The sequence below is a fragment of the Daucus carota genome, chromosome 6 (genome assembly GCF_001625215.2).
Source record: "Daucus carota subsp. sativus chromosome 6, DH1 v3.0, whole genome shotgun sequence".
Classification (NCBI taxonomy): Eukaryota; Viridiplantae; Streptophyta; class Magnoliopsida; order Apiales; family Apiaceae; genus Daucus; species Daucus carota.
In genome coordinates, this window is record NC_030386.2 from 27,523,181 (window position 1) to 27,654,577 (window position 131,397).

At 33.9% G+C, this 131,397-nt stretch overlaps 20 protein-coding genes and 2 long non-coding RNA genes across 29 annotated transcripts; 8 read left to right on the forward strand and 14 right to left on the reverse strand.

Annotated features, from left to right (window-relative positions):
* Positions 1–4,132: 4,132 nt before the first annotated feature.
* Positions 4,133–9,067, forward strand: LOC108224923 (probable beta-1,4-xylosyltransferase IRX10L). The gene is made up of 4 exons (XM_017399686.2): positions 4,133–4,480; positions 6,748–7,136; positions 7,260–7,501; positions 8,226–9,067. Exons 1-4 carry the CDS (start codon positions 4,375–4,377, stop codon positions 8,737–8,739), a joined length of 1,251 nt encoding a protein of 416 aa, XP_017255175.1. The 5' UTR covers positions 4,133–4,374; the 3' UTR covers positions 8,740–9,067.
* Positions 9,068–9,502: 435 nt separating this feature from the next.
* Positions 9,503–11,211, reverse strand: LOC108226181 (UDP-glycosyltransferase 91A1). The gene has a single exon (XM_017401123.2). The coding sequence runs from the start codon at positions 11,037–11,039 to the stop codon at positions 9,627–9,629; it is 1,413 nt and encodes a 470-aa protein (XP_017256612.1). The 5' UTR covers positions 11,040–11,211; the 3' UTR covers positions 9,503–9,626.
* A 1,517-nt stretch (positions 11,212–12,728) lies between these two features.
* Positions 12,729–15,094, forward strand: LOC108226182 (uncharacterized). 2 transcript variants are annotated; one of them, XR_010284893.1, is made up of 3 exons: positions 12,729–13,936; positions 14,550–14,804; positions 14,886–15,094. XR_010284893.1 is itself a non-coding variant. In XM_064080509.1 (3 exons), exons 1-3 carry the CDS (start codon positions 13,775–13,777, stop codon positions 15,024–15,026), a joined length of 558 nt encoding a protein of 185 aa, XP_063936579.1. In that variant the 5' UTR covers positions 13,766–13,774; the 3' UTR covers positions 15,027–15,094. The 2 variants fall into 2 exon arrangements, 1 of the variants encoding a protein (XP_063936579.1); XM_064080509.1 differs by having other exon boundaries at positions 13,766–13,936.
* Positions 15,095–15,639: 545 nt separating this feature from the next.
* On the forward strand, positions 15,640–19,486 carry LOC108224233 (calcium-dependent mitochondrial ATP-magnesium/phosphate carrier protein 2). Of its 2 annotated transcripts, none has more exons than XM_017398746.2 (4): positions 15,640–16,232; positions 17,886–18,671; positions 18,781–18,871; positions 18,970–19,486. In XM_017398746.2, exons 1-4 carry the CDS (start codon positions 15,833–15,835, stop codon positions 19,157–19,159), a joined length of 1,467 nt encoding a protein of 488 aa, XP_017254235.1. In that variant the 5' UTR covers positions 15,640–15,832; the 3' UTR covers positions 19,160–19,486. The 2 variants fall into 2 exon arrangements, with proteins under 2 accessions (XP_017254235.1, XP_017254236.2); XM_017398747.2 differs by having other exon boundaries at positions 16,098–16,232; positions 17,873–18,671.
* Positions 19,487–22,769: 3,283 nt separating this feature from the next.
* Positions 22,770–25,463, reverse strand: LOC108226183 (subtilisin-like protease SBT3). Its single transcript, XM_017401126.2, has one exon. It carries the CDS (start codon positions 25,307–25,309, stop codon positions 23,009–23,011), a length of 2,301 nt encoding a protein of 766 aa, XP_017256615.1. The 5' UTR covers positions 25,310–25,463; the 3' UTR covers positions 22,770–23,008.
* A 1,079-nt stretch (positions 25,464–26,542) lies between these two features.
* On the reverse strand, positions 26,543–29,110 carry LOC108226184 (subtilisin-like protease SBT3). Its single transcript, XM_017401127.2, has one exon. It carries the CDS (start codon positions 28,953–28,955, stop codon positions 26,655–26,657), a length of 2,301 nt encoding a protein of 766 aa, XP_017256616.2. The 5' UTR covers positions 28,956–29,110; the 3' UTR covers positions 26,543–26,654.
* Positions 29,111–29,299: 189 nt separating this feature from the next.
* LOC108226909 (ribonuclease TUDOR 2) lies at positions 29,300–32,686 on the reverse strand. The gene is made up of 12 exons (XM_064079051.1): positions 32,310–32,686; positions 32,133–32,207; positions 31,930–32,037; positions 31,727–31,840; positions 31,443–31,649; positions 31,178–31,360; positions 30,982–31,089; positions 30,705–30,875; positions 30,564–30,626; positions 30,285–30,482; positions 29,824–30,188; positions 29,300–29,705 (listed from the first exon to the last, which is right to left on the reverse strand). Exons 1-11 carry the CDS (start codon positions 32,463–32,465, stop codon positions 29,940–29,942), a joined length of 1,632 nt encoding a protein of 543 aa, XP_063935121.1. The 5' UTR covers positions 32,466–32,686; the 3' UTR covers positions 29,300–29,705; positions 29,824–29,939.
* Positions 32,687–33,271: 585 nt separating this feature from the next.
* On the forward strand, positions 33,272–36,251 carry LOC108227987 (inositol polyphosphate multikinase beta). 3 transcript variants are annotated; one of them, XM_064079637.1, is made up of 3 exons: positions 33,298–33,686; positions 34,494–34,528; positions 34,912–36,251. In XM_064079637.1, exon 3 carries the CDS (start codon positions 34,997–34,999, stop codon positions 35,843–35,845), a length of 849 nt encoding a protein of 282 aa, XP_063935707.1. In that variant the 5' UTR covers positions 33,298–33,686; positions 34,494–34,528; positions 34,912–34,996; the 3' UTR covers positions 35,846–36,251. The 3 variants fall into 3 exon arrangements, with proteins under 3 accessions (XP_017258908.1, XP_063935707.1, XP_017258910.1); XM_017403419.2 differs by lacking the exon at positions 34,494–34,528 and having other exon boundaries at positions 33,272–33,686; XM_017403421.2 differs by lacking the exon at positions 34,494–34,528 and having other exon boundaries at positions 34,917–36,251.
* Positions 36,252–37,305: 1,054 nt separating this feature from the next.
* On the reverse strand, positions 37,306–44,954 carry LOC108227986 (U2 small nuclear ribonucleoprotein A'). The gene is made up of 8 exons (XM_017403418.2): positions 44,756–44,954; positions 41,901–41,941; positions 41,672–41,801; positions 41,378–41,583; positions 40,120–40,290; positions 38,802–38,852; positions 38,486–38,659; positions 37,306–37,647 (listed from the first exon to the last, which is right to left on the reverse strand). Exons 1-8 carry the CDS (start codon positions 44,835–44,837, stop codon positions 37,642–37,644), a joined length of 861 nt encoding a protein of 286 aa, XP_017258907.1. The 5' UTR covers positions 44,838–44,954; the 3' UTR covers positions 37,306–37,641.
* Positions 44,955–47,339: 2,385 nt separating this feature from the next.
* LOC108225392 (uncharacterized) lies at positions 47,340–53,495 on the reverse strand. The gene is made up of 3 exons (XM_017400241.2): positions 53,336–53,495; positions 53,096–53,200; positions 47,340–47,654 (listed from the first exon to the last, which is right to left on the reverse strand). Exons 1-3 carry the CDS (start codon positions 53,402–53,404, stop codon positions 47,613–47,615), a joined length of 216 nt encoding a protein of 71 aa, XP_017255730.1. The 5' UTR covers positions 53,405–53,495; the 3' UTR covers positions 47,340–47,612.
* Positions 53,496–54,397: 902 nt separating this feature from the next.
* Positions 54,398–58,490, forward strand: LOC108224452 (ACT domain-containing protein ACR11). The gene is made up of 10 exons (XM_017399087.2): positions 54,398–54,810; positions 55,911–55,974; positions 56,082–56,207; positions 56,330–56,424; positions 56,894–56,978; positions 57,089–57,148; positions 57,295–57,350; positions 57,838–57,943; positions 58,041–58,109; positions 58,279–58,490. Exons 1-10 carry the CDS (start codon positions 54,560–54,562, stop codon positions 58,339–58,341), a joined length of 975 nt encoding a protein of 324 aa, XP_017254576.1. The 5' UTR covers positions 54,398–54,559; the 3' UTR covers positions 58,342–58,490.
* Positions 58,491–66,726: 8,236 nt separating this feature from the next.
* LOC108227923 (4-coumarate--CoA ligase 1) lies at positions 66,727–70,810 on the forward strand. Its single transcript, XM_017403320.2, has 5 exons — positions 66,727–67,855; positions 68,134–68,332; positions 69,903–70,116; positions 70,195–70,297; positions 70,507–70,810. Exons 1-5 carry the CDS (start codon positions 66,860–66,862, stop codon positions 70,627–70,629), a joined length of 1,635 nt encoding a protein of 544 aa, XP_017258809.1. The 5' UTR covers positions 66,727–66,859; the 3' UTR covers positions 70,630–70,810.
* A 1,979-nt stretch (positions 70,811–72,789) lies between these two features.
* LOC108225398 (uncharacterized) lies at positions 72,790–74,996 on the forward strand. 2 transcript variants are annotated; one of them, XR_001807597.2, is made up of 3 exons: positions 72,829–72,946; positions 73,040–73,202; positions 74,360–74,996. It is a non-coding gene; the product is annotated as an uncharacterized LOC108225398 (long non-coding RNA). The 2 variants fall into 2 exon arrangements; XR_001807596.2 differs by having other exon boundaries at positions 72,790–73,202.
* Positions 74,997–77,545: 2,549 nt separating this feature from the next.
* LOC108226185 (uncharacterized) lies at positions 77,546–78,811 on the reverse strand. Its single transcript, XM_017401129.1, has one exon. It carries the CDS (start codon positions 78,809–78,811, stop codon positions 77,546–77,548), a length of 1,266 nt encoding a protein of 421 aa, XP_017256618.1.
* A 4,595-nt stretch (positions 78,812–83,406) lies between these two features.
* Positions 83,407–84,956, forward strand: LOC108225499 (ABC transporter I family member 17). The gene is made up of 4 exons (XM_017400385.2): positions 83,407–83,606; positions 83,757–84,086; positions 84,246–84,433; positions 84,526–84,956. The coding sequence occupies exons 1-4, from the start codon at positions 83,591–83,593 to the stop codon at positions 84,778–84,780; spliced, it is 789 nt and encodes a 262-aa protein (XP_017255874.1). The 5' UTR covers positions 83,407–83,590; the 3' UTR covers positions 84,781–84,956.
* Positions 84,957–85,073: 117 nt separating this feature from the next.
* Positions 85,074–86,189, reverse strand: LOC108226186 (fasciclin-like arabinogalactan protein 14). Its single transcript, XM_017401130.1, has one exon. The coding sequence runs from the start codon at positions 86,187–86,189 to the stop codon at positions 85,074–85,076; it is 1,116 nt and encodes a 371-aa protein (XP_017256619.1).
* Positions 86,190–86,575: 386 nt separating this feature from the next.
* Positions 86,576–91,567, reverse strand: LOC135146798 (very-long-chain aldehyde decarbonylase CER3-like). 2 transcript variants are annotated; one of them, XM_064079865.1, is made up of 9 exons: positions 91,079–91,554; positions 89,838–90,028; positions 88,836–88,962; positions 88,458–88,560; positions 87,971–88,078; positions 87,674–87,880; positions 87,297–87,407; positions 87,019–87,192; positions 86,576–86,919 (listed from the first exon to the last, which is right to left on the reverse strand). In XM_064079865.1, the coding sequence occupies exons 4-9, from the start codon at positions 88,485–88,487 to the stop codon at positions 86,764–86,766; spliced, it is 786 nt and encodes a 261-aa protein (XP_063935935.1). In that variant the 5' UTR covers positions 88,488–88,560; positions 88,836–88,962; positions 89,838–90,028; positions 91,079–91,554; the 3' UTR covers positions 86,576–86,763. The 2 variants fall into 2 exon arrangements, with proteins under 2 accessions (XP_063935935.1, XP_063935936.1); XM_064079866.1 differs by lacking the exon at positions 89,838–90,028 and having other exon boundaries at positions 91,079–91,567.
* Positions 91,568–94,488: 2,921 nt separating this feature from the next.
* LOC135147129 (uncharacterized) lies at positions 94,489–96,041 on the reverse strand. Its single transcript, XR_010284641.1, has 2 exons — positions 95,778–96,041; positions 94,489–95,008 (listed from the first exon to the last, which is right to left on the reverse strand). It is a non-coding gene; the product is annotated as an uncharacterized LOC135147129 (long non-coding RNA).
* A 199-nt stretch (positions 96,042–96,240) lies between these two features.
* Positions 96,241–97,962, reverse strand: LOC108226187 (very-long-chain aldehyde decarbonylase CER3-like). Its single transcript, XM_064080165.1, has 8 exons — positions 97,876–97,962; positions 97,564–97,790; positions 97,377–97,480; positions 97,248–97,324; positions 97,124–97,161; positions 96,942–97,028; positions 96,646–96,773; positions 96,241–96,440 (listed from the first exon to the last, which is right to left on the reverse strand). The coding sequence occupies exons 1-8, from the start codon at positions 97,960–97,962 to the stop codon at positions 96,241–96,243; spliced, it is 948 nt and encodes a 315-aa protein (XP_063936235.1).
* A 452-nt stretch (positions 97,963–98,414) lies between these two features.
* On the reverse strand, positions 98,415–101,657 carry LOC108226825 (very-long-chain aldehyde decarbonylase CER3). The gene is made up of 7 exons (XM_017401817.2): positions 101,555–101,657; positions 100,774–101,030; positions 100,169–100,276; positions 99,688–99,894; positions 99,319–99,429; positions 99,024–99,197; positions 98,415–98,924 (listed from the first exon to the last, which is right to left on the reverse strand). Exons 1-7 carry the CDS (start codon positions 101,655–101,657, stop codon positions 98,769–98,771), a joined length of 1,116 nt encoding a protein of 371 aa, XP_017257306.2. The 3' UTR covers positions 98,415–98,768.
* Positions 101,658–111,897: 10,240 nt separating this feature from the next.
* Positions 111,898–114,511, reverse strand: LOC108225325 (glycerol-3-phosphate acyltransferase 1-like). Its single transcript, XM_017400165.2, has 2 exons — positions 113,853–114,511; positions 111,898–112,982 (listed from the first exon to the last, which is right to left on the reverse strand). The coding sequence occupies exons 1-2, from the start codon at positions 114,507–114,509 to the stop codon at positions 112,113–112,115; spliced, it is 1,527 nt and encodes a 508-aa protein (XP_017255654.1). The 5' UTR covers positions 114,510–114,511; the 3' UTR covers positions 111,898–112,112.
* LOC108225541 (serine/threonine-protein kinase BLUS1-like) lies at positions 114,484–123,788 on the reverse strand. Of its 2 annotated transcripts, none has more exons than XM_064080314.1 (22): positions 123,734–123,788; positions 123,362–123,610; positions 122,513–122,767; positions 121,968–122,092; positions 121,774–121,818; positions 121,605–121,686; positions 121,454–121,522; positions 121,168–121,338; positions 120,974–121,039; positions 120,261–120,329; positions 120,016–120,156; positions 119,867–119,934; positions 119,503–119,736; positions 118,365–118,447; positions 118,161–118,252; positions 118,026–118,073; positions 117,463–117,573; positions 117,336–117,384; positions 117,180–117,238; positions 116,447–116,508; positions 116,316–116,367; positions 114,484–116,224 (listed from the first exon to the last, which is right to left on the reverse strand). In XM_064080314.1, exons 2-22 carry the CDS (start codon positions 123,518–123,520, stop codon positions 116,219–116,221), a joined length of 2,046 nt encoding a protein of 681 aa, XP_063936384.1. In that variant the 5' UTR covers positions 123,521–123,610; positions 123,734–123,788; the 3' UTR covers positions 114,484–116,218. The 2 variants fall into 2 exon arrangements, with proteins under 2 accessions (XP_063936384.1, XP_017255920.1); XM_017400431.2 differs by having other exon boundaries at positions 117,463–117,585.
* Between the last annotated feature and the right edge of the window lie 7,609 nt (positions 123,789–131,397).

Here is a 131,397-nt window from a genome sequence, read left to right on the forward strand (position 1 = left end):
TTATATATACAATTTATATGAATTTTAAAATAAATATTAAGAACCACAAGTAAATGAGAGGGCTGGGACATAATTCTATGATGAGTTGCAATTTGTTTGAATTTATAAATCAACTCAAGTCTTCGCTTCGTACGAATTATGAAGATACCATGTGATGATATATTCATCCAATATCCCCATCATCTTTTAAATTTACTTTGGCTCCTGGTGTTTCTGATCTCAGTAAGAGTTTCAGTTTTACACAAAGTGAAGTGATCATGTACAGCTTTCTTCTTCATGTCCACTAACCGATCAAGACTCAGACGTGTTTTGAAATCTTTTTTAATAAATAAGTTGATTATTACGTATATATTACACGTATTAATTAGTCTTCTTCGTATATTATTTTTAATTTATAACTTTGTTGGTTTTATAACCGAAACCGAACTGATTAAAACCGAATCAGAGTTTTTAAAACTGAATCCGAACCGGCGGTTACGGTTTTGGATTTTAAAAACCGAGGATATATGGTTGCGGTTTCGGTTTTATCTTGGAACCGAGCCGAACCGGGCCCTCCTCTAGCTTTCCCCCAATATTAAGAGAGAGAGGAGGTTGTGTTTAGATGATTCAAAATCCTACAATTTATAGGGGTATTTATAGGTGCAGAGAAACTTGTGTGCTACTCTTTCCCATAATTAAATAATCTGAAACAAAATCAGATTAAAAGTTTCAAACTACTATATTCCATAAATAATATGAAACAAAATCAGATTCTGAAACTTGCTTCTAATATACCCGAAACTAAAAAAGGTAATTCTAATTTCTGATATTTTTTCATCCAAAAATTCCAAAAAATTAGAAAAATAGAACGGAGCGATGTGAGAGACGCCACCTACACGCCCCTCGCTTCTCCTTTATATAAGTACTAGTTGAGAAACCGCGCGTTGCGGCGGCCTATAAAAATTATATTAATGATTCAATATTAATATTTGTAAAATGCAATAATTTTATAGCTGTCTATAAAAAGTATATTAATGATTCAAAATTAATATTTGTAAGATAAAATAAATTTTATATTATAAAAATCTTGATGTAATACCATACTAATATATAAAATTGCAAAATTGGAGTATAATTCATGGTGAAAAAATGAAAATAAATTTTTACACGTAATTAACAATTTAAAGAACGACGGATCTTAATTTTATTTGTGTTTATTTTTTTGAAAAGTAATCATGTTCTTACATTGTCACCCTCTTCCAATTTTTTTGAATTGATTGTGCACAAAAAAATCTAATTTAAATCCGTGAGATAGCGGTCTATAACTACCCTTACTTGTAACAACCTATACTATATAATGGAGCAATTTTGATATTTTCCATCCAAAAATTCCGAAAAATTAGAAAAATAGAACGGAGCGATGTGAGAGGCGCCACCTCCACGCCCCTCGCTTCTCCTTTATATAAGTATATTGATATTGATTTTCCTTGTATAGCGGTCTATAATGCATGAATAATATTTTCTTGTATACAAATTAAATCATATAAAAATTAACAACAACAAACATGTCCAATAAACAAAACATATATTATAAAAGAATAACCAACAAACATACATCGCTAATAATTAATTATTGATATCATCCATCAATATCATGTTAAGACTATATTCTTCTCCCGTGTTTGGATTTGTCGACTCTCACATAGCGGTCTATAATTACCTTTACTTGCAACAATCTTTATTTTTTTTTAATACTGTATAAACAGCCTTCACTTATCGTTGCAGAAGAACGGCACCACCGAATTAGAAATTGAGCAAGAGAACTGTCACCAGAGAGAGGTAGAGTTGTGGTATTGAGAGAGAAGAGGTTGTGTTTAGATAATCTAAAACCCTACAACTTATAGGACTATTTATAGATGCAGAGAGACTTGTGTGCTACTCTTTCCCATAATTAAATAATCTGAAACAAAATCAGATTAAAACTTTAAAGCTACTAATTTCCATAAATAATTTGAAACAAAATCAGATTCTGAAACTTGCTTCTAATATATCAGAAAATAAAAAAGGGTAGTATTCCATAAATAATCTGAAACAAAATCAGATTCTGAACATTGCTTCTAATATATCCGAAACTAAAAAAGGTAATTCTAATTTTTGATATTTTTCATCCAAAAATACCAGAAAATTAGAAAAATAGAACGGAGCGATGTGAGAGGCGCCACCTACACGCCCCTCGCTTCTCCTTTATATAATCTGTAACAAAATCAGATTCTGAACATTGCTTCTAATATATCCGAAACTAAAAAAGGTAGTTCTAATTTTTGATATTTTTCATCAAAAACACCAGAAAATTAGAAAAATCAAACGGAGCGATGTGAGAGGCGCCACCTACACGCCCCCCGCTTCTCCTTTATATAAGTATATTGATTGTCCCATAATTAAATAATCTGAAACAAAATCAGATTAAAACTTTAAAACTACTAATTTCCATAAATAATATGAAACAAAATCAGATTCTGAAACTTGCTTCTAATATATCTGAAAATAAAAAAGGTAGTATTCCATAAATAATCTGAAACAAAATCAGATTCTGAACATTGCTTCTAATATATCCGAAACTAAAAAAGGTAGTTCTAATTTTTGATATTGTTCATCCAAAAATTCCGGAAAATTAGAAAAATAGAACGGAGCGATGTGAGAGGCGCCACCTACACGCCCCTCGCTTCTCCTTTATATAAGTATATTGATTTGATTTATCGTACCCGTCGTATCAAGTATCAAAAACTTGTATATTACGATTTGAAGTACGAGGTCTAAATTATTTATTTCTACCGATAATTGAAATGAACTCGCACAAAATTCTCATTTACATGAGTATATACGAGGTATTAAATTTTGCTATCAATTATATCAGTAACAGTGATCGAATATATTAACCAGGGTTGTTCCGACTCGGAATATCCCGTGACTTATATTTGGCTTGAAAATATGATACTGAAAACATAAATCTGAATAAAATATGATCTTAGATATGAATACTCGTATATCCGCTCAAATTACGTCTCATATTATATTTCATAATATGATCTTGAATACCTAATTATGATTCATGGTTTATATTCGATCACATTTATATAAAAATTATATTTTTAACCTGTTACATTTGTAAGTAAATAGTCATTATCTTATAAAATTTTAAGATCTTAATCAAGTTTAAATCTTTATAAATATGGTTTATTCACTGTGATAATGCATGTCATCTTCACAAATATATATTTAATAATTTATATATACATATAACAATAAGTTTTAATTTATAATTGTTATATTTTTATATATTATGTTTATTTAAAGGAATGATATTTTTTTATTTGAATAATTAAAATAATAATGATATTAGGTGGATCATAAATTAACCGGTTAAAAATTAGAAAATACGACATTTGCTCATATTCAATTCAAATCCGGACCCTTAATATCCGGAACCGATTTATATCTTAATAAAATATTCTCAGTCCCAAATCTGGACAAACTAAAAATAATATGATCTGATACTGCGATATTGGGCAGTAGTTTGAATTGGACTTTCGTTTAGAGTTTGAAAGTTTCGGTGTTTTAGTACCAGATCATTTCACATATCTAATATTAACTACATAATATGAACTTATACAAATGTCTAAGAGAACATTCGAGAAGAAGGCATAGTGGGATTAATTATATATGATTATACAAATGTCGAAGAGAATATTCGAGAAGAAGACACAGTTGTAAAATATATGTTAAAAAATTACTCCAGTTTTCTCTTTTGTTAATTACTTCGCAAATTTTAGGTAATCTAATTTTTAATCTCACAGGTAATGCACGTTCAAAAGATAATTTTGCTGCGAAAGGTTTAGAAGTTACTCACGAAATCTAAAATTAAAATTTTGTGCATTAATACACATCCCGAAAATATAGTAAGATTTTCTTCTACAAACGAATGTCTCGAGTCTCGAGACACATGTATACAAACAGCATAGAAAGGCAGCACGGCCCAATCAAAAATTTTAACAACTCAACAGCCCTTGACCGTGTAATCTCTCTCTCTCTCTCTCTCTCTCTCTCTCTCGCGTTCTTTGTCTATATAATATTAGTTGACAGCTCTTTGAAAACCAACTCACACCAAAACCAAACCAGCTATTCCTCAGCTATTTCTTGAAGCAATTTCAAAATTACCCATTTTCATTATTAATATACATCCATCTCTCTCTAATGTCTATGACTACTAACTACTTTCTGTGATGACTTCCCAACTATATTCTGCTCTTCATTGTATAAAAATTGTTTCCCACTTCTCTGTTTGTTGCTGAGAATACATTTTCAAGATTTTTTTTCTGTGCTTAATAATCAAAGAAAATGAGGAATTGGAGATGGGGTTTAGCTGCCCTTCTTTTTTCTGCAATTTTCTTGAGGATTCATGCTGTGGAGCACCATAGAACTCAACATACAGAGCGGATTTCAGGTAGTTCTTGTATATAAATTTTGTATTTTTCTCCTGATTTAGGGTTTTTGTATAGTACTTTTTAGCTTTCTTCTAGTATACTGGCTATATGCATCATTCCATTTGAATTTTGTTATTATATGTATGTAAAGATTTGTATCTGGTGATGGTCAATTCCGTGGGTTTAAATGATTTCACACCCCTCCACTAATGCTTGAACCCTCCAACTAATGTATGCATCTATACATCTATACAATGCTATGGTGGGATTCATATCTTGACTTGTGTGATCAAAAGATGAAATTTTGGCATTTGTGTGATTGATATCTTTGTAATTTGGTTTATGTCGAGTCAGCCTACTGATTTTTATGGTTCTAGTAGTAGGATGTATGGGAGCTTTTAGGACTGCAATGCCTTGGGATAATGAAGCCCATTCTGTTGCGTCAAACTCTCCTCTTGTTATGTTACTGTTTTGAGTTTGACTTCAAACTCGAATTTGTAGTGTGTATATGTAGAGTCCAGAGATATCATTCTTACCTTTCAAGAGTGCTTTGTTGACATTTGTGCATATGGATTCAACTTTCAAGTACTTATGGTGGAAATTTTGAAACAATCCTATACAGTGTGATTTCTTATAATTGTTGAAATTCAGTCCCTATCTATTTACCATGTCAAAGTTGGGTTATCTTCCGTTCTTGCATATTAAAAGTTAAATTTGATAGGGGTAGTGGTTCGAATACCTTTATTTTCTTTTTACTACCCTACCTAGTGCTGATCGTGCCACAACTCTTCAGCTTAAAGGTTGCCTCAAATTTTAACTGTGATTTATACTGACTTTGGTTATGTGTTAATGTTTTTCTGTTGGAGTATTTGTGGTATAATGTATGCATACTAATTATACCAAGGTTTCTAATACACTGTGTGATTTGGACTCTTTTTTTTTTTAATATTCCTTTTATGTTGCATTCGTTAATCTTCAAAATATCTAATATTAAAAGTACCATCGTTTGGAGTATTTTGACTATTTTGACTGCTACACCTTGGATAGCAAAGTCCATTTATTTGCATCAAGCTTTCTGTGATGTGTCGGTGCTCCTAGTCTATATGGAAACTTGTTATTAATGGATCCATGAGCATTCACCTTTTTTATTATTACCAGATATTCTATGTATGGTAAGGATATTAAGGTTGTGATTTAACTCCTATTTACGTACCTCAAGTAAATGCAATCACCTTGAAATTATTGGCCGGGTATTAATGTTAAAATTAATCCCCCTTTATTTCCCTATATTAACCCCAGTTACATAAAAATTATGTCATGTCACTATCTAGCACTTCTGGAAACTGGATTTGAAGGGGAGAGTGGTTTGTCTTGTTTTTTTGCTAGCCTGTATACATTTGATGGAGCCACAAGTCTTAAGCTCAAAGGTTGCTTTTAAAACAGCTCTTCATGACCAACCTTAGTATTATTATAATCTCTGGCAAAGCATCATGGGTCTGATGAAATGGTTGAAAGTCAATTTCGGTGTAGGCTGTTACGTTAGCATACTGACCAACTGCTTTGTAGTTCTTGATGGAGCAGTTTAACATTATGTACTCTGTAGTTTGGTTGGAGGATTTGACTAGTAAGGGGTGAATCTGCTTCTAGTAGACAAATACCATTCACCGAGTAGTCAGGCAGCTGCATTCACTTTCTCCAGGTTTTAGTAGAATATTATGCACCAAGAAAAAAGTTAATAAATACGACTCTAATATATGCTTATCCAGATGCTGGATCAGAAAACACTGATACAAAATAGAATTTTGATCTACCATGAGCAGAAGTCATAGACTGATGTATCGGAATACATAGGCTATAAATCCATCAGTTTAGCTAATCTATCGGTCCCCTTTGGAGGGACTTGGAATTTGTTCTAACTTAACCTCTCTGATACTAAGACGACGTCTAATAATACTTCACCTCTCTAAAAATTATACAACTAATTTATCATGTAATTTGTAGTTTGCTATAACATATCTTCTGTAGGCAGTATCTTATTAGGATCATAGTGCCAAATGGTTTGATATATATCACAAAAATGTACCCGTTTGTTTCTTCTAAGATATGTTGCAAGTTGTGTGCAAATTTAGATAAATAAACTTAGCTGATAATGTTTCCTCCCTTGCGTATATTTGTGTTGAAGAATTAGTTAAACATTGTTCTGCTTTCACAATATGCAAATCTTGTACTTGTAGTGCTCTGCGAAATATACCCGAGTCTCTGACTGTGCTTGGTTCACAAAATTTAGGTAGCGCTGGCGATGTCTTGGATGATGATCCTGTGGGAAGACTGAAAGTATTTGTTTACGAGCTTCCAAGCAAATATAACAAAAAGATTTTACAGAAGGATCCAAGATGCCTTTCACACATGTTTGCTGCAGAAATTTATATGCATCGCTTTCTCTTATCAAGCCCTGTTCGAACTCTCAATCCCGAGGAAGCTGATTGGTTCTATACTCCTGTATATACAACCTGTGACTTGACCCCAAATGGTCTCCCTCTGCCTTTCAAATCACCACGCATGATGAGAAGTGCAATACAACTCATTTCTTCGAATTGGCCATATTGGAATAGGACAGAAGGGGCTGACCACTTCTTCATAACTCCTCATGACTTTGGAGCGTGCTTTCATTATCAAGTACTCTCTCTCTCTCTTGCTCCCCTCCCCCCTTACACACAAATCAAACACACAAAGAAAGCATGGTTGCCCTCTCAAGCTTTAACATTCACACTTGGTCTGATGTGATTTGTATTATTTCAGGAAGAGAAGGCAATTGAAAGAGGTATTCTTACATTGCTGCAGCGTGCTACTTTGGTTCAAACTTTTGGACAAAAAAACCATGTTTGCTTAAAGGAAGGTTCTATCACAGTTCCACCTTATGCTCCTCCCCAGAAAATGCAGTCTCACTTAATCCCTCCAAAAACACCTAGATCCATCTTTGTTTACTTCAGAGGTTTGTTTTATGATGTGGGAAATGACCCAGAGGGTGGTTATTATGCGAGGTACATATCTTAACTGCTGGCTTGTTCTCCAACGCAAGTGCTTATATATCTATATAATTGAAAAAGCACTAACAAGGCAATTCATATTTGGAACTTGATAAATGCACACCATAACTCCATAAGATCTACATACTAATTCAACTGTGATCAGTCTAATTTTTATCACTAAGTAATTAATATGAGGTAATACTGTGTGGCTGTTCCAACACTTATAGGTGGAAATAAGTACCTAAATTAGTTAAGCACTCCCTATCTATATAACAAAATTTATTCGGTGTTAAATTTCTATTTTGTGGTGTATTGTTTGTAATTTTTTTATAAGAAAATGGTAGGGGTATAAAAATGGCAAACATCAAGGGCATGGAGGTATGTTTTTAAACTTTGAGGGTTGATGTTTATAAATGTGGATATTGTTGGGGCTAAAATATAAAAGCACAAAAAAGTAAGGTTCTCGAATGTAACTGATGGTCGTTTGGAAATGCACCAAGATGCATTGATTTAAGTAGCTAGATTTGGAATGATACGGGTATGTTGTATCTGGCAACAGCTTACAAAATAAAGCATGGAAGTATAGAAAGATAAGACAAAAGCTATGGTGATTGTTAATCAATTGTAACACAAAAGTGAAGGTTTTCTATTTACATTTTTTTTCCCGAGTAAAATCTTAATAATAACTCGTATGATAGCAATACATTATTTTTCTAATTTTGTTCTTATCCTAAAGAGGTGCAAGGGCAGCAGTGTGGGAGAACTTTAAGGACAATCCACTTTTCGACATCTCCACAGAGCACCCAACTACTTACTATGAAGACATGCAACGAGCAATTTTTTGCTTGTGTCCACTAGGATGGGCTCCCTGGAGTCCTAGATTAGTTGAAGCCGTGATCTTTGGCTGTATTCCTGTTATCATTGCAGATGACATTGTTCTGCCTTTTGCTGATGCAATTCCATGGGAAGAAATTGGGGTTTATGTGCCAGAGAAGGATGTTCCAAATCTGGACACATTGCTTACTTCTATTCCCTCAGAGGTCATATTGAAAAAACAGAGGTTGCTTGCAAATCCTTCAATGAAGCAGGCAATGTTATTTCCCCAACCAGCTCAACCTGGGGATGCTTTCCATCAAATTTTAAACGGGCTTGCTAGAAAGCTACCGCATGACAGAAGCATCTTCTTGAAACCTGGAGAGAAAATCTTAAACTGGACCGCAGGCCCAGTCGGGGACCTGAAACCTTGGTAGTGGTATTGGTGATTGCGTTTCTCCTTGTGAAGGTAGTAATGTACCTTGGATATACAAATTCTTACTTTGGTAATGGTTCTTGGAGTCTTTTGACTTTTCTTCTGCACTCTCTCGGGTCCTGAAGCCCAGAATTCGTTATTCATGTACAGCTGAAATCCCCACTTTGCTCAATCATACAATCAAGAATAGCGGATAATCCCCTCGTCTTGGTAGTAAGATGTATAGAACATATAAATCTACTGGGGACTAGCTTCGAGTGTCTGTATTTGTATGAGAAACAAAAGGAACAACAACTTTGTAGTGGATATTCATTCTTTTCCTCTTTTCATTTCTTTGTTCAAGCCACAGGTCTCAGCTTGTTAAGGTATTGTTTGGGGTTGTCACTGGTGATAGCAACAACAGCTTTTTGCTGAAAAGCAGGTGAAAAACTGTTTGGTAAATCTAAAAATAGCTTTTCTGAACAACAACTTTTAACTAAAAAGCTGCTTTTAGAAAAAGCAGGTCCTCCCATTCTTTTAGAAAATCTGTTTTCAGCTTTTGTAGGAAGCTGTTACAGATTTCACATTCAATCCTCACCAAAAACATTATTTTATTTATATTATAATTCAAAACAAGCAAATTCTTACAAAATTACTAAACAGTCATCTGATTTCTACAACACTTTTTTTATCAGCACTTTTTCTAACATCACAGCAATTTCTAACAACAGACCCTAAATCAAATATGTATGCACACAAAGTTTATTAACGCAGGGCACACTCTCTATATATGTAAACTGGCAGAACCCAGATTTATTAACTTGTAACAAGACAGAACATACAGGAGATAACCAAAAACCCAGACAATCATACAAGGAAAGGTAACTGATTTATCTATGTCTTAATACATCAGTAATCTCTTGCAATTCTATGGGTTTCTAGATGAACAATCAAGTTATTGACATAAGAGTCTTGCTTATCCATGTCACCGAAAACACTTTGCATTTCCTTCACCTTATCTCTGTAAATCTTCCCAGCTTCTTCATCCACCATCACCAACTTAAGTGACTCCGCCACTGCCTCCCTAGTAAACCGACCATCTAGCTCGTTTCTTGGGATCAGAAGACCCAACTTCTTCTCCTCCAGCTGCGTAGCAATGATCCCCTGATCACCCAACATTGGCAGCAATACCAGCACTTTCCCAAACTGCACCCCCTCCACCACTGAGCTCCAACCAGAGTGAAACAACAGACCCCCAACCGAGCCATGCCTCAGTATCCTGTTCTGAGGCACCCAAGTCATGTAAACCATCCCACGACCTCTAGTCCGCTCTTCAAAACCTTCAGGCAACTCAACTATCTCGGGATCAGCTGACCCTCTTTGCTTCCTGAAAGCCCAAAAGAAAGGCAATCCAGACAACTCCAGACCAAGAGCTAACTCAGTAACCGCAACTTGATTCAGTTTTGTCTCAGCCCCAAATGCTACATATACCACTGACCCCTCTGCTTGTTTATCAAGCCAATCTCTAATATCACCCCAACATCCATCATCCCCATGGTTGCTGATCTCCTCAATAGGCAATAATCCAACAGGAACCACAGGCTTCCCATAAATCTCCTCTACCAAATTCAACCACACGGGCTCAAACTCAACGCTACTTCTTACTGCCACCATATCAATGTTTCTAATTGTGGTTCCAAGACGAAAGTTATCAGTAACATTTTCGGTTTCATCAGCTTCAAGATTCGGAGCCGTTGCTAGTATCTGAAACATACTCATCGCAACACTTGTCTCAAAGTGCACCCATTCAGGTTTAACAGTGTAATCTTCAGGCCTGACAGGATCACCTTTACGATCAATCAATTTCCCTGGCGGGCCTATAAAACCTAAAATCGAAGCAGGAAAAACACTGAACCACCCTACTCGAACCCCCAACTCAGAAGCAACAGGGCCAAGCCAATAAGAAGCAAAATCACACAGTATCCAATCCGGCAACACAGATTCCAGGAAACGAGCAACAGGGTCTCGAAGACGATCATAAGCAATTTTCAAGAACTTGACCTTGTTAAAGGGAACATCAATAGTTGCCTCTGCATGCATGGGAAGATCAGCAACAGAAGGCAACTTAATCTCGATAAAATCAATAAGAGGTGCGAGATCTGAAGGGATTTTGGGGAGGCGTTGGAGGTTTCGAGGAGTGGAGATAAAAGAAATCTTGTGACCTCTTTTAGCAATGAGCAAGGCCAGGTTCAAGAAGGGCAGCAAGTGACCGAAAGCTAGCCAGGGGAACATTACAATGTGCAGAGTTTTAGATGAAGCCATTTCTGCAGACTCTGCACCACTCAGTAAGATGAATAAGTATAGGCAACTTCTGAAACAAATTATATAGATGATGGAGCAAGGCTAGCATACACTAGAACTCACAGGTTTTCTTTAGATTGCGTCATTTCCTTAACGATTTTTGTCATTAGCAGGCCACATGTTCTTATCCTTTTTTTTTCTCTGTTCTCATGCATGAGGTAATACTTGTGCTTATCCACCTTTACTTTGAAATCTATTTACTTTGGGTTCCGACCTCTGACAACCGATTATCAGGGAAAAGATCTGTATTTCAAGACTCTGGATTGAAACTTGGTTTTTTAGGTATTCGCTATAATTTTCCGCGAATAGGAACTTTTACTATCCGCGGAAAATTTCCGCGGCGCATACTTAAAAAACGAAGTTTTAATCTGGACCCTTGAAATATAGATCCGATACCTTTGAAAGTGTGTGTTAAATAACTTGTCCCTGACAACCAGTTGTCATGGACCAGGACCCATTTACTTTTTATATAACGGTAATTTTGTAAATTAAAAGTGAGCATGTTAGTTAATTTTTAAATTCAAATATATAAATTTTAAAATTCTAATTATAAGGTACTCTAACACATACCCTAATGTAGTTTTTTTTTTAACGTAGGAATTCGCAACAGCTATCCTTCAAGTGCGCACCGGATAAACTCACGAGTTCACGTAATAACCTGCAAACTACGTGAACCAGGTAAACCGCAATTAAGCGACAGGTTGTTAATTATAACTAAAATATATATAAACATCCTTGTTGAAATATATTTCTTCAAATCAATTTTATTAATTTTCTGACGGACTTAACTGTTAGGATATATTGAACATGTTAAATAAATTACTTTCTAATATACTCAATAGAAGTATGTTAAATCAAACATGTTTATTAATTATCTAAAAGTTTATTTTGATTATATTAAAATATACATATGATCTTAATTTTATGTTATAATTATTATTAATATAAAGTTGATATTTTAAAATATATAATGTATACACAGAACAAATATGAAAAAATATATTTAATAAAACAGTACAATATCAGATCTAGAATGCAAATAATAGTTTGTCAATATATATACTCTCGAGTTGCAACTCGCAACTACAAATTAGCATCTACTCTGAAGGCTCGTAAGCAGTGTGTTTCATCAAAATGTGTAAAGTTGAATGTATTTCATGAAGTCGCCTCGTAAGCAGTGTGATTCGACAGAGTTGCCACGTGGCTTTCTCTCCTTACGCTAGTCACTAATCCAAGTGAAAATATCTATCTATCCGGGAGGACCCCACTTAATATTAGTTGCTCTATAGACTATAGAGTAGCTCCCAAGAAACTTCTGGTAATTTCTTCTCTAGCTTTGTTCTTGCATGTCATGCTTTTCTCGCCGTACCATAGTTGAGCAAAGGGGTGTAACGATTCAAACTATCTCCTGGCTACCAAGGTAGAGTCTTGCTACTATGCTCTGATGAATTTTTCAAATTGTTGCAAAATTTTAACATTCATGCCTGGTATACATGTTCTGTCTTCTCCCCCGAATAAGGTGAAAAAACTGTATTGTTTAATTTTTATGATCACTTATATTTAGTAAGCTGCGGATTTTATAGATAAACAATAACAATCACCTTTTAGTTAGGAGATATATTTTTCGGTGTATGTACAGGGACACTGCATGATATTACTTGGCCAGGAATATATTTCGAAATAAATGTCAACTAAAGGAGGGATTTTGAGTGATACAAGTTTTCATCCAAATTTGATTGCTGAAAAAAATACAAATATTTGCTTGCAGCACAGTAAGAGGAGACTGAATATGTTAGGTGGTTGTTTCTTAGCGATGATGATGTTTACCTTCTTCATTATAAACCCGGGTTATACTCGAGCTCGTTTAGCGAACGATTATAAAGTGAAAACCAGGGTGTTTCTATCTCCTGAGCTTGTTCTTGAACGAGGATCAGTGGCCAACAAAATCTTTTACGACATTGATTTTCCGAGAGGCCATGTTGGTCTCAAGGATTTCCGTGCTGAAGTAGTTGATGAAGCAGGGAACTCTGTTCCGCTTCAGGAAATTTATCTCCACCACTGGATTGTGGTAAGATATTATCACCGTGAGGGTGTGGATGTGTCGCAACATGACTCGGATACTGGTTTTCGCCAGCCAAGTGTCATCTTAATGACAAATGCCGGAGTTTGCCATGATGGTCTTATGCAATATTTTGGTCTTGGATCCGAAACACGAAAGACAGCTACTCAGATCCCGCATCCTTATGGAATAGAGATTGGAGACCCGGAGGAAGTTCCTGATGGGTACAGGGAGAAATGGTTCCTTAATGTGCATGCAATTGATACGCGGGGTGTGGTGGAGAGATTAGGATGCACCGAATGCCAGTGTGATCTGTACAATGTTAGTGTAGATGAATATGGCAGGCCTTTGAATTCAGATTACAAAGGGGGCTTGTATTGCTGCTATGATGGAACACGGTGCAGGGTGAAAGAGGGGCTTGACGGTGCTAGGAGAAGAATCTATATGAAGTACACGGTGAAGTGGATCGATTGGGATGACTCACTTACGCCTCTTAACATATATATTCTTGATGTCACTGATACTTGGAGGAATTCGGATGAGTCGACAGGACTTGCCACAAAACACAATTGTCATGTGAGTTCATATCATCAGATACCTTGTTCAACTTAGATTTCTGACTATTTAATGTACTGTTATGCAGATCGAGTATAACATTGACCGCTGTGCCACTGACCTGGCTGAGAAAGATTGCATTGATTCCAGACAGATCAGCTTAAGTTTGCCGACTGGTGGTGATGTCATATACGGTGTTGCACACCAGCATACAGGGGGCATCGGTTCGACTCTTTATGGAGAGGTATTGCAGTTTCTTGTCTTCTTTTTCACTACTTCCCTTCACTCCTTAAAAACTCATTTACTAAATTGTATTTGACGGCCTGTTTGTATAAGCAATTTTCATATCAGCTTACTTTCATATTCTGGCAACAATGAATATATCATGGCCGAATCTTCTGGGAGGAAGTAATGTTGAGCTGCTCAATCATGTAAATAGATGTAGTCTTTATAAACTGCGTGATTTTTTCCCCCTATATACGAGGGAAAATGCGAGAACACCCAAATTTAGTCAAAATGAATCTCAATTGTCACGTGTCATGATTTAACTGGCTAACTCTATTAAATATAATGGACTCTGCTGCATATACAAAAATGTCACTGGTTAAAACATCTCAAACTGACATATCATCAATGTCACGTCATTTGCCAAGAATTTTGGATATCCAATTTGGGTGCTCTCGCATTACTCATAACTCTTATCAGGGTCAGGCTCCGTAGAATCCCCTGGATTATTGTTCCGGACAAGTGTGCAGTTGTGAGGAGTTGAATAATTTAAATGTGATGATGTCCAAAAATAATACTCATGCCTGCATTCTTTTTCTCTCGTTTTCTTCTAAGAATATCTGGTGAAATAGGATGGACGAATTATATGCTCGTCAACACCAACTTATGGAGAAGGAACAGAGGCTGGAAATGAGGCTGGTTACATTGTAGGAATGTCCACTTGTTATCCTCAACCAGGCTCTGTAAGAATCTCAGACAGAGAGACACTGACTCTAGTATCTAACTACAGCAGCACTCGACGACATATTGGAGTTATGGGACTCTTCTACATTTTAGTTGCAGATCCTTCACACGATTCCAGCCCTTCACTGCACCATGCAGTTAAGGTAAGATTCTATACACTTCCCCAGTCATGTCAATTACCATGTAGCAGAAGCGACATATTAAACATCTTTGATTCTTATCAGATGCACAGAGAAACACTGGGAAGCCACTCCAGTTGGGCCAAGGGGTTGATTGGCGTCGTTATAGCTTTGTCCGTCGTCGTGGCTGGTTACCGAGGATGCCTGTCCCCGAGACAAAGTGGCTTTGAAAGAGTAGCGATCTGAGTTTTGTTCGTAACTTCACTATCTACTGATTAGCAATGTACTATCTACTGAGTTCCTGCAGTGTTCAATAATCAAATAAGTCTTGAAGAACATTGCACAATCCATTTTCTCATATTGATCAATTGTAAATCTGAACTCTGCAGAGTTATGTGTTGGTATGACTTCTTTAGATTATTACTAGCAAAATATGGAAATCAGTAGTTGAAAAACATGATAGATAGTTGAATAGAAATGTCTGACAAGGATTAAAAAAATAAAAGATCATACAAATTGGCGTCCACATTCGTATATATTGATCATTGTTCTAAATATTCCCGATTTGTGAAAAATATCCGATATATTTTTTAAGTGTATTTATCAATCATTTGATTAAAAAATTTTAATTTATTGAAAAAATATCCGAAAATATAAGATGAAACTGGAAAAATTTATATCAAGTCCACTAAACTTTTTTCAAAAAATCTTCATACTGATGTCAACGAATTAACACAATTATGTGCTACCATGATATTTCTAACCTACCACATATTATTTTTAGTAAAACTTATTATTTTTCTTGTAAATAATATATTGTCCTGGCCCCTGGGTCACATAATTTATATCCACGTATATATATATACACAGTGCCATCCTCTCTGTCTTGCCCAATCATTGTTCACCTTGTCCGAAAGTAGACATTCTCCAACCGGGTCGCATTTTCGGATCCTACCCATCCACCAGCTACTGTGCCATTTTCACACATTAGATCTAACCACTCATAACATCAATGCTTTCACAATAACCCACTGCTTGAATCACCCAACCCCATGTCAGCCCCCACCTCCGACGACCGGAAACCACTGCCGGAGAACCCGAATTCGGTGAAACTGGAGCACGTACTAATAGCCCTCAGAGAGACAAAAGAGGAGAGAGAGAGTAGAATCAAGAGCTTGTTCAATTACTTCGATGGTGCTAATAAGGGGTTTTTAGATTACTCACAAATTGAGGTGGGTTTAGACGCGCTTCAAATTCCTGCTGAGTATAAGTATGCTAAGGATTTGTTGAGAGTTTGCGATGCGAATAAGGATGGGAGAGTTGATTATGTTGAGTTCAGGAGGTATATGGATGATAAGGAGCTGGAGTTGTATCGCATTTTTCAGGATATTGATGTTGCGCATAGTGGCTGCATTTTGCCCGAGGAGCTTTGGGATGCGCTTGTTAAGGCTGGTATGGCGTTTTCTGATTGCTTTGTGTTTTGTTTGATGGGTTGAGTTATTTGTCATAGTTAGAGTGAATTTTGTTGCCTGAATTGTTGTTTTGTTTTGTTTGATAGATTGAGTCGTGATTTGAGTGAATGTGGTTGTTCAAGGAATTTTGTTGTGTTGCATTGTAGCTTCTGCTAGTCTAGATGTGGAGTTGAAATATTTGTAGTTGTGGTATTAAATGTGTTGTTATTTTGGGCAGAAAAAAATGATGGGGCGGGATTTATGTACAAGGGTTAATTTATCGGGTTAGGCCTTGTTCATCTCTTTTTTTACAACTAATGCCGTAAAAGTTGTGATTGTGATAGTTGGCTGTTCTAATAATTATGAGTCAGTAGGATTTGCTGCTTCTCCTGTACTACTTATTATGATTTTTATTCGATGCAAAATCATGCCTGTAAATGTAGTAATCAATTTTATTGGTAAAGGTAGATCGTATTGTTATTACAAGCTGTTATTCTGATATAAAGAAGTTTGACTTGGGAAGTAGGGGAGATGGCCACGGGGATTGATCTTTTTAGCTGATTTTAATTAAAAACCTAGGCCCAGAATGACATTAAAAGATTCAGAAGAAATTCTTTTTATCTGTTCTAGACGTGTGACAACTGAGAACATATTGGTAGGCTTGACATTCTAGAGTATGTTTGACTTCTTTTGTAGTGCTGGTGTGTGGTCTCAGCACCAAGCAACTTTAAAAAAGGGGGTACTGGCATTAACAAACCGTAGCAAAAAGTAAATCATATAACAGGAACAACAGACAAATGTGAGAAGGGCTTATGGTTATTGTAGTTAGTAATCCCAAGATTATACTTAAAGTTTATATGGTTTTAGATCAAATTGCTTTTCAGTAATGTAGAGCATTTTTGTTTTAATGGGTCATAATAATTGATATAAAGTAAGCCTAAGAACTGAACTTAGGGTACATGATATTATTTCCCTTCTTTACATATATTATTGTCTTATCCTAATTTCTCTGTGAATTGGACTCTTGAGGAAGTTATCGCTTTTAAGATCAACAGTTTTTTGCTTTTCATATGTTGTTTGTCCTCGAAGAATTTAAGGAGTATTGTAATTTTTAAATGATTGTTGGTTTTAAAGCCTTTTAAATAATATTTTTGATTTAAAAATAGAACATTCACAACTGGATTTTCAATTCAGGCATTCCTGTGTGTGGAGAAACTTTGTTTGCTGTGTCACACACATTTGCATCATGTTTAAAGATCTACCCTGTAGTGCCAATGTTTGGCAAGATGTACAATACTCAAATGCGTTTTTGAGCCTGTTTTCCATGTTATCCTTTTATTGGAACCTCTTTTACTAATCATGATCCTTCTAAGCATTAAACTTAATGACTGCCTCCCATATCCATTGATTTTACCCTGTTTAGCAACTGTAAAGTTTGTGCAATCTCTTAATAATTGCCTTTAATTCTTAATGATTTTACCCTGTTAAGGAAATCTAAAGTAGCAGGTCATACTTTGTGGCAGTTTATAATTTGTACAACGCTTTTGAACTTCTGGCATACATATATATCTCTGGACTTTGCTCGCAAGTTTCTAATATGATAATTTTATTGTGTTGCCTTCTTCTTATAAGCCCTGGCAGTTACTTTTTGTAGGGATAGAGATGGATGACGAAGAATTAGCTCGCTTTGTGGAGCATGTTGACAAGGATAATAATGGAATTATCACTTTTGAGGAGTGGAGAGATTTTCTTCTGCTATACCCCCATGAAGCCACTATTGAGAACATTTATCATTATTGGGAAAGGGTCTATCTTGTAGATATTGGAGAACAGGCTGTCATTCCGCAAGGCATCAGTAAACATGTCCATGCTAGTATGTATTTCATTGCTGGTGGGGTTGCTGGAGCTGCTTCTCGTACCGCAACCGCTCCTCTTGATCGTCTCAAGGTTATGTTGCAAGTTCAGACAACTCGTGCGTCTGTTCTTCCTGCTGTTAAAGCCATCTGGAAGCAAGGTGGGGTCTTTTCGTTTTTTCGAGGTAATGGATTAAATGTAGTGAAGGTTTCACCCGAGAGTGCTATTAAGTTCTACGCCTATGAAATGATTAAGAAATTCATTGGAAATGTTAACGGAGAAAGTAAAGAGGACATCGGGACTTCTTGTCGGCTTGTTGCTGGTGGTCTGGCAGGGGCAGTGGCACAAACTGCCATCTATCCTATGGACCTGGTGAAGACAAGGTTACAAACTCATGTTTGTGAAAGTGGTAAGGTTCCATCATTAGGAAAACTATCAAAGGATATTTTTGTTCAGGAGGGACCCCGTGCTTTCTACAGAGGGCTTGTACCATCTCTGCTTGGGATTATCCCTTATGCTGGCATTGATTTAGCTATATATGAAACTTTAAAAGATATGTCGAAGACATACATTGTCACGGATGGCGGTATGATTTTCTATGCTATTTTTTTGGTGGTGTGCAGTCAAATTTCTGCACTGCACATATATAACTTCTATAAATTGATTTTTTTTTTTTTTCAATTTGTTTTGTGTAGAACCTGGAGCATTTGTTCAACTGGGTTGTGGAACAATTTCAGGAGCCCTTGGAGCAACATGTGTTTATCCGTTGCAGGTTATCAGGACAAGGTGGGGATTATCTAGTTTTCTTGTTTACGCTTGGTGGATTAGTAAATTTGTGCATGAGCTCTAATCCTTAGTGTTAATCTTATTGTTTGACTTGTCAGAATGCAAGCTCAACATTCTAATGCAGATGCTGCATATTCTGGAATGTCTGATGTATTTAAGAGAACTCTTCAGCATGAGGGTTTAAGAGGTTTCTATAAAGGACTTTTCCCCAATCTACTGAAAGTAGTTCCATCAGCAAGTATTACATATATGGTATATGAAGCAATGAAAAAAAATCTAGGCCTTTAATGACTTTTCTGGAATGGCTATGCAAAGGCTGCCACCTATTATAAAGCACATTTACAGTGGTGGATGATAGGAAAAGTGGCAATGAAGATGTGGACAAAACTAATGAGCAAGTGATACAATTGTTTGAGTTAGATGTTAGTTTCATTGAAGAGATAGCCCAAGGGGTGTTGTAATATTTTCTTTTGGTAGAATTAGGGGTAGACTTATATATTTAGGTCTATTTCATTAGCAAATGTATGATACTCTTGTAAAATTGTTGTTGCATTACTGCAAATTGAATATAGAGATCTGAATTTTGAGAAACTTGCCATTTTTTCTTGTGGGCCATCTGTCCTCCTAGTCTCTTCTCTTGCATATATTATTCTCCTTCACATACTACTAATGTACCATAAGAGCTGCATTTTTCATATGATACACATGTAAGAACCAACATTTATATCTGATGTGGTTTAATAAGAGGTATTTCAAGTGTTGGTCTCTGTTAGATGTCGAAAGCGAATCAAGTAATTTGTTTATTTTTCAATTGTTCATGTTTTCAGGTTGCTGTTGTGTTTAAGCTGCGATAGGGAGAGGTGCTTAAGTGAATATAAAAGAAGCACAAGGGAGCTCACCTATAGATATCGAGATTGCAGAATAACAGGTAGAGAATCAACTGAATTTTAGACACTGTTCGTACCTGAATATCATTTAGAATTGTATCCAATCTGTTTTCAAATATCATTGTATGGTTAGTGTTTTTTTAAGCTTTGTTTCAGCATATGTTTGCTAGATCCAGTTTTGTTCTTTTTTCCTGTTCAACACTTCTATGCAATGTAGTGTAAGGATTGGCTAGCTTCTTTCTTAAACATTCCTACACACTGGACAAGCAATCTATCTTCCAAAGGGCGTGTATTTGAATATTTATATTTTCCACTTTCTGTATTTTGGTTGTTCTAGTGTAATGAATTAAACTGGACGAATTATATAGATTTATTATGCTTTCATAATATCGTGTAACATATTTTGCACATATCATGTTTGTATGATTTTGTACAATATATTTAACTGGACGAATCATATAGATTTTTTGTTGGTGTCTTTGAACTGAGAGCAGGCTTCGAGGTATAAAGATGCAAGTTTGGTGAGTGATTAAAACAAGGACAAAGGTTTGGTAGGAAACTTGAATGTAATTAAGTAGAACTGAGGCAGAATATGAGCCTTTTTCAGATTGTATGCAAAACAGATTTGGTGCTGAAGTAAAACAACCTAATAGTTTCCAGGATTCATATATTCATAACCAGTACAGTGTTAGTAGATCTAGACATGTTACAGTAATACACACACAGACAGCTGAGGTAAACATTCTCATATTGTCCACGGATTATCTACTCAGTATAGGACATTGTCTTGGGTGGTTGTAGACGTGAATACATAATAGAAAAACATAAGAATTATGATCGAAAGACTTTATCTACTCATGCAGGACTGAGGACAGTGTCTTGGGCAGTTGTAAATGTGTTCCAGGATACATAATTAAAAAAAAACATAAAAATTATGGTTGAAGGAAATGATAAGATTTAAACCATAGACACAATTTCACAAACCAAGTAATGCAAATTAGTTCACAAAGATGATAATCTGATAGTTGTAGGATCACAAGGAGCGTTCCCCTAGCTTGAATATATAAAACATAGAAAAATAACTTCCACAATCAACCATGATCTCACAAGACCGTTATGAAGAGTATCCTAAAACTGTTGCCATAAATCATACATATATAATGACTATATGTATGTTAATGACAAACAAAACAGTACTAAACTTATTTCTGAAAAAGAAAACTGGAAGAAAGGCATGACCTTCCCTTTGCCTCTATATGACTTGCCTTAGTGAGCTTCCCACTTGGGGAAGCCCCTGCATCTCTGCGTTTTTGTGCAATATATTCCTCTGGTCGAAGACTACTAGTACCCTCTTCATCTTAGGCTACTAATGATGTCCTCGTGCCAGAGTATTTGCCCTTAACGCTGTCATGATCTTCTTCTTTCTCTTTTTCCTCCACATCTTTTCGCCTGCAAGCACTTAATGTTGTTTCTTCAGAGCCTGAGCTTATATAATGAGCTTATGTCTCCTTAACTATCTAGTCATATCTCCGTTGGTATTATGATAATTACATATAGAAAGAAACAGATCATAATCAACTTATGAAAGATTCCAATTTCAGTGGCCCCCTTGGCATTATTCTCATAATAGGTCATACTTAGGTACCACTATCAATATATATATTCTTCATCTGACATGATTAACATTGATTATATAGAGAGAGTAGTATTATTATAAGATTAATTGTTCCATTTAGAGAACTAAAGATAAACTAAGCATTAAACTATATTGTGGAGGAAGGGGTAGTGTCAAAAGTAATCTGGAAGTGGACACTATGTGCCAAGTCAAAAGATGTAAACTTAGGGAAAAGAGTTGTTAAAGCAGTTGATAAGAGTACAAAATAGATAAGAGAAGATCTGTCTAGAGAGGATATTGTCTATCTATATTCATATTATTATATGCCCTGTGTAGGTTCATATTTAGGTGAAAATTAGCAGAGATTTAACTGCTTGGATGTGATGAATCCTCCGGTGTAAAAATTAGGAGTTATAAAAATTCATAAAAGATATTATGACATGAATAGAGTGAAAGTTTGAATAGTTCATAGTATGATATGTAAACATCGAACTATTGATAAAATAATTACGTCAAAGATATAATTTCTGAGCTGTGCATCGGTGAACCACCAGAAATCCAGAATATACAATCATATATGTATTTGTGAGTGTGTGTTGATCATATGCAATGATGCTGTTTTTTAATCTTAATAAATAACCTATTCGTAGAGGCCACCATTGAGATTATTGAGAGAATCTTGATGTTGAAGATGAGCTGATTTGTTCCAATCATCCTTTTGATGGACAAAGCTTGTCATTCTTTAACATCAGTTGTTGATAAATGCAATGTTCTGGATTTTTCGTCTTGAGATTCCTTTCTAACACGCGTTAGAAGCTTTTGCAACTAAAGCAGCATCTCAAGATTATGTTCCCTTCTTTTTGTATCAAGTAATCTATGTTTTATAAGTCTTGGCAGAGACTTGGTGTAGTCTCATTCAGTGGAACTCACTCTTTCTAAAATATATATTGTGTTCTCAACAATATATATAAAGGAAAATATAGTATTATATATTATTATTATTCAATCTCTCCCATCCTGTTCTCTATCTCGATACTCTGAGGCTGACAGTATAGTATGATTCAGGGGCATGAAAATATTATACTGGTTTCGATACAGGTAGAAGGATGATTTGTCATAATGGGATATAACATCTGTAAGTAAACAAAATAGATCACAAAAAAAAAAAGCTTTCAATGACGGGATTTAACATCTCTCAAGTGAAGAAAATAGATCACCATACACGATAGTTTCAAATTTTGTCAATATCTTATAATTATGATAAATTAAAATTTGAACTTTTCATAATTTAGTGCTTGAATGTAAATATACAAAATAGAATAAAATCATCAACATAAATTGTTTAAAATATATTTTTAATACTATTTGTTAGTAGCGCTTAAGTTGATATTGGTCGCCTGGTCGGTACTCGGTAGCACAGATCATACAACATTGGGATACATTTGATATGATATAAACTCACAGTTCTTGACTTCTTTCCAGCTCTTAACACTTAACCGTTACATTTCCGTGAATGATTATTATGAAATTTCGGGTTTTTTTATTTCGTATACTAAAACATGCAAAGGGTTGAAAACAATCCTCATGTACACTGACAATTGCTGTGTTCTTTATGCATATGATAGCTTGATTGTGTTATGCTGCCATTGCAGAAACAATAGGGCTTCTCACAACATGCTTTCCATTAATCTCATTCCAGCTTAAAAATCCGAAGTTACCCAACTGATCATTCTCTGGATTAGGACTAAGATCAATGCTCACTGTCATGCTAAACTCTGCTATGCTGTACTTTCCGGAAAATGAGATTGTTGATGGCTGCACAACGACACTCATCCCTGTAGACGGGGTCCTCACTATAGCTCGATAAGAAACCGTTGTATTAAGCGTGTTAGTCAGAACTCTCTTGAAGGTGTAGCTAGTAGTATTAGTGTTGTTGAGAATGACTATGAAAGAAGGATAGTTTAGATCAAGATTTGAATTTTCACACGAGGTATCTGATCTTCGTGTGATGAGCCTGATCTCATCTCTTGTGTAATTCATGGCACAGAGGTAATTGATGTAGTCTTCTGGTTTTGTGTCATAGACAAGACCTGGATCCATGGCCTTGTTGGGGTTCACATGTCCTGCACCATAGTCAAGTGGACAAGCAGCTAATCCGAATCTCATGTCTATGATGGGACCGTTGCTGTTGTCAGAGATGTCAGCAGTTGTCATCATTGCAGATCTAATAGCAGCTGAGCTCCAGTCCGGGTGTGAAGCTTTCAGTAGTGCAGCGATGCCTACTAGATGGGGAGTGGACATGGATGTACCGGACAAGAGTGTATAATCTGTGAGCAGATAATCATCTTCAACTAGCGCAGATCCTCTGTTTGGTGGCCATGCAGCCAATATATCGACTCCTGGTGCCAATATATCGGGTTTTAGGATCCAGGGAGAGCTTATGTCAGGACCTCGTGAAGAAAAGAATGCCACCTGAGGTGCTGGTTTGGTGCCCAATAGAGTTACTTGGTACTTGATGCTCACTGTTGGATCATCTGTCCTGATTAAGTAGTCCTTCATCAAGTCACCATCTTTTTGGATCATGACCACGTACTGCGAATTAAAATCCTGGGGCATTAAAAATTTCCCAAAATCTGAACTTTCAATGGCGCCAGCAGCACCAGTTCTGTTCATCTCAAACAGTGGATCCCCAACCAAATCATCACCACTAGTAAAATCACAGAAGATGTACTTTCCTTCGACCTCTTTAGGGTCTAAAGAGTACTCTTCGCAAATTTCCTTGCTTCTATTTCCATGTCCATAATAAATAGGTACTCTGGATACCAACAAGTTTTCAGGATATATTGATTTTCCATTTACATGGACAGTGCCCTCACCAAGCGTTACATCAGCAGCGAATTCTCTGTCTACTGTCCCAGCACCAACTGTCGTGATCCACGGAGCTCCATTGATGACAGTGTAACCATGAGGACCTCCATTGCCAGCAGCACATGCTACAAAAATTCCTTTCTCCATTGCTGCAAAAGCTCCCAGTGCAATTGGATTTTCGTAAAAAGGTGTTTCATTAAAGGCCAAAGACAAGGACATGAGATCTACACCATCTTCAATAGCTTGATCCATTGCAGCCAATGTGTCAGTTGCAGCTGCATTATATGTGCCATTAAAGAACAACACTTTATACATGGCCAGCCTAGCCTTCGGAGCAATACCAGTAGCTGTCCCTTTTGCATAACCAAAGTAATCAGCAAATGGTACACGGTTTCCAGCTGCAGTGGAAGACGTATGCGTGCCATGTCCCCAAAAATCCCTAGGAGAATCATAGTCATCAGTTTTTGATATGTTCCTTTCCTTCTTCATCCCTTTGCTGAAAGAACGTGCTCCAATAAGTTTTTTGTTACAGTTTGAGGAGTTAAACTCATCACCAATTTCGCAGGCACCACGCCAGCGAGAGGGTACTGGAGGCATACCATGATCATCAAAACTTCTACTTTCTGGCCATATCCCCGAGTCAAGTATGCCTATAATCATATCATCTCCGAATCCAGAAGTTGGCCACAGTCCAGCATGTTTCTGCAGGCCTAAAAATTTCGGGGTATGAGTTGTCTGGCGATGCCCAAATGTTTCATTAAATGTGGCAAGATGACCAGGCATTCCCTGCAATTGCTTGACATGTTTTTGGGAAAGAACTGCACTAAACCCATCCATGACGTGATTGTAGGTATATAGATGTGTTGGAGAAAGGCCATCATCTTCAAGAGATGAGAGCGCGGACATATACCAGCTATGATGCGTTGTAAATGGCACTGGCATCATCGACTTGTCCATGTGGATGATGTAGGTTTTATAATCTTCTGATGCTGGGGATAAGGCAACCATCGAAACAAAGAGGACTAATGGAAGTATAAACTGTGTCTTGGTCACTGTTAATTCTTCCATTATTAGAGAGCGTATGATTGAATCAATTCACAATCTTGTATGTACTGGTTCAGGACCTGAAGTCTCATATATATAGTCCACTGATACAGAAATGGCCTCTTCCCAAAGCTTGATCAGCATATTGAAGAAATATGACGACGGGAGGGCTTCACAATAAGATGGTGATTAAACCAACTAGCTGCTGAGAATCTTAGGTGAACTCGTTGTATTTTACAACAATGACGGAATATTATGCTGCTCATTAGTACTAAATAATAATTCTAGATTCCCGACAGTGACTTGCCTGCATATCAAACAACAGTATCTTACAGGACATGAGAATCAGCATTAAACGATCAAATTTATAGATAATATTATTTTTGATTAATAGGAGGTATTTAAAGTTTTGGTCTCTCCTTAGATAGAGAAAGCGAATCAAGTAATTTGTTTATTTTTTGATTGTTCACTTTTGCAGGTTGCTGTTGTTTTGATTGTTCACTTTTGCAGGTTGCTGTTGTGCTTAAGCTGCAGTAGGGAGATGGTGCTCAAGTATCTATAAAAGAAGCATATGAAAGCATACCTATATATATCAATGACAGGTAGATAATTAACTGAATTTTAAACACTGTTCATACTTAACTTTCATTTAGAATTTGTATTTAATCTGTTTTAAAGTATCACTGTATGTTTAGTGTTCCAGGATTCATATATATATTCATAACCAGGACAGTGTCTTACGTAGATCTAGACATGTTACAGTGTAGTTGTAGACGTCTATACAAGTATACGTAGTAGAAAAACATAAGAGGGACTGAGGGAAGTCTCTCCCGGATTCTTGGGTAGTTCTATGCGTTTCCCTGGATTGACGGTATACATTTCACATGAAAACTCTCCTGTAAGAGAAGAGAATTGATCACCACAATTCTTATAAACTATTTAAAATATGTTTTTTTTAATACTATAGATAAAAGAATTTGAGTTGATATCTATCAGTAGCACAAATAGTACAACAACTATATCATAAAACATTAGTATTCTCCGATGGCACAAATCTATAAAATTACACGTACAACACAACTTAACATTGTCCTGCCTCACATCTATAAAAGTATATATAAAACACACTTCAACATTGTTTAGGACTATGTTGTTTCCATTTGGTATGTTATAAGCTTGAAGCTCATTCCAGCTGCATGCAGGCGTTAGCCTCATGCTTTAAACACTTACAATTACATTTACCATTTCCGTGAATGATTATTATGAAATTTTTTGTTTTATTTGATATACTTTAAACATGCAAAGGGTTCAAAAGACCCCTCATGTACACTGACAATTTCCGTGTTCTTTATGCATATGATAGCGTTCGTTATGCTGCTATTGCAGCAACAATAGGGCTTCTCACAACATGCTTTCCATTAATCTCATTCCAGCTTAAATGTCCGTAGTTACCCAAGTAATCACTCTCTGGATTAGGACTAAGATCAATGCTGACTGTCAGGCTAAACTCTGCTATGCTGTCCTTTCCTGAAAATGAGATTGTTGATGGCTGAACAACGACACTCATCCCTGTAGAAGGGGTCCTCACTATAGCTCGATAAGAAGCTGTTGTATTAACCGTGTTAGTCAGCACTCTCTTGAAGGTGTAACTAGTAGTATTAGTGTTGTTGAGAATGACTATGAAAGAAGGATAGTTAAGATCAAGATTTGAATTTTCACAGGAGATATCTGATCTTCGTGAAATAAGCTGGATCTCATCTTTTGTGTAATTCAAGGCACAAAGGTAATTGATGTAGTCTTCTGGTTTTATGTCATAGACAAGACCTGGATCGATCGCCTTGTTGGGGTTGACATGTCCTGCGCCATAGTCAAGCGGAGTACCAGCCACTCCAGTTGTCATGTCTATGATCGGACCATTGCTGTTGTCAAATATATCAGCAGTTGTCATCATTGCAGATCTAATAGCAGCTGAGCTCCAGTCCCGGTGTGAAGCTTTCAGTAGTGCAGCGATGCCTACTAGATGGGGAGAGGACATGGATGTACCGGACAAGAGTGTATAATCTGTAAGCAGATAATCATCTTCAATTAGCGCAGATCCTCTGTTTGGTGCCCATGCAGCCAATATATCAACTCCTGGTGCCATTATATCGGGTTTTAGGATCCACGGAGACCTTATGTCAGGACCTCGTGAAGAAAAATATGCCACCTGAGGTGCTGGTTTGGTGCCCAATAGAGTTACTTGGTACTTGATACTCACTGTTGGATCATCAGTCCTGATTAAGTAGTCCTTCATCAAGTCACCATCTTTTTGGATCATGACCACGTATGGCATATTAAAATCCTGGGGCATTAAAAATGGCCCTGAATCTGAACTTTCAATGGCACCAGCAGCACCAGTTCTATTCATCTCAAACAGTGGATCCCCAACCAAATCATAATCACTGTTAAAATCACAGAATATGTACTTTCCTTCGACCTCTTTAGGGTCTAGAGAATACTCTTCACAAATTTCCTTGCTTCTGTTTCCATGTCCATAATAAATAGGGACCCTGGATACCAACAAGTTTTCAGGATATATTGATTTTCCAGTTACATGGACAGTGCCCTCACTAAGCGTTACATCAGCTGTGAATTCTCTGTCTACTGTCCCAGCACCAACTGCTGTGATCCACGGAGCTCCATTGAGGATAGTGTATGCATGAGGACCTCCATTGCCAGCAGAACATGCTACAAAAATACCTTTCTCCATTGCTGCAAAAGCTCCCAATGCAATTGGATTTTCATAAAAAGGTGTATCAATAAAGCCTAAAGACAAGGACATGAGATCTACACCATCTTCAATGGCTTGATCCATTCCAGCCAATGTGTCACTTGCAGCTGCATCATATGTGCCATTAGAGAACAACACTTTATACATGGCCAGCCTAGCCTTCGGAGCAATACCACTAGCTGTTCCTTTTGCATGACCAAAGTAATCAGCAAATGGCACGCTGTTTCCAGCTGCAGTTGACGATGTATGTGTCCCATGTCCCTCAAAATCCCTCGGAGAATCATAGTCATCAGTATTTGATATGTTCATTTCCCTCTTCATCCCTTTACTGAAAGAACGCGCTCCAATAAGTTTATTGTTACAGTTTGAAGAGTTGAACTGAACACCAGTTTCACAGGCACCACGCCAGCGAGAGGGGATTGGGGGCATACCATGGTCATCAAAACTTCTACTCTCTGGCCATATCCCTGTGTCAATTATGCCTATAATCATATCATCACCGAATCCAGAAGTTGGCCACAGTCCAACATGTTTCTTCAGGCCTAAAAATTTTGGGGTATGAGTTGTGTGGCGATGTCCAAATGTTTCATTAAATGCGGCAAGATGACCAGGCATTCCCTGCAGTTGCTTGACATGTTTTTGTGAAAGAACTGCACTAAACCCATCCATGACATGATTGTAGGTATATAGATGTGTTGGAGAAATGCCATCTTCTTCAAGAGATGAGAGCACGGACATATACCAGCTATGATGTGTTGTGAATGGCGCTGGCATCATCGACTTGTCCATGTGGATGATGTAGGTTTTATAATCTTCTGATGCTGAGGATAAGACAACCATTGAAACAAAGAGTACTAATGGAAGTAGGAACAGTGACCTGGTCCCTGTTAAGCCTTCCATTATTAGAAAGCGTACGACTGAATCAGTTTACAATCTTGTATGTACTGGTTCTAAGGACCTGAAGTCTCATATATATAGTCCACAGTCTGATACTGAAATGGCCTCTTTCCAAAGCCTTGATCACTGTATCTAAGAAATAAGACAACTGGAGGGCTTTGCAATGAGATGGTGATCAAACCAACTAGCTGCTGAGAATCTTAGGTGAACTCATTGTATTTTACAACATTACAGGATCTTATGCTGCTCTGATAGTTCTAAACAATAGTTTCTGGATACCCGACAGTGACTTGCCTGCTTATAAAACAACAGCATATTACAGAACTTGAGAATGCAGCATCAAACGATCCAATTTATAGATAATAATTATCCATGAATACAGTAAGTTCAATATATATTTTATTAAAGCATATCATTCCATTTTACTTCATCTTTTTTCAATCTACTTACAAAATGAAAGTCTACTTGGCATCTTTTGGGCTCGATATAAGAACTCTCTATAATGCCCAAAACTCACATATCATCTTGATTCTTTTTTCACCTCTTTTACTTTGGCTGCAAATATGTGTACTAAAGCTTGCCACCGGCTTTCCCAGCAGGAGGCTTTTTGTCGTCGTTATCTGAAATGTTATCTCCCTACTCCCACATACCTAATCTCTTTAATTTTGCTTCTCTCTGGTATTTTTCTAACTTGTCAATTGTCTGTTTTCTTTCTGCAGGACCCCATCTCTTAACGAGTCTAGCAAACCCTTCCTGCAAAAATAGCACATAATACTTTTTAGTTCATTTGAAGTTTGAATAAATTTTGGAGGTACACAACAATAAGGACCATGAATAGAAGAATGAATAGCATAAGAGATGAAATTCATACCTTCAACATGACAGCATTGATACTTAATTCAGCTTCTGTATCACCCAAAGTTACGATATGAATAGTCCCAGTGCCTGGTCCTTTACCTTTTCCACCTAAAGTGTGTTTATCCTCTATTATGGCTTTGAACTCCTTCCCCAGTACTTAAGGCTTAAGGCTGCTTCCTTCCCGTAATCCTCTTCCACTCTGGGAACCGTGACATAAGCAAGACTGCATAGTTGAGCCAGGCCTGGAGATGATGAAATAGAAGAATCCAGAGGTCGCAGCTGACTGTATTCAACCATTTCTTGATTTCCATAATCGATGTAAAACACTTCAAATTTATCTTCTGAAGATCCGATGGCACCACCAGGAGAATTCACAATCTTTACATGAAATAGAAATAGGATCAGGTTTGGTAAGGTTTTAGATATCACAAATAGCGTAGAAAGAGAGTTCCTATATTAAAATGCTTCCCTCACCATTGCTCTGTACCAGGAATTATCTCGGCTGAACCTTGCAAGCACGAGGTCGCCCTTCTTAGGATTGAAGGAACCATCTATCACATGAGCTTCTTGCAGCTTCAAAGAAGCAAGTTCCTGCTGAATAGAGGCCACTTCCTGAGTTCCGGTTGCTTGGACGTAAAACTTTCCACCACTAAGGACTTCTGTAACCACTACCTGAAAGATCAAACGAGTAAGACACAAGAAAATCATACTCGTGAAGAACCTAAATGAGTATTGATCAAAGAACTTAATCACCTGAATCTCTTCTTTCTCTCTTTTCTTAATAGCTCGACCATTAGAAACTTCTTTCTCCCATATCTGCAGTACAACGTATAAGATAAAATGTTGAAGTCTACAACACAAGTATGAGTAGTTTAGAAGGTAGGGTTTTCTAACCTTTCCAGTGAAATTCTGGTCCTGAATTGCGATGAAATTACTAGGCGGGTGAATGTAGCTGGTCCACATTCTCAATCGGCTTCTCTTTGCTTCAAGTTCCAAGGATTTTAACATTTTCTTGTCATCATCAGGCAACATACTAGCACTCCACTTAACAAATTTAGCTAAACCCTGAACGAGAGAGGAAAGAAATATCTTTCAGAAGCATTTCACAATAAGGAAGAGACCATGAATTACATTTACCACCACTAATATCAGTTTACTAAATAAAACTTACATTTTTAAGAAGCTGCTCAGCCAAGTCCTTGGGCTGTTCACCTTCTTCATAGTAGACTGATCCAATCAGGTTGCTATATTCATCAAAACCTTCAAGGACAATGCTTACCTATGAAATAAAGCAAATATAAGAGTGTTTAAGATGTTTCAGTTATACAACGAATGTAGCAACTATTAGTACTCTAAACATCACTTACATATCTATGTAAAATATGAATCTCTGTAAAATGCTTGCTTTCCTTGCCAAATGGATCTGGAGCAGATCTAGTTACGGATGCTGATGAAACAGGTATTTTCTGTGCTGATCCATTAGAAGTTTTTTTGTTTTCTTCAGAGGATGCCTTTTCAGGTTCAACAATCCTTTTCCCCATTGACGGTGCCTGGTCAGAGAAAAATAAGTAGCCGACACATAAATATGGAGAAGATATGTCTAAGCAAATGAAAATCAAGCTTAAATTTTACCTGAATTCCAGCAACAAACACCTGGACAAACTGATAGCCTGGAAGCAAATAAACACGAATAGTGCTTCCATCACGAACATACTCAACAAACGCTTCCAAGGACTTGCCTTTGTATTTAACTAGAAGGGCCTTGGTGTCCAGGTTTTTAGGATCGCCAATTGCAGAAGGAGGGAGGTTTCTGACAGCATGTCGAGAGGCACCTGGTGCCTGCAAGCATCCATCGGAAAATTAGAGGTCAGGAAAGTAAATTACATCATAAAGTGCTACCCCTTGTTCAAACTAACCTTGTTCCAACGACCAACACATTTCCTCTTTGCTTGCTCTTGATATTGCAAGAGTACATTTAAATGAGGACTAAATTCGCCTTTATATCTCTCTTGCTCCCTTACCTCCCAGACCTGCACAACAGATTCAGCTAATGCAATTAAACTGACGTTAAATTTTGTGATGTCATTCGGATTCATTATTACATGTAAAATGTGCAGACCTTGGCCCAGCCTTCTGCAACAACCAGGTATGCAACAAACTGACCGTCAAGACAAACAGTGCCAAATTCTCGGCCTTTGGATACGTAATCTACCTGGAAAACAACCTCCTGTAGTATAGGGGAAAATTGAGTTTGAATATTTAGTACCTCTTCTCAACAAGATTAAAGCAAGCTTATATTCAATAATAAATTAATTAACTGACCTTTCCTATGCAGAGATCTCTTAGAAACTCTCTGCTTTGCCATGCAAATGGCTCATCAGGACGATCTTGGCGAGCCTACAGATTAAACAAGGATAGCCCGAGTAAGGCATATGTTTTATCCTACAAATTAGCAGTCTAAAAACAAAAAGAGTAGTACAAGAAACACTCAGTGGTTACCAATCTGGGAGCCATAAGCGAAGACAGAGTTATGGTTTTCTCAGGGGCTATCTCAAATGGGGTGCTAGTAATTCTCATGATCACCAAAGTGTCTCCGGATACAACACCTTTCACTCTTCCTCTCATCCATGTTTTGGCTTTCACCCTCGATGCCATAGGCTAGCTAAACAAACCTCTGCAAAAATCAATTCATGCATGTACATATAGTGATAAATAACTTATCTCAGTTAGTTAATACAATTTCATTGCATATAAATCTCAGAGTAATACCTATTCGAGTAGTTAAGCTAGCTATATATGAATTTATGTGTACACATGCAACAGAAAATCTCACAAGCAAGACAGAATAGAAACAGGTAGTTTTAGTCCCTGCAGCAGACTAGCTCAGTAGGGTTAAGTTTTAATTGGTGGTGATTTATTTCATATATATAGAAGATGTTACTTGAAGACCAAGTAAAACTACTTGTGCCTTAAGAATCGCTTAGGTTTAATTAAATCTAATATTCATAAATACATAAAAATGAACCGATCAGCTTGCAGAACTTGTAAATCAATATCTGACCTATTCTACCAGCTCATTAATCAATAATCGGACGGATATAGACATTTACAAATGTCGGGTTAAAAATCGAATGATATAAAAAAATTAAATAATATAAATATTGGTTAAATTAGTATTATTATTTTCGCATTCTGTATTATTATTTAATTCTTAAAAGTAATTTGCCAATCAAGAATGTGATGCTAAATCGATGTTGTCCTCCTCAGAACCTGGATAGAAGAAGATGGCACCAGCCAGTCAGCCGAGTTTCAATTACCATCATTTTGAGTTCCTTGTTTTCATGGATCAGGAGCATGCATTATTTAGTAATTTTCACGAAATTCATGTTCTCCGTTACTACGGGAATCGAAAAAACAAATAAACTTTTATCGGAGATCAGGATTATTTATTTATTTTATAGTAATTTTTTACGAGAGGAATGATTCGATTTGGATATTAGAGTTGGGACAGTCCGATCCACCAAAAAAGGTGGCCGAATCGCAGGATATATTCCCATTCACACTTTCTGAAAATTTGGTGATGCTCCCGATAATTATAAAAAGTTGCTATTCGGATAAAATAATCAGATTGTTACCAACTACGAGGTTGGGTTGGGCCCATCCAGTGGACCTTGAATTTGAAAGCTACCTGAAGTGAAGTGGTTTTAAACGTTTAAAACCAAAACCCACAACACAATCCTTCTTTTATTTATTTTCAGGAGTTGATGCATTATTGAAGTTCATTCTAAGTTCTCTTGTAATTTTAATATACAGAAAGGCTTGAGATTCATCCTCGCCAACCAAGTGTTTGTTCAATTGCCTCACAACTCCTTGCAGGTAATCTTCGATTTTTTCGTTTAATTTTGGGTGTGTAGCTGTATATCTACTTAATTGTTTCAGATACTTGCTGTACATTTTTACATAATTAAGGTCTAATCAGTACTGTTATGTTGAAATTTGTGTACCCTTTTGCTTTTCCAATGTATTGTATACCTCTTGAAGGCGATTTGTTGGATGAGTAATTGAGCTCAGTAGTTGCTCACTAGGAGCCCTCACTTGATATGAGAACAGATTATAGTATCGTAAATAAAATTTGAGAATTTAAGGGCACACCCGAGATATGATACCATGTTAGACGACTTATTTTTAGTATCTTAATGTATTGGGAGCAGGTTTTTATCGGTTTGTGTATCTTTGTTGTGATTTATGATCCGTGCTGCTCTTTTCGTATGCTTGATTTTGATTCACTAAAGCAATGTGTATGGAGAATGTTTTGTGAAATTAGGTGACGGGTTACTAGTTACTAGATTGATGGGCAACTATATAATCTATGCATATTTTCACATCTGCATTTATATAAGCTGAATATTTAGTTCTTAGAAATTATGTTTAGAGTTTGATGGAGTAGGAATGATGAAAAGAGAAATCTTATAACAAACTAGAGAGGATTGGGGATCTTGTCTAGGTGAACTGTGAATTGCACTCTGGATTTGTGTATTGATGCTAACCCCTGATATTTTGGAAAATGGAATATATGCACTGCGTAGTGGAAATTAGATTAGGATTACAGAATCTATTTGTTTTTTCACTAGCATGCTAATATTTCTTCACTTGTCAACGGATTTGTTTCAAATCTTCCTGGAGAGTGGAGACTTACTACAAAATCTGCATTCAGTTTGGTAGGTTTCTAACATCTTTCATCTGTATCATGCCACTGCCTGTCAGATGGAGTTATACCACGTTTTTATGACAATTTGTTCACCTTTCTCTTTTTTCAATATCTGGTGGCTGGGGATTGAGGCCTTCCTTTTGATTTTTAGACAAAGATTTTCAATTTTTGTAAAATTTCTGCAGAAGCAGTGCTGAGTGTTTAGCATGTCTTTCTGTCAGATGTATGTTCTTCTCTTTGTTTGGTCAATAACTACAGAAGAGATTGTGCATCGTGCTTGCTCTCTCTTTCTCTTTAAAATCTTCTCGTCTCTCCCAAGCCTTAATTAACTAGCTTTATTCTTCATTGTTGTGACATTCTTTAGTAACAAAGTAATATGCTCTTGAATTGCAGTATAGGCTCAAGTTCTCTAAAATTGAAGGCTGTAGTGGGGGTAAAAGAGATTTGGTATCGTTGTTTTAGTTGTGAGGTTCTGAAGATGTTCAAGGCACCAAGTCATCAAGTTGCAGGACACCAAGCCCGTGATGGGAAGCTTGGCCCCCTTGTTGATGAGCTAGGACGCTTCTACAAGCCTCTCCAAAGTGGTGAACGTGGATCCCAAGAGGTGGCCTTCTATGAAAAGTTTTGTTCAAACACAACGATCCCAGATCACATTCGCAATTTTTTCCCTATCTTCTATGGCACTCAGCTTTTAGAAGCCTCAGATGGATCTGGCAAGCATCCTCACCTCATATTGCAAGATCTTGTTTCGGGTCGTGTCAATCCTTCTATTATGGACATCAAGATTGGGTCTAGAACCTGGCCTCCAGAATCTCCTGAAGATTATATCCAAAAATGTCTGCAGAAAGATAGGGGATCCACCAGCCTACCTTTAGGATTCAGGATATCCGGATTACAAGTAAATGGTGGCGAAGAATCTGCTTCGTGGAAACCTGAGAAGAAGTACATTAAGAGTTTGACTGCGGATGATGTAAGGTTAGTATTAAGGAAATTTGTTTCTTCAAATGTGTCTGCTGAATCAAGTGTGCAACCTGATTGCTCTCTAGCTTCTATTGTATATGGTGGTTCAACCGGGATTCTGGCACAACTACTACAACTCAAAGCATGGTTTGAAGAGCAAACTGTTTTCCACTTTTATTCTTGCTCAATTCTTTTTATGTATGAGAAGGGCTCAATGTTGGAAGGGAAAAAGTCTAATGCAGAAATTAAGCTTATAGATTTTGCACATGTTTTGGATGGCTGTGGAGTCATTGATCACAACTTCTTGGGCGGGTTGTGCTCCTTGATAAAGTTTATCAGGGAAATAATTGACACACCAAGTGCTTGAACAGTAATGCTCCAAATCTTCATGCAGAAGCTTTTCAGCACCTACATCTGCCGGTACAGTCATCTGTACTCGTTTTCAGGGATTATCTGTATCAATCAGCTTCTCTAGGAAAAAAAAGCACTTTTGGATTTTCAATATAGCCTTGTTACTTGCTGCTGCATTATTGATGCTGCAACACAAAGCAATCATTCTGCACTGCAATGTCCTGTAGTTCTGGTATGATTAGGGGCAATCCCCAAGTAATATTTGTAACTTATACCTTATCCCCTCAGGACCCCTCCCCCACCCCTCTCCCTTCTCATTGCAAAAGAGGGGAAATCAGCTACATTAAAATTACTTTCTGGGGAGGTCCGTTTGTTGTTTTAAGTCTTATATTTTGTTTAACTGCTGATATTGTTAGATGGCACGCCCTCTCAGTACACATATAATATGACGTACACATGATATAAGAAAGCATATGTGATTGCGAGAAGTAACACTTGATTCTGGTCCATGAAGATAATGGGGCCGTTTGAGTCAGCTTAAAATAAGTGCTTCTTACTTAAAGTAAAAAAAAATAAGTAGAAGTTAGTTAAGATTTATAAGTGATTAAAGTGTTTGAAAAAAAAGTAGAAGTCATGAAACAAAAATTAGGAATCCTAATTTTTTATAAGTGCTTCTCGACTTTTTATACAAACGGTACGAATAAGTGCTTTTAACTTAAAACTCCAGAAGCAGGGCTTAAATGCCCCACCCAAATACCCACAATCTATTAAAAAGATCAAAGGGCAATGCAGCTTGTAAAACTCTTTCGGGTTGGGCTATAATCGGACAATTCCATCGTGAAAATGAAAGAAGAAATTACAAGCAAAAGAGAATATGGAAGGCCGAACGAAACTCATACCTATTGCAGAATTCAGGGCTCCTAACAGATATTCTTTTCACCAAAAATAAGTTAAAAACAATGGTCCTTGTTCAGCAACTTTTACTGGGCTTGATCGTGGAGGTTGTCTGGCACTCCGATTAGGTAAGCCCATAACTTTGTCACATATTTGGAATGCGTGATTAGAAGAATAATGTAGTTCACGAGTCGGAACCTTTTTTACAAAAAATCTTTCGGTTTTTCTAGTGTGTGCCCATGGGCACACAATAAGCACAAAATTTGATAATTTTTCTATATTTTGATTGGCTTACACTTTTTTAATAATAATGACCTCTCTGCATTCACACCAACCACACCAATAAAAACACACCAAATTTATGAGTTTTCGTGCTTAGCATGTACGTGGACACACAGCACACACTAGACAAACCCAAAATCTTTTATGGCCTTCGTATATGCATTTTCCGTGAGTGTTAAGAGTGTTTTTAAGATGCGGTGAAGTATTTGAAGAAAACGGAGTTCCAGTTTGTTGCCGCAGAGCATATTGCTACTGCATCGTTGATATAAATAAATAACTAATTTTCTAAAACAAGTCAAGTAATCAACTCATGGCCTGCCCTTTCTAGATTTGATCTCGACAAACAAGTCATAATTTTGCCACAATAAAGGAAATAAAAATTTCTGGGGAATACAAATGATATTACAGATATTCCTCTTCTACATCTGTCTCATTGAATTCATGTTCCTCTCTAATCAGTTAGTTTGAACATAAAATCATTCATCTGCTGATACACCACTAAGTGGCTCCAGAGATTCATCTAACGATACACGAGCCAGTCGCTTTTCACAAAACGCGGAAGTATGATGAAAAAGATATTGGATCAAGAATTGCATCTCACCATCCCGACAACGCTTAAAAAACTTGCACAGTGATCTATTCCTGAAATGTCAAGAAAAAATAATTGTAGAAAGTAAGATTACATGGTAAAATATAAACAAAGGACCACTGTTTATCCCAATCTTATCATTAGTGGAGAAAATGAAAGTTCTATACATGCATTCTTATTTATTCTGCAATGATTTTACAACAAATGATTTCTGCCGAGGCCTAGTTGTCCATATAGAGTTAAGGAGCCCCTTATTAATACTCGAATACCGATCCAACTGGCTTAGTTCAACTTAAGACTGACTATATTTTGACCAAAAACTATGAATAACCGTTCAATTCAAAATTCAATATGATAACATAATAAATGTATTTTTATGTTTTTTTGTGTAATTCATATATATTAAACCATATTTAATCAATAAATAAAGTTTGGTCTGATTTCAAAAACTCAAAACTTAGCGGGTTTGAGTGCAGTGGATGGAGTATTAACAATTTTATATTTTTATGATGGTAATCAACATAGATCACATACCAAAACTAAGCAATTTGTAGGTAAATACTAAATAATAAATAAAATCATTATGTAAAGGTCTCCGTTATATAAATATGTAGCTGTGACTATTGTTCCTTCTATCTCTACAAGTTTCTTCTTTTTTTCCTAATTATCTACCTCTGTAAGTTGACATTAAAAGGTCTAATGACTAAACCAAACAAAAGGTGGTTGACGCCAAATAGCTAAAGTAACGCCAAAAAAATATGAATTCCAGAAGCATGCGGGTCAAAAAATGGAAGTTTACTTTTCTAATAGTGGTTAAAGAAAAAACAGAATGATTAGTCACAACACTGAAGCAGGAAACAAATTAATCTGACAATATTACACCAATTGTACCTGCTCCATGTCTGCAGGCCCATCATTTTTCTGTTCATTGACATCACTTGTTCCATCCTTAGCTTCCTTTTCACTTTCCGTTATCATTTTGTCCACATTGGTGTTCGTGTTGACTGTCACAGGATCAGTATCAATGATTTCAAGATCTGCAGGAAGCTGGCCCGATTTCAAAGCCTGCTCCATGATGAAAACCCATGGTATCATTAGATAATTCATATATTTTGAACTGAGAACTAAACAGAATTTCATAGTCTGTAGAATTTAATAGATTGGGGGACCCAAAAGGACGAGCTAATAGACAGGAATCGGGGATCACCTGTTCAAGCCTTGCAACCTCCTCAAGTGTTTGGGAATTAACAATGGCAGCCTGCGCAGGAAAAAAATCAATAAGAAGCATTTAATAGATTCAAAGAGAATCATCGGAGGGCCAGATATCATAATCACTCAGGCCAAAGAGGGATGTTTTGAACATTCAAGCACCTTTATATTGTCATGGTAACCTATATGTATTATTAAAACACATGCACAAATGCCTCGACTGAGTCTTGAACCCTAAACAACTTATCACCAAGAGGAAAGGGTTATCCGCTAGGCTAGGTCCAAAGACATTGACAGTTAAAGGATGTTTTAATATACATTACATATAAATTTTCATTAGCCTGCTATACTGCGGTCCATTAGAGCTAAGAAAAAGAAAACCTTTTAGACTTGTGTGGAACTCATGAGTAACCCACTGCGGCTAGGAAGCATGAGTGCGGGTGCGGGAGTGCGGGTGCGCAGTACGTGGATACGGGAATTCGTCAAATTCCAAAATATGGGGATACGGGTACGGGGGGATACGGCAAATATTAAAATATTAAAAATATTATATATATATATATATATATATATATATATATATATATATATATATATATAAAATAAATAATTCATAAGATGCATTTAAGTAGAACAAAATAGCGGAATAACTAAATCAACCCTACTAGAGATAGAAATATATACACACACAAGCAATTATATATACTTACAATCTATAGACACACATGAGCAGATATTACAGAAAACACACTTACCAATCGACATACTTGAGCCGGAGATGCTCTGCTCTCTCTCGTACAGGTACTCAGTTAGTCTAATTAGGTTTTGATCCCTCTTTTCTTTCTTTTGACCAACTAATTTTAAGTTTAAAAAAAAAAAAAAAAGTTGTTAAAAATTACGATTTGTGCCACTGCCGCACCCCCGCGTATCCCCATCGCTGCCTCCACCGATACGCCACGTGGCGTATCCCGTGCGTATCCCGCGGCACCCCGCCGCACCCCCGCACCCCCAAGTATCCCCTACGCAGTTCTTCACCCAGATGAAGTATCCCTGCTTTCTAGCACTGCGGTTAATATTTCAATTCACTTTATACTCACTCTTCTATTTCAATTTCCTGGAATTAAGAAGTGTGAAATGTTTGCTCAAAAAAATTTTATCCAGTCTGCTTGGTTTATAATTTTAAGGATTGAAAAGAATTGGCAAGTGTTCTTCTATACAGTCAGTATAAAGGAACCATATTTTACAAATTCAAGTATCTCTAAACTGTGAATGAAGAGAAAACAATATGATCTGCATACTATGACATAAGGAAATACCTTGATAGCTATTATTTGCTCTGGTGTTGGGGCAACCTTTTTAGGTGGCTGCTCTTCCTTTGAAACCTCAGGGGCAGGTATCTCACCAGGCACAAATGTCTTTACAGATTCCTTTCTTGCCTCAGCTTCAGCTTCTTCTGATGCAAACATACGAGATGCTTCATTTCGTTCCTATCAAAATAAATATATACCAGATAAAACATGTTTACTGAAATCCAATCAACTACTAGCAAGTATATTTTCCATACAGATATAATGCAAATTCAATCAACTGACCAATACAGAACTAAAACGCTGATAATGATACAGAAAAAGGAGATAATTGACTGAGTTGTCAATATTTTCATTTTATTATATGACTACATTTTATTATACTACTAACAATCAATAAGGTCACTGCCAATATATATTGTAATGCCAATATTTGGCATTTGATGTTATAGGTCGTGAAAGAATGTGCAGGTAAATAATATCCATATTACTTCTCTGTTTTTCTTCTAGGAATAGAAGCCATGGTGACACAAGCAGATATGTAAATGCCGACCGTAATTACATTGTATATGTAAACCAAATTGTACGATGCCCGCCTTATACGGTTCATTCACTTGGGGGAGATCAAAAGCCCAAACAATTAATAAGTACAGTTATATTCTGGTTAAATGTGCATACCAAACTTATGCCAATAATATACTCCCTCCGTCCCCCTCATTTGTTTACATTGTGGGACGGGGGTTCGGCACGCATCCTATGCTCTCATAAAACGTAGTTTGATAAATTATTTTGAACTTTCTTTTCTTCTGAATAAAAGTTTGATGTATAATTTATTATACAAAAAAGAAATTCTTTAAAAGTAAGTTATACAACTATGTTTTATATGTGCCTTAAAATACGTGTCGAGCAGTGTAAAAAAAGGGTAAAGAAATGAGAGGGACAGAGGGAGTAGTGTCTAAGAAAAGATGTTTAAACTTGCATACTAACTCAATTTAACAAATTATCACCAATTTGATTTGGAAACTGCAATATTAATACAACAGTAAAATTTTCCGACATTTGGACCTTTCACTACTTGTCAGATTGGTAACTTTTGAGACTACTGGTTAACAAACAGGGGATGTGTATTTTACTATTTTTCTCTTCTCTAGCATTTTCTGACATTCAAATTCAGAGCATTTTCATCAATTAGTCATTCTCCTTTTATGCTAATAAAAGAAAACACATTTACAACAGAACACTGTTTGACTTGTAATAGAGGACTAACCTTTAGTTTCACTTTCTTGAAATCTAGCAGTCTTAGTGACTTCAGTTTATGGATGACATAAAGGCGATAGTTCGGTTTCTTTGTGATGTTATTGTCAAGTAGACTAAGAAACGTCAGCTTGGGAAATGATGCAAGCGGGTCAATCTCAACCAAATTAACAAGACGGTTGTTAGTAAGTACCAATGAATGAAGGTTTGGCAAGAACTCTGCACATTCAAACATAAAAACTTGTAAAAGTAAACCACTACCACATAAATCTAAACAAAATCATATTTAGCGAATCAGGAGTCTTACCTCCAATGTTGGAACTGATACGAGTGATTCTATTGTTGTTAAGCAACAAAGTACCAAGACGATTCAGATAAGGGAAGTTTTCAAGCTTAACTATTTCATTGTCTGACAAATCTATGCAATCAAATTGATCCTGCAAACAGAGAGAAAGAGTACGAACTCCATAAGCATTTAACTTGTAACTAAATAAATGAACAAATTGCGAATCAGAAATGAGTAACAGAAATCTAACCTCAGTAGCACCAACATTTTCTATAACAGCGATCTTATTGCCTGCAAACACAAGTAACCATCCAAAATAAGCACCAAGTTTCCACACATCAGTATCAGTAATTCAGTAATCACTCCCTCAACTATAGTTAACTAGAACAAACTTTAATTGATTTAGTACTACTAACTTCCACTGCCTCATATATGAGTCACTTCCATGCGATTCAGAATTCTCATGTTATTGTTTCCTTTGCAGGAATATAAAAGGCAGTATAAAATTCATATAATGGATTTTATATATTTGTCCTATCTGTTTGTTATTCATGAAAATTCTTAAGCTCATGCACATAATATTCAGTTTCAGGTATACATTATAATTACAAATGATATTATTAAAGGGGAATGTATCCAAAGAAAAATCATAAACTACATGTTTAGTACCTAATAACCTCTCTTTCCAACTATAAGTCTACAATTAATTTATAATATGCTCCCGTACAACCAATAATACACAACATCAATATCTATACACACATGTGTGTATAAAAATTCATCTTTACAAAAATTGGTCAAACCCATGTTCAGAGACATCAGTAACAACCTTGTAGCAGAGCATGCAATCACGTTTACAATAAATCATGCAGACGTGAACAACTTTGCTATATAATTTTTTACTTCTCCTGAGCTAATTAAACAAGAATGTATGTCATGTAATCCACAATCTACATTCTTCTCCCTTCCGTGGCCATTGAGACGACACCCTGAATTTTTCTCTCTTTCATAATCATTATTTATAAACACCAAGTTTAAAACAATTATAGTGTACAAGAATTTTCTGTTTCTACAGTATGTATAATTCTTATAGTTATTCCATCACTAATTACTATTTCTACTTGATGTCTTATTCTTAAACTTACTGCATCACTGAAAAATAATATTCTTAACATGTTTCATTTTTTTAAATACATTATTTTATGCCTTTTTCTTCTGATATTAAATTGCCTATGACTTGTATCTTTCTCAATTTTACAATATCAAGTACTACCTTTATTGTCAATTTAATTTTGTCTATTTATTACAAGGGTAAATGGAAAGTAAATTGAAACTTAATTTGAATTCTGGTTCGGCTGTGCTAGCTTATAAATATCAAAGTTCGCATTTGCCACATGTCACTCAATAATTTGGTGCATATAATATTACCAAAATACTCTACAACAAATCTAGGCTGTTAATTGAAAACAGAATTACGTTAATAATACTTGGTAACCGCGGAGACAACTCTCCAGTTTTAGTAGTGTAGATAGAGTAAATGACAAAGTGGTGGCTGGAGTTTGACAAATTTTACAAAATGGTGGCTGTACTTTAAAAATTACAGAATGGTGGCTGGAGTTGACTTCCGCCTTTCATTTAGGTGGCGGCCGTCAAACTCCGTTAGTTTTCCTCCGTTAACTCTAAAAAAAATTAAAAAACAAGGGTAGAATAGTAAAATCATCCCAAAAAGGCATACTCAGGCTGATCATACTCAGCAGACAAAACGAACCCATCATTATTCTTATCATGAATCTCCATATCCCTTTTAGTCCTATGCAAAGTTTCCCTCTCACTTTGCTTCAAATTCCACTCAGTAAGCTTACCTTTGATCACAAACCCATCTCTCGGATTCACATCAATTTTAGGAAACAACACAATCCTGTTAGTCTCATTAAACTTCTCCTCATCATTCAAATAATCCTTAGCATTCATAAAATTCTCCCGTTCGGGCTGCAATTCTTTGCCTTTAGCCGCCCCCTCATCCAACTTAAACTGCGATTTTTCTTATAACTTATCTTCTCGCTTTCGCCCAATATCCGTCACAATGGGATCACACGGGATATGAGTCGGCTTAGAATGGTCGGAAAATGAGAAATTTGACCAGAATTTAAGCCGGCGGTGACGGTGGTGAGAGGGTTTAGTGGTGGAGGGGGAGTGAGAAATCAAGAAAAGTATCAAAAAAGCTATAGTGATGTATATAATTACTGATGCTTTACCCATTTAACACAAGGGTTTAACCCCGTTCACGTCCTCCCCTAACGGGGCTTTGTGTCGGACTGTCGGTGAACACTGAACCCTTGCCATATCCCTACCGCCTCTGTAATCCAGCCCTGCTGCCTTTGTTGTTGACAAGATTAACAGCTGTCTTATGAGTGAGGGATTTTGGGGTGATTTTACTTTTTTGCCCTTCTTTTTTAATTTTTTTTTGGAGTTAACGGACAAAACTAACGGAACTTCACGGCGGCGACCTAATTAAAAGACGAAAGTGAACTTCAGCCACCATTATGTAGTTTTAAAAGTAAATCCACCATTTTGTAAAATTTGACAAACTCCGGCCACCACTTTGTCGTTTACAGTGTACATATTACATCTTGAATTATGTCTCAACTCTTAAGCTTGCAATCCAGCATATCTATTATTCGTTTTCATAATTTAACTGATAATATGCAATTTATAAATCAATAACATGGAAAAATATTATTAATCTTAGCTATTATCAAATTTGTGATTTATTATGACCTAAACCCAATTTTAACCTAGAAACTTCATTCACTCAAACTAATTCCTCTTCCTTAGATTATTAAAGCCGAACATGTGGGTAACAAAGGAGCGGAAGAATTAAAATATAAAGAACAACAATTGTATTTCATCACAAATTTCTTAAAGAAATTACAATTGAGATGCAATACAGTCTAGTAGAAGTAAATCGTTACAGTAACATTATAACAAAGAGAAAGGTAGCATGTACTCCATGTAAATCTTGTCTAGACATATATACTTAGACACAGAGGGAGAGGTAGAGAGAGGGGACGAGAGAGAGAGAGAGAGAGAGAGAGAGAGATGTACCTCGAAGATCTAGTTCACGCTCGCGGAGGGCGTTGAAGAAGTGAGGGCTTTTCCATATCAAGTCCGCCGTTAATCTCACCATCTCTCTCACTAAAACCCCAAAAACGAGGGTTTCTCAGATTTATATAAGCTCTTCGACTGACGGGAGTATTTGAGAAAAGAAATACGCCCCTCCCACACATATATTTCACGCCTCGTTTCCATAAATGCCCTTATTGCTTTTGTACTTGCTATTTTATTCTTTATGCTAATTACGAGTATCTTTTTGTATTTCATAATCTCTTTATTTTTACAAAAAAATATATCAAACAAAACTATATGTAACAAAATATCTTGAACTTTACGGGGGTGTATTCGATTTGGATTTTAATGCATTATTTTTAGTCTATGGATTTTAATGGATTGTATGGGATTTTGATTTTGTGCGGATTTTTGATGAAATATCGCAGAGTTGATAGGATTTAGGTACAATGCTTCAAAATCCCATTAAATTTGGTGGGATTTCAAAAAACTTAAAATACACTGAAGAATGCCACAAAATCCATCATTTTATGAAATGAAAAAAAATCCATCAGCATTTGAATACCATCAGATTTTAATGGATTTTAAACAATCCCAATTGAATACCACCAGATTTTGTAGAATAATTTAAAATCCCAATTGAATACCTCAATATTTTAATGGATTTCAAACAATCCCAATCGAATACCCTCGGATTTCATGAATGCAAAAAAATGCTTTAAAATCTCAATCCAATACACCCCTATTAGTTTTAAATGTAAATTGGCCCATTTTCAGAGGGAAAAAAACGTAAATTGGCAATTTTTTTATAGCAGCCAGTAGTTTTTTTTTTTTTTTTTTAAACAGAGGTGTTAATTTAATAATAAAAAACTATGCGTCAATTACAATGATCGAGTCGAACAAACAATAAATTGCAATCATATGTTTTCATACAGAACAATTAAACAATATTTTAAAGATAATGTATGTACAAATACAAGCACCCACTTCATGCATTCTCGTTAAATTACGGGTACCCTTCTCATCATAACTAACAGAGCTATCATCATAACTAACAGAAGTATCGTTTGAATTTTCGACTCAACTCAATTTCATGTTCCTATTCCACGCACAATGGTACAAGTGCCATAACTCATATGGGTAGGGCTGCACATGGGCTGGGTTGGGCCGGTTTCGGCCATTCAAGCGACCCAACCCATTTAGTACGGGTTAGAAAAATTTAACCCATTAATCATTAAAAGAATTAGAAACCCAACCCTACTAATTGTATGACGGGTTGGGTTGGTTAGGGTAGGGTTGATCGGGTTGAAAAATTTGCAAAGATAAGCATAATCCAAAATATGTTTTGAACCATTTTGTTGTATACAATTAGCAATAACATAGGACATTGCACCGATACAAAATATCAGGTGCTTTTAGAGTGCAGATATTCTCTTCATACTAAGGTGGACAGCTGAATCTTAATACACTAATAACTATTAAAAATCATGTTTCCGCCATGATATATAATCATAAGAACTAGCAATGTGAGTCGTTTGATTTGAACTATAAAGCTTTATTTCTAATTGTTTCTGCACACTGCACTACACTCACTGCACATTCTATCATCAAATAAGTAAATATAGTTCCGTAAGCAACCAAAAATATTCTACTCCCTCCGTCTCTTATTACTTTTCCTGTTTCTCTCTAGCACGTTTGTCAATACACACTTTTGATCCTTAATATCATTAATTTTGTATTAGTATTAAATATAAAAACTTCATTGTATTAAAGTACTCGTGAATACGAATCCAACAAGATCACTTACGACTATATTTAGTCTTATAAATTAGACGTAAATTAGTAATTAGTCTCATGTTATGAACAGTCCCGACATATCAAACGAGAAAAGAATAAAGAAACGGAGGGAGTATCAGAGTGTTAAATATATTTTGACCGGGTTGGGTTGGTTTAGGGTTTTTAAAAGTCATATATCGACCCAACCCATTATAAACGGCTCAACCAAAAATCAACCCAATTAACCCACGGTTTGGAATGGGTCGGGTTAGTCGGCCTAGTTCAAGGTTGGGTTGGGTTGGTTTGAACGGGTTGGACAACCCATGAGCAGCCCTACATATGGGTATGGCCTAGAGTTGAAGTCTGAACTCAAATTCTGAGAATTAAAGGAGTGAGTTTGTACTTTGTGACACAATTAAAAAAGAAAAAAAAAACTGACTGTATAATCCCAATTTTGATAGCATTCTAAATTTAACTCATTTATACGTTTGAGTGATTTCACCACCAATTCTGAATCAGGGTAATAATGAATGTTATAACAAAACTTCTCCGGAGATCTGGACATGTTCCAGGTACAATAATACAAAGTTAATACAAAGGTAAATCCCTCTAGAGGCTCAAAAGTCATTTATGACACTACTCAAGTAAATAGATGCAAACCAGCCAATCTTCTTGTGACATTGATACCCATCCCATAATATGCAGCAAAGGACCAAATTCGTTACAGTATCAAATAGTATCGGCTAGTAAGAGTTTAAACTGCATTCCTACAGATTAAGCCGTGAACTCATCCAAGATGCCCATCCCATAATATGCAGCAAAGGACCAAATTCGTTACAGTATCAAATAGTATCGGCTAGAAAAAGTTTAAACTGTATTCCTACAGATTAAGCCGTGAACTCATCCAAATTACGGAAATTAAAGGTTTTAGAATACATATTGGCTTTTAAGAGATAAGGCATTCATTTATACAAAGACCTTGGTTAAGAAACTTATATCAAGCCACCAATAGCCATTAAGAGTTCCGCACTTTAGTACCCCGTGGAAAGAGTTCCGCCCTTTAGTACCCCTTGTTTCCACGAATTCGAGCTCTCATGTCAATCTGGGAAAAAGATACATAAGCAAACAGTTAGCTATTTGAACTTAAACACGTCTAGAGATACATAGCAAAATGTAACCGACCACATGCTTAAAGGATATGTAACAAAATGTAATATGCCAAGTGTGACCTAAAATATACACCAATTACTAACTGAAAGGACAATACAAAAATTAAATTTTAGTTTTACAATCATTTTCAGAAAACTGCAATGCATGTGAACGGTTCGGGCTTGTATGGTGTATCTAAATTCTAAACCAATGTTATAAATTTTAGAGATATTATCTATATTCTATAGTACTATCGTGGAATTGCTTTCCAATGGTAGCACTACACACACGGTACAAGACACGGGATACCGGGCGGATTCGTATTTGGTATTTTCACGAAACGCGTTTCAACCGAATTGATTGCCATCTCCAAGTCCTCATTTGAAAAACTATCTCATTTTCTTTCTCGAAAGTCTCGGAGATGTTGCTTTACAATCTTAAGAAAATGCAAAGCTTGTAAAATATTTGGGCTTTTCTCATAAATACCTAAGTCTAAAAGAATTTTTGCAAAAATACTATCATTTTTTTAAAACAAATTGCAAAAATACCATCTTTCAAAAAAAATTGCAAAAATACGGTGGTTGCATATGCAACCTTATCTGCAACTGTAGCAACCATATATGCAACCACAAATGCAAATTTGAAAAAATTATATTAAGTTGCATAACAAGTTGCAATCAGTTGCAACAAAAAGAAAAATGAGTGCCCCTGCGGGGCCAAAATCAAATCAACCAGTATTATAACTAGAATCAACCAACCCCAACCAAACCTCAAAAACACAAAAGAAAAGTGCGGTGAACAGAGTCGATGTGGGTTAGGGTTTAGAAAAGGTATCGCTAGTGGGAGCAATCATCAGTCCAATCAACACCACCAATATAATTACCAATCCAACCATCATCAAGAACACCATAATGATTGAACTCACTCTAAGTGTGCCTCGGATTTCGCGATGAACAATCATCAGATCGATTTTTGGATGAGTAAGAGAAAGGAGGAGAAAAGAGCAGAGGAAGGAAAAATAGAAAGAGAGAGCGAGAAGAGATGTTGGCAGAAGAGAGAGCGGGTGGAGAGAGAGAGAGACAGAGAGTAAGAGAGAAGGGAGAAACAGAGAGACAGGGAGCAGAAAGGGTGTGGCTGAGTCTGTATTTGTGCAAATGTTTCAATCAGAGTCTCAAAGAAAACGTACATTTGCAATATTTTTAGGTAGGTAGTAATTTTGCAATTAAAATGTTAAAAAGAGGTATACTTGGTAAATACCCAAAATATTTTGATCCCTTTGTTTTAAAAAATTAGTCAAACATGATGATTTCACAAATTGGATATGTGTATATAAAGAAAGAAGGGAATTTATAAGAAAAATGGGGAAATCAGATATGAAGCTTCGAGAGGAGTATTTTATACTTCAAAGTTCAAACATATAGTAATCTACGCCATCACACAGATTCGAAGCACAACAGCAAGTTATGCAGGCTGCAGCACTCAGCAGTGACACATGCACACAACAAGCCAGAAGCGTATGTTTTGTTTTGATATATGCATTGTTATTGAGTCGACGACTAGTCGGCGACTCACAGATTCGAAGCACAACAGCAAGTTATGCAGGCTGCAGCACTCAGCAGTGACACATGCACACAACAAGCCAGAAGCGTATGTTTTGTTTTGATATATGCATTGTTATTGAGTCGACGACTAGTCGGCGACTCACAGATTCGAAGCACAACAGCAAGTTATGCAGGCTGCAGCACTCAGCAGTGACACATGCACACAACAAGCCAGAAGCGTATGTTTTGTTTTGATATATGCATTGTTATTGAGTCGACGACTAGTCGGCGACGTCGGCCCAAGAAAAGAAGTCGACCAGCGACTGGGCTTAAAAGTCGTCCACGGGTAAAACCCGACCCGACCCGGTACCGACCGGGTCCAATTGAGTTTTACCCAACCCGATTAGGGTTAAAAAACGATGCTTACACAGATTTTTGACTTTATCTTGAAACAAAACGGGCTTGCGGCGGAGGCGGACTTCAAAACGGGCTTCCGGTAAGTTCCTCTCCTCTCCTATCTCTTCTCTTTCGTCTCTCTCTCTTATCCTCTCTTTTCTCTCCTCTCTTCATCTCTTTTCTTCTTTTATGTTTTTGTTTGGCTGACGCCGATGGGTCAGTATATACACACGACGGTGTGTGTATATACTGGGGGCTGCTTTGTTTTGTTACTTTGTACGTGTCACGTACGTGGCCAAAAATCAGTCTTTTACTTTTAAAACCAAACTTAAATTTTACTTTTACTTTAAATGTTTTAATATTAATTATTGATTATTTATATTTTATAATTTAAATTTATTTTCTCTTCTCATTTTAAAATTCACATTTTAGTTTTATTTTACATAAAATATTTCGATATTTATTTTATCCAGGTTTATTTTATAAAAAACATTTCAATAATTAATTTTTATTTAATATTAAAAAAAATTAATATTTATAATTTATTTTTTCTATATTTTATTTTTTAAAAATATATTCTAGTTTTGTTTTGCTTAAAATATTTTTATATTTATTTTTTCTATCCTTTTTTTTAATTAAAAATATTTAATAATTAATTTTACTCATATTTAATAAGAAAATATCACTTTTTTTTATTATGATCTTTTGCAATTGATAGGGGGCTGGGGCTGGTCTGTTTCTTCAGTACTCTGTTTCCAAGTCTTCTGTTTTCCAACTAACATGCTGCCCTGTCCTAAATTTGTGCAGGGACTATGATGAAAATGTTGAAGAAATACCATCTGTGACAGCCGCCTCTAATAAACTTATTGTCCCTTGAACTTATTGTCTCTTACTTTTTATTTGAAATATGAAATAATTTATTTTTATCTATATTATATAATCTTTACTAAATAAATATATAAATATATATATTTATTTATGTATATCACGACTTGTCGACTTATTTCGACTAGTCGGGCGACTTGTCGACTAGTCGATTCCAAGGTGTCGGGGCGCCGAGGCTCGACTTGTCGACTTAATAAGCATGGATATATGTGTTAAGTGTATAAAAAGTATATTGTGTTCTAATTGACCTGTAATGGATGGGATTGTAATATTTTAAGGGTTTTGGGCTTTTGTTATGAAAATTTAAATGGGATTTTACACAAAATAATGATACAAATATGTGTTAAGATAAAATTCTTACAAAATGTTTAAATTATAGGAGGTATGCTTCATTTTTGTAGGGGGTGCTTATATATATAATTTCAATTTTAATACTAAATTTATTTTTATAATGGGCCAGGCGATGCTTAAGTCCCTGAACCCCCTGTTGCAAATTCTGGCAAATTTTTATGATTTAGTTAAATATGTGCTCATATAGTTAGGAACGAATACTGGTTGGTAGAACCTAATAATTCTCATATTAGGCATCAAGCTTTCAAAGATGCGAGGAAAGAAAAGTGAGAAGTTGCAGGAACTTTTCAACCCAGAGTGATGCTAATAACTTTTAAATCATTGTTTTTAAGTAAGTTGAACTATGTTTTAACATCTCTTGAACCTATCTTTTATATGTTGAAGAACTAGGTTTTGTTGAACCAGTAGGCGGATAGCTTGGCTGCTCAGGGGGCTTAAGCACCACCTTGCCCAAAATTTTTTGAAATAAAATTAAAATTATATATATATACAATCCCCTTAAACAAATTAAGCACACCTCAACAAATTTAAGCACTTTTTAAAAAATACTGCTTTAAGTTTTCACACATATTTATATCATTTATATCATTATGTGTAATAACTCATATTGTAATAACAAAATCCCAAATCCTTTAAAACAATAAAATCCCATACCATTTACAAGTCAATTAAAACAAAATATATTTTATATACACTAATACAGATATCAAAACAAAACAGACGCTCTTGGCTTGCACTGCTGTGGTGTGCCAATGTCACTGTCGAGTGCTACAGCCTGCATAACCTGTTGTTGTGCTTCAAATATGTACGATGGCGTACATTACTATATGTTTGAAGTATAAAATACTCCTCTTCTTCTTTGTTAAGAAGCTTCATATTTAATTTCCCCAATTTTCTTATAAGTTCCCCTCTTTTACACACACACACACACACACATAATTTGTGAAATTATCATGTTTGGCTAATTTGTTAAAACAAAGGGATCAAAATATTGTCCACGCTCTGCATTTGCTTGAGATTGTAAAGTAACAACTCCAAGACTTGACAAAGAAAATGGGATAGCTTTTTGGATGAGGTTGATTTTTTTGTAGGGCAAATAATATGACCATTATTAACATGGATGATATCATACAATCCCGTACCTAAATGAGACGATATGGGCATGTTACTATCATCATTATCAGGTGAAATTTATTGTGAGGTAATTAACTATTCAATTCAGTTCATTTTAATTAAGCTGTTTTTGTTAAGTTCTTTCTTTATAGACAAAATATTGATTGTTTGCTATTAGGTTTCTAATTTAATTGCACATGAGCTTGATAATCGATTCCCAAAAACAAGTACAGACTTGCTTCTTTTTGTAGCTTGTTTTGATCCTAGAGATTCCTATCTAGTTTTGATGTTGGGAAATTGGTACATCTTGCTGAACTTTTTGCAGAAAATTTTTCATGGACAGAACTCTTAATGCTACCCAGTCAGTTGGAGATATATATCTATGATGTCAAACAAGATTGAGAATTTTCCAGCATCGAAGATTTCGGAGCTATTGGAAAGAAAATAGTTGCAACTAAGAAGTCTTTGACGTATTCATTGGTGTATCATTTGATTGAGTTAACTTTACTTCTTCCCATTGCTAACTCTTGCAAAGAAAATGATTGCCACTAAAAAATCTTTAAGTATCTGGGAGCAATAGCTACTACGATGGTCGGCTGCATCAATTAAGGTCCTATTATATATATTACACATACTTTACAAATCCACAATTGAAGAAGGCCAAATATGGTAAACTTGTGGATGAACTAGGTTGAAGCATAAAATCAGGCCAACCCCAACACAATTAATCATTGATAAAAGTTGAATTATAGCAATTCCCATCACTGTCCTTATAAAGCTAAACATAAACAAATTAAACAACTAGCCAACAGAGATCACACTCAACAGGCCACCTAAAAACAGATAAATGCGATGTCCGCTTGTAAAGCATTCAACAGACTAGCCACAACTAACAAGAACCCAAACTAGTTCTATAGATACAAAATGCAGGAAGAAACAAAAATTCCTATTTATTAAACTAATGAAATGACAGTTTTAAGAAATCCTCGTCTCAAATTAAGCTTGTACATTGAACAATAACGACCAATAGGCACAATGTCAAAATAATATCGTAGTTAACATTTAGTAGACGAGTTAAATCAAGGAGAGTGGGAGAGAAGAAGCATACCTGGCCTCTTTTGCAATTAAAATAAGTTTCTCTTAATCCGACACATTCTGAAGATATACAAGGACTTTGCTCCTTGGCACAATCTCTAAACGGCCGATTCTCGACCTGTTATATATAAGTAATTATACATACAACTGCAATCAATCAGATAACGGAGGGATACGTTTTCGATTAGAATTTAATCGAAAACAATTAACCCTCGATACAAGGGAGGAAGGGAGAGGGAGAGAGAGAGAGTACAGTAACGCAGTCCGATTCACTGAGGCACTTGACGAGTTCCGCGGCGAGTCCTTTACATGATTTCGCCATCGTCTCTTCTTCTGTTTTGCAAAATCCTGATTCCTGCCTATTTGCTATTTCACGCTGCTCTGCCGTATTGCTGAAGCCTGAATGCACGAGCAAAAATTCCTTCTCGAATTTTTTTTCCTGTAAAATTAATCAAAAGACATTTTACTGATTTTATAATTTATTTTTAAATAACTTGAATATACGATTTTGGTCCAAGAAAGCTATATATGCATTTTTTTTTTGGAAGAAATATATGTGTGTTTTTAAAATACTAGCTAAATTTTGTACAAAACATAGATTAATTTCAATTTTTTTTTGACGGAAAATATCACATTTATTCTTATACACTAAGTTTCTATTTTTTAAACTAAAAAATAATATCTCTACATTGGGCTACATATGTTGCTGCTTATATGAAGTTCGATCGCGATACTAGTGCTATGTTCACAACTGATATAGATTAGATTGTTCGAGATCTGATTGTAATATCTTTTACTTTAAAAAATTTAAATATTCTCTTTGTTAAGCGATCTCGAAATAAAGCGGTTATATGTTTAGTTCGTTTTTTTCTTTATCAGGTTGTAATTGACAGGTCGAGAGTTTGTCTCGACTGAGTTTAGTTATTTATTAAATTTTTCGCTTCTCGTCAAAAAAAAAATACAATTTAACTTTTATAACACCACTCCTTTGATTAGATGAAAGTTTTTCATGTATGAAAAAAGCTTTTTGATCTTTTCAGTGTTATATTTCGATACAATTTACTGATGTGAAAGTCTTGTGACAAAAAAGAAAAAGTTATATTTCACTTTTATTAATTAAATTATATCCTTCATCTTTTTTTTTTTGATCGATATATCCTTCATCTTATATTTTTACCCATTCTCCATCTATTCCAAGATCCCGTTAATTTACAAAAATTCACTCCGTAGAAGATTCGCATTTTTCTAATTTTGGCGAGAATAGCAGGATAAGAATGAAGCTAGAAATAACCATTCTTCTCCTCATCCTGTGGCCATGATTTTCTTCCAGCAAAACAAAGTGGTCTATCCATCCACAGATAAAAAGTTTACAGCCCAGCCCACAATATCAGAAAACAAACTATAAAGACAGCGCCTCTATTTCCTCTCTCTTTTGTCATAAAAATGGCGGATACTCCTAAGAAAGCGCCAGCATTTCATGTATCCAAACACTTCAGTTTCTTTACAAACACCCCTTCTCAGGATTTACTCTAGTATTCACTCCCCATATTTTTATTTCACAGAGGATTGTTCTATAGTGTTTCCAAGATTTTACCAAGTGGCTATGGCTATGGCTTCTTCTTGGCTTACTCTCAAGACTTGCAGCAACTTGAATGCTAAAGCACCTCTTTTTAAGGGTTCTTTTGCTCATGATCCATCATACCCATCATACATTTCATCTAAAATAAGGTATGCAATTAGATACAGCACCACTTTCTCAAGCTTTCTTGATTATAAAATTTTGATTCTTGATTTTATTTATTTGATGTTATTTGGCTTGTTTGTCAAATCTCTGGGTAGATCTGGAATTTAAGACCTTTTGTTTTTGTTTTAATGTTGGTATGCTTAGTTTTTCTTTTGGATGATCTTATGGGCAAATCTTTGCATATTCTCAGAGAATTTTTTGAATATTGTGTTTTACTTCTGATGAATTGTACAGTGATTGCCCTATTTGTTACATAGGAATGATCGGATACTATAGATGTACTTTAATGACTGGTAAGATATACCACCTATTTGCCATTTGGGATCATTATTGCTTTAGATGTGCCAATGTGACTGATCAGTGCTTGCAAGTGACCAGTGGCGAATCCAGGATTGATAAACAGGGCCTAACTACCATTAAAAAAAATCTCAAACGTTGATAGTTCTCGATGTCAAATATAAGGTCATACATATCAAACGTATTACTAAACGCTACTAAATTTTGATTGTACTACTAAATTTATTTATTTATTGTCAGGGGAGTGCTTATGCCCCCCCGGTGGATCCGCCCCTGTAAGTGACTATAAGAATTTGAAGTCGAAGGTCGAAGAAGTTTAATTACAAGTGTTTATGAAATTTGGTTAAGATTACGCATATTTTTTCATGACCGGTGCTTTCTGCAAAAGCTAAAAATTTTAGTTACTTATCATAGCTCTTATGGATAGCAAATTTGAATCAGCGGACACTGCTTTTAACTTGGGAAACCAGATATTTTTTAAGGTTCAGGAGAGAATGCCGCTTGAGCTTCTGCCTAGTTTTCACTTTCCAGCAAATATGGGAATCACATTGGTGGGAACTGGGAATATAGGCATATTTTTTCGAATTATATTGTATTACTTTTAGTTACCATTTATGCAGCTGTTTTATTTAAATACCACTTTCCATCTTGCTGTTGTACTAGCTTATGTAACAACAGTACCATTTTGTAGTAGTATTCTGTAAAATCTGTAAGAATCATACAAGTGATTGAGTAATTACTTCAATACATTGTGTATTAGATTGTAAAAACAACAATTTTCTGCCAGATTGTCATCGTCACTCAGTAGCATATCTGTGAAAGCATCATCATCATTATCCACAGCTGTGGAGGTATTATCTTGCAACACCAAACGATGGCAGTTATCATGTATTGACCTGCTACATTTATCTTCGAAATTACTACTCTTTGATTGCTTGCGAACATCTGTTTGAAACAGGATAAAAGTAATTCTGATATTAAAAAAATCCCAACGCCCAAAGTGATATTAGACCAAGATTCAAATCCAGACGCAACTGTGGTTGAGATTACTTTTGGGGATCGCCTTGGCACTCTTCTTGATACGGTAAGTATCTATTTGTTACTGTTTGCTCATGGATTAATATGTGAATTTTAACTCTTTGTGTGTGCTTCGTACATAGATGATGCACTAGTATTTTCATTTACATCATATGATTATTACTTCAGATGGAGGCACTTAAAAATCTTGGATTGAACGTTGTGAAGGCAAATGTGTATCTTGATGATTCTGGGAAGCACACCAAGTTTTTCATCACAAATGCGTAAGTCTCTTGCAGTCTTGCTTGCATTTTTCATATTCAAACTCTAACTTTCTTTAATGCCTCTGTAGTCTGTATTATATCTTGTCTGCAACTTGGCAGTTTTGTTTTATGTAGCCACTTAGAGTTGAGGCATATCTGTAAGTTGTTCAATGAATCAAACTTTTTGACTCTAAATTCTGATGGTTGTGTAAAAATCCTATACATATATAGTGTATGATTTTATAAACTGCAAAAAGTGCTTGATATTTCAAAATATACGGAATAAATGCTTAACTTTATTAAGCTTATATATCAGATTGTAAATAACAATTAGGTTATGCTCTGTAGTTTGTTTATAGTGCGTCAATGAAGATTCAATTCAGGAATCTGCAAAAACATTATCAGTAATTTTATCTGCTGATTCCATTTTTATTGGTATATTCTGCTGGGTAATGGTCTGTAATTTTTTTTTATACGGACACGAATGCAGTTCCAGTGGTAGAAAAATTGAGGATCCGGAATTACTAGAGGCAATCCGTTTGACTATCATCAACAATTTGCTGGAGTATCATCCGGTATTTTTATTATTTTTTTCGCATATGTTTCCTTGCAATTTGCAAAATATTCTAGAGCCTTCGTTACAGTTTTGCTCTCCAATCTTTATCGCATATATTTTGTGGTCCAGGAGTCCAGTGCCCAACTAGCAATGGGAGAAGCATTTGGAGGTTTGCCACCAAACGAGAAGGTTCAAAATTAAAATGCTTTTAACAGTAGAATTGACATTAGAATTTGACTGTTAGTCTACTAAATTCTGTAATCTGTCGCTCCATAGTCTAGACATGTCTCTCTGTTATTTTCTGTACTAATTATGTGGGTGCTGGAATTTATCAGCTTGATGTGGATGTTGCAACTCACATCAATGTACGTGATGATGGACCTGAACAAAGGTACTCCCTCCGTCCCCCTGAGTAGTATACATTGGGGGACGGGGACACGGCACGGACTTTAATGCCCCTGCAAAATGTAGTTGTGCAATCTATTTTTAAAATTTTTCTTTTTTGAATTAAAGTTTGGATGTTATATTTTTATACAGAAAAAGAAAATCGCAAAAATAAGTTACGGAACTATATTTTATAAGAGCATTGAAATGCGTGTCGAGCAGTTAAAAAGAAACGTATACAATTAAATGGGACAGAGGGAGTATTGGTTTTTGATATATTATTCTTTTATTACCTGGCATTACTCTATTGGATAACCCTCGACAGTTTCTTAATACTGGGAGGGGATCATATGTGGTGATATTGGCGTTTAATGTTATTCAAGGAGAAAGCAACCTATTTGATAATGGGTTTCCATTTTTCATTTTTATAATATAATACAAGTATATAGTCATTCTCAAGGACAACAAAATAATTTATCTTCAAAATCTTGCAGCTTGTTGTATGTTGAGACAGCAGATCGCCCTGGGTTACTTGTGGATCTAGTGAAGACAATAAGTGACATAAATGTTGCCGTTCAATCAGGAGAGTTTGACACTGAGGTAACTAGTCTTGATAGTAAATACTTGATACATGTGTAGTTGATGCATGCCTTCATCTGTTGTGTTTTCCTAACTACGAGTTGGTATCTCTACCAAGGGCTTGTTGGCTAAGGCAAAATTTCACGTCAACTACCGAAATAAACCACTCATCGAGCCTCTTCAACAGGTAAATAAGCCCTCGCAAACTGAGAAGTTTAGTATGAACATTTAAGTAACTAATCACAACTTCACATAAACTTGTTCCGGTCCACTTATTTTCCAATATTAACCTATAGACAAGCCTTGAGCTCTCACGTTTTATTGTTGTTTAAGATGTAGCAAATGAATTTTGGCAGGTTCTTGCTAATAGTTTACGATATTTTCTGAGGCGCCCATCAACCGAAGAAGCGAGTTTCTGAGAATATTATACAAGAGAACCAACTGGACACCATGCAGATTGCCTGGATTTACTTTGGTATTGTTCATGATATGCTAAGTTTTTGTTAACCATGCGAATTGTGACGACGACACTAGACATGTTATTGCTAGATATTGTACTGTTGATTAACGTTGTGCTTGTGCCTTTGTTAGTTTTTTGCGTGATCAATATACTAGAAATTAAAAGAATACTGCAGGACAAAGTAGGGAGGGAAGTAAAGTTGTGAGCATATTAACATGCAATAAAAGTCCTTTTAGCAAAATTTATAATCTTAGAAGGGGGGAGTTATGCCTGACAAAAAAAGGGGAGTTTTGTTTTGTGACTCGGGCGGAGAGATTAACTGAAAAAAAAAAAAGTAGATATCTAAAGACTATTCAATTAAATTTTATTATTTACATAAACATGTTTTTTTTTTGAAACCAGTTATTTACATAAACATGTTATTTATTTTTGAAAATTACGCATTTAAATATTATTTTATTAATATTGGAGTTATTTCAAAAAGAATATAATAAATCAAATGAGATCAATATTTACTCTCTTTGTCCAGCCACATCCTATATGTTAGTTTTTAACAAGCATGTTGATAATTTCATAATATTTTTTTAATTTACATTCTCAGCATAAAAAGTTGTGTTTAAACTTTTATATAAATAAATTAAAAAATATTGTGAAATTATATTTAAAAGAGACCCAAAATACATACAAACGTAAATAATCACATGAGACGAAGTAGTAGTATTTTATTCTTGCACATCTCGTCGGAACAAATCTCTATTTATATTATCCGAATAATTCGTTTCATTCTTCAAAATCAATACCCTTTATTAATAAGCGAAACCACGTTTCGGTGGAACATCGGTACCAAAGTACCAAAATTCGGTCACTTTCATATTGATTAGGATTTTACAGTCATTAATATATTATTATCAAAAGACTTCTATATTGAATAAAATTTTATTATTAAAGACCTCAATATTCATTAGGACAGTGAAAGACTTCTGTATTTATTAGAATTTTATTATTAAAAATTTCAATATTGATTAGAATAATGTTATATAAATTTTTTATTTAGTAACAAAAACCATTATAGAATTATGAAAAGATTTTCATATTGTTAGGATTTTATACTTATTATTATACATTTTTAGGATTTTATAATTATTATTATACAATTATGAAAAGAATTCTATATTGATTCAAATTTTATTATTAAAAATTTCATAATGTTATATAAATTTTTTATTTAGTAACAAAAACCATTATAGAATTATGAAAAGATTTTCATATTGTTAGGATTTTATACTTATTATTATACATTTTTAGGATTTTATAATTATTATTATACAATTATGAAAAGAATTCTATATTGATTCAAATTTTATTATTAAAAATTTCAATATTGGTTAAGATTATTATCCTACTATAAAAAGACTTCCATGGTGTTTAGGATTTTGTAATATAACATTTATTCTATCCGTACAGTTAAATCGCTAACAATTTAACTTATGAAACAGTTCTATAAAATTCATATCAAAATTTGGCTATCATCATATTATTTTTTATTTAATAATTATTACTATAATCAAAAAACTTCTATATTTGACAGGATTTTGTATTATAACAATAATCTTACTAATAAAAATATATTACCAACAAAATTATTTGTTTTAATTTTTTAAAACTCAAATAATTTAATATACGAAACAACTCTATAAATCTTTTATCATGCTTCAGAGTTCAAATAAATAAGGTGTTCATATTGATATTAATATAATATCCTATCAATAGAATAATAATGTCAACGAAATTATTCGTTTTAATTTTTAAAACTCATACAATTTAATTTACGAAATAAATTTATAAAACTTCTATCATATTTCAGAATTAAAATTAACAAGATTCAATATTGATACCAAAGTACCAAAAAACTTGATCATATATTTTTTAATAATAATAATTATTATCATTTAGTGTTTTTCAGAAAATTACGATAAAGTCGAATAAGGCGGTGGTAACACTGACTTGACAAGTGGAAACTCAAAAAAATTAAGTCATTGTCCATATTGCAACACATAATAGAAGAACCGAAACTCTAGACATACGTCAAATATTCGTTTTAATTTTTAAAACTCATACAATTTAATTTACGAAACAAATCTATAAAATTTCTATCATATTTACCCTTTATTAATAAGCGAAACCACGTTTCGGTGGAACATCGGTACCAAAGTACCAAAATTCGGTCACTTTCATATTGATTAGGATTTTACAGTCATTAATATATTATTATCAAAAGACTTCTATATTGAATAAAATTTTATTATTAAAGACCTCAATATTCATTAGGACAGTGAAAGACTTCTGTATTTATTAGAATTTTATTATTAAAAATTTCAATATTGATTAGAATAATGTTATATAAATTTTTTATTTAGTAACAAAAACCATTATAGAATTATGAAAAGATTTTCATATTGTTAGGATTTTATACTTATTATTATACATTTTTAGGATTTTATAATTATTATTATACAATTATGAAAAGAATTCTATATTGATTCAAATTTTATTATTAAAAATTTCATAATGTTATATAAATTTTTTATTTAGTAACAAAAACCATTATAGAATTATGAAAAGATTTTCATATTGTTAGGATTTTATACTTATTATTATACATTTTTAGGATTTTATAATTATTATTATACAATTATGAAAAGAATTCTATATTGATTCAAATTTTATTATTAAAAATTTCAATATTGGTTAAGATTATTATCCTACTATAAAAAGACTTCCATGGTGTTTAGGATTTTGTAATATAACATTTATTCTATCCGTACAGTTAAATCGCTAACAATTTAACTTATGAAACAGTTCTATAAAATTCATATCAAAATTTGGCTATCATCATATTATTTTTTATTTAATAATTATTACTATAATCAAAAAACTTCTATATTTGACAGGATTTTGTATTATAACAATAATCTTACTAATAAAAATATATTACCAACAAAATTATTTGTTTTAATTTTTTAAAACTCAAATAATTTAATATACGAAACAACTCTATAAATCTTTTATCATGCTTCAGAGTTCAAATAAATAAGGTGTTCATATTGATATTAATATAATATCCTATCAATAGAATAATAATGTCAACGAAATTATTCGTTTTAATTTTTAAAACTCATACAATTTAATTTACGAAATAAATTTATAAAACTTCTATCATATTTCAGAATTAAAATTAACAAGATTCAATATTGATACCAAAGTACCAAAAAACTTGATCATATATTTTTTAATAATAATAATTATTATCATTTAGTGTTTTTCAGAAAATTACGATAAAGTCGAATAAGGCGGTGGTAACACTGACTTGACAAGTGGAAACTCAAAAAAATTAAGTCATTGTCCATATTGCAACACATAATAGAAGAACCGAAACTCTAGACATACGTCAAATATTCGTTTTAATTTTTAAAACTCATACAATTTAATTTACGAAACAAATCTATAAAATTTCTATCATATTTCAAATTAAAATAAACAAGATTCAATATTGATACCAAAGTACCAAAAAACTTGGTCATGTTTTTTTTAATAATAATAATTATTATCATTCCATGTTTTTCAGAAGATTGCGATAAAGACGAATAAGGTGGTGGTAACACTGACTTTACAAATAGAAACTCAAATAAAATTAAGTCATTATCCATATTGCAACATATAATAAAAGAACCAAAACTCTAGACATGCGTCAAAATATTTGATATCCAATTACTTTTGGAAAGTTAATTAATTTTGTCAAACTATAATATCAGTTTATCAAACAACTACAATAACTGTTAGATCTACAAAAACTCCAACTAGAATTATATATAATGTTTGCCTATTAAATGAATAAAATAATTATGATTTAAAATTTTGAATTTTTGTTCAAGATTAAAGACGCTATAAACGAACTTATACGTGTTGATCTTGAATATTATTTTCACAATTTAAAAATCATCAAACAACATCGTAATTTTACTAAAATAAAACATACTGTTAGAGTTAAGCTCCATAAAGTACGCATTTAAGACGCAGTAAGTACCAGTCATAATCTCTTAGTATAATCATAAATAATATCTTTAATTATTCAAATTTTAATATATAATTTACCATCTTTAAATAGTTTTAAATATATAATTATCAATTAATTATTAACATTTTTCAACATTTACAATCATTAAGATCATTATTCTACTTATGAGTTATATTTTAGAACATATATAATCCAATGTTTTATGGCATGTAGTTAAAATTTGTATCAAATTCGTGGCAAAAAAATAATTTTGTATGAATTTTTGTTAATTGGAATTTTGGGGTCGGCATAACTATTCTCAGAACTAAATTCGAACATGTTTATCAGGAACATGCATGGAATATGAAGTTAGATTAGATGTGAAACAAACCTAGTCAACAGTACCTTACAATTACATAATTTGTGTTGAAATAATACTATTTACTTCATTACTTGAATACTAGTTGATAACCCGTGCCAAGCACGGGTTTAAATAAAATTTTAAAATTTGTTATTTATTGAAAGAATAATGTCTTTTTTAGTTACTTTATCATATTTTTATTATACCTATCTAAATTATTATTTTTAAATGATATTTAAATTATTGTTATTTAATATAAAATTTTCTATATATTAAAATTTGATCCTACTTTAAATTTATTTCATAACAATATGTGTCCTCTTCTATGGAGTCCACAAAATAAGAGTATTGGCGTCCAAAATTATTTAAAAATAATCTACTCGTTTCAATTTTAATTTTTTTTAGTCTACAATATTTGTAAACATCTGACAATTTGCAGGTTATGTTCTGCAATATAATCGTTGCAATCAAAAGATAAAACAATTATATTATAAATCACTAAACACTATATATGTTCTAAAATATAACTCATAAGTAGAATAATGATCTTAATGATTGTAAATGTTGAAAAATGTTAATAATTAATTGATAATTATATATTTAAAACTATTTAAAGATGGTAAATTATATATTAAAATTTGAATAATTAAAGATATTATTTATGATTATACTAAGAGATTATGACTGGTACTTACTGCGTCTTAAATGCGTACTTTATGGAGCTTAACTCTAACAGTATGTTTTATTTTAGTAAAATTACGATGTTGTTTGATGATTTTTAAATTGTGAAAATAATATTCAAGATCAACACGTATAAGTTCGTTTATAGCGTCTTTAATCTTGAACAAAAATTCAAAATTTTAAATCATAATTATTTTATTCATTTAATAGGCAAACATTATATATAATTCTAGTTGGAGTTTTTGTAGATCTAACAGTTATTGTAGTTGTTTGATAAACTGATATTATAGTTTGACAAAATTAATTAACTTTCCAAAAGTAATTGGATATCAAATATTTTGACGCATGTCTAGAGTTTTGGTTCTTTTATTATATGTTGCAATATGGATAATGACTTAATTTTATTTGAGTTTCTATTTGTAAAGTCAGTGTTACCACCACCTTATTCGTCTTTATCGCAATCTTCTGAAAAACATGGAATGATAATAATTATTATTATTAAAAAAAACATGACCAAGTTTTTTGGTACTTTGGTATCAATATTGAATCTTGTTTATTTTAATTTGAAATATGATAGAAATTTTATAGATTTGTTTCGTAAATTAAATTGTATGAGTTTTAAAAATTAAAACGAATATTTGACGTATGTCTAGAGTTTCGGTTCTTCTATTATGTGTTGCAATATGGACAATGACTTAATTTTTTTGAGTTTCCACTTGTCAAGTCAGTGTTACCACCGCCTTATTCGACTTTATCGTAATTTTCTGAAAAACACTAAATGATAATAATTATTATTATTAAAAAATATATGATCAAGTTTTTTGGTACTTTGGTATCAATATTGAATCTTGTTAATTTTAATTCTGAAATATGATAGAAGTTTTATAAATTTATTTCGTAAATTAAATTGTATGAGTTTTAAAAATTAAAACGAATAATTTCGTTGACATTATTATTCTATTGATAGGATATTATATTAATATCAATATGAACACCTTATTTATTTGAACTCTGAAGCATGATAAAAGATTTATAGAGTTGTTTCGTATATTAAATTATTTGAGTTTTAAAAAATTAAAACAAATAATTTTGTTGGTAATATATTTTTATTAGTAAGATTATTGTTATAATACAAAATCCTGTCAAATATAGAAGTTTTTTGATTATAGTAATAATTATTAAATAAAAAATAATATGATGATAGCCAAATTTTGATATGAATTTTATAGAACTGTTTCATAAGTTAAATTGTTAGCGATTTAACTGTACGGATAGAATAAATGTTATATTACAAAATCCTAAACACCATGGAAGTCTTTTTATAGTAGGATAATAATCTTAACCAATATTGAAATTTTTAATAATAAAATTTGAATCAATATAGAATTCTTTTCATAATTGTATAATAATAATTATAAAATCCTAAAAATGTATAATAATAAGTATAAAATCCTAACAATATGAAAATCTTTTCATAATTCTATAATGGTTTTTGTTACTAAATAAAAAATTTATATAACATTATGAAATTTTTAATAATAAAATTTGAATCAATATAGAATTCTTTTCATAATTGTATAATAATAATTATAAAATCCTAAAAATGTATAATAATAAGTATAAAATCCTAACAATATGAAAATCTTTTCATAATTCTATAATGGTTTTTGTTACTAAATAAAAAATTTATATAACATTATTCTAATCAATATTGAAATTTTTAATAATAAAATTCTAATAAATACAGAAGTCTTTCACTGTCCTAATGAATATTGAGGTCTTTAATAATAAAATTTTATTCAATATAGAAGTCTTTTGATAATAATATATTAATGACTGTAAAATCCTAATCAATATGAAAGTGACCGAATTTTGGTACTTTGGTACCGATGTTCCACCGAAACGTGGTTTCGCTTATTAATAAAGGGTATTGATACGCAGGAATCAGGTTTGTGGAGCTGGATCGGGAGAAAAAGTTGTATTTCTTTAATGAAAATCATGACAAATTTGAAAATATAAAAATATACTCCCTCCGTCCCATTGGATTGTTAACATCACTTTTTGGCACGCTTTTTAAGGCCTCAATAAAATATAGTTCTATGATGTTTTTTTTTATAAAAAAAATTCTGAATAAAAGTTTGATGTCTAAACTTTTATTCAGAAAAAAAATAAATTTAAAAAATATTATATTGCTATATTTTATAAGAGCCTCAAAATGCGTGCAAACAGTGTACGTTAACAATCCCACGGACTGAGGGAGTAGTATTATTTGCCGAGACGCATCAGACCACCGTGGTCTGATAGACATGAACGAGCACCACCATATTACAGACATGATATAAATGAGCATGGGCTTGGGTCTTTGGATTTTACATATATCCCGTAATTTTGTTTTTGTATATATGTTTATTTTTAGCGTGAGTGTATATAAATATGACTTGTCACTTTTTAGGTGAAAATGAAGTCTGATACAAATTTGGATTTATACACGAATTAGCCCACATGTATATAAAACCTAAAATGATTCATGAGGTATAAATAAATGTAAATCTAAAGATAAATTTATTTTATATTTGAAGGTTTACAGAATCTAGTCCTATCGCGAAACAACTTTTGCAAACTTCATTTATGTCTTCAAGAAAAACTGGTATATTTAATTAAAAATTTTGATAAATTTAATTATGAAAATTTAAAATATATAATATTTTAAAAGCGATGAATTTTATGTAATATGATGCATATGGATGACTTGGTTAGTATCTATATATTGACATCCATATTTCTAAATGCAAGTATTTGAATTTTACTTAATATCATGAATATGGATGACTTGATTAGTATTTATTATATATTGAGATTCATATTTCTAAATGCAAGTACATGAATTTTTTGATTAATATATTTAAGTAACTTATCAAGTGATTATTTTACTCTTATAAACCTATAAAATCTTCTTATAAACCTATAAAATCGAAAAAGTGATATTAAAATCCATACAGAACTCCAGAGAATATAATTCTTTACGCAAGAAAACACAAAGCAAAATAAAATAAAACCGAATGGTGTGTACAAATCTGGACTATATATTTCTAGTTGGTAAATCTCCCCATCACATGCTTCCTCCAGGTCAACTTTTCTCTTCATCACCTAACACAAATTTCTCACCAACCCCACTCGTAAATTAATTCCCCGTTTTGCCCCTAACCAAACCACGTATTCCCCAAACCCCCCACTTTACCAACCCCCGTCTCTTACCAAACCCTCCACATTTATATGTTCATGTAAGAAACTCTCCTACTCAATACTCATCGTTCACACATCTAAAATAAACAAAAAAGCTCCTTTTTTTTTTTAATTATTTTTTTTCATTCATCATCAACTATGGGAGACTGCGCAGCACCGAAACAAGAGATAATCTTCCGATCAAAACTCCCCGATATTTACATCCCGAAACACCTGCCGTTACACTCTTACTGCTTCGAGAACATCTCGAAAGTTTCGGACAAGGCGTGTTTAATAAACGGCGCCACGGGCGAGACGTTTAGTTACGCTCAAGTCGAGCTCATTTCGAGAAGAGTCGCGTCGGGGCTCAACAAAGCCGGGGTCCACCAAGGCGATACGATCATGATCTTGCTTCCGAACACTCCAGAATATTTCTTCGCGTTCTTAGGCGCGTCGTATCGCGGTGCGGTCTCCACCATGGCGAACCCGTTCTTCACTTCACCCGAGGTGATCAAACAGCTCAAAGCGTCGCAGGCGAAGCTGATCATAACTCAAGCTTGTTACGTGGAGAAAGTGAAAGAATACGCGGCCGAGAATAACATAACTGTGGTTTGCATCGACGAGGCTCCGCGAGATTGCTTGCATTTCACGACACTGATGGAGGCTGACGAGGCGGAAATGCCGGAGGTGGTGATCGACTCGGACGACGTCGTGGCGCTGCCGTACTCGTCGGGGACCACGGGGCTGCCGAAGGGCGTGATGTTGACGCATAAAGGGCTGGTTACGAGCGTGGCGCAGCAAGTTGACGGGGAGAATCCAAATTTGTATATTCATAGCGAAGATGTGATGATTTGCATTTTGCCTTTGTTTCATATTTATTCGCTCAATGCGGTGTTGTGTTGTGGGCTTAGAGCGGGAGCGACGATTCTGATTATGCAGAAGTTCGATATTGTGCCGTTTTTGGAACTGATACAGAAGTATAAAGTTACGATTGGACCGTTTGTGCCGCCGATTGTGTTGGCGATTGCGAAGAGTCCGGTGGTGGATAATTATGATTTGTCGTCGGTGAGGACGGTTATGTCCGGGGCGGCTCCGTTGGGGAAGGAGCTTGAGGATGCTGTTAGAGCCAAGTTTCCTAATGCTAAACTTGGTCAGGTATGAAGAAGTGATTATATTAACTTCCGTAATTAGATTTACGGTTTCTCCAGACAGATGTTGAGTACTAAATTTTATAACGGCTTCTTTTTGATAACGTATACAAAAAATACCGCTAATCAAAATGAGTTAGATGAGTAGGATTCAGTGCTTAGTCTGTGTCCATTTAATACTTGAATTTAATAAGCATCGATTAATAACTTGGACAACCTGGATAATTTAGTACTTGCAATAAGTATGATTTAAGTGAAGGTTGATGATTGTAATTATAAAAACAGGGGTATGGGATGACAGAGGCAGGGCCGGTGTTGGCAATGTGCCTAGCGTTTGCGAAGGAACCGTACGAGATCAAATCGGGTGCCTGTGGAACAGTTGTCAGGAATGCTGAAATGAAAATCGTGGATCCTGAGACCCACGCCTCTCTTCCTCGGAACCAAAGTGGGGAGATTTGCATTCGAGGTGACCAAATCATGAAAGGTATGCGTTTATCTCTGCTTCTGAGTTTTGCGGAATTTAGAAACTTAAATACTCACGTATTAAACTCTTAGTAACGACAAATGTGATAACAAAGGCAATTGAATTTTATTCCATAGCCTGCTAAGTCAATTGAAAGGGAGTAGGTTCGAAAGTGATAGGCTGGTAAATATAAATTTTGGAGTCTTTTCTTGAGTGATTGCAAGTTGGAACCGTGAGCACCGTTAGCTGCACCAAACCATTGCGTGGTCTCACTCTTGCCACATTTAGTCCTGCTTAACATAAACTCCTATAGTGTGGTTAGGTTGTCAAGTTGGCGTTACATTGAAATTTGATAGATGAGAGGTAGAGACAGATTGCTATATTAAGATTTTCTACTGGAATATTGTTAAACAATATTTCTAAAATCAGATATTTGTAGTAAACTATAGTATATTGTTGTTGGCTGAATTGCCATGACTTGTAGTGTGTTTTTCATGCTGAAGTATTCTGATACTGATAGGAGTATTCATGGGGTGTTTTAGTTTAATTAAAGGAAATGCTTACTGCTTATAAGTGAAAAGTTATATATAAATGAAAAGTTATTTTTAAATTATGTGTGTGGATAAATTTTTTGGTAGTTACAACTTTCTGAGTATAATAATTATTAGTAATATAATAATAACATATTAAAAATTATCTTCTAAAGTGATCATTTATATTTTTGTAAAATTAAATCTCAAAAATAAAAATAAGTCGTTTTTAAACCCAGCCAATCATACCCATAAATTATATCGAGAAATGTACAAATCACATATATATTTAATGTGGGGTTATGTGGAACTGGTGGGCTGTGTTATATTGATGGTATATACAGAGAAGTACCAGCTGACAATCGAGCAAAAAAATAGTAATAGCGATGTTGAATTGGACTGATGGCCTGCGCAATTGCAAAGCATGTCAGATTGTCAGCCATAGAGCTTACCTACCAGTCTTCTTACAATTTCTATCAAGTCTGTGTGGATTTTAAAACATACGAGTTACTGTAAGTTATGACAGTTGTCAATTATAGAGACACAAAAAGTTGTTCGGCTCTGTCCCCGGGTTTAGAGATCAGTGATTTTTATGAGATGTTTTTGTAATATAATGAAAACTGTAGAGAACCATTCCATCTAAAACCTTAAGGTGTTAGAGGAGGCCCCTTTATGGATCTTATGCTTATATTTCAACAAAAACTTTCATATCCAAATTTTGTAATTTGTACAACCGAAGTCCACACTTAAAATTTTGTGTAGAATTAAGAATAAAATGCATGTTAGGTATCTGGAAGCGACACAATTATGGTCATATAGATTAGTTGTTAGACTAATTTCACAGTGGAAATAGTCTATTATCCTGTTGGCCCGAATTAAATATATTCACTTGATTAACACGTCAAACACGATCTTGGCTATTGATATTTATTTAGATTAACTCAGAGATGTGCACTTAACTTAATACAGTACTGTACTTTAATGGCCAAATTGAATACTGCTCTTAATTCTGCAAGCTGCTGGTAATAATAATTGTGCTGCATCAATGGTTGAAATTTCAGGTTATCTGAATGATCCTGAATCAACAAAGACAACAATAGACGAAGAAGGTTGGTTGCACACAGGAGACATAGGCTTCATCGATGAGGATGATGAGCTATTTATTGTTGATAGATTGAAGGAAATTATTAAATATAAAGGCTTTCAAGTAGCCCCGGCTGAAATTGAGGCTCTGCTACTAACTCATCCTACAATATCTGATGCTGCAGTTGTTCCGTAAGTCTACTGATCCTAATTCATTCTTTGTAGTCAAACTGAATCAGGAAATGCTAATATTTTTCCATTTACTTTCAGCATGATAGATGAGAAAGCTGGAGAGGTGCCTGTGGCGTTTGTTGTGAGATTAAACGGTTCCACCACCACTGAGGAAGAAATCAAGCAATTCGTCTCAAAACAGGTGAGAATCATCAACACTTCTATTTTTCAGAGGATATAACACGAGAATCGGACTTGAATTATCTTAACTACAGGAATAGTGGATACACATTTAACATTTCCACCTAGTCACTTACACTTGCCTTTTAATCAAATGATCCGTATGCCCACATTAGATGACATCAAGAAACATTTTATTAATCACATTCCGGGTAATTGATTTCTACGCAGGTGGTGTTTTACAAGAGAGTATTTCGTGTATTTTTCGTTGATGCAATTCCGAAATCACCATCTGGAAAGATTCTTCGAAAGGAGTTGAGAGCAAGAATAGCATCCGGTGATCTTCCAAAATAAGTTCTCCAAAGAGACAGAAATGGCATAAAGCTGAAGCTGTATGTGTATCTTCACCAAAGTAACTTCCAAGTATAAGAGATGGAGTTGTAACTTGTTTGTAAATTTATTTTTTGAATGAAGGAAGATTTATAAGATCATGTAATGCATTTCTCAATGTTCATTTATCATTATTTGGTCACTATTTTCAGCGGTTTCCTGATCATGGTTATCGATTTTGTATAAAGTACAAAACTTGCGTAGTTTTATTTAGTACTAATTTGTTTCCCCAAATTGGGTAACAACTGACAAGTACAGGATTAGCTTTGATTAGGTACTTGCAAGTGAATCCTTGGACCAGGAACTCATCGACTACTTCAAGGACTGCTTCTAAGTTCTAAACTCCAACTCATATTCAATGTAAACGGCAAGGCGTTTGGGATGGTTTCTTGAACCAAGTTATAGTTCAAACCTTTACTTCAGAATTTAAAAAAAAAAATAAGGTGGGTTCCTTGGAGATTATTTCTTCGTGAGTACTAGAAGACTTTATTCAACACTGTTTAGATTAAAATACGAAAGTCATGTTCGTCTTAAAACTCTTAGCCTAAGAATCTTATAACCTTCCCGTATCAATAAATAAAAGTGTCGTGTTTATGTATTATATTTTAGAAATATTGAACATACACAACGATGTAAAAATATATATTTAGATTTTGATCTTGAAAATCTATTTAAAAATTTAGGATTATACAACAAAATTTTTATGATTTTATTTTAAAAATTGGTTATGTTTTGAGCGCGATCCTAAAATATGAATGATCCGTGTTGGTTGACGGGGCTCGACACGCATTCTAATTTTCTCATAAAATATAATTTGATATATTATTTTAAATTTATTTTTTTCTGAATAAATATTTGCTATCTAAATTTTTATATAAAAAATTTCAAAAAATAAATTATAAACAATATTTTATATGCGCCTTAAAATACGTGTCGAAAAATGAAAAAAATGTATGTAAATGAGAGGGAGAGGGGGTAATTATCTTTCTAAACAAAACTAAAAATTTATGGAGATAAACACGCCATTGGAGAACAAGGGCAGAAATAAGATAAAAGATTGCAAAAGGGCGTACGACTTGCACATTGATGGGAAACAACGACAACGAGTTCAGATTTATTGTTTGTTTGTTTACAAGATATAAACATATAATCAACTAATCGTGTAAAGTTTTAATTATTATATTGTTTTCTTACTTATATGTCAACTGAATGCTTAATGCTTATTGCAGTTGTGTTATAGTGACGATCATATGCAGAACAACCGAAAATATAGAAACTTAAAAAATAATTATCGTGGCATAGAACGAAGTTGAAAACAAAGATAACATTTTACTAGAACTCTGACAAACGACAAGTTCGAAAATTCTAGCTAGATTAATATTTAAACACTAAATAAATCGAACTCTTAAATTTTACTAGAACTTATTATTAATAGCTCAAGACCGTGCACCAGTGACCAGGCTTTTTTATATCTTGTCAATATTTATATTAGTCATGTATTTCGTTTTTAAATTGTGCTGAAGTTTACTTCCCTTTTCAATTAATAATATAAAATAATTTATATATTATAAGTAATCGGATCTTCGTCACTACTATCATATTAAAGGATTTTACTTCGACAACTAGAGACCAATTATATGAAGCACATGACGCTAAGATATGATTAGTTGCATTCTGTGGTGGACGTCTTTTTAACTCATTGATCGGCAGCGCTTTAGATAATGATTTTCAAAATGAATTTGTTTAAGCTGCAATGTTAGATAGCCGATCCTTTTCAATCCGTAATATTTGACCACCTTTCTTCTATAATGCCACCGACACTTTCCACATTTCACATTTTAATTTGTTTTATACATTATACATCCGCATGCATGAAACCCTTTTTTAAAGTTATCAAATTAAATGATAAACAGATTTTTTTTATCATATATTATTTTTACTAAAAAAGTTCAATTCATTATTCATTATTATTATTTGACGAAGAAATTAATTTAAAATGACGAATTAAACATATAGTTGACCTAACATTATTCGCATCTTAAATTTAATCCCGTATTTATTTTTATTAATAAAACAAAAATCCTAACCATTCATGCACCAACACAACAACATTCAACAAGACAAACATAAATATAGCACTACCGGACATTCGAGTAGATTTGTACAGGCTCCATAAAATAAAAATATTTGCATTAACGACCACGTGTAATCTTTCCATTTATCAAATACTCCATGATATACAAGTTCAAGAACAGGAAACAGAGACGTGAAGAGAATACTGGTATTTTCTTTTCCATCTGTCAGTTTCATTCTCAACATCTATATATCTCTTTCCAGTTTCTAGATATACCAGATATCATATCACATATTACAGAGGGAGGAACAGGTATAGCTACCATTAGGCGGAATTCGAATCGCGGTTTCAAGGGCAGGGAGGGATAAAGATAGGAAGGTGATGAGTTTGTGGAAGAAGATGGTGTGCCCTGTTCGGAAACTTCTGTTTGCAGTAGCTGCCTGTGTCAAGCCTCGCAAAGACGGTTAGTTAGTTGATCTTCAGATACTTTAGTTTGGTATGAAACTGACAGACTGAATAGTTAACAGCTCAGATCACTAACTTGATAAGTGATTATACTATAGATATAGTTCTCTGCAGTTTCAAGTACATCTTTACTTCATTCTTTATAACTTGCTTCTGGGGATAGATAGAGGAATGTCAAGAAAGAAGTATCGAGTATAAACTACAGACTATACATAGAGCATATAGGAAATAGAGACTGATCACCAATTATTTCTGAACTTTTGCTTTTTCTGATCTTAGCGTTTGTCGGTTTTAAAAGCTCTGAAAAGATGGTTCTGATATCTCACCTACTTTAAGCACACATAATAATACTATATACCAGAAGAACTCAGTGAGTCAAGGGGGGCATGGCACACCACAAAATCTGTGATATTTTTTCCAGTAGACTCAAAAATGGAAGAATCTATAAAACTATGGTAAGAGTCAAGAAACTTATGGATCCAAGTTTTTGATCTTTTCCATATATGGTCTCTGAAATTATACAACTCATAATATTATAGGTAAGAATAAGAAACCCATGGATCAAATTAATGATGATGATAATTTTAACTTTTAAGAAGTGGTGTATATTTGACTGGTGCTCTTAATAAAGGGGCAAGCGAAGCAAATTACAGCAAAGACATGATTTTACTCTGGCCGGTTACATCCACTATGGACTATAGTATTATCCAGATTACAGATGTGGCTAATTCTTCAGTTACAGCAAGCTCAAAATGACTAGAGTTACCTTGTAACTTCAGCTTACAGTAATTTTTAAAGTAATTTAAATTGCATATTCTGTTTGGTAAGAGAAGTAGTTGTAACTATATGATGTACAGTAAATTTACCATGAGTTGAAAGCACAGATATCTGGTGCTAATCCCATCCTAGTCCATCAGGTTATTATGTCTTTAAATGAGGGGGGGAAATGCTTTCTTCCTTTATCACTTCTCAAGCCTTTACATCAATCTCTTTTTCCTTGTATCAATTTAGATTGTTTTACTTGGGTTATCAACTCCATTATTCTAACCCAAACAAAAGAAAAGAAGCACCACACAGCAAACTAATTTCGATACAGGAAAACTAGCTATTTGCTATGTGTAAACAAGAGTACTCACTTGCTGTCTCCATCATCAGGTGCTTCCCTTTTAAAGCTTCACAATGATATTCAAACCTGCGGATACCAAGATATTCAGGTCATGTGGGAAATGATTAGAAGGTCAGAATTAGAGTTGATTTCTCAGAGCTCCAAGAAGAAGCAGAGATCATTTTGGAGATTTTTCGTGTGGCGCAACCATACAAGGGCTCATACTTCTCCATAAACCAAGCTTAACACATGTCTGGTTTAAACTACAATAGTGAAAGCCTCCTTGATGGCCTGCAAGAAGTCATATACGGATCAGCATGCAGAAACCTATGGCCAACAGTTGATCGCTGTATATCAGAAATATGAATCAATGCCTATTTCTGAATAGTTAACTGGTTCTTAGGGTAGTCAAAACTATTGCCACAAAAAATGTTGCACAGTGCTAAAGTTATTTGTAAATATACTATGTTTTTGCTGCCATGCATTAATCATAGAGGGTCAAACTTGGTCCTGTCAGTTCTGCATGCGCAGCAAGTATGCTTAGAAAATTCAGACTGCACCTGTTTCAATAGCATTAGCGAGATAACAAGGCAGCACAGAATACACATGAAACAGAAAACTGCTTTTAACACCTGAAACACAAGGTGCCAATAAGCAGCATTGAAAATTGGTACACAACCTTAATATCGCTTCTTGTGTAATTCTACAAACAGATAACTGGAAATTGATCCAGGGAGAACAAATTAGACCAGTCAGAGCTAACGCTATAAACAACAGAAGCATTTTTTTATGCACAAGCAACTGCTTACCGTACATATCTAGCAGCATTCAAGAATATAAAACACTTTATAGGTATTTTTGTCAATCAACTGCATAGAATGTTTACCTAACTCAGTCTCTTCACCATGTCCTCATCCCAACCATAGCAAATGTACTTAGCCTGCAGAGACAATATTTGTTACAAGTAAAATCTACAATGCCAAGAGAAGGAATCAGTTCACACTTCACCTGAAGGCATTTCATACTATGCCAGGAAGCAATGTCCAGATTTAATCATACTATCTTTCCACTAAACAAAACCCACAAAGATCAAACTGTATGGAGGGAGATCCATAAAATATTTTAATCCTCTAAATCTCTGATTATTGCAATATAAATACCATCCCATCCCAATAGTGAGAGAAGGTGATGAAATTTCAAACTTATCTCAGATCACAAATTTAACTCTGAACAACATACTATTATGCGCTGTTGACATAATACCATAGAATTGAAGAGTGAAATAGTTGGAAAAGTAGATCTAGCTAATTCTAAAATGTAATAGAGCAAGAAAAGAACTCAAAAGACACCAAACAGACAAAAAACAACAGTTAATACTAGTGTTGAACCTAGACTGGACTATTACTATTTATTCAAACAACACAAATTTTGGTGTTCAGCTTTGGAAAAACTTAAACAAACACAAAAGTATACAGACAGATATAGAGTTGGGCTAACACCAGACAAGATATATACACATATATAGATATCACTAGAATATATAATATTATAAATTTCGAAACTTGATGTTAAATTCAATTTATTTACATACAAATATGAACATAAAAGCTATTCCATATTATGTATTTTCGTGAACCTAGGGTGCAATACTTACTTTCATTATGTAATTAAAACTTTCATGTACTTTTAGTTTCATGTCCATGAAAAGTAGACATGCCATTTTGAGGACACGGAACTATTTGACGGAAACACGAATGTACACGGCAAACACAATTACCAGGTCTACTTAAACCTTAGAGCTTAGACTTGTTCAAAATCTTCAGTAAAGCTAACTGCTAAACCTTTATGCGGCCTTGCCATTCCATATGAATTGTCAAGCAGGACCTAGTAATATTCACAGTTTAATACCATTGCGAGCGTAAGGTACTGCACAGGTCGAACTTCCGATATAAAAACAAGAGATACATGAATAGCAGAAAAATCAAGCTGAGAAAAAGAAATATTAAGTAACAGAAGTTGCAGCCTCTTTACTCCAGAGATAGAATTATCACTTTCCAAGAACAGATATTCGCCTGTACTTAAAGGTAACAGGAGATGTCAGTTAAAAAAATATAAGTAAAAGTGAAATTCGACAAAATGCTCGACATATAAGGTGATCTACGTAAATATGGACAAGAAATAAAAGCTCTTGTGCAAAAATGAAGTATTCATATTGAAGCTTTCTAATAAAATGGTCTTCAGGACTTGGGTTGTAGTCCTTAAACAAACTTGAGCTATTACCAAATGAGTAGAGCAAAACTGAAGATTTTATGTGAATTAATTCTGACTGGTCTGAGCTTGAGCGAGTCTGTCTTAAAAATTTTAAACATAAGCCAAGCCTTGCAAAATAAATGGACAACAAATGTTTCTGGCACTTGTGACTTTTCAATCTGGAAACACCAGAATGATTTCTCAAACAAAACATCAGAAACGGATTTGCAGCTCAAAATTGTATCCCAACTCACTATTCACACTTACAATATAACAATACACAGAGCTTTCGAGTACCTAAGCTACAGAAACACTTTAAAAACAAACAAGGAAATATATACGGAGAGACCCTGGAGATAAGGATACATTTGAAGTATACAAATATACAACTGAATCCCCGATAGAAGAAGACAAAGATTAAACCAATAATATTCAAGTAATGATGTTTAACTTAGATTGCATAAATTATGATTAATTAAATAAGCCGTATGGTTAAATATTGAATTCTTAGTTTCCAGGTAATGCTTACAGTCGAAAACAAATGCACAAGAAATCTTGCATCGCATAATTTCAACTTTTTACAATAATATCAGGCTACACAAATTATTCCTACAAAACTGTTCTAAATCTCCTCACTGAATCTAGATTACATATGTTTAGATAAAAGCAGTCAGACATGCTAATCTTACAACAAGGCAACTAGTTTGTCCATTCTTCTTCTTTTCTGTTGTTGCATCACTCTAGTTTAGTCGCCGATAAAGGCGATTTTTGACCAAGGAGAAATGCTATAGCAAGAGAATACAATGTTTCCTACTCTGGTTCCCATTTCTAAGGGACAACTATTTTGGGCCAGGGAAGTTTGACTGGTTTATAAAGCAATGCAAATTAAATCACTGAATAAAGACTGCAAAAGATCATACAAACAGCATGATCTTTGATCCATCACAGACCAATCAAAGCCCAGTAGGAAACAACAAAAGTGTGTCTTACAGTTCTTCATCATCTGCACAAGTGCATATTTTCTCCAGCAGCAAGGGCCAGTCCTCACCAAGCTGCTGTGGATTAAGTTCCATTGCAACTTTAAAATCTTGCATAGATATTGGGCACCGGTGTGTATTTTCATGCATGACTTCAGGAGAGCTGCTGTTACTTTGCATCCGATAGTGTGGACTAGGACTTACGCCGTTAATAAGCTTCACAAGAGCCTGATGCTTGTGGATTTTCTGGTTCACTTGTCCATGCCCTGATCTTGATCCCGCAAGTGCAATTGAAGACCTAATTAATCCCTTCAAGTATGTATCCAAACCATTATTCAAAATATTAGCAGAGTCCAGTGACACCCCTTCTAAGCCCTGTGTGGCAGCAATATGCTCCATGCGTTTTCTCAGGGTTGTCGTATCTAACAAACCACCAACATCGGATGAGCTAACAACTTTACTGCTACTTCCTAAACGCAGTGCCCTGTGGGATCCAGCTGTACTGGCAGCACAAATTGGAATGCCAAGTGGAGGATGTAGAAATCTTCTAGCAGACAATTCTGTCCCATCATCTTTAATAAAAAGATCCTTCTTGCCTTTGCTTTGTCCAGAAATCCTATCAACAGCTGATACTGTTGAAATTTTAGTTGTGTGGTTACGTGAAAACTCTGTTTCCTGATTTAGTCCATGATGATGATGCACAGCCTTCCGAATATCTGGTTGAATTGACTCTCCATTTTCCAGAATAACATTACAATCACTGCGATCTGTGGTAGGTGACTTTTGAGAAAGTAAGTTTGTCTTGCCAGTTGGACCAAGAGCACTACGCCGATCTCCAACCCTCCGATTTTGAGCACTGGTCCTGGCCTTTTTGGGTGATAGAGGGAGTATGTCCCCATTTGACAAACCAGCATGAATTGGAGGCTGGTTTATAGCTGAATGCGTTCCATTTTGCTGATACCCATCACTTGGAGACTCTTTATTACCAACTGCTTTATTAGCCTTTAGGACTTCAATTTCATTAAGCAATGGAGGAACTTTTGCTGTATAAGCATTCTTTAAAATTGCACTAATAAACTGATTATGCAGTGGAATATTCTCTCTCCCAACAATCCCTCGACAAACCTTGTGAAACTCTGCTTTGTTTATCTTCAAACCGAGCAATTTTTTCAAACAATTAAAATACTGCATGGACCTATCTGGCCCAAGTTTCCTTGCTATCTGAGCCTTCAATTCAGCAAGATTGATCCTTGAGTGTTGATGTGGCGGTTGCATCTCTCAACACATACAATCAAATCCCCACTCACGTAAACATACAACTCAATTCCGATTCAACCACTACAATAGGATTTTGCTCCATTTGCAAAACCCCATCTTCCAAACTCCTTCTAACATCACTATCATACCACTAACACCAACATCCCGAAAAACCAAAACCCCGGAAACCCCGAATTCCAATTAACCCACCTTCCAAAAACCAAGTCACAATCTTTCCAACCCCAAAACACCAAATTCAAACCCTTATCTCAACCCACATTAAAATGCCTAAAAACCCTTTAATCTTCACCCAAACCCAACAAAGAAACTTCACTCAAACTCCAAGAAAACTTCAAATTACAAAACTTTACTAACCCTAACTACCAATTATCACTAAACCAAACTCAAATGTACAATCACTGCCAGTCTTTAGCTTCAAAGTTGAAAACTTTATGCATAAAATCGAGATATAAGCTTCAAATTTCAACTATACACACACAGCAAATCAAAAATCTAACCTTTTTGATAGCTCCACTAATTCAGATTCAAAACTAAATCATCGTTGCTTCAAAATCTCAATCTTGAAATTAGCTTCACATTCCAATTGTGCTCATAGTATCACTGTATATGTGTGTGTTTGTGTGTATTTGTATGTATATGTGTATGTATCAATTGAATCAGAGATTACGAAGACCCTCTCTCACTGATCGATCCTTCGTTACTCTCTCTCCTCTCTTTTATTTTCTTTCTCTCTCTAGAAACTTATTTTCTTTTGTGCGAGACGCAAAAAGTTATTATTTTTTAGTTTATTAGTAAATTAAAAATTTTTAATTTTGGTAAGTGTCACGCGCTCCACTGATACGTAGATTGCACGGATGTTGTGGTGCCGACATGGCCTCTTCTAATTGAGTCGTGTACTTCTGTGACAATTGGTGGCAGATGATAATACACAATCCGTTTCAGAGTAGTAAATATATATTATTTTTTATGATCATCCACAAATTAATTGATTAACTAATATTTAATTTTGAGTTTATCGATTAACTAAATAACAATTATCACTATTTGACAATTTTCTCTTCTAATTAGTTATATTTATTTTTAATTTTATTTAATTTTCATCCTTAATCAAATAGAGTAATATATGTATACCATCCATTTCAGAGTATAGTAAATATATATTATTTTTTGTCGACATATAAATATTAATTAATTAACTAATTTTTTTTGAAACAAATTAATTAACTAATAATTTGAATTTTATATTTAACTAATTTCTTAATTTTATTCATTCTTCGTCCTAAATTAAACAGCGTAATATATGTATTATTTCGTTACATGAAATTAATCATTTCATGCTAATTGTTAACCATAATCAAAATAAGCAAGATATATTAATAATGGCTAGCAATCATAATTACTCAATGTTGTAATCAAGTCATAATTAATGTATGTGTACAGTTTTGTGCACGGTTTGGTTTGTAAAACCAAGTACATGAAGGCAGATAAAAAGGACTGATAATATTCTATGTCCTTGCAAGATCACAAGAGAATAGTCCCAAGATTCATGCAATACTAGTTGTAACATGTAAGTTGTAACTACAAAATCTTGCTACTATATTTTATCACATCAATACCATGACAAGTCAATGCTACTTTGACTTGCACCATTACATTTATGCTAATATCATTTTATTAGTGAAGAAACAAGAAAAGAAAACATGCTGGAGGAGCCATACCGTTCAGGTATTTAGGATGTTATTACCTGTTGCCGGGAATATAACATTATGTCTATGATCGAACCAAACCAAACATACTCGATATATCCCAAAGTAACGATATAAGATTAGCGTGAAGCACTAGAAACATGCATAATCAGATACCCTGTTTTTACTATTGACATACTGATAGTCTGATATGCTTCTATTTTGTAAAATATCAAAAGCTGGAGCATGAAATTCGACCTTGAGTACAGATATCTTGGCTCATAGTACAAATATAAGTTTGAGAAAGCTTCAGCACAAGTAGTTATCCTGCAATGCACCTACACTTCAATTCTTTAACCATTGCTTATAATCGAATAAATAGTGAAGCATGAGTTTGGAATCCCTAAAACTTAGAATTAGGTTCTCCTAAATGGTAGCATCAGTCACTTCTAAGTTCTTAGTAAAAAGAAAAGGCGACAGACAACTCCTCAAGAACCCATGTATTAATATTTTGAAGCTGGCAGTGAAAAAACGACAATTCACTAGGCAAAATAAAAAATTATGGTGACACATTCTTCTCAGAATGATGTGACGATATGCAGGGTTGATCTAATAACCAATTTACTTTGAGGTTGCATTTTACTTAACCATTGGTTGTCAAGCACAAAATGAGAGGGAGCATGCCAACCTGGGAACCTGTAGATCTGTCCGATTGATTTTAACAAAATTCTGTTTCAGAATTAGGGACGCGGCTACTGCTTTCATGGACTTTCAGCTTGTATGAATTAAATTTGCATATCTTGTTCGTATAGGCAAAATCATAGATGGAAACGGTCTGTGCAAATTGTTTCTGCCAAGCAACAATTTAACCCCACAACAAACAAGCAGAAAACATACCATGGGGAAAAACATTCAAAATAAATTAATTCAATTCATGGACGCTAAGCAGATCCAGCAAAAGTTGAGAATTAAGTACTTATACAAGGAATAGAGTGAGTCGACTCAAGTCCTTAAAGGTACCTTTGGAATATATTATTTCCTTTGACGAGCAATAACTAAAACAGCCGATAGTCCCTCACTTCCTCTGTGGGTTCTTCTCTCTTGTTTTGCATCCCCTCCAACCTGTGGCTTTACTTTGCAACTTTTTCCAAATTTTAAAGATTGTCATGCTTTCTTCCCTGCAACCTTGCTTTCAGGGCCGTCTGGGACTTTTTTGAGGCCCTGTGCTGACTTTAAGAATGAGGCCCTTCCAAATGACAAAACAAAATTCTAATATATTTAAAATAACAAGATATCATAAACAAAATTAGACTACTACAACTGAAAAATTGTTTGTTTTTTGAGTAGTTAGACTTAAATATGTGTGGCCGTGTGAGATTTGTTGCTTGTACAGTGCACTAATTTATGGGGAGAGAGAAGGAATAAGAAGAGACGTGCATGGCTGGGTCTTGAGAGTTGAGAATTGATTAGTGTTTCAATAAAATAATGGTAAAAATTCAAGAGATATTAATATTATATTATATTTATCATGAGTATACTAAAAGATAGAAAGAAGTAGTCATAAATTGGGGCCCTAACTTTTCATGGGCCCTGTGCTGGTGCACTTGTTGCACTCCCTCAAAACCGGCCCTGCTTGCTTTCTTCCCGAGAGGTCTACGTCATTGCTTAGAAATATATATCCGAGTAAGTAATTTCCTCGATTGAGTTCAAGTTCATTTATAGTTGACGATTTTGGCTTAATCAAAAGTTCGATGAGGATGATGGCGTTTGAATGTGACTACAGCTGTGATCAGCATCACGACTTTCACATTAAAGTATGGCGACAAATAAACGTCACCAGTCGTTAAATTTGAATGCTAACTTCAACAACAATACAAAATATGTTGAAATATTCATCCATTTTCGATATACACCGAATAATAAGTAATTCTTAAATTCATCTGAATTTCAAATAACATACTTCGATATCTCGAGGCATCCTGACCAGTTACCATGCATTCTGAGAACTGCATGAAGGGCCTCAGAATAACTCAAACCAAAAGAAAAATATAAGATCCGGAATTAGCTGAGACTAAGAGAGTTGCTGCATTCACAGCAAGATTTCAAAAAAAAAAAAAAAAAAACATCATTTGTAGAAGAAAGCAATAATGACAAAATATGTTTCCATTTCAATGCTAATCAAGCATAGTATACGTTTACGGCACCTAGTCTTCTAATTCTGGTAAAAAGGTAAAAATAGATTTTGTTTGTGCAAGTATATTCTTGTTGCAGAACTAGATAAAAACAATGATCTTGCTTGCCTTTATTACTGTGTGTTTCACATTATTAGTGTATTTCACGAAAGAGGTAACACAATTAAGATAATAGAGTTTAATAAGTTGATCCAATGGCATCAATCTCATACAATAAGCACAAATCAACAGATGATCGGATGAAGTTTTGAAAATAAATTTATAATATCCGTAAAGTATCAACATTGTTTTCTACCCTGCCTATTGTTACTTGCATGTGTAAATGTGAGTCTTAAATTTATTTTTAAAAAAACTTTCCAATAAATTTTTAAAATATATTTCTCTAGAAAGTTTTTGTCAAACGTGATCATATAACAAAATATTAACTTTTCTCATGATTTCAATCTTTGTCGAAAGAATATTATTAAATATCTTATTTCATAGAAACTAAACAAACATAAGACATTAAGAAATGACTTCTCTAAAATTAAATTTAAACTGGAAATTTAAAAACATTAACCTTTTGAAATTAACTAAAAATAATTATGTAATTATGAAAAAATTTACAGGATTGATAAAACAAGATCTCCCGAAGCTTTCCAAGAATGTGATAAGCACTATAGTGAGATTAACCTTATATTTTTAATAACCAAAGAATCTGAAAAAATTAGGTACAAGCATAAACATACCTATGCCAAGCTAAAGTTAACATAAAGTGATATACAGATACACCTGGTTTTATATTTCTTGTCTGGGGAAGGGCTTTTCTGATAGTGCAGAATAACATAGCAGGCTAGCAGCAGATTCATCAAAATCATAACATTTCTCATTCAGTTTGTTGGTTTCATTAGCTTCACTTCATGGAGGCTTTTCAAGGTATGATCACTAGTTACCCCTTTTAGAAAACAAAGTTGGGTCATTTATATAGTTTTTTTTATTAGAATGTAATCCAAGAACTTAAAAAAACAAGAAAATACTGCTTTTTTAGTTCTGTTTTTGCTTATTTATGTATGTGTGTGTGTGTAGAACAAGCACAAGAGCATTTGTTGGCAGTTGATGTAGATGATAAGGCAAGTGTACAGAGGACTAAGATTAAAATAAGTGGTTTGAAAAAGGGATCAAATAAAGATGTAGCAATTCTGAGGAATATTGATTTGGAGGTACCAAAGGGTGTGATCATGGGAGTCATAGGGCCTAGTGGCAGTGGAAAGTCGACTTTGTTACGAGCACTTAATCGCTTGTGGGAGCCTCCTTCTGGTACTGTTTTCTTGGATGGTGTTGATATTTGTGATCTTGATGTGCTTTCCCTTCGTCGCAAAGTTGGAATGCTTTTCCAGCTTCCTGTTCTGTTTGAAGGTAAACAAGTGAAGTTAATTTGTGCGCGCGCATTGCTTTCATGCTTTAGAAGTTAACTTGGATCTATTGGGGGGGTGGGGGGACTAAGATTTATTGTGCAGTAGTCTTGCTTGAAACTTTGTTTGCTGAAAGCGTGCAACCATTTTATCATCTTAACAGGCACAGTTGCTGATAATATACGATATGGACCAAAATTGAGAGGAAAGAAGCTTAGTGACAGTGAAGTACATAAGATGCTTAAGCTTGCTGACCTTGAGATCTCATTATCTGATAGACCAGGTAGTGAACTATCAGTTGGACAAGCTCAGAGAGTTGCACTTGCTAGAACCCTGGCTAATGAACCAGAGGTACTTAAATACCAACAATTAATTACTCAGTTTTATTTGTCATATTATAGCTTGTTCACTCTCTAGAGTTATTTTAACATTTCCTTTGGCAGGTTTTGTTGTTGGATGAGCCCACAAGTGCATTGGATCCAATATCGACACAGAACATAGAGGACGTTTTAGTGAAGCTAAAGACAAACCAAGGAATGACTATTATCATGGTTTCTCACAGCATCAAACAGATCCAGAGAATTGCGGATGTTGTATGCCTTCTTGTGGATGGTGAGATTGTTGAATCCTTGGAACCTGATAAACTCTCGCAAGCTAAACATCCGATGGCGCTAAGATTTCTTCAGCTCAGCTCTTAATCTTTTTCTTGCGTTTTGGATGTTTCTCCTTCTATTGTTCAAGAATTCTAATATTTAAGCCAAAGACAGATTCTAGCATTATTTTGGGCTATTCTCACTGTAATGCTAATAATTAATGTATTTGCTTGTCTTGGAGTTTACCAAAAATTGCCACAGTTGAGTGAGCCTTGAAAGAATCGATGGGTTTTAAATTGTGATAAGAAAAGGATACTCCACAAACTCACTTTAATCATACACTTGTAAAACTCTGATGCAACTATTCTGATTATAACTCGTTCATTCAAAATGTCCTATCAGATGACTGATGTTTGAAAAACGCATATGACTATTATCATAACAACACCAAAACTTAGCCTGGGGGTCATTCCCACGGAAGACTTAGGAGCATTGCTTGGCACTGGTGAATTTTCAGGAGTGCTACCTGGTGACCATGAGTTCTTAGGAGCATTGCCCGATGCTGCAGGTGCATTCTCAGGAGTGGCACCTGGTGGCCATGAGTTCCTAGGAGCATTGCTAAGTGGTGGTGCGTTCTTAGGAGTGGCACCCGGTGACAGTGAGTTCCTAGGACCACCACCTGGTGCTGGTGCATTCTTAGGAGTGGTACCAGGTGACAATGAGTTCCTAGGAGCATTGCCTGGTGCTGGTGCATTCTTAGGAGGGGGAGCCGGTGACCCTGTGTTCCTGGGAGCATTGCCTGGAGGCCATGAGTTCCTAGGAGCTGCCCCCGGTGACCTTGAGTTCTTAGGCGCTGTACTTGGTGGCCATGGGCTGTTAGGGGCTGTCCTCGGTGGTGTTGGGTTTTTTGATCCTGATGATGGTGCCTGATTCGGGGTTGTGCCTGGTGGCACTAAGCCTCCAGGCGCAGGTGGATTCCTAGGAGACTGGCTTCCCCTTTTAATGCTATTAGGAAAAATGACACGACTAATTTGTAGCACTGATATATTGTATGGTTCTTCAGCCACAGATTTCACCAATTTAGCAGTTACCGTTGAACCTGCAACAGCTGACCCTATCACAACACTACCTGTGCCCAAGTCTGTTGCATTCAAGAACCCTTCTAGACCTTCACAAACTCCATTGGTTTGGAAGAGAGTGGTGATTATAGATGTTTTACTTGGCAAGGTTTGGAACCTTTCTACATCGTAGTAATCAAGCAATACGTGCATACTCAATATATTTCCAACAAATTCTATTGGTTTCGTGGATAATGAGACTAATGCATCATTTTCGACTACAAGCACAGTAATGCTTCGACGTGAATTGATCTCACCAGCTACTTGAGTTTGAGTGAGGTAATTATTGAAGGTGCAAAAATCCGAGTTCTGGCTAAGAAGTTCTGTGATATTAAAGGCCTTACCAGCATAGAACAGAAGGCAAAGTGAAAAAAGGAGTGTCACTTTAGAACTCATTCTTTGCTAAGTTGTAGCTATAGGGAATCAAATGGACAAGCAAGGCTTTTTATGTTCAAAGTGTGGTTGAAATGGACAAGGAGCTTGATTTTGGCAAGAGAATGTTCAACTTTTCTCCATATTTGGAAGAAGTTGGTTTGATTTGGATATGAGATTAATGTGGGGATGTTTTATGAGATTAATGTGGGGATGTTTACTTTCTAAAAATTGTATATTTCTCGAACTTTAGACAAGAGTTCAGTTTCTAAAAATGGAACATTGCTTGAACTTTGGACAAGTTTCTTACTGATATGGCATCCAAGAGAACTGTGAAATGACCCGGTCTGGTCATTGTTCTTGTAGCCTTGTAATGCCTTGCTCTCTCCGCTTATGTTGGAAAATATAATTTGCTTTGTAGACTGACATTGAATATATTATGTTACAATAATGTTTCTGCATATATCACACTCAATGAAAGCACTATAAGATGAGTGCCTATTTCACATAATGGCTACATTCTGTTATATATAACATGACAATTATTACAAGAAAAAAAATTCCTGCAGAAAAGGATCGGATTTGAAATGTAGAAGTACTACACTGGCTTTAGGCCATGCCTTAGTGCTGCCTCCCAGACAACATCAATCTGATCAACATCAACAGCACCGACTTCATGGTGAGTCCAGCCTTCAAGTAAGTGAACAACTCCTCCGGCATGGCAGGCATGAACAGCCCCTCTTTCCAGTGTGTACTGCTCCGATATTGAGAAGAATTTATTACAAATATTTGTAAATGCATAGCACTGAAACACTGAGATGGTGATACAAGTCTAATGATGAGATATACATACCTCACACATGCCAAGCCCCTCCACATTATCAGGAAGTTTCATGGCTGCAAGCGAACCATAAGTGCAGTCTCTCCGAGAGGGACTAATATTTGGAACCACAAACTGATGGAAATGTGTCCCTGGAGGGGCCCAAAGTTGCTCCTGCGGGGTAGTCCATTTACCGATGATCCATGTCTGAGGGGACACATATGGATGTAAGATATCAGATTCAAGTGGCAGATGTTCATGATACTGGAGAATATTGTAACTACAGCACATAATGGTCATTAAAAAGTTACCTTACAATGTTTAGCTGCTTGATACTCTGTGACTTGAACTAGGAAGTTCTGGCAGTCCACTGGGGCTTCCTTTTGAATAATTGTGAATCTCTCGGTAGACTGTGTTAGCATCTGCATTAAGTAACTTATCAGAGATAGTTCATCGCATAGACAAAAGTGACATTGTTCACAATATAGCTTTTGTTAATATCTTTGCTCCCTGCAAATCTGCAATGCCTGTTGAGGTAGTTCTAGCAGAAATTTCCTCAAAACTAGCCACAAACTTAATGGACGGCGAACAAAGTACATTTAAACATGACGATTAAGATTGGAAACTACTCTCAAAAAGCTAAGAAATACTTTACACTAGTAGCCAAAGTTGCCCAACTATTTCTTACCAAGACCCTAACCATGCGTCGAGCTAGATAGATCGCAATTGCCCTTCCAAGCTTAGAAGTGGCTCCCACCACAAAGGCCTCTGTTACATCTTGAGGAATTTCTTTAAGAATCACAGCTGCTGTTAAGGTGTTTCCATGGACTACTCGGATTCTAAGTTTGGGGTGCTTGTTGACAAAGAGTACTCCACCCCCGTTTAGAGCTTCACTCTGTAACATTAAGTTTTATTTCTTAACATAAGCAAGTACTAATATCCGAACAATAAAACTTGACATGAAAATTCAGTGGGCGACAATGACCTTATTAAATCCAGCAAGACCAATTACTTTGACACCAAGTCTGTCAGCTCTGAGAATGGCATCTTCAATGTGCTTATTTATTCCCTGAGCAGCAAAAGGTAAGAAGTACTGCAAAATAATAAGTTACGCGCTTGTTAAGTTTATACTGCTTTTTATTGGCCAGAACTGGTATATTCAATGTTCTTTTGTGTACGAAAACATCAACAGGTACTGTTGAATATACAGAACATTATAACTGTTCAGAACATTTTCTGCTTTGGCTTTGTTAGAATTTCATAATTTCTGAGATCAAGGTGTTATGTTTCGCTTTGCTGCAAATATATCTCAGCTGATTAGATTATTTTTTGCCTCTTTTGCTCCTCAGAAGAGGAAAAAACAGAAATTAAGTTTGCAGAAGGGGGAATAAAGGGACTAAAGGATGCTGTCTGATTTACTACTGTATCAATTTATCATAATCATGATGTGTAAAGATACTAAAAACTGTTACCTCGAAACCAAACCTTGGCACAATCCACATCTGGCACAAACTGTGACAGCCCTCAAATCCGGGGGTCTGGATTTGGTGCCACTAAAAGAAAACAATTGAAAACCTGTATTTTTTTTTTTTGAAAGAAAGTAAAAAAAAGTATTTCAAACCTGGAATAAAAAAACGATTTACACTTTTGAAACATGTATTGTTGAAAAGCTAATAAAAATCAAAGAATTCAAAACTTAAAAGCTTTATTAAAAGATTTAAAAGAACAAAGTTTAACCCCCTTTAAAACAGGATCGCGAACAGGCTATAGTATTAAAATCAGAAAAGTAAAACTAATAAATTTTATTACATGTTTTTACAACTAAATCAAATTTAGACAACTCTAATTACCACTAGTCCAAAAGACTCGATCCTGGATACTCTTCCTGACCATCAGGTTGAAACTTAGTCACTTGCAATCCTCGCCTAGCCTTACTCTTATGCTTAGCCTAAATAAGCGAACCATCTTTAACATTATCTGAAAGGGGTTAGAAGAAATAGCAAGAATGAGCAAAAGAATGCTCAGCAAGTATAATAGTTAAAAAAGAAACAAGAGTTAATGCAGAGAAAGTAATTAAACTGGAAGTATACAAAACAACATGCTTTTAGCTTGAAGCCAAAACAATTCAAAAGTATATATAAATTTCCAAAGCATTCAGATATATTGGACGTTAATAGTCACGTAGATGATCAGTCTACAGTAACCGGGACAATGGTTACGCATTGCCCTAAAATAAGATGTTCCGGAACTGAAGACTAGCTAGGTCTCCATATAACGCTGGGCCAAGGGCCTCTTATGCAAACAAAACAATAGGCTGGGCAAAGACCTCTTACGCAAAGCTGGGCATCAGCCTCTTACGCAAACAAAACAATGGTCCAATGATTATATCTGAATTTTTCTTTTACTTCCCAGTTCCAAAAATTTCAATGTAATTTAAGTGTCCCATTTGGAAGGATAATAAGTACTATTCCCATAAAGCATTCATTAATCGTTCCAATTCAAGTTTTAGGAAAGACTTTTTCCCAAGGTACAAGTGTTAAATAAAAGCAGTATTCATAGAAAAAGATTGGTTAGATATACTTGCTTTTAAATAAAGAAGTAGCATAGGAATACTTGCAGTAATATCAAGTTGAGAATAAAATTACTCGCAAGAAAGCTTGAGAGAAATTAATCTATCAATATCATGATTGAACAAAATATCTCACTTGAACAATAAGTGAAGAGTTATAGTACTTGCATAATAAGGTTTAAAGGAAATATCACTTGAACAATAAGTGAAGAGTTATAGTACTTGCATAATAAGGTTTAAAGGAAATATCACTTGAACAATAAGTGAAGATAGGGATACTTGCCTCAGTTCTGCTGATTTTCACACCGATTAATTTCTACCGAACTATCTCACAGCACAGCTTCGTCTTAAGGAACTATTGCTGATTCAATTCGCAAAGCTATTCAACTATTGCTGAATGTCCTCGATATACAAGTCTCGGTTGATTCTCCAAGAGTAACACAGTATTTCAGTTGTCGATGCTGACGGAGTACACTAATATCGAATAACGTTTAAAATCCGCAATTAGCTACCCTCCGTAAATCCATATACATACTACATAGTCAGATAAACACATAGCACATAGTTGAACAATTAACTTTTATAACTATTAAAAGTCAATATTGATAAGCTAACATATAACATGTTTCAATTAACAATGTCGCCTTATTCTTAAATATTTAATATCCTTTAGCAAGTAAAATATATATAATTCCTAATGAAAATTCGGCAGCATCTCCTCTGTTTATCGGACTATCCACCTGTTTTCCTATACTATTCAACAAGTAATCAAACTCAATAAACCAATCAAATATCATCAACCATTACTTGCCGACTGAATTTAAATAATTAGCAAATTCTGAAATCATAGCTAAATTGTAAGTCATAATTCAACTTTTTAACAGAATATTTCTCAGAGATCTTTATAAATCTTATATGCAGAGTTCACAGAAATTTCAAACTCAACTCATAGATTCAACTTGCAAAAACAATTCTCTTTGTGACATCAAAACTGAATTTTCACAAGTTTGCGCTACCAACATTCAAACATTTTTAATAAATCAAATATACATGATTTTTACTTGAAATTTTTAGGAGACCTCCCTGAACTCCTTGAACAGCTACAAAATAAGTTTTGGCTTAAAAATCAAAGTTTAAGTAATTTAAGTATAATTTAGAAAGTTAAAAAGCGAAGCAGCTCTGCACATACTATACCAAAATAATCATAACTAATAGCTCGTTAACTCAAATAACACAAGGTTTTCGCGTGGACAAACTAGACTCCGAGTAGAACATTCCCATCCTATACCCACTATACAAAATAAGGGACAAGCAGTCACGATATACCATAACAGAACAGGACAGTGCAGATTCCAGTTCATATCAATTTCACTACTAAACAACTCGTATAACTGCATAAAATTGTATATATAACTGATTTAAATCAACACTAACAATTCACAAAACCCCAACACAACACAAACGAGTTATACGCATATACATACATACATACATAACTAATAGAGGAGACAATTCGAGATATACCCAATCAGAATAATTAAAGAAAGGGTGGACTGCTGGCCAGAAAACAGAGTTAATTGGCCGAAGAATTGAAGGACAACTACTGGCTTCGAGCGGAGTAAAAACGGAGGACATAGCAGCGGTGGTGGAGATTGGCAGCGGCTGGAGATCACGGCGAAGTCTGGAGGCAGTGAATTTAGAGGTGAAAGATGGAGACGGAAAGGTGTGTAGGGATGTAGCGATCGACTGGGTGGAGTTGAGGGAGAGAGGCGGTGAGGTCGAGAGACTAACAGAGGGGTTGATACGTGGCACAAAACAAGAAAAAGGATGTGAGCACCTGTTATTATCACAATTAGCCCACTATAGTTCAATTGCTCAATAATCACTTATATTATATCCTTTAACTAATTTACGGGAATAACATACTAGTAAGATTTTTCTCGACAACTACCGAAATATTTTTACAAATCTCGGAATATTATAAAACTAATCAATTAAAAGTTTTGAGATTTATAGAGTATTTTCACAATTTATACAAAATTACGAAGTTAGCTGCGTTCGGAAACTAATTAAAAATCATGTCCTTATAGAAATATAATTTTAATATTTTTAAAAACTCCTAAAAATATTTATAATCACTATCGAGCAATTATAATAATTTCTCAAATCATCTTTATATTTTTTTTCAAAAATAACAATCCATTTAAAAGGAAACAAATTTAATAAAATAATATAATAATATTAAAACATAAGTAAATGCACAGACACATAATCGTACACCAATAATTCAATTAAATCTCATAAAAAATAATTGCACGATCAACAGATATTTTCCCATACCTAAATGGCAAGGAAATTCAAACAAATATATATATATATATATAGAAAAGTTATATGGAGTACACATAATTCTTGGAGTATTGGAGGACAAAGCATCTACCGTCCATTCATTTCTCATCCAAGGGCTAGCATTTATTTGGCAGTTTTTTAATTTTAATATTAAATTAAAACATCAAGTCATACCGTATATGTTTGAGTATGTTTATACGTATGTTGTCCTCTTTAATCGGCAGTTGTAACAGATCCAAGATTATAGCATATCTATTACTGATCAACAGACGTGTACTGAAAACTTTGTTTTATCAATGTTCTCATTATGTCCTGCACTCCATTATCAAAGATCTTACATAGTTCCAGCCGTGGCTTTTTTCTAATTTATTTTGTTCCGCTGTATTCGAATTCGTAATCTTGTTCTTGCCTGACAGATAATTATGGCAGTTGCCGACAAGCACAGGGATTGTTTCAATTATTTACAATATGAAAGTATGTGTCTTTGTTTTCTTTGATAGGTTTTCGTTAGAGATGGTTTGTACAGTAATGCTTTATATGTTATGCTTGAGCAAATGCCCAGTGCAAGCCAAGTACTTAAGATAATGTTTTTTTTGAATTTTTGTCGCTTGGTTAGCATGATTAAATGTTGATTATATTTTGGTTGGTTTATTTTGTAATTTCAGAGATAATTCTGCACATCGAAAGTTCCGAGTCAATTGAAACCGCTCATGATATAAAATCTCAAATCTCCGAAAGCTCTAGTAGTTCTAATTCTGATAAAGATGGTGAAGAACGTAATGAAATTGATAGTTCTGAGTCCGTGTTTTTTACTTCTCCTGATGGTGTTAAAGTTTGGACTCCTGCATCTGAAATATCCGCAAAGAATCCAAATATAAATCGAAACGGAGATTATGGAAGCAGGATAAAATATAGTCGCGAGATCTCAATGGAGAACTAGAGGACAAGAAAATGCAGCACCTGCAACAAGCTTGCAAGACACAATGCTCGTACATGTCCAGAAGAAAAAATGTCTCTAAATCCTAGGCTGAATATTGTTCTTTAATATTATTTTTAAAATTGACATTATTTCAAAACAGTGTCTAATTCAGGTATTAACATTGGAAGGAGGTTTACGGTTCCAGAAACTATTACTATATAACACTCTGTACTTCCTTACACAACTTCAAATTCCTTTTATTTTATTGAGAGGCATATAGTATGATTGCTCCAGTTGTTTAGAAATATTATGGATTGTCTTATTTCGTCAAATATTGCAGATGATACTCTCAGAGTTGTTGTGGTATCTAATAGGTATTTTAGATGTCTGTTTTGTTTTGCAAGATATTTTCAAGTCGTCTCCTAAGCTTATCAATATGATGCCCTCATCAGTTGTGCCTATGCGCTGTTTTGTAAGCCATAAGCAATGCATAAAACTACAATACACCCTTTATATTTAAAAAACAGTCAAGGTTAATCAGTTCAATTATTATATGGAGTCACACAACTCTAAAAGGCTATATTATACATGTGGGATGGAACTTTAACTAAATGACATGCTTCAGTATTTCAAGTGCTTAATTTTATAATAAGCCAAGGCAGTACAATTTTTAAGTTGCCAAGTGAAATATGTGAATTTAAAAGCTAAGGCAAGTGAAAATATGTGAATTTATAAGCCAAGGTGGTACAATTTTTAAGTTGGCAAGTGAAATATGTGCATGTATAAGCCAAGACAGTACAATTTTTAAGCTGACAATTTTTAAGGACGGGTGATTTAGATTACAAGATGGGTTTGAGCAGCTGAAACTGGATCTTGTGATGGTAGAAATTTGATTTTTTTGTAAAATTGTCGCGAAGAGGAAATGGGCATAGTCATGTGTTGTTGCATCGTATACAACCTTGGATTAAGGGCACGGTTAGTTACAACTTGACCAGATCCCATTGTCAAGGGAGTAGCAATTTCCAAATGAGTTTCAGTATCCTTAATCTTGTGCTGTGAATTGTCCAGAGGGTTTACGGTGGTCATTACTGCAGAACGAATAGCTGCAGGACTCCATTCAGGATGTGCGCCTATTAGAAGAGCTGCAAGACCAGAAGCATGAGGACATGACATTGATGTTCCTGAAATTGCATTGAAATCACTAGACAACTGTATGTTATGTGCAATACTGGGTAAAAGTATGAGTGGCTTTTTGGGATTCCATGCAGCTAAGACTAATATCCCTGGTGCCATAATAATTATTTTTAAAAAACCAGGATAACTTGATGAAGGTTCTCTTCCACTATATCCAGCAACTGCAGGAGCAGGTCTTGTGCCAAAAAAGGTTTGTTGGAATGTAGTTTAGCTTGTCGTTCCCTAAGGAAGACAAGAATATAGAGGCAAGGAAGGCCCTGATTCGTGGAAAAGGCCGAGCTTGACAAAGATTCCACTGAGCTAGAGGCTGAAAGAATAGTTCTGGTAGCAAATTTGTCTAAATATTACAAGTTTAGACGCCTACAGCTAGAATATGAGTAAAAATCTCGCCCTTAAAATTATCAGACAAGGGAGCTACTAGCATACTATGCACAAAGAAAAAAGGAGAATTAAGGGAGCTACTAGCATACTATGTCCTCAAAGTTACGAACATCTTTCAGCTTTTTAATATAAAGAGTTAAAAAAAGGTACTGATGTTGCGTGACAATTACTAAACTTGTGCATATTCTCACAAAAACAAAAAGAACAAGCATCCAGAACAATTCAGACTATCCAAATTTACTGCTAAGATAATTGTTCTACACTTCCAACTTAAATACTCCCCTTCGGTATTGCCCTTTCTTGCCACTGCTGCCAAAATTCTCCCCTGGAGTAACAAATTCATCTTCTTCCTTGCTTAACTCCATTCTTTTCAGCCTGTTACCGTGTATCCTTTCACTGCGAACATCTATACTGCTGGAATTCATCGTCTGTTATTCAGAATTATTAACAGCTGTTACCTTTTGTCTTGCTCTCTTCAAGGACGACCTCTTATCACCAACAACTACGTCTGTCTTGTCTGTCACAACATCATCCTCCAAATTCACAAACACTGGGCTCTTCTTTGGCAAATTAAAAACCCAGGGGCTTTCAATTAAACGGCTACTTGCAACCTACATGCATTACAAATTTAAAAAGAATAGCCCGGTTACAACAAGACAGGGGTGCATACCATGGACAAATGGATATATATTCAACACAAGGGTGCCAATCCATTTCATCAGAAAAAACAAATAGATCTTCAAGTTCTCTAAAATATTTTGTTCCTCACTTTATGCATCATTCACACATGCCACTGGCAATCCATTTGCATGATCAGTTTAAGGACAAGAAATACAAGATTCACATAGTAGAACAACAAAATAGCCTAATAAAAAAACTCTAGTCATCTATAGTAAGTAACAATCAATACGCATCGATGCAGGGTAAATCAAAAAAATAAATTCTCACATTCCAATATGAATTCATTGAAACTTAAAATCTTTGCAGTACCCATTGTATGCACAAGCTAAAAAATTGCAGTACTGACTGCGCACAAGATAAAAATCTGTAAAAAAAACAAGATTCACATTTACCCAGTCAAAAACTCAAATAGCAGGACAACAAAACAGCGTAATCAAAAAACCCTAGTCATCTATAGTAAGTAACAAAGTAAATTACAGTAAATAAACCCTCGAAGAACTACAATCAAGCGCATTACACTTCTATGTCATGCATCCACTATGTCACAATCTGAAATTACAAACTTCAAACAGAACTCTTCAAATCCAACAGAACAATATACCCATTTCACATATTACCTTGAAAGCGCCAAAAAAGAACAACTTGATTATATGCAACTGAGATGCAGAACTAAAAAATGTTTTGTTCTGCAATTCATACCTCCACTCATCTTCCGATTAGTTCTTTGCTTTTCTTCCGTACTTATCCTACGCTTGCAACTGAAAGTCGATATCTTTTCAAACACCAATCTTGGAGAAGAAAATCCTGCACTACATGCAACTGCAACTTTTGAGGAGTGGGTTGCGGGATTTGATGCACCCGCAGTATACGCATACGGATAACTACTCTACTCTTTTGTGTATTTCTGTTTCAAAATTTGAAATAAAACTGCAATTTTGTTTAATTGAGAGCCACAGGATCAAAACCCATCCAACGGTTCTAAGAATGTACTCCAAGGACTCCAATTTTTTGTGTACTCCAAGGAGCCCAACTCATATATATATATTTGTAAATTAACAAACTAGAATAAAATATTGAATTTTATTTCTCATTTTTCTGGAAAAATTATGAATAAATATAATAGAATAATTCCCGAAAATCCGGGATGTCACACAAACTCCCCTTAAGCTTGTAGAAACTCACAGGAAAAGGCCCAAATTGTAAGAGCCACCACCAAGGAAAAAGGCCACAATAGAAGCAAGAAGACCTTCTTAGGGAAAGGGTTTGAACTGAATGAGCGGAAAATGAATGGAACATGTACCGATGACGCAACTTCCAAACCATGTGCAAGAAACACAAAATCAGGAATTCTTCCTCTTGCACCTTCAATTTTAAAAGAAAGTTGAAATTACAATGCAGAAGACAAAGTAGAAATCAAAATTTTAAAGTTCAAAAATTCCAACTGTTGAATCATTCATCTCTGAGTGTACACGTCCAAGAAGACTTTATGAAATCTAACTTTTTTTCTTCTTAAATTTAACAGAAAACAAACTGCCTAAATCAAATAGGACTACAGGCTGATCTCTACCTGCACCGGAGCTTGTTTCTTTATGAAGATTCCAGTAACGCTCGTCTATTGTGTTGCCTAGTACATCAAAAAATGGCATAAACAAACAGAAGTGGCTGCCCATGTCCACATGATGTATACGATGATATCTGCAGAGTAGAAAATAAAAACGAAAGTTAAATATGAAAATAAATTATAATTTTATGTTTTAATAGAAAAACAAAGGCCAGTGAACTGTGAACAGAATGAGAACTACCCCCAAAGTACTAAAACTATATGGAATCACCAGCAGAGTAAGAAATGAAATATTAACTTACGTCGGTGTATATATGAGATATTTAAGAGGGGGCAAAAGATGGAATATCCGATGAGGAACAACCTCAATATTGCTATGTCCCAAACATCTGAGAAAATCAAACACCAAGATATAGCCGTAGAACATGCTAACTTATGCGTAGCCAATAAAAGCAGTTCCTAGTACTGGAATTCCAACAATTACACAGAGTATAAGATGTTCCAAGTATGACGAAAGTCCAGCTGCACCAGATAAAATTTCACATAAGATCAGTCACCAAGCAGGGCATCTGCCTACTGTTTGGTTATTTTTAATGCTTCATTTTTACCTGTAAAGGGATGAGGCACTGCAGAGCTATGGTGTAGCCAGTGGTAACGTTGAAAGAAAGCTGTGACATGTGATAACCTATGCACCCAATAATATAATGGCTCCGCAAGCACCACATGAAGAAATATACAGCAGATGTTGCCTCTTGTATCCCAAATAGGAAGCTCGGTAAGAGTAGGAAAGCTCAAACATAAAACAGAGGCCACAATTGCTTGAAGGATAATGAAATTGTCCCTGGAAAACACATATAATTACTCAATATAAGCATGCAAAAAGAAATCCCCTGTGAAAAACACAAAACTAACCAAGCAATATACCAGTGCCTTTCGTTGTCGATTTGCTTAAAATTAATGCCGCTTTGTGAAAGACGACGGTCATGATTAAGGAAAAGCATTCCGTCATAAGAGCTCCATAACTGATGAATAAGGCTTCTTAGCATGCATATGATTAATATATGCATGCACCAATCACATTCATGGCCCTGTCTTTCCTCCCAATATGTTGAATAGAGAAATTCCGCAAAAAGGAGACCGTATAGCAAATACTAAACCAATTAAGACAATATGTCATACAGGTTTTTCGAATATTTAGAAGAAGCTATAAAAGAATGAGAGCGTTCTAGCTAGTACCTTGTAACTGCCCAAAGATTTCCATGGCCATGCAAAGAGAGGAGCATCCACTTTACCAGGATTGCATTTGCTTTCTGCTTCTAACATCTCTCTCTCTCTCTCTCCCTCTCTCTCTGAGAGAAAGGCCAGATGATTTACAAGTATATAGTTAACGAGAAATATAGATGTATGCAAGTAGCAAATTAATAATCAGTAATCACTAAAGAAAGACATAAAAGAACTTCATGTTTCTTCTTAATATTCAAAGTATGTAACTTGGGTTTATCCCAGTTGGTTTTGGAACTCCACTTATATAGATGAACACCTAGCCACCTAGGCATCAAGCTCTGTTATATATTTATGATCCAAGTACTACAGTTACTATGGAAAGAGCAGTGACTGAGGAGTTAACCTAAATAAAATCTAAAGCACAATCATCAATGTAGAGAAGGAGAATTGGGTGGCACCTCCCAATTTTCTAAAAAAGTGCGATTGTCTTGTTGATTTGGATATGAGATTAATGTGGGGATGTTTACTTTCTAAAAATGGTATATTTCTCGAACTTTGGACAAGAGTTCAGTTTCTAAAAATGGAAAATTGCTTGAACTCTGGACAAGTTTCTTACTGATATGGCATCCAAGAGAAGTGTAAAATGACCCGGTTTGGTCATTGTTCTTGTAGCCTTGTAATGCCTTGCTCTCTCCGCTTATGTTTGAAAAGATAATTTGCTTTGTAGACTGACATCGAATATGTTATATATTACAATTATGTCTCTGCATACATCACACTCAATGAAAGCACTATAGGATGAGTGCTTATTTCTTATAGTGGTACATTCTGTTATAGATAACATGATAATTATTACCAAGTAAAACAATCCGATAGATAAGGATTGGATTCGAAATGTAGAAGTACTAGCATGGCTTAAGGCCATGCCTTAGTGCTGCCTCCCAGACAACATCAATCTGATCAACATCCACAGCACCGACTTCATGGTGAGTCCAGCCTTCAAGTAAGTGAACAACTCCTCCGGCATGGCAGGCATGAACAGCCCCTCTTTCCAGTGTGTACTGCTCCAATATTGAAAAGAATTCATTACAAATATTTGTGAATGCATAGCACTGAAACACTGAGATGGTGATACAGGTCTAATGATGAGATATACATACCTCACACATGCCAAGCCCCTCCACATTATCAGGAAGTTTCATGGCTGCAAGCGAACCATAAGTGCAGTCTCCCCGAAAGGAAATAATAGTTGGAACCACAAACTGATGGAAATGTGTCCCTGGAGGGGCCCAACGTTGCTCCTGCGGAGTAGTCCATTTACCGATGATCCATGTCTGAACGGACACATATGAATGTAATATATCAGATTCAAGTGGCAGATGTTCATGACACAGGAAGAATGAAGATCCTAATTGTCAGTTGTAACTACAGCACATACTGTTCATCAAGAGTTACCTTACAATGTTTAGCTGCTTGATACTCTGTGACTTGAACTAGGAAGTTCTGGCAGTCCACTGGGGCTTCCTTCTGAATAGTTGTGAATCTCTCCGTGGACTTCGTTAGCATCTGCATTAAGTAACTTACCACAGTCAGTTTATCACATAGGCAAGAGTCAAATTATTAACAGTTAAACTATTGTTGATATGTTTTATATGCCGCGTGCTCCATGCAACATTGCAATGCTTTTTAGGTAGCTCTTGCAAAAATTCCTCAGAACTAGCCACAGACTTAAAGCAGTCAACAAACTACTTTGAACCATGATGGTTAAGATTGGAAGATACTATATCTTACACTAGTAGCCAAAGTTCCCCAACTATTTCTTACCAGGACCCTAACTCTGCGTCGAGCTAGATAGATCGCAATTGCCCTTCCAAGTTTAGAAGTGGAACCCGACACAAAGACCTCCGTTACATCTTGAGGAATTCCTTTGAGAATCACAGCTGCTGTTAAGGTGTTTCCATGGACTACTCGAATTCTAAGTTTGGGATGCTTGCTGACAAAAAGTGCTCCGCCCCCATTTAGAGCTTCATTCTGATACAGGATTAGAATTTTAGAGGATAATAGTCTGATCATATACATCATCCCTCAAAACAAACATAACATTAATATTCACTGGATTATAATCCAAATATAACTTATTCTCTTAAAACAAACATAGGATTGAGCAATTTAAATGTTTATAATCCTTAGGATAATAGTTTATGGAATCCCTAAAACAAGCATAGGCTACTTTTCATTTTTAACATGAACAACTACTAACATCACACATCAAACTTGACTTGAAAATTCAGGGAGAGACACTGACCTTATTTAATGCAGCAAGATTAATTACTTTGACACCAAGTCTATCAGCTCTAAGTATGGCATCTTCAATGTGCTTATTTATTCCCTCTGCAGCAAACGGTAAGAAGTACTGCAAGATAATAATGTGTCAAGCCAAAATTAATTTATATATATATATATATATATATAAAAACAGTGTATAAATTGTAAAGACAATATGAGGATATGCAGAAGAACACCATATTCTATAAGTTACAAAGAAAGAATTGTGTTCTGCAGCTAAATAGTAAAGCAATAAAAAAGTAAATACGAGTCATTGATCAAGCACAGATCTAAGGGATTAGTTCTAAGTTCTAATTTGAACCTAACCCGTGTTGAATATACTGCATATAAGAGATGTTCAGAAGATTTTCTGCTTCAGTTTTGCTAGAATTCCACTATTTCTGAAATCAAGGTGTTATTTTTTTCTAAACAAATCTTTCTAGCATTTGACATGAAGATGCTGCAAATATATCGCTGCTGATTAAATTGATTTATGCCTCTTTTGCTCCTCTAAAAAGGAAAAGCTGTCTGATTTAGATTTACTTCACCGTAATCTTGATCTTTTTAAAGAACTAAAACTGTTACCTGGAAACCAAACCTTGGGACAGCCCACAACTGGAACAGCCTCCCCTTAAGCTCATAGAAACTCACAGGGAAAGTCTTAGCAAAGGCCCACATTGTAGGTATTACCAGCAATGAGATAGGCCACAATGGAAGTAAAAAGAACCTCGTAGAGAAAGGCTTTGAACTGAATGAACGAAAAATGAATGGAGCATGTAGTGATGACACAACATCCACACCGTGTGCAAGAAACACAAAATCAGGTATTCTTCTTTTCCTGCCTTCAATTCCACAGAAAATTGTAATTGTAATGAAGCAGACAACAACGTGGGTATTACAGATATTGAAGTTCACAAGTTCCATCAATGTAAACATATATCTCTGAACGCTACATTACAAATAAGTACACAATGAAAGGGTTCAGCAATAAGTTATCGAATCTTGTCCAGTTTCTCATTTCTGAAGCATGGTTAATTTTTGCAATTAACTCTTAATTACATAGATAATGTGGCTTCAGCATGCATATTTGACTATTTGAGTGTTCACTGTTCGCATAACTTGAGGTTTATTACTCCCACCATGCTGAACTGTGGTTGATAACTTATTTTTAATTTTTTTTCTAAATAAAAATTTAATTATAAGTTATTGAACTCTATTTTACATAGCATTAAAGTGTGTGTTCCGTTCTTATCCACTTTATACAATTGAGGTGAATAGCGGGAGTATATCCAGAAGCTTTTATTTTTGTACTTATTTAATAAGAAACAAACTGCTTGAATCAATGAGGAATACAGGGGATATCTACCTGCACTTGAGCTTGTTTCTTTATGAAGATTCCAGTAATGCTCATCAATTGTGCTGCCTAATATATCAAGAAGTGGCATAAACAAACAGAAATTCTTGCCCATGTCCGTATGATGTATACCATGATATCTGCAGAGTCGAAAAGAAGAACGAAGCTCAATTATGTTAATTAATTATAAATATATTTACCCAAAAAATAGAGTAAAATTTAAGGCTAGTGAACTGAAAACAAAAATGCATTTTCCCCTTGAGGCCTTGATTAAGATGACTAGAGAGTATGACAATTACCCAACAAATCCTTGAAGTGTAAGTGATATGAGAACCTGTCACGAAGGTTTGGAAGGCATACATGCTCAAATGACTCGCCATTTTCGATCAAATAAGTAACAAAATTATGGGCATGTTTGTTTTACAGAAGCAGAAGCTGCTTATGGCTTCTGCTTCTCTTGACCTGTTTGTGTAAAGAAGTAGAAGCACTTTTAAAAAGCTGAGAATGCTAACTTTTTCTCACTGCTTCTTTTCCAAACACTTTATTAACTTATTTACTTCTCACTTCTGCTCCATTTTTCTAGTTTAAGCAAGAAGACTTCTTTTAAGCTTGGCCAAACGGCCCCTTAATTCTTGAGCATTTAGATGCCTCCGAAAATTTCTCTAAGCACAATTATAGGGCTGTTTAACGAACCGAGCTGTTCGCGAACAAGCTCGAGCTCGGCTCGTTAAGAGCTCGTTCGGCTCGGCTCGTTAAGTTAACGAGCTCGAGCTCGAACACAAAAAATTGTTCGTTAAGTAAACGAGCTCGAGCCGAGCTTTTAGTATGTTCGGCTCGAGCTCGGCTCGAGCTCGACTCGAGCTCGGCTTGAGCTCGACTCGAGCTCGCTCGGCTCGAGCTCGGCTCGTTAAAGCTCGAAAAAATGTAATATTTTTGGGTTTTTTTTATAATTTATATATATTATTGAATTCAGAATTCAACATATAATTAATATATATATATATATTTTAGTGTTGTAACCAAAATTTCGGAAAATAATAATTTTAATATGTTTGCTATTTTAACAGTCAAGTAGAAGGTTAACTAGTACCGCTAACTGGTGTTTAATCCTAATTTAGTGTTTCAATATTTTAAAAAATATTTCTTACCGATCCAACCGTATGGATGTTAACATATATACATTTTAGTGATATAAACAAAGTTTCAAAAAAATTAAAATTATTTGGTTAGCTATTTTAAGAGTGAACTAGCGGTTTGTCTTTATTTTTTTTTTTGGCTCGGCTCGACTCGACTCGGCTCGGCTTGTATTTGTTCGCGAACAAGCTCGTGTTCGGCTTGAACATAATTTTTGTTCGATAAAAAAGCTCGGCTCGGATCGACTCGTCAGAAAAAAAATTAAAGCTCGGCTCGGTTCGATCAAAACTCGGCTCGGCTCGGTTCGTGAACAGCCCTACACAATTATATTAATAAAACATAGTCAATTGATTGCTAAATTAATAAAAACAATGTAAAGTTCGTTGAAAGTGTAAGAGACATTGTGTTTGAATGATAGTGACTATATTAGTCATTTATATTTTAAAACAAAATATAGCTATAACATTTTACGTATATAATTTGAAAATAGTATGTTATTAATATTTTAAATTGTTATAAATAAAATATATCAGTTCGATATGATATTAAATGACGTGTAATTTTCTTATCGAATAATATAACTATCACAGATTGGCTAAATTATAGACAACGGGTGAAGATAGTTGAGTGTGATATTTTAAAAATTTTGGATATATTTTTTATATTGACATGGCAAGTCATTTTTCTGGTAAAAGTTTTTCATGATGGAGTTGCTCTTAGTCGCTAAAAAAACAGCTCTGAATTTCGTACATGCATACTTAGATACTCTTTCATTTGTTGATTTTGGATATAGAATTTAAGGTACATTGATAATATGATAATATATTTTATTTTCATTATAAAAAAGGTTAATAATCTAAAATACAAATATTTTTTTTTCCGGTATCTAAAATACGAATACAGATCATTAATAGACTGTAATTTACCTAGCTCAACATTAATTAGAGAGGGGAATAATAAAGTTCCAGAAGTAACCAGCAGAGAGCAAAAAACAAGTACTATTAACTTACGTGGGCGTGTATATGAGATATTTAAGAGGCGGCAAAATATCGAATATCTGATGCGGAATGACCTCAAAATTACTATGTCCCAAACATCTGAGAAAATCAAAAACCAGTATATAGCTGTAGAACATGCTTATTGATCCGTAGCCAATAAGAGTAGTTCCTAGTAGTGGAATTTCAACAATTACAGAAAGGATAAGATGCTCCAAGAATGACGAGTGTCCAGCTGCACCAAATAAAATTGCAAATATGGAGTATCAGCCATTTAAAAGACTAGCTGCTTACTGTATGGTTGATTTTACAGTATGTGTTTTTTTACCTGCAAAGGGATGAGGGACTATAGAGCTATGGTGTAGCCAATGGTAACGTTCAAAGAAAACAGAGACATGTGATAACCTATGCACACAATAATATAATGGCTCCACAAGCACCACATGAAGAAATATACAGCAGATGATGCCTCTAGTTTCCCAAATAGGAAGCTCACTCAGAGTAGGAAAGATCAAACATATAACAGAGGCCACAATTGCTTGAAGAATAATGAAATTGTCCCTGAAAAATGCATGTAATTACTCAAAGTAAACATGCGAACAAGAAATATATCCCCCGAGAAGTACAACTAAAACACGAAAAATCTTGCGGGGTTTTAACCAAACCCAGTCCGTGGGTTATCTTTTCAGACATTAAAGGCCATATCGTCTAAATGTCCGGGAGTACTCTCCAGTTATATGGTATACTTTTGTGGATGAAATAAATTATGTTACTTTGTATTTCCTATACTATATTAATGGAAATTTATTTTCCTTAAAAAATAAACACGAAATCAACCAAGCAATATACCAGTGCCATTCGTTGTCGATTTGCTTATAATCAATGCCGCTCTGTGAAAGACGACGATCATGATTAAGGAAAAGCATTGCATCATAAGAGCTCCATAACTGATGAATAAGGCTTCTTAGCATGCATATCATAAATATATGCATGCACCAATCACATTCATGGCTCTGTCTTTCCTCCCAATATGTTGAATAGAGAAATTCCGCAAGAAATGGACCGTATAGCAAATACTAAACCAGTTAAGACAATAAGTATAGGCTTTTCAAATATTCAAAAGAAGCTAAAAAAGAATGAGGGAGTTTACTACACCTTGTAACTGCCCAAATATTTCCATGGCCACGCAAAGAAAGGAGCATCCTCTTTGCCGGGACTATATTTTCTTCGTGCATCTAGCATTCTCCACCTGTCTGTGTGTGGGGGAGAAGGTACTTGGAAACAGAATGAACTGCTCACAAAGAAGAGCAAGCCAAATGATTTATAAGTATTTCACAAGATCACCGAATTTTTAAATATTTTTATAATAATTAAGTTTCAAATATTTCCATAATTATATAGATATTGTTGATTAGTATTCAGTCTATTTTTATTTAATTAATTAATTAAAATTATGGTAGTAAAATATGTCAAGATAACAAAGAGGCTTATATACGGATAAGGGATTCTCATAAACTTTTTAATAAAATGTACTCCCACGTTTGAGTGAGAGTCGGCTAATAAAATATACTTAAAATTAATTTAACTCAGAAATTCATAATATTGAAATCAATTTAAAATAAGGAGTGATTGACACTTTGCACCCCTTATGTTTAGGCGTTTTTTGGATTTGGTATCAAACATTTTTTTTTGGCAGTATGCACCCTAAAGTTTGAAAAGCGCTTCGGTTTGCACCCCTCTGACCACTCTCGGTTTAATTGACCGTTAAAGTTAAAGGTTTACACTTTGCACCCCACAGTTTTAATTTTTTCTCATGAGTATTTTGAAATATTTTTTGTCATGAATGTGAGTACTTGTTTAAATTTGTGTGTTTTAAGTACTTTTGTGGGTCACCCCAATATTATTTTCATAGATTCATGTCATGTTAATGTGATGGTGATTTTGTTTGGTGAGCCAAATAAATATCATTTCACGAAACAAAATCACCACCACATTAACATGACATGAATATAATAGTGTGGTGGCTCACAAAAGTATTTAAAACACACAAATTTAGACAAGTACTCACATTCATGGGAAAAAAATATTTCAAATTACACATGAAAAAAAATTAAAACTGTGGGGTGCAAAGTATAAACTCCACATCTGTTAATTTTAACGGTCAATTAAACGGAGAAACGGAGAGTGGTCAACGGGTGCAAAGCGAAGCGCTTTTCGAACTTTAGTGTGCATACTGCCAAAAAAAATTGTTTGAGACCAAATCGAAAAAGCGTCTAAATATAAGGGGTACAAAGTGTCAATCACTCTAAAATAAATATTACTTCTTTAATCCCACAATAATTATTGTGATTATTATATAATCAAATTGTTGTGATTATTATATAATCAAATTGTTGTGGTTTAATTGCAAAATAGTAATTATTGTTATTTAGTTTAAATATTGAAAAATATATTTTAAATATGATTTTAAGAACACAGTTCTTAAAATTTTTTATGTATATAATATGTGAATTTATGGACAAATTTTAATAATACCAGCTAAACATGACTATTATTCTCAATCAGAGGAAGCACAAAATATTTTTCAGTTATATATATTATCATAACTTTTAGATTACATAAACTTTTCATAAAAATATTATTTGAAAAACTTTAATATACATTTTTGTTCTAAAATACTTATTTATTTCAAAATTTTAAAATTTTTATCCAATATGACTATGAGCTCACTCCATTTCTTTATATAGTTCAATTGACTTTTTGGAGATATTTTAAATCATTTGACTAATTTTTTTTTATAACTATTTTCTGTTAACTTCCATTTAGAGATATTAAAATTTTAAAATATATATTTGAACAGCTAGTCAAATCCATTAGAATTCCTTAACTTCATGTGCTTACTGAAATCATAAAATATATTTTTATTAAATGCACACTATCCTTTTTTACCACGAGGAAGAATTGGATAATGTAGTGAAATTTAACTGTGATAAATTCTGTCGACTACAATATGATTCTAAAAAAATAATCACATAAGAAAATACTTAATTCAAAATTATCACGTAAGAAAGGGATTAATTATAAAAAAGCTTAGTTATCTCTTTTTAATACGTCAATTGAATAATTGATAAAGAATTTAATTTATTAGAATTATTAAACCAAAAATTATTTAAATTATACTCAATTTGAACAGAATTGATGTTTATATTTTATATGTAATTTCATGATACAGTGAATTGGTATGGACTTGTTCGAATTGTGAAATGATAATATAAAGAAAAAAAATCAATGAATCCTATAAATTATCGTATATTTTCAATTTTTTTTAATCATAATTTAGTTTGCGGTCATCTTCACGTTAACTCCTAGCTAAACCAATGTAATAAAATTTGACAAAAAATACTTGTTTTAGCACAAATCTAATATTAGTTTAGCGTTGATACATGAATAAACTAAATAAGTGACTTGCTTCGTGATATTTCAAATAGTTTAAATTTTAAATTTTTTGAGAAAAAAAATCATAAGTTGTAATTGATTATTTATTTGTAATTAAAATATACTCGGTCATTATTATTTGAACTTATTTTAAAAGTATAAATTATCATTTCACTAAACAAAATTTAAATAAATTAATCAAAAAAGAAAATAAATTTATTTTTGATACTTTTGTTGAAGAAAAAAGTGATATATTAAGATTACACTAATCATAAACTTTAAAATTAATGACTGGCGCATATTTTATTCAAAAAAAATGATTGGCACATATCCAAAATTAAATAAGATTAATAAATACCATATTTTTGGAGATATTATAAATTACAACAATCAATCACTTGTCACATTATAACAAATTAACAACTACTCCCTCTGTCCCATTTTAACTAAAAAGAGATGCACACAAACCAATTTTTACATTTATGGAGGTGTTTATTTGAATACTTTTACCTAGCTACCCCTAGTAAAGTCAAACTAAACCACTATTTGTATTGCATAGAAAATATAAGGTGCATTAATGAGGGGTAGAATTGAAATTCACCTACCAAATAGTTCACGAAAACAAGAAAAAATCACTTATTTTGGGACAACAACCAAATTCTAAAAAAGCTGTTGAAATGGGACGGAGGGAGTAACAATTATTTAAATATTTTTTCAAAAATCAATTATTTAAATAACGTTAAAAAAACAATTATTTAAATGAAAAGACAGATTTTTTCAGGATCGTCCTCAAAATCAAACTACACAACATCCTCTTTGCAAGTTATCATCATAGATTAATTAGGTGAACTGACATAGTGACATGTCACTAATCAGTAACGTGAACATATGAGCATCCGCGCGAGCATCCGGTTGCGCGCAAAGTTAGCATCCAAATCATGTCCAATATGATTTGATTTGATATGATTTGATTGACTTTTTTACTAACATGTTCTATAAGTTACACAGCTGGAATTGCTGGTATTTGTTTACGCGAGTAATGCCACGGTAGGGAAAATATTTGGGATAATTTTTTGGAGTCCCGCCATTTTTCTTGTTTAGGCTCACAAGCAAACAACTATTTTTAAATTAAGGGAATTGATAAATAAGTTCCATAGTTTGCTATTTAAGCTCCAAATCCAAATTTTATACCATATTTACTCATGTTTTCTCCCAATGTTTCATCCATATTAGCGGTGATAATGAGATTTGAATAAGTGAAAAAATTGAATTGGAGCTTTGGAGTTTATTTATCAATTCCCTAAATTAAGTGTATAAAGTATAATGTTATTAATAATAAGAGAATTTGTAGGTATCTGTATCTTATATTAGAACCAGATTAGTAATATGAATAATTTTTTTTATAAAATACGTAAAAATTCTTCAGTCTAAGTTTTTCCATGTCAAGTTTACTCAAGAGGTGGGCAGAAATTCACATGAGCCTTGTTACTGAATCTCCAACTCAGAAACGACCTCTGTTCCACCTCCCTAGTTTTAAAAAGCCCAACTCAACTCACGTATATGGCCCGAATTACGAACCTCCAAAAGAAACCAGGAGCCAGACTAGCTAGTACTCTGATTTTCAAATTTGCAAAGTTGACAATGGACAGGGACATGCAAAGGATAGTTGCATTGTCATGCATTGAGAAGGCCAGGCTCGGAAACAAATCAACAAGGAATTTTTCCTTAGTAGTGAAAGACCTCTCCGTTGATGATAAATTCCAGATTGATACAATTAGTGTGGAAGAAATTCTTTCACTCGACTCTTTCAAGAATACTGCAGGGATTGACAGTACAGATTCCAGTTTGGATGATTATATCGGTGTTATAACTACAAATGACTCTTCCTTCAAAGAAAAAACTACAAATGACTCAACCCAAATAGTTCCAGTATAGATAGATTTAAGGACCTCCTAAGTCCTGGGGGTGACCTAATATAAGAACGAGGTAAAATAAGTGAGAGTCAGGCCGCTTTTTTTTCTGAAACCAAATGAGATTAAAATAAGAACATGAGGTTTGGCAAGGAAAAACATATGAGAACATGAGGTTAGAATAAATAAATGAAATTAAAATAAACTATGAGAGTGTTATATTAAAGTTAAAGATTTTTCTTGTCTCTATATAAACGCAAATTTGTACAATATCATCAATTACAAATATAAACTTATAACCCGTGCAATGCACGGCTGGTTATTATATTTTTTATTTTATTGTATATATTATAACTTTAAATAATTTTATTATAAAAATAGAATTATGATAGAATAATGCGGTTAAATAAATTTTTTATTTAATAAATGAATAAATTCTTATAAAGTAGTTAAGTTCGTCAAATGATGACTGATTAAAATTAGGTCAAATATATATATTTTAATGAGAATGTTGAAATATGTTTTTACATGTTATAATTTAAGGAGACGTATAAACGCAAATATAAACTAACCAATAAACTTTTAATATTTCGTTATGAATAATTAATAATATAATACCAAATATATTATAAGTTAAGAGACGCATAAACCTAAATAACGACCTGGGTCGAATATCAACCGGCTCACCAAACTCGACTGATCAACAGACCAACTGGACTTTTTATATTTAAGCTTTAATAATATAATAATATATAGTATAGTATGTATTTATAATACTACTTTTAAACAAAAACCATTAGAGTATTTAAAAATAATATTAATGTATTTTGGTTGGAAAATATCACCGGTTAATTATTAATAATTCCATATATATATATATATATATATATATAATATTATATTCTTATGTGTGTGTTGGCCGTGTTAATAGTAGAAGATCGAATTTTTAGTAAAATAATCTAAAAATGATAATATGTTTTAGTTAAAAATGTAATTACTAATTACCATGTTTCTCGATGTTATTTTAGACTATTGAGTTTTTTTTTTAGTTAAAAAGGGTAATTGCCATGTTGTCCATGTTATTTTTAGGAAGTTGAATCTTTTTAGTTAAAAAATATAAAAAAATAATAATAATTTTAGTTAAAAAAGATACTTGATTATATAAATAGGTCATAATTCGGGTCAAGTACCGACCGACCAAACTTTTAATATTTCGACTTTAATAGTATAGTATAAATCTGCTATCATATTTTATTTGTGTGACATATTTAATTGGATTGGTGTTTCTTATTAAACTCCCATTTTATTTTGTATATGGAGTGTTATGTACTTTTTTTTTTTTTATATGATCTTTTGATTTTTGACACAATTTTAAGTGTTTTGATCAAATAATTAGAATTATTATTCTAAAATTCTTTTTATGATTAAAAATATTTAAGCAAAATTTTATTTCACAAAAAAATAATTAAAAATAATATTTTTACCACCCACCTTTAAAATTAAACTGAAAAATCTTCTAATTAAGTAAACTACATGCTTCCTCACACCCATTATTCTCTTAATCTCGTGAACCAGAAAAAACCCTCAGCTACGGTATAATTAACTAAGTGAGAAGCGGCGGCGTATAAAAATTATATTAATGAATCAATGTTAATATTTGTAAGATAAAAACAAACAGATAATGCATGAATAATTTTTTCCTATATAGAAAATAAATCATATAAAAATTAACAACAACAAACATGTCCGAAGAACAAAATAAATATTATAAAAGAACAACCAACAAACATACATCACTAATAGTTAATTTATTGATATCATCCATCAATATCATGTCAAGATTATATTCTTTTCCCGTGTTTGGATATGTCGACTCCCACATAGCGATCTAAACTACTTTTGCTTGCAACACTCTTTATTTTTTAATACTGTATAAACAGTGTTCACTTATCGTTGCAAAAGAACGGCACCACCGAGTTTGAAATCGAGTAAGAGAACTATCACTAGAGAGAAGTAGGGTTGTGATATTGAGGGAGAGTAAGTTGTGTTTAAATGATCCAAAACCTAACAATCTATAAGGGTATTTATAGGTGCAGAGAGACTTGTGTGCTACTCTTTCCCATAATTAAATAATCTGAAACAAAATCATATTAAAACTTTCAAGCTACTATATTCCATAAATAATCTGATACAAAATCATTTTCTGAAACTTGCTTCTAATATACCCGAAACTAAAAAAAGTAGTTCTAATTTTTAATATTTTTCATCCAAAAATTTCAGAAAAATAGAATAGAGCGATGTGAGAGGCGCCACCTACACGCCCCTCGCTTCTCCTTTATATAAGTATATTGATATTGATTAAGTTCCAATCTATTTCTTACATTTTTCTTTTTATTTTTGAGTAATTTACACTTTGCATCCTATAAGGTCAAGCACTTTTTCGATTGGTCTCAAACAAAATTTCTTATCAATACGCACCCTAATGTTTAAAAAACACTTCGATATGCACCCCTTTAATCATATTCCGTCAAGTTGACTGTTAATTAACGGTTGCAGGGGAAAAACAGTAATTTTGTAGACTTCCTTCTACTAATTCTTTCCATACAAAATTACTGTTTTGCCATTGCAACCGTTAACTTTAACGGTCAACTTGACGAAATATGGTCAAAGGTATGCATATCGAAGCGTTTTTCAAAGATTAGGATGCGTATTGACAACAAAATTTTGTTTGAGACCAAATTGGAAAAACGCTTAAACTTATGGGGTGCAAAGTGTAAATTACTCTTCATTTTTTAATATTTTATTCAATTCTTTACATTTCAATATTCATCAAATAGTAAAATTTTATAATATAAAATATTTTATCTCAATATATTAAGAGGCGGATTGCTAATCCGTTGTATTAATTAACTTTTATTCACTATACTTCATTTTATACATCAATATCAAATAGTCTTATATTATTTTCATTTTTCTTACTTTATTCATCTTTATTTTATTTATATTTTAATTTTCGTACAACTCAAATGCAAATATTTGGTGGTACTGTACAAAGAGTAACATAATTCAAAGTAAAAAGAAAAAACAATTACTGATTCATCTCTTATTGTCCTTGACCACTCCTTCGTTTCCAGCCAGCATCAAATACTTGTCCCTCCTCGTAAGAGTCGTACACTCGAATCCCAATGCATCAGCCAGCTGCCTCTGAATGTTATTCGCCACCTCATGGCTCGTCTTGCCACCAGCACAAGTCATCTCCCTCGGCACTTTCCCAAGAACATGAATGTAATATGCAGGCCTAGGATTCATCAAGAAAAATATAGGATCCAGACATTTTAAACCACTTGCTGTCGTCCCATAAAACATCCCAACCTTGGTGTCTATAGCCACTGGGACAATCTCTTCTGTTAACTCCGCGAATAATGAACTGAATCTCAACAAATAAGGCTCTCTGCATGTTGTTCCTTCTGGACACACCACGAGATCTCCTTCACTTAGTAATCTCTCCATTGTGGCACGGTCGATCTTTCGGTCTCGTGTTAATTTGACGGTCTTGATTGGTGAAATGATTTCGGACACTTTGCTTAGACTGTAAGTAAGTGCAGTGAGAGATTTGGCTAGTGATGTGCTGAGGAAAACCGGGTCGAGGAGGGTCCGATGGGTGCAGACGTAGAGAACACCTTTACCCGTTTTCTGACCCGGGTCGCAGCCTTTGGCTTGAATGGTGACGCCACTGATGCAGACAAACAAAATGGATAGTTTGTAGGGTAAACAAATACCTGCGAGAAGTCTGAAAATAGCTAGGATGATTCCAGGTGGGAGCCAAATGAACATGGCAAGGGTGGCTAAGGGGGTTGGTAAGAATGCTAATCTTCCGTCGTGAAAGACGAGTGGCTTTGGATACTTGTTCTTTGGCATTATAGTTGCACGGTTTTTCAGATCTTTCTTGCTCACTACATAAGCTTCCTGTCAATTAGTTGAGGGTTATTTAATTTCAATGTTTGAAACAAAAGGAGTTTATAACTATTTACACAGAGTAATTATGTATTGCAGCTGGGGTCTGTTTGGAGTGCTCTGTGAGAAAAAGTTTTGTTGTAGAAATCACATAAATGTTTGATAGATTTCGGGTTGAGCGAATACAGATAGCAACGGAGAAGTAAACAATCATTTCATAGTTATAACTTATAACGGTCACAAATGCACGATCGTGATGCATGATACTCCCTCCATCCCAAATTAGATGAGCTTGTTGACTTTGAACACGTAAGTTAAGGTACATTGATTGTATAGTTCTGAAATTTTTTTAAAAAAATTTTCTTTGGTAAATGAAAATTTCATATTTAAATTTTATTTGCAAAAATAAAATTTCAAAAATAAGTAATGCAGCTATGCGATCAATGATCTTTAAAGTACGTGCCCGAAATCAACAAACTCATCTAATTTGGGATGGAGTTAGTATATACATATGACCAAGCCTTCCCTGTTTATAATTATTATTCATACTGCATCGTAGTTCTAACTTGTAAGAATGTAAGGTAAAACTGAACAAGTAAATGTAATAATTGGATCATTTGAAATGTATAATACATTTATAATTAAGGGTTTGTGTGTGCCCCTATGGGCACATGCTAAACACTAAATTTTACAGGTTTGGGACATTTTGATTGGTATTGTTGTTGTATATGCATGGGGTTCATCCTTATTAAAAAACAAGAACCAATCAAAATGAGTCAAACTTGTGTATCTTAGTACTTAGCATGTGCCCATAAATACACACTAGAAAAACTGTATAATTAAATGTGTGTATCTATTGCACGTAAAGTTGCAGAATTTTACCTTGCAAAGAGACATGAAGTGTTGATCACGAGAATGTGAACCTCCAATTCCGACATCAGGCCTTGTTTCACCGAACAACTCCTTAACAGCTTTGTGCTTGACAAGCAAGCCTGAACTAGATAACAGACCAGTAAAACGTGTACCAGAAGTGTGGAGCTCTGTTCCAACAACATTGTCAGCACTCAGATATTCCTTAAGGAACCCTTCAACCATAACTCTGGGAACACTAGTACAAACCACTCGACAACCTGCGGCGGCCCAGACCTCGTAGACTTGAAGATATAGATTTTCAAGAAAGAACTTGGGCAGCACAGCCGTTCCAACACTGTCCATGTCTTTAAGTCTGAGCCCGCAGAATGTAATAAAGATCATGACTCTTAACTTCAACTCATAATTCAGAAAACAGAGGAATGGATATGATAAGAGCAGTAAAAATGCTCTCAACAAGTTACCGCCTTCAAAAGCCACTAACATCAAGTAAGGAAAAAAAGATCGTGACCTTAGCAAAGTACCATCTATGTCACAGACCAGAGTTTCGGATCCTCTATTCTGTACTCCACATTTCGTTACACCAGGGTATATACTGGGAGAAGCCTGGTGCTGTTGTGGTGGAAGAGGTCGATTTTTTAAGAAGAACACGTAATTTTTTAACTTCATTGCAGCTCGGTAACATGAATTTGCTAGAAGCTGGTACACTAGCCACTGTACTTGCTATAGAAACACCATGGTAAAAACCATGTTTTGTAATGGAAAAATGATATGTATGCAGCAGGGTTGTCGATGAGAGAGAGGGTTAAATAGGTGTGTATTGGATGTTAGAATACATAAGATGACAGAAGCTCATCCTCCTGGCTAACACCTTCAGGTCTTGCAGTTCACTTATCATTCGAATTGAGTGAATTGAAGATAAGATGAGGAGATGTGCACATGAATTTATACAAGTGACCAGAGGATCTCCAATATAAGAAAGGAGTTTTTAATTTCAAATTTAAAGAAGATATCAAAAACTAGTGCTCGGAACATATTTCAGAAATTCTTTAAAAACTTCCTAGAGCTCTTAACTTTTTTATGAGATTAATTATTTAGTTGGTCACTGAAACAATATTAAGATAATCACTATCTTAACCCAATTGTATAGTTCGTTCACTCACTTTATTTTCTTATACCAAAATTGAATGATTAATATCTTATTCACGTGCCTAATGTTTGTTAGAATAATTATGATTGGTTAATTAAAATTTAACCAAACTCCAGTGAATTATTATTACGGATGTAAAAATTATCTTAAAATATCTCCTCCTCTATATCAGTTCATTTTTCAACTTACAAAGTTGAAAAGAATTTTTAAATCGGAACCAGCCCGGCCAACCAGCCATCTGTTCTTCTGCTGCAGGATGGGCGTCCTAATCACATGAAAGCCAGCTGTATAGACGTCTATGCAATTACAAACTGGGGTTTACTGGATGGCGAAGAATTTGATTGATGACGATCCTAAAAGGACTGAAACCCAACTTCATTGACATTCTTGTTCAAATTAATTAAAGAAACAATATACAAATTTATCTTTAAAATGGAATGAATGATTTGGATACGCAAAATTCCTAACAGAGAAAATGTTCGGGAGTTCTTAATTTAGGATATAAACACTTATTCAATATTCCTTTCAAAAAAAACTTATTTTCAATAAACGAATTTGTAATATATAATATTCTTTCAATTATGTATGTGTTAGAGTTTGATTTTTTACTTACTTAATAAATACTTAATTTTTGGCAAAAAGGTTAATTATATTTTTAAAATAAAAACAAATAATTTATTTCTAAAAATAAATATAAAAACAAAAAATGAAAAGTTCCACCATCATAACCGGATCACGATCACCCCTAATCTCATCCAATTTTAAAAAAAAATTAAAATATAGAAAATTGAGGATAATGGGGAAGGGAGTACCAAGTAAATAGTGATAATGTGAATGGAAAACCTCAATACCAAGTACCAACAATGTAACAGAAGAGATGTAAACCAAGTCAGAACTGAAATATCTAAATTAACTTGTACTCCATATAACAGGACAATGTTTGTCCTCCTAACAGAGTTAAATGGTCCGAGTATTAAGAAGAATTAAATTTCTAATTACATCATCTAGCAGAATATGGAAATGAGCAAGCGCCGAGAATGGGCGCAGTTCATATCATCACCAATTGAAATATTATAAAACCTACTGTTTAAGTAGTACATATCTCTAATTAAATTTAATCATCTCTAGATCATTATATAAATAATTTGTTCAGCTTTTTTTCTTTAGATGCTCTGTTTCAGGGGTCTCTTTATATTGAAACTTTGTTTTGATCGACTGATTGCACAAATCATACCTGAGAAGTGAAAGCCCGATTTAGTAAAACTCTAGTAAAAATAAAAACAAAAAGTTACACGTTTGATGATGAAATATAACACTGCATATACCTGGGCTTTTTCTGTTTTATATTTCTTAAGCTCTTCTTGAGCACAGATGAGCCTACAGAACAGCAAACGAATTAAACTTATCTAGCTTCTATTAAACAAGAAGATAAAAGGATGATCTTAAACATCATTACCTCCATTGCAGATCAGTAACTTCACTAAGCAACTTCTTTTCCCTATCATGAGCTGCTTCTAGCTGCATGCCAATTAATAACTATTAACAAAAAGTAATAAGATAAAGAATATATTTGTCCTTTATTGTTCTCTTGTTTGTGCTACTTGTTATATTTAATCTGGGTTCCTGTCAAAACAATTTCCCGACTCTTTTACTTTTGATATTGGAGGTAACATCTGCGGACATCTTAACCTTCACAAAATGTTTGGTTTGGTAAAAATAATATAAAGATGTGCCGCTTGTCACTTCATTTAAAATCGAAAGAGCATACATAGATGAACAAATACATTCTTGCAAAGGGATATTAAGTAAATTAAATGATTATCATTTTTTTACTACTGCTGCTACAGTTGCAAATAAACAAAAAAGGCATAGATCAATAATACAGTCACCGAAAATTTTGAGAACTGAAGCAAACAATTTTTTCTAGTCCAAAATTCTCGAAGAATATTGGGATGTCATACTCTCTGCTTAACTATGTGGCAGGCCCAGTATATAGCCTCTAGCATTAGCCATCAATTAGCATATGCTAGTAAAATTACTTGATTATTCCTTAATTTTTTAAAATTTATTAAACAGTACTTGGAAGAGAAAAATGTGAATATTAAGTTCAATATAAAAGATACAGAGTAAACCTCAGGCACTAAAATGAGTACTGGTGAACAATAGTATTCGACTTCATATTCGCATACCGAGGATTTATCTGTGCCATTGGTATTCAGTGTAATTCCTACATCTACTGGACGAATAGCTGAAACCATTAAAAAAAACAATTTAAAATATATAATGAGGCACTGTTGAACATTTAAATTAACCAATGTAATAAATAAACGCAGTCACGTTCAAACCTGAAGAGTCACCATCAGAGAGCTGCTTCATTAGATTAAGAATACCCTCCTGCAAGAACAGGAAGTAAGAACCTATAAATTACAAAATGGATGTCAAGAAGTCAAAACATATTTAGTTGGTACATACCCTTTGTAGAATATTTGTTTGCAAAATGGATTGCAGTGTGGGGAAAAGTGCATCTGCTAGTTGGTTCAGTGGTGTAGCACAAGATGGTGATTGCATAGAAATGCATGGGTCCTGAGAAATGACCTACAAAGCATTGCAAATTCTAGGCAATGAACAAACTATATGTTAAATGAAAGTAACCCCTTAATTATATATTACATCCCATATTGCTGATCGTTAGTAACTATGTTGCATTATTATAAACAATGGAATGCTTTTTGGAAATATTGCTGAGTGAAAATAATGATCTAAATAACAAAGACCAAGGAGGCAACCAGATGTGAATGATAGAAAGAAGAAACAATTGTATTTGTGTGACTACAACACAATTCATATATTTCAGGACTCACTAGCCAACCAACAAAAATGCCATCCTCTGGATCTAAAATTCTGTATATATTGGTTAAATCTTTTTGTAATTATATAAAACCAAGGCCTTAATTCGGTTAAGCGTGCAATAAAATTATACAGTATACTAATGCAGCGTTGAAATGAATAAATTAGTTTTTAACACTTGAACCAACCTGCATGATGATACTTTTTTGCAATGCAGGTGATGGAGCAGCTGCAACCTATATGAATTTCATATATACTATTATCTGTTTAAATACATGGCAAGTTTAACAGAAAGAAAATATAGATCATGGGCATAATAGTACCTTTTCCACGTCAACATTCACAGAAGTAACTTTGAACCGTCCTCTTTGTTGAACAACTGGTTTTATCTTTTCATCCTGCTCTTCACTATTTGCTGTAAGATATAAAAAGGATTTGGGTTAATAGTTTTCGTCAGCAAAAAAGTTTTCCTGTTATACTTTTATTTACTAATTTTCTGAAGCCAACAAATAAAGATAATTACTTGCCTGACATTTTAGACGTTTTAGAAATACTTTCACATGTTGAATCGTCAGTTGGAACATGAGCTCCATTCAGATTTAATACGCTCCTACAAGGGTTTTTATTTTTTCACTAGTTATTAGATTAAGTGTTGTCCAAAATATATATCAATAAAGTGATAGGAAGAAAGGAAGTATATCACAACAATAAAACATTCTTTATTAAAAACATCAAATTAATAACCCACATTTAACTCAAACACCGATTAACTGACGAGAAGAGAGAAAATAGAATTATCACAATAAATAACACAGAGTTGGAGACTAGATATTTATCATGTATTATACATATACTATAATAATAATACACCATATTAAAGAACTCAGCTAAGCTGCTTAAGTGAACATATGAACTTTCAGATAAAAAAATCAGTTAGTGTGCAGTATTCCATGGTATTCCTTGTTCACAAGGATCTATTGTCCTCGTGATTTGGTGGGAAGTACATCACTGTAATAATAACTTCAATCTTGAAGTTTTGGATGTTTTGTAGAACACATGTTCAATATATTTTTATCACCTTTTAAAGAGTTAGACACAATTATAACACAAAGGCCTTATTATAGCACCTAAGAATTGTATCTATCAAATTTATAGGTTCATGTTGGAGATGGATTCTACTACTTGCTTGACATTACTTCTACCAGATACCTTCCTATATACACAAACAAATTGCTTTGATCAAGAAAAAGATTATGATTTATAAATGGCTGTCTGTATATATGCTCATAGTAAACCGGTAATGTTATTACATAGCATTTAAGTTAAATCCCAGTTCATGTCAATCATAAGTGAAATTACTCAATAGCCTAATATGCCTGGTTTAAGTACAGCTGAAAGAAACAACTGTGACAGTATGGCAGAAACATGTATGGAAGATGCTTCCCTTTTGCAAGAAATCAAGGTAATACGAAGAGATCATTAAAAAACAAGTGCTGGTGTCATAACAGTACATTTGAACCTTTTTTTTAAAAAATGAATCATGGCAGCAGATGACCAGCATGCAATCATGCATTAGTAAGTTGTTTCCAGTGCAGTCAAAGAGACTGCTCAACCCACCACTACATACAAAGTACAACTGCTGATACAATCCTTGAATTCGTATACCTGTCACCTTTGCTTGCTGAAAGAGATGTGCCAGGACCATCAATACTGCAATAAGAACCCCCTTTCCTTGTGTGAGTATATTTAACCTCCTTCCCATTATTTTCCGAGTCAGAGTTCCCGACCAAATTGTTTGCAGTGTGATTATCATTACAGGGAGAATTATTCTTAGAAACCTGCATTCCCTGGTTTGCACTAGCAAGACTCGTAGCATCATCAGATTTCTCAATTTTATTTCTGCAAAAGAAAACAGGATAAAATAATAAAGTATTTGTGCAACTGAGTTTTAAACTAAATAATGTAAGAAACTGCATAATATAATAAATCTTCTCAGATATGGTAAAATATTAGCTTAATATTGACATACATGTGACTCACTATTGAGTCGACTGGTACAGGAGCAGCACTGTAATTCTGAACCGCGCTATTATCTTCCTGTGGAGTACAGCATCATTTAGCACAAGGATTCTTAATCATGCTCACTTATATGCCACCAGGAAAAGAATATCAACATACAGTTTCTGCAGCTTCAGAAGTTAGGCTAAGAGACTGACACTGATCCTGAAGTTGATTCTCTTGCTCTTGCCTATCAGACCCAGAAATTGTACTGGAGCTTTCTCCTACTTCTTTGTCAGATAAAATGTCCTCGTCAGGGATCTAAAACAAAGAAAAAGAAACATCTGCTCTGTAAGAAATTTGATATATCAATTGACTATATTAGACTAAGGTACTGAGTGGAGGATAAGTTACTAGTGTTATACCAAGGAAGCTTGAGCTTTTACATCTTCAAGGTTAAAATTCCAGCCACTAATCCCTCTTTTATATTCATTCTGCACATATTTGTATTTTGTAAAGCATCTTAGACAATTATTACACTAAAAATTCAACAGACGTTTTTAGCTTACAAGCCTCATCCTGCTGGAAAAGGTTCCAAATTTCATGATGCTTAAGTAAACATGTCCACAAAAGCATTGCAAAAAAAGCTTTTTTTATGATAAAAATGCAGCATATATTAATAACATTTAGGACAGTATTGCACTGGTACTAACATAAAAGTTTGTCATTACATTACCTAGCAATATGGTATTGCAGGACATATTTTATCATCAAAGTAAATTTTAAAAAACCTAATGCTCAGGTAGTCAGATGAGTAAAAGACCGAATATATGTGTATTTAGAAACAAGATATTTCAAGCCACTCATTCTAAATTGCAAAATCTTTAGACTTGTATATAAACAGGATGTAGGAATACTATTACAAATTAAAGGTGTCAACAGTTTTTAAGTGTTAAAGTTAAATATATAGTCTTTCAGTATATAAAACCTCCTGCTAAGATATGTCGATGAACTAACCGAAATGCAATAAAGCTAACACCAAAAGCAAAATGACAGGTAAAGGATGTTAAACATGTAACAAAAAGTAAACAAAGCTAATTAAAGGCATTTTGGTGGATTAACCACAAAAAATTGAAACCTGTGATATTTCCTCCATTTGCCCATCAGGAATTTCTTTCTGTGCAAGCATATCTTCTTCCTTTCTCTGTAAATAGTAAATATATTCATTAGTTTCACCAACCCCGCTATTCATCCCGAACAAGACCCTCATTTGCAAATTATAGATCTTCAAACATCATGATAGCCCATCAGTGTAAAATGTAATAGCCCAACCTTAAGTGCCTGCATACGATCACCTAGTTCTGGTAGTCCCTCCAAAAGTTTCCGTGCTATATATTCTTGTGATCTTGCTTGTTTGAAAAAAGTATGCTTTAATAATTTCTTTGCAGAAGGCCGTTTCGTAGGATCCTTGACTAGGCAACTAGCAATCATTTGCTTGAAACACTGTGATGAACACAACAGAAAAAACCCATATATTAGAGTGACATGATCATTATCATTATGACATATATATATATATATATATATATATATATATATATATAGTAATTGAATATACCTTGGAAAACTTCTTGTCCCTCTCATAATCAAGGCAAGGTGGAGCATTTTGCAAGGTCATTAGCAAAACCTACCACATGCATAGGCATTTCACTTTTTATAAAGTGGGAAGAACATAACTCACCGAAAACAGACCATTTGATAATATTTACCTTCATTGGTGGATACTTTGAAAAAGGAGCATGGCCATGAGCAAGCTCTAAAGCAGTTATACCGAATGACCAGATATCAGCTCTGAATAAAATTGACAAACAAAGTACTTGAGTCCTTGAGGACTTTAACACATAAAAAATAGAAAAGAGATGTAATCAAGATACAAACTTGAAGTCATAGCCGTGCACTTGATCCATAACCTCAGGTGCCATCCTAGAAGACAAAATATCCTCCATTTAGAACATATACAATGCTATTATTTGTTGACTGCCAAACAAAGTGCCTATACCTAAATACACTATTTACAAACAAATTGTAGATCTAAACTAAATGCAGATCAATATATATAGAGAACACAATACCAGCAGGGAGTCCCTACAAAAGTATTCCTTGTACGTTGCCTGTCACCTGAATCAAATAAGCAAGCAGAAACCCCATAATCCCCTAACTTAATTGCACCTTGAGTGTCGATGAGAATGTTTCCAGCCTGAAGAAAACATAACGGATAACATTAAAAAGTCGTAAAATTCCAGCTTTCCAAAAATATAATCATATGAAGCAGAACAGCTGATATGCGTTTCACTTTGGAATGAAGTTTTCATCAAAAAGTTAAAGAACTCAAAAAACATATTATCATCATCACATATTTCAGAAAATCAACTAAAGTTACTGATTCTATGTTGTTTTGTACTATTCTAGCATCTATTGATTGTATGAACTGCATTCAGAAATTCAGAGATACATGCAGTAGGCCAATAAAACATATGAGAAAGATGATCCATATGTCAAATACTCAGCTTCGAATACTCTAAAAAAAGTTGGATTAAACCATTAGCAAAAACAATCTGCCAAGTGAATTGAACATCTAAAGTAAAACAAGAATTTGAGATCCAGATATAGTACTTACTTTAACATCCCGGTGGATATGGCCATGATGATGAAGATATTCCAGAGCTTTGAGTACCTCACGCAAAACTGTGGCAATAACAACCTCCTCAAAGCCCTCTGGATATGCAGCCTTCAAGATATGAAGACAAGAGCCCCCGGCCATATAAGGCATGACAACCCATAAATTATGTTCAGTCACGAAAGAGCAGAGTGACTTGAGAACATTAGGGTGGTCTACCAAGTTCATTATTTGAGCTTCGCGAGATATATTATTCTGTGGACAAAAAACATAGAAGTTATATAAAAAAACAGTCCGTTACAAATACACACACACACACATATTGCTTTATCCAAAGGTGTCATCCTTAAGATGCAATTTGTCATGCCATACTGCTAATTAGACCCTGCTTTTTATTTCCAACATTATTTTTGCTCGCAGACCTCCATCCATGCATACTAAATATATCTTAAAAACCTTCCGCTCTAATAAAATTCATATTTTACAAACATCTGTAATGGTCTCTACACAACATATAGTATTTCCTAAAAACCCTTTTCACACACAAGCAAACACTGTCCTATTGTACTGAGCCTCTACTTATGCTCTTTCAAAAAAAACACAGTTATTAAAAAAGCTTCCTCATAGTATAGGAACTTACAAAATAGTAACAGTCTAACAGATTCTAGTCAATTACATCGAAGCACAGATATCAAGTATAATCAAATCAAATTTATATGCATAGTAGTATATGTGCATGCAAAACACAGAGAAATAATCAAATACTACTTGGAACAAAAATGAGAGAAAGAGCAGAGCAGAGAGAGAGGGAAGGGGGGAGAGAGAGAGAGAGAGAGAGAGAGAGAGTACCAAATCACAATTATCCCGCTCGAAATCGAGAATTTTAATAGCAACAACCTGATTATGAGTAACACAGAGAGCACGGAACACCGAAGCACTGACGCCTTGTCCTATCTCTTCATACAATGTGTAATGTTGAGGTCCTATGGGAAACTTCTTCTTCTCCATTAGGCCTCCTGTTGAATATGTGAGTGTAATTTTTGTTCGCCAAATGCCAGCTTGTAGAGACCCACAGCTTTGAAACTTCAACAATTTCACCTGTATAAATGAAAGATGGTTGAAACTAATGTGGGTGACTAATTCATACAGATTAAGCAATTAAATTCAATGACTGAATGAGTGTAGATTAATTGAGAGAGAGAGAGAGAGAGAGTATATTACGTGAAAAGGAGGAGACTCCAGAGAGGTTGAGTCCGCCGATCGTTACCGATTAAGGGTCTGTTTGGAAGTGCTGTTAAAAATTGCTGTGCTGTCAGAAAAAGTGCTGGTAAAATAACTGCTGTTGTAGAAATCAGATAACTGTTTGGTAATTTTTTGATATTTACTTATTTTGAGTTATAATATATAAAAAAATAATGATTTTGGTGAGGTTTTATAATGAAATCTATAACAGCATTCTGCAAAAGCTGAAAAGCAGCTTTTTCTAAAAGCATGAGAGGACCTGCTTTTTCTAACAGCAGCTTTTCAGCTAAAAGCTGCTGTTCGGGAAAGCTGCTTTTAGATTTACCAAACAGTTTTTCACCTGCTTTTCAGCAAAAAGCTGCTGTTGCTGTCTGCAACAGCAACCCCAAACAGTACCTAAATTATCATTACTCGAGCGGGGTGGTAAATTTGCTAATTGAAGCTATCATTACTTATTTTCTACATGAGGATGTTGTTATTTTTATACGTATAGTAATACTCTCTCGATCGCGAAGTAGATAATGAGCTCGTTAATAATTTCGAGAATACACTTTAAAGTCTATTCACTACATATTTACCTTAATTATTTTTGAAATTTTATTTTTACAAATAAAAATTCAAATATAAAAGTTTTATTTACAAAAAAAATATTAAAAAAATAAATTTCAGAACTATACGATCAATTATACCTTAAGTTACGTGTTCAAAATCAAGTCAACTAACTCATCTAATTTGGGATGGAGGTAGTACCCGTTACTTTTGAATGTGTTCCCGATTAATCGCGCAGATTTCCGATGAGTTATTTCTATTGATAAAATTGTTTGTTTGTCAAAAAAAAATTAATCAGTAATTTGATTAATTGTTATTTTATAAAAATGATTAAGTCTGATTGTTTTATGGATCAATTTTTTTTATTAATTTAATATTCCCACCATTTAATGTTATTTATTATTTTAAATTTTAAAATATTAGATTGGCAAAATTTTGACTGTAATATAAAATTTATTTGTAAAATTTGAAAAATACGTGTTCAAATAGATTATTCATATTTTTACTAGTAAATTTTTTTCAATTTTTATTTAAAGAACAAATATATTAAAATCAGGGAGTACTAAAATTATGCATCTTGTAGATATTTGTTCTTTTTCCAAAGAAAGTCAAAAGTTTGGAAAAGGCAGGATAAGATGAGGGTAAATACCCATAATTTAATCACAATAACAAACACTATAATTATCGAGAAAAGATATATAAATTAAAGAATCAATTTAATTGAATATTTAATATAATAATAACAAATTATGTATTTTTATGAATTGCATCTTATGATTGTGTCAAATCTACTGAATTTGAGATAAACGTCAAAATATTGATGCACAGAAGATTCAAGCACAAGTTTCAAAAACTCATGGATTATTGAGAGGTTTCAATTAGAAATATACTCGTAATACACTGAATGACTCATAAAAATTGTCATTTTATGAAATCTTATAAAACCTATTGATATTTGAAATTCATCATATTAATTTTAATTAGATATAACCAAATTTTTAAATATAATTTTAAATTAAATATTACGAGATTTTGAAGATATTATAAAATCATTATATACAAGTTGAATACACCTCATTTCTATAAACAAAATCTTAAAATCTCAACTGAATGTATTCATATATATATTTATTATTCATCTGATCTTATCAGATAAAAATTATTATTTCTCGATCTTTTGGTACATACGTTGATAGTTGAGATATAAAGAAAAAAAATGTGAAATGTTAGCCAAAAATTTAAAACGAAAAGCTTGGATGACGAGGAATTGGAGTATTCATCTCCGATATCCCGTGAAGTGAGAGTTAGGGCTGCGTGAGGGAGGCTATGTGCTCGGCGCTACAACAGGGAGGCTTTATTTATATATGCAGGAATCCCGCGCCGAGTTAATGCTGAAAATACAAAAAATAACTACTCAGTTGGGCCTGCCCTGGCTGGGCCTGCTTACCTGTGAATCCACTTGCCATCTCCCACTTCATACCGCCACTCACGGAATTTCTTTTTCCTAATCCATCTTTGGTTTTTTTTTCTTTTTGAAACTTAATCCATCATTGTTAATTATGGGTTTACACTTTTTTTATATATTTTTTGAATTGCTTTGCCTTGAAGTTCTGCGTTTCTTTACTTATCATTACTGTTTTGCACGTCACTATAATTAATTATACGGTCACTGTTGTATGTGCTGCAACTAGATCGCATAGCAATATAGCATCAATATACTTATATAAAGGAGAAGCGAGGGGCGTGTAGGTGGCACCTCTCACATCGCTCCGTTTTATTTTTCTAATTTCTGGAATTTTTCGATGAAAAATATCAAAAATTAGAACTACTTTTTTTAGTTTCGGATATATTAGAAGCAAGTTTCAGAATCTGATTTTATTTCAGATTATTTATGGAATATAATAATTTGAAAGTTTTAATTTGATTTTGTTTCATATTATTTAATTATGGGAAAAAGTAGCACAAACTACCTTTTTTAGTTTCAGGTATATTAGAGGTAAGTTTCAGAATCTGATTTTGTTTATGAAATATAATAGTTTGAAAGTTTTAATCTGATTTTATTTCATATTATTTAATTATGGGAAAAAGTAGCACAAACTACCTTTTTTAGTTTCAGGTATATAAGAAGCAAGTTTCAAAATCTGATTTTGTTTCATATTATTTATGGAATGTAGTAGTTTGAAAGTTTTAATCTGATTTTGTTTCAGATTATTTAATTATGGGAAAGAGTGGCACACAAGTCTCTCTACACCTATAAATACCCTTATAGATTGTAGGGTTCTGAATTATCTAAACACAACATACTCTCTCTCAATACCACAACTCTACCGTTCTCTGGTGATAGTTCTATTGCTTCATTTCTAACTCGGTGGTGCCGTTCTTATGCAACGATAAGTGAAGACTGTTTATATAGTATTAAAAAAATAAAGGTTTTTGCAAGCAAAGGTAGTTATAGATCGCTATGTGGGAGTCGACAAATTGAAACAGGGGAAAAGAATATAGTCTTGACATGATATTGATGGATGATATCAATAAATTAACTATTAGTGATGTATGTTTATTGGTTATTATTTTATAATATTTGTTTTGTTCATCGGACATGTTTGTTGTTGTTAATTTTTATATTATTTACTTTGTATACAGGAAAATATGGTGGAGAAGCGAGGGACGAGTAGGTGGCGCCTCTCACATCGCTCCGTTCTATTTTTCTAATTTTCTGGAATTTTTGGATGAAAAATATCAAAAATTAGAATTATCTTTTTTAGTTTCGGGTATATTAGAAGCAAGTTTCAGAATCTGATTTTGTTTCAGATTATTTACGGAATATAGTAGCTTGAAAGTTTTAATTTGATTTTATTTCAGATTATTTAATTATGGTAAAGAGTAGCACAAGTCTCTCAGCACCTATAAATACCTCTATAATCATAAGGTTTTGGATCATTTAAATACAACCTCCTCTCTCTCAATATTACAACCTCACGGATTTAAGTTAGATGTTTTTGTGCACAATCAATCCAAAAAAATTGGTGGGAGGGGACAATGTAAGAACATGATTACTTTTGAAAAAAAAAACACAAATAAAATTAAGATTCGTCGTGCTTTAAATTGTTAATTACTTGTATAAATTTATTTTCATTTTTTCACCATGAATTATAGTCCAATTTTATAATTTTATATATTAGTATTGGTATTATATCAAGATTTTTATAATAAAAAATTTATTTTATCCTACAAATATTTATTTTGAAACGTTAATATAGTTTTTATAGACAGTCACAAAATTATTTTATTCTACAAATATTAATATTGAATTATTAATATAATTTTTATAAGCCGCCGCAAACGCGCGGCTTCTTAACTAATTACTTAAAAGATAGTTGGCCATGATCTCCCGGTGTGATGTTAAGAAGTAAAGTAATGCTAGAGGCCACAGAAATTTGTCGCAAATTTTTTTTCAAATGACGTGGATATGTGATGGATTTTAATTTGTGGTTTACGTGGGATCCCATTATTTATTAGTATTTTTTTTTGAAACCCATTATTTATTAGTATTAGTGTGTCCCATATAGATTTGAGAAAAAAAATGGAAACAACTTTTGGATACTTAGCATTTTCCAAAAAAAATTATGATAAGATCAGGGTTATTTTTGTGAAAGAAAATGTTAATTTCATAATTTATACTTATCATTTAGTTGACACAATGTCGGATGACTTTTTTCACGTTTTTTAGATGAGAATTAATTTCAAAAAATATTATTTAGCAAAAATCTTTATCAAAATAATTTTTTCATTTAAAATCATCTAATTAACGAATTATGTAAAATTCGTTGAATCTGCATTTTGTTTTGATGATATTGACTATATCAATTGACTGTATTTTAAATATAACATGTTATTAATATTTCAAATTATTACAAATAAAATGTATTATTTTAATATGATAATTGATGACGTATCATTTAGTAGTTCGACTAATATAACCACTCATTTATCGATGAGGAGAGATTGTGCACTATTTTTATAGATTATCTATATTTTCATTTTTGTTATGTCAATTTATTTTTTTTTAGTTAAGATTTTTCATGGTTGAAGTTACTCTTACATATCTCATAAAATTTAACATCCTAACGTCATAATCAAAACCTAAATCTAAGTACGGTTATATAATTAAAGATTAGTGTTATCTTAACAAAAAAATATTTAAAAATTCTAATATTTTTCTAAAAATTATAATTGATTACTCCTGAATTTCAGAATAATCTTTTTAAAAAATTCCCAATTAAAATTTTAAAAATGCTATAAAAGTCTTGAATCGAATGAAATGGCGCATACTAATTTTTACAAAATCCAGAGTACAGCTTTTTCATTGACCAACTCAAATTATAGTCAATCCAAACTCCAAAGACATCCTACCAAATCTTGAAATTATGCAATCCGAAAAGTCCTGGAATACAGCCTGCCCCTGGGGAGGTGAAAATATCTGGCGGTGTAGCGGAGAAACACTGGAACAGCTGCCAGTAACCGAAACATTTGAATATTCGATTCCCCTAAATTATTCTCATTTTTAAAATTATTTTCGGCATCTCTCATTCTATTACCGATTACCGCCTTTGTTGTTTATACGCATCTTCTTCCTTGCTCGTTCAGCCCACGCTTTTCTCCCCTGCTGTAAGTCTCTTTCATCTTCCGTTATTCTCCCGTTTCAGATCTGCTTATCATGTTATTATCTCACTTGTTTTTATTTAATTTGTGGATTTTAATTGATAATTAAAAGTCTGTATTTTCATGTACTGCACTTGTTATCGGAATTGTTTATTTGATGTGGCCCCGAGAATTATAATAATTAACGGTAGTAGCAGTACTAGAGTAATATTTGGAAAGATTAGGATGTTAGTGATGATGGAAGTAAGACCTAAATAGCTAGGAAATGAAGGGATGACTGCTTATCGGTTTATTAATTTCTGTTAGTATTCGGTTTCGATTTGACAATTTTACATGTAGTTATTAAGTTTATGAGACTACGCGTATAATTAATATGAGTCGATTCTATGATTTAATTTCGTCGTGGCCTTGGCCAATGTACGGAGACTGTAAAATGAATTTCGACAGTCCCGAGCATTCCTTATCTCTCAAATGCGTTGTTGCTCATGAATCTCACCTATGCAGCTATGCTTGATACTTTTCTTATTTGCTTGCATAGAACTGGTTGTAGATTTTCCACATTTGATGTAACGACCCAACTTTTTTAATCAAATAATCAATACTCAAATGCTAAATCTCAAATCTCAAATGTCATTTAACATAATAAAATCCAAATGCAGCGACATTACAATTAAAATCAAAGAAATCATAGTCTGACATAATCTCGAATAAAGTGACACAACTCTATACTAGAAATATGCAAATTCAAATCTTTGGAGCAAAATAAGCCAATTCCCTCTCGATTCCAAAAGCTAGGCACCTGAAAATTTGTAAGTAATGAGCTATACAAGCCCAGCAAGATAACCAATCACACAAGCTAATGGATCAAGTATTTTACATAATTTCATAAGTTTCATAAATCCAGAATCATTATATAAGATAATTCCACAGCTCGCTAAGGTCACAAATACCCGGTGACTCGGTATCATAAGTTCATAACTTTGTCAGTAATGCGCCCCTTACTAAGGTATCATAAAGTGTGCAACCCCGAAGGTATCATAACAGGCACTCCCTAGTAAGGTATCATAGGCTAGTTCCGGAACTATACGCAGATACTAACAGTTTCATAGATCAGAGCTAACTGGGAATTCTTATATCTAAAATGTTTAACTTGAACCAAATATTTAAACAAAACAAAGTTTCAAATAAATACAATAGCAAGACTGAAAAGTTAACTTACCTTAACTTGCAACACTGATGCACAATATTCAATGATCAAATGATTTCCTAACCAATAAAACAAAACTTGATAAATATCTAATTTAAATAATTAAATAAAATATCATGACAATGATTTTAAAACAAGAGAGACACTACAAAAATATCGATAAATGATATTATAATATTATTACATGTTGCACCCAATTTGCATATTCCTAAAATAAATTAAACATGACATTAATAATAAGGTCCAATATTACTTATATATATTATAATCATACAAAATAAATTTAGCTTGGCACATAATTAAATATGCAACTCTAATAAAAAAATGATTTAAGAAAGAGACTCTCTAAAATAGTTTGTCTTTAGAAAATATAATAACCTCATATATTACAAAATTTATTAATGAGAGTAATTAAATTAAGCAATTAATCATATAACTAATCTTAACAATTATACAAATAAATAAAAGGAGATATAAACTAAGTGCATAGAATAATCATAACATTTTTATAAGCCAGTACAAGTATACATAAACTAATATTATATTGTATACACAGTTAACCTATTTTGACGTGAACACATACAAATATAACCTACACCTCCTGTGCAAGTAACACATAAAGCCCACTCAACAAGCCCATCCATCACTTCTAAACAGATTACAGATAATTCACAATTTACCCTATCTGTCCATATCCCAAAACTCCAGTAAACTGAATTCAACAAAAACTAATGATTTATACATATGTAGCCAATCAAATATAAACACACAATATTAAACAATCTCATAATATACAAGTCTCCACAAATATTTACTAAACAATTTTGTTCATAAATATACCAGTAAACATTAGTCTTAAAAAAATTACTATTATAATTGACAAGAGTGACATAAAATAATAATAGTTTTAATAAAATAATGTATATTAATTACGTAAATCTAATATAATTCATAAAAGATTAACATGCATATTAAATTATAAAATCAAAGATATTCATATCCAAAATTGATGCATATATACATAAAAGCATATTTTTCAGAAATTAATTATAAACATAATTTTAATCACTCCAAAACAATTTTGAGATCTAATGAAAATCAGACTCCATTATATACAGTAAAATAATTAACAAAAGATAAATGCATGAAACTTTAAACAAGATATTACACAAACACTTAATAATAGAAGACATATAATATACAATAATAGAAAACATATAATATA

Bases quoted from the DNA above. Each gene is read 5' to 3' on its own strand.
- LOC108225499 (XM_017400385.2), top strand. The intron at 84,087-84,245 runs GTAAACAAGTGA...TCATCTTAACAG, and splicing joins GCTTCCTGTTCTGTTTGAAG to GCACAGTTGCTGATAATATA. The intron at 84,434-84,525 runs GTACTTAAATAC...TTCCTTTGGCAG, and splicing joins CCCTGGCTAATGAACCAGAG to GTTTTGTTGTTGGATGAGCC.
- LOC108226185 (XM_017401129.1), bottom strand. From the start codon at position 78,811: ATGCAACCGCCACATCAACACTCAAGGATCAATCTTGCTGAATTGAAG.
- LOC108225392 (XM_017400241.2), bottom strand. From the start codon at position 53,404: ATGGCGAAATCATGTAAAGGACTCGCCGCGGAACTCGTCAAGTGCCTC. The intron at 53,201-53,335 runs GTACTCTCTCTC...TATATATAACAG, and splicing joins GTGAATCGGACTGCGTTACT to GTCGAGAATCGGCCGTTTAG. The intron at 47,655-53,095 runs GTATGCTTCTTC...TCTTTTTCCCAG, and splicing joins TTAATTGCAAAAGAGGCCAG to ATTGACATGAGAGCTCGAAT.
- LOC108226181 (XM_017401123.2), bottom strand. From the start codon at position 11,039: ATGGCTTCATCTAAAACTCTGCACATTGTAATGTTCCCCTGGCTAGCT.
- LOC108226909 (XM_064079051.1), bottom strand. From the start codon at position 32,465: ATGGCATCGAGGGTGAAAGCCAAAACATGGATGAGAGGAAGAGTGAAA. The intron at 31,361-31,442 runs GTAAAATTTAAG...TTCTCTGACCAG, and splicing joins TGTTTGTTGCTGGAATTCAG to GCACCGTCAATGGGGAAAAG. The intron at 30,876-30,981 runs GTAAGTTTTATT...TCTCTCGTTCAG, and splicing joins CTGAGCAGCTTCTTAAAAAT to GGTTTAGCTAAATTTGTTAA.
- LOC108224923 (XM_017399686.2), top strand. From the start codon at position 4,375: ATGAGGAATTGGAGATGGGGTTTAGCTGCCCTTCTTTTTTCTGCAATT. The intron at 4,481-6,747 runs GTAGTTCTTGTA...CACAAAATTTAG, and splicing joins ACATACAGAGCGGATTTCAG to GTAGCGCTGGCGATGTCTTG. The intron at 7,502-8,225 runs GTACATATCTTA...CTTATCCTAAAG, and splicing joins GAGGGTGGTTATTATGCGAG to AGGTGCAAGGGCAGCAGTGT.
- LOC108226183 (XM_017401126.2), bottom strand. From the start codon at position 25,309: ATGGAAGAATTAACAGTGACCAAGACACAGTTTATACTTCCATTAGTC.
- LOC108227987 (XM_017403419.2), top strand. From the start codon at position 34,997: ATGTTCAAGGCACCAAGTCATCAAGTTGCAGGACACCAAGCCCGTGAT.
- LOC108227923 (XM_017403320.2), top strand. From the start codon at position 66,860: ATGGGAGACTGCGCAGCACCGAAACAAGAGATAATCTTCCGATCAAAA. The intron at 68,333-69,902 runs GTATGCGTTTAT...TTGAAATTTCAG, and splicing joins AGGTGACCAAATCATGAAAG to GTTATCTGAATGATCCTGAA. The intron at 70,298-70,506 runs GTGAGAATCATC...ATTTCTACGCAG, and splicing joins AGCAATTCGTCTCAAAACAG to GTGGTGTTTTACAAGAGAGT.
- LOC108226182 (XM_064080509.1), top strand. From the start codon at position 13,775: ATGCAGATCGAGTATAACATTGACCGCTGTGCCACTGACCTGGCTGAG. The intron at 13,937-14,549 runs GTATTGCAGTTT...CTGGTGAAATAG, and splicing joins GTTCGACTCTTTATGGAGAG to GATGGACGAATTATATGCTC. The intron at 14,805-14,885 runs GTAAGATTCTAT...GATTCTTATCAG, and splicing joins CACTGCACCATGCAGTTAAG to ATGCACAGAGAAACACTGGG.
- LOC108227986 (XM_017403418.2), bottom strand. From the start codon at position 44,837: ATGGTGAGATTAACGGCGGACTTGATATGGAAAAGCCCTCACTTCTTC. The intron at 41,942-44,755 runs GTACATCTCTCT...TTGTGTTTGCAG, and splicing joins GCGTGAACTAGATCTTCGAG to GCAATAAGATCGCTGTTATA. The intron at 38,853-40,119 runs GTATTTCCTTAT...TTTCCTGCGCAG, and splicing joins AGCAAATAATAGCTATCAAG to GCTGCCATTGTTAATTCCCA.
- LOC108226186 (XM_017401130.1), bottom strand. From the start codon at position 86,189: ATGAGTTCTAAAGTGACACTCCTTTTTTCACTTTGCCTTCTGTTCTAT.
- LOC108226184 (XM_017401127.2), bottom strand. From the start codon at position 28,955: ATGGAAGGCTTAACAGGGACCAGGTCACTGTTCCTACTTCCATTAGTA.
- LOC108226187 (XM_064080165.1), bottom strand. From the start codon at position 97,962: ATGTTAGAAGCAGAAAGCAAATGCAATCCTGGTAAAGTGGATGCTCCT. The intron at 97,791-97,875 runs GTACTAGCTAGA...TAATTGGTTTAG, and splicing joins AATCTTTGGGCAGTTACAAG to TATTTGCTATACGGTCTCCT. The intron at 97,481-97,563 runs GTATATTGCTTG...TGTGTTTTCCAG, and splicing joins ATCGACAACGAAAGGCACTG to GGACAATTTCATTATCCTTC.
- LOC108225325 (XM_017400165.2), bottom strand. From the start codon at position 114,509: ATGAAGTTAAAAAATTACGTGTTCTTCTTAAAAAATCGACCTCTTCCA. The intron at 112,983-113,852 runs GTAAAATTCTGC...ACTAATTGACAG, and splicing joins ACTTCATGTCTCTTTGCAAG to GAAGCTTATGTAGTGAGCAA.
- LOC108224233 (XM_017398746.2), top strand. From the start codon at position 15,833: ATGTCAGCCCCCACCTCCGACGACCGGAAACCACTGCCGGAGAACCCG. The intron at 16,233-17,885 runs GTATGGCGTTTT...TACTTTTTGTAG, and splicing joins GGATGCGCTTGTTAAGGCTG to GGATAGAGATGGATGACGAA. The intron at 18,872-18,969 runs GTGGGGATTATC...TTGACTTGTCAG, and splicing joins TTGCAGGTTATCAGGACAAG to AATGCAAGCTCAACATTCTA.
- LOC108226825 (XM_017401817.2), bottom strand. From the start codon at position 101,657: ATGGGCAAGAATTTCTGTTTGTTTATGCCACTTCTTGATATATTAGGC. The intron at 99,895-100,168 runs GTCAGTGTCTCT...ATCCTGTATCAG, and splicing joins ATCTTGCTGCATTAAATAAG to AATGAAGCTCTAAATGGGGG. The intron at 99,198-99,318 runs GTAACTCTTGAT...GTGTCCGTTCAG, and splicing joins AAGCAGCTAAACATTGTAAG to ACATGGATCATCGGTAAATG.
- LOC108224452 (XM_017399087.2), top strand. From the start codon at position 54,560: ATGTATCCAAACACTTCAGTTTCTTTACAAACACCCCTTCTCAGGATT. The intron at 57,351-57,837 runs GTACTCCCTCCG...AAAATCTTGCAG, and splicing joins GATGATGGACCTGAACAAAG to CTTGTTGTATGTTGAGACAG. The intron at 58,110-58,278 runs GTAAATAAGCCC...GAATTTTGGCAG, and splicing joins TCATCGAGCCTCTTCAACAG to GTTCTTGCTAATAGTTTACG.
- LOC135146798 (XM_064079866.1), bottom strand. From the start codon at position 88,487: ATGTGGATTGTGCCAAGGTTTGGTTTCGAG. The intron at 87,193-87,296 runs GTAACTTTTTAA...GTGTCCCCTCAG, and splicing joins AAGCAGCTAAACATTGTAAG to ACATGGATCATCGGTAAATG. The intron at 86,920-87,018 runs GTATGTATATCT...ATATCGGAGCAG, and splicing joins AGGGGCTTGGCATGTGTGAG to TACACACTGGAAAGAGGGGC.
- LOC108225541 (XM_017400431.2), bottom strand. From the start codon at position 123,520: ATGGAGAAGAAGAAGTTTCCCATAGGACCTCAACATTACACATTGTAT. The intron at 121,687-121,773 runs GTTTGTATCTTG...AATTTTATTCAG, and splicing joins GTGCACGGCTATGACTTCAA to AGCTGATATCTGGTCATTCG. The intron at 120,330-120,973 runs GTTTCAATTTTT...AAATATGTGCAG, and splicing joins AAATGGAGGAAATATCACAG to AATGAATATAAAAGAGGGAT.